This window comes from Primulina eburnea, chromosome 16, assembly GCF_022965805.1.
Source record: "Primulina eburnea isolate SZY01 chromosome 16, ASM2296580v1, whole genome shotgun sequence".
Taxonomy (NCBI): Eukaryota; Viridiplantae; Streptophyta; class Magnoliopsida; order Lamiales; family Gesneriaceae; genus Primulina; species Primulina eburnea.
In genome coordinates, this window is record NC_133116.1 from 16,591,557 (window position 1) to 16,735,735 (window position 144,179).

At 37.5% G+C, this 144,179-nt stretch overlaps 3 protein-coding genes across 4 annotated transcripts; 2 read left to right on the forward strand and 1 right to left on the reverse strand.

The window, feature by feature from the left end:
- The first annotated feature begins 45,331 nt into the window (after positions 1–45,331).
- Positions 45,332–52,514, forward strand: LOC140816078 (uncharacterized). The gene is made up of 4 exons (XM_073175144.1): positions 45,332–46,406; positions 46,623–47,122; positions 47,235–47,335; positions 52,511–52,514. The coding sequence occupies exons 1-4, from the start codon at positions 45,332–45,334 to the stop codon at positions 52,512–52,514; spliced, it is 1,680 nt and encodes a 559-aa protein (XP_073031245.1).
- A 34,476-nt stretch (positions 52,515–86,990) lies between these two features.
- LOC140816745 (polypyrimidine tract-binding protein homolog 2-like) lies at positions 86,991–92,645 on the forward strand. 2 transcript variants are annotated; one of them, XM_073176169.1, is made up of 11 exons: positions 86,991–87,249; positions 87,674–87,875; positions 87,985–88,194; positions 89,810–89,872; positions 89,967–90,040; positions 90,504–90,596; positions 90,747–90,804; positions 91,028–91,132; positions 91,232–91,313; positions 91,799–91,911; positions 92,028–92,645. In XM_073176169.1, the coding sequence occupies exons 2-11, from the start codon at positions 87,690–87,692 to the stop codon at positions 92,397–92,399; spliced, it is 1,356 nt and encodes a 451-aa protein (XP_073032270.1). In that variant the 5' UTR covers positions 86,991–87,249; positions 87,674–87,689; the 3' UTR covers positions 92,400–92,645. The 2 variants fall into 2 exon arrangements, with proteins under 2 accessions (XP_073032270.1, XP_073032271.1); XM_073176170.1 differs by lacking the exon at positions 86,991–87,249 and adding an exon at positions 87,421–87,572.
- Positions 92,646–93,062: 417 nt separating this feature from the next.
- On the reverse strand, positions 93,063–95,549 carry LOC140816747 (abscisic acid receptor PYL8-like). Its single transcript, XM_073176171.1, has 3 exons — positions 95,253–95,549; positions 94,200–94,415; positions 93,063–93,541 (listed from the first exon to the last, which is right to left on the reverse strand). The coding sequence occupies exons 1-3, from the start codon at positions 95,376–95,378 to the stop codon at positions 93,323–93,325; spliced, it is 561 nt and encodes a 186-aa protein (XP_073032272.1). The 5' UTR covers positions 95,379–95,549; the 3' UTR covers positions 93,063–93,322.
- Between the last annotated feature and the right edge of the window lie 48,630 nt (positions 95,550–144,179).

Genomic DNA, 144,179 nt, shown 5'->3' on the forward strand with positions numbered 1-144,179 from the left:
AATTTAGTAATTGAACCTTAGACTTAGGCTGTACAGTATTGTACTTTTCTACTGAACTGTAGTTCTTATACAGAGATGTATATTGTTTATATTCCATTACCTTCCGCAGTTACATTTTAAAAAGAAAAATTTTTAGACCCTGTTTTATCTTAATTGATAATTGAATCCCGAAGATGATTAATAAGACAGATCAGCGTCCGGGTCCCCACAACAGGTGGTATCAGAGCGATAGATCCTTTAGAGGCAGATAATCAGAGCTGATAGTTCCTTTAGCGATAGATCTATTAGATTGAAATAGAAGAGAATGTACGGGGTAGATGAATTTTCTTTTCTTGCATGTGTGTGCTAGCATGAGATTGATTATAATGCTGATTGACATTGTGATGCTAGCATGAAACTATGTGTTACTGCTTTGAGATACATGTTTACCTGATTATTTGATTTAGATTGGTATTATGTATCACTAAGTATGAATCAGATCTGATTCCCGATCAGCAATAAGATGATCAGAGAAAGATGAGAACATATTGGTTGTACTGGGTTACTAATGTTTTTGGTAATCAGATATACCTCCTAGAAGAATTCCAGAAAGGGGCAGTACTTCATATGATCAGACAGGTAGGTCAGAACCTAAGATAGATGTGTCAGAGACTCAGATAGAAGCTCAGTTGAAGAGATTCCAATCGTTTCAACCGCCGGTTCTGAAAGGAAATGAGACGTCAGCAGATTGTGAGAATTGGCTTGAGGAGACATAAATGTTATTTGATTTCTTTTGTTTCACAGATGAGTGTAGAATTAAACTGATTGAGAACCAGTTGCAAGAGACTGCCAGAAGATGGTGGTTACTAACCAAAGGAGCTTTAGAACAGAATCGTTCAGTAATATCGTGGAAAATCTTTAGATTTGAATTTTATCAAAGATTTTTCCCTATATCATACAGACAGGATAGAAGTGCAGAATTTACAAACCTGAGACAGAATCAGATGAGTATTGATGAGTATTTGGCACAGTTCTTCACCTTATTACGTTTTACCCCTCGTGGCTAAGAATGATGATGCGATGTCTAGCCAGTTCATTCAGGGATTGAATCCTGAGATACGTACATTGGTGAATGTAAAGCAATCGAGTAGTTTTGCTGATACATTGAACAGAGCCAAAAGAGCATAAACGGTGCTGATAGGACAACACGGAGCATCTTTTGATCTTCCAGCACCGAATCCACAACTACCGCCTTCCAGAATTGAGATTGGCAGCAGCAGTAGTAAAAAGAAAGAACCATTGAAGATCGAAAAGAAACAGTTTAAGAAGTTAGGAGGTGGACAAAGTAGTTCATCTAGCTCCAGTATTTCCAGTTCGAGTTATACTGGAGTATACTGCAGAACTTGCAGAGGAAGACATTCCACAGAACACTGCCAAGGAGTACTTAGTAGATGCAATGTTTGTAAACAGTCGGGACACTTTGCGAGAGTTTGTCCTCAAAGAGGTTCTCGAAGATTTTAGGGAGCAGAGTCATTGGTAATAATGACAGAAGAACAGACCCAAAACATCATAGGTACTATTTTTTTATGATTATATTGCATATGTATTGATATGTACTAATGCATTCTTTATGAGTATCTATGATTGATTAGCATGGAGATATGCTATACCTATTGGGTTTGTTGTACTGTAGTATTGCTTTCCTTGATTGTTGAGGAAAATGATGATATCTAAGATTTTTATGATAGATATATACTACAGTAAGATAAGAATGAGACGGAGTTAGATTGGGCTGTACTTGTGTATGTTGATCTGATTTGATTGCAAATTGATATTAAGATGATAAAGAAGTACATAGATATAGTAGAAATTGTTCCAGAAATAGTAAGATTCAGACCAGATCTGGCTGATAAACGGAGATTTTCCGATAAGGATTCTAGATTCAGAATTCCTTTAATAGATGCATTGTTTATGACTCGATGAATACAGAAAGGAACAGATAGTATCCTTATGTATTCAGTAGACCCACTGAAATCGAGTCTAGCAACTACAGATTTGATAGTGACGTAAGGGTTGATTGATATTTGCCTAGATAAGATTTCAGATATGTTTGATATCAGAAAGGTAGATTTCAGAATTGAATCGATACCAGGTAATGGTTATATACTAGAATTCAGTACAGAATGAGACAGAAAGAATGTGAAGAATAATAGAAGAGTACAGATTGCTAACTCTTAGGTTCAGGGATATTCTGATGATTTTATGCTTATTATATCTATGATATTTGATATGTTAGCAGTATCTGATTGGTTGAATTGAATATTTGAAGATTTTATTGAATATTCAGATAACCGTGATTATTGTATACAGAAATTGGTCAGGTATGAATCATAATTGAAACAGATTGTATTCAGCATATGTGATATCTGCAGTTTGTATAACGATTGATTTGCACAGTTGAGACAGAAATCAGCGACTGTAAACGACACAGGTATCAGATATATCAGAATTAGCAGAAATATCAGAAAGTCAGAATTACTGAGTTTTGCAGATTTTCTTATTCTCTTATTATGTTATATCTGCTTGTGTATTGTTATTGGTTTAAATCAGTTTTTGAGACATCTTATATTGTTTGGGAGCATATTCTATTTGCAGATGAGATATGGCAGATGATTTGGGCACTGTGAAGATTGATCCGTAGTCAGAATTATCAGTATTGCCAGCAATTGTTGTTTTATGAGTTTTCTTAAACTCACTAGATCTGTATAGGTTGTTTTTATCTCGAATCTGATTGATATTACTATGGTTTGCATGTATATTTGATACAGAATATTGTAAACAGTTGAGAATTGCAACAGTTCAGAAATGTGATATCAGAATGTTTCAGAATTGTATAACAGAATTTGATATTTGTAATCAGAGCCGAATACCAGGTAGGTATTTCTTCTTTATTTTATATTATTAACTGATTGATTATACAGAATAGTTCGAATCTGAAAGCACAGATAGTGTCAGAAATGCACAGTAGTGGATTCAGTTTTCATCCTGATGTTTGATAAGGTATGATATTCGAACAGATAGTTGTGATATAAACAGATTAAATCAGTTATGGCAGAATTTGTACCGAAATGTTGGCAGAAATTGTACTGATATGTCTGAATTGCTAACAGAAGAGGACAGAAAGATAAGAATCAGAAGATTATTACAGATTTTGTATATTTCTGAATAGAAATGGGAGTACATTTCTATGGCTTTCGTAATGAAATTACCGTCATTTTCTTTAGATTGAGATATGATATGATTATGATTGAAAGATTACTCAATCTATATCTATCAGTTTGTACCAGATTACGTACCAACAGAACTAAATGACATAGATCGATGTCAAAGAAATGTTCAGATAGAACAAAACATTTAAGTAGATTATATCAGATTGTGATTATGATTGAGTTTGTACTTATTATAGAAGATATCATGAGCTCTCTTTCGCAGATTTTTCACAGATTGACAGATAGTCAGAGGATATTATCCAGATATTGGAAGATATAGGCAGAACTTTAATACTGGATGTTAGTACTCAGTATTACGATTTATTGTCACTGTATGATTTACTGTATGACAATAGTTATCAAGATAGTTCAGAATGGACAGATTTAAGACAACCAACGTCGGATGATGACGATTGGTATTGGAAAATGAAGATAGAAATTATCTTTGATTGGGATAAACAAATGGGATAACAACTACTGGTATTGCTTTGTTATGAACTGTGATGGGTCTATACGGATGTTGTATAACCAATAGGGCAAGATTGATTTTGTCAGAGTTAGTTTAAGAAGTATTAGGATAGTATACTTTATGAAGTCTTATTCCAGATTTGAAATCAGAAATTGATACAAGAAAGAGATTTCAGAATGGATTCATTAAGATGAGAGTTTGATTTAAACTCTGTTATACATTTCTTCTGTTATATATGAAGTGATTGTTTTGCGAGTTCGAGGACGAACTCAGATCTAAGAGGGGGAGAAATGTAAGGCCCGAGATAATAAAGATGATATTATTTTAATCCGAGAATATTTAATTGGAAAATTTTGGAGTGTTGAATTATATTCCAAGATGTTTGCAATTATTTAGGATTGAAATGGAATTATTTAGGATTGAATTGAATTTAAAAGATTGAGCGGGGGCCAATTTGCAATTAGTGAAAAGTTGAGGGACTAAATTGCAAATATGGAAAATTGAGTGGGACACTTGTCTTGGTCACCCCATTAACGTGTCATCATTCACTTAAAATTCAGAATTTGCATGAGGGAAAAACCGAAAGCTTCCATAGAAATCCCTCAAGCTTTTATTTTCTTTAACATTTCGATTTGGCAAGATCCGTATGTCAGAATTTGAATCCGAACATAGTACCGTGCTCCTCTCGTCAAGAGCTACACAAGGACGTAAGTTTTATTACGTTGAGACAAGATTTGATTTTATGATGTTGTCAGAATTGAATAGAATTCAGATATGGTGTTTATACTACCGTAGATATTATAGAATTGAAGTCAGATTTAGAAACAGACTGTTTATGGAATTTTTATGATTTTCAGAAATGATTTGATTTAGATTTGATATCAGAATTGTGTTATTATTGATTCAGAGTGTACAGATATTGAGATTATAAATTGTACTGAGATTGATTATGAGTTCTGGTATTATATTTGTGATGTTGAGACTGACGGGAGTACAAGACTGGGTTATTATGCCATTGAAACATCAGTTGAATTAGATTGATCAGATTCAGATATGATTTAGATTATACCCTGATGTTGTTGATATGAATCAGATGGTATTTTGTTCCGATATTGATCAGATTATGTACTGAGTTGAGTAGTGATCAGAACAGATTGTGAATACAGATTGTGAATTGAATTATACATTGATACAGTATATTTGTTATTGTCATTTCAGATCGGATATGAGCAGACCGGACTTCGAGACTTCGTCTTCCTCAGACGGGGAAGATAAAGGTATAATTCATGTGATATCTGGGAAGATATAACTCAAATCAGATCTCATTTGAGTTTCCCAAACAACTCACATACTAGACTATTATTTATGTTTTGATATGATTGTTTATAGATTTGTTTATAGAACTTGTATACAAATCTTGCTATGCTTTGTTTATAGATCTTGTGGCATTGCATTAGAATGATTATGTTTGTTTACAGATTGTGTATTCATGCATTAAGATAGGACAGTCTGGAGATCAGGCAGACTTCTAGATGTTCGGCGATATCTCAGCTTAGGGGAAGATCACCGCCCCTTTGTAGATGTGGATACAGATCAGGCCGAAGTCTAGGAATAAGTCGTACAGCACCTCGATTGGTAGGGTAGGTGACAGATAGTGACGTCTTATTCACACCGGGATCCCTAGAGTTATAGATCGAGTCAAGTCTAGACATGATTTGATTAGAACTGCATGCTTATATGGATGTGGCTCCTAGATCGTGAGACCCATCATTACTGCTTTCAGTTGGGTTAGCATGTTTTATGATTAAGATTGTTTATATGCATGTTTATCTGATTTGAGTTGCATGCTACATTTGATTAATTTCATAGATTATGAAATAGATTGTTTTTATACGTGATAGCATGTTTTATAAATTAGTTTGTTTATATACATGCTTACTATGTTTTATACTGGGATTTATTCTCACCGGAGTTATCCGGCTGTTGTCTTGTTTTGTATGTGTGCATGACAACAGATGGGGCTGGATCAGGGTCGAGATGACGATGAGAGAAGACGAGTTAGCGTGGTGATTCCGGACTTGTAGCAGACTTAGTTTATTACTTGAATTTAGTAATTGAACCTTAGACTTAGGCTGTACAGTATTGTACTTTTCTACTGAACTGTAGTTCTTATACAGAGATGTATATTGTTTATATTCCATTACCTTCCGCAGTTACATTTTAAAAAGAAAATATTTAGACCCTGTTTTATCTTAATTGATAATTGAATCCCGAAGATGATTAATAAGACAGATCAGCGTCCGGGTCCCCACAAACGATAACCCAAATGGAATTGAAACCTCTCTGCACTCTGGGAAGACCAGTCACGAAATCCATCGTAATATGCTCCCACTTCCACTGAGGAATCGGCAATGATAGCTATGTCCAAGCAGGTCTCTGGTGCTCAATCTTCACCTGCTGACAAGTAAGGCACTGAGAAATGAACAAAGCAATATCTTTCTTCATACCTGGCCACCAGTAGAGTCTACGAAGATCCTGATACATCTTCGTACTGCCTGGATGAATCGAATATGGCGCGGTATGAGCCTCTGTCAAGACATCTCGCCGAATATCATCGCCAATAGGAACACAAATACGGCCTCTGAAAGTCACCAAACCATCTCCATTCGTCGCAAACTCTGAATTACCTCTCTCCTCTGCTCTAGCTCTCCACTCTGTCAACTGAACATCGTCAGTCTGCTCTCTACGGATCCTGTCCGTCAATGTAGCCCGAATGACCAACGCTGAAAGGCGAGCAATAGTCCCCGGAACTACCAAAGCAATCTCCTCTCTCTGCAAATCCATCAACAAAGGCCTCTGAATCAAAGAACTCAAGGAAGAACTCGACTTACGGCTCAAAGCATCTGCCACAACGTTCGCCTTCCCTGGGTGATAACTGATCGTCACATCATAATCTTTGACAAGCTCTAACCACCTCCTCTGCCGCATATTGAGCTCTCTCTGAGAGAACAGATACTTCAAACTCTTGTGGTCCGTGAAGATCTCACACTTTTCGCCATACAAGTAATGTCTCCAGATTTTCAAGGCGAAAACCACAGCTGCCAGCTCTAAATCATGCGTCGGATAATTCCTCTCGTAATCCTTCAACTGGCGAGAAGCATAAGCAATGACCTTACCTTGCTGCATCAGCACTGCACCAAGGCCTTTCTTCGACGCATCGGTATAGACAACAAAATCCTCTGAACCACTAGGCAAAGAAAGAACAGGAGCTGTCGTCAATCTATCCTTCAACTCTTGAAATGCAATCTGGCAATCAATGGACCACTCGAACTTCACAGTCTTCCTCGTCAGATTGGACAATGGCAGGGCAATCTTGGAAAAATCTGAAATGAAACGACGATAATAACCCGCCAAACCAAGGAAACTGCGTACCTCTGAGACAGTGGTAGGAATAGGCCACTTCTGAATCGCCTCTATCTTCAACGGATCAACAGCATTGCCATCTTTCGAAACGACATGGCCTAGAAAAGAAATCTGATCCAACCAAAACTCGCACTTCTTCAACTTGGCAAACAACCTCCTCTCTCTCAACAACTGAAGAACAACTCTGAGATGCTTTGAATGAAGCTCTCTGGTCTTGGAATAGATCAGGATGTCGTCGATGAAGACAATGACGAAGCTATCCAAGAACGGCTTGAACACACGGTTCATCAGGTCCATGAAAACTGAAGGGGCATTGGTCAGACCAAAAGACATCACGAGAAACTCAAAGTGACCATACCTGGTCCGGAACGCCGTCTTAGGGATATCGACTCCCTAACCTTCAACTGATAGTAGCCAGACCGAAGATCAATCTTCGAAAAGACAGTGGCACCATGAAGTTGATCAAACAAATCATCAATCCGTGGCAATGGATACTTGTTCTTGACAGTCACTTTGTTGAGCTCTCTGTAGTCGATACACAGCCGCAACGACCCATCTTTCTTCTTGACAAACAGAACCGGAGCTCCCCAAGGCGAAGAACTCGGACGAATAAAACCCTTGTCAAGAAGATCCTGCAACTGCGTCTTCAACTCTTTCATCTCGGTAGGAGCCATCCTATACGGAGCCTTAGAAATAGGAACCGTACCTGGAACTAAATCAATAACGAACTCAACATCTCTGTCCGGCGGCAAACCCGGAACATCATCCTCAAACACATCGGCAAACTCCCTCACAACATCAATAACATCTACATTCATCTTAATCAATCTATCCACATCCACAATAGAAGCAAGAAACCCATCGCAACCTCTACACAACAATCTCTCAGCCTCAAGACATGAAATAAAAGGAAGGACCAGCGAAGTACCTGCACTGGCGAGCGAACCTCCCTTATTGCTATCATCTGCAAAAGTCACCGTCTTAGCAACGCAATCGATCACTGCACGATAAGTCGAAAGCCAATCCATGCCAAGTATAACATCAAAGGCAACCATCGGGATCACAATCAAATCAGCAAAGACCTCTCTATCATCAATACGAACAGGGCATGCATACACAATAGACGTCGGGCACAAGACATCTCCCGAAGGAAAAACAACATTGAACTGGAGGGGAATAACAGAAGGAACTATACCCAAAGATCTCAAAAACAATTCAGACATAAAAGAATGAGTAGCACCAGTATCAATCAAAGTCGTAGCTACTCTGCCTGAAATTAAAATAGCACTAGAGATCACAGAAGAATCATGATTAATACCTTCCTTCGTCATCGAAAAGATACGACCCTGCACCTTCCCTTGGCTAGCTCCCTTAGGACAATCTCTGGCAATGTGGCCTGCAGTGCCACAACGGTAACAAGAATGAGTGCCAAATCTACACTCTCCTCGATGATGCTTGCCACACTTCGGACACAGCGGCTTCTCGGGATCAACTGGAACTGGCGGTGGTCTAGGACTCGACTCTATCTTGCCTTTCACTTTGAAACGATCCCTGCCCCTCTGATTCGAGCCCTGGCCTCTCTGAACAACAGCTTGGTGCCTCTCCTGCCTCTCTCTGGTGATCTCCTTCTCATCCTGCTCGGCCAACAATGCCTTGGACACAATCTCCTTGAAAGTCACAGCCTTGGACATGTTGATATCCCGTCTAATCTCCGCTCTAAGGCCTCGAATGAAATGAGCACCTTTATCCTTGTCGTTAGAAGCAACATACGGAGCAAAGAGACAACCCTCCTCGAACTTCAGAATATACTCATCAACGTTCATGCTCCCCTGACGAAGCTCCAAGAACTCCGTAACCTTCCTTGCTCGAAGTGCGTCGGGAAAATACTTGTCGTAGAACAAATCTGTAAACTCTGACCACTTCAGTGTCGAGACATCAACTCCAACCTTGGTCGCATTCCACCATATGCGAGCAGCTTTAACCAACATGAACACAGCACAGCTGATACGGTCTCTGTCCTCGTAGTGGAGATGATCGAAGATCGCCTCTAAAGCCTTGATCCACTCGACTGCAACTAACGGATCAGTGCTCCCTGAAAACTCTGGTGGATCCATCCTCTTAAAGGCAGAAAATATGGCATCAGTGCCAACAGCCTGAGCAACTTGCCCTCTCACTTGACATCTACCCTGACCTGCTCCTTGCAATCGGATCAACTGCTGGATCTGCTCACTATGGACTTTGGCCTGCTCCTTCAATAACTTGCCGAACTCATCGACAACTCTCGAGGAAACTATCCTCACCCTCTACTGCTTTCCTCTTAGGTGGCATCCTCTACTCTACAATGGGCTCACAAAAGACATATCAATATATAACAATGGATAGATGCAAGAAAACATACCCGGACAGTTGAAAGCAGACGAAGTCATATGCATTGGTCCGAAGAACACTGCTCTGATACCACTAAATGTGACACCCTGACCCGTAACAATAAAATATACAGCGGAATTTAAAATTTTTCTTCAAATGGAAGGAGTATCAAAATACATTTCATAAAATGTTTAAAATGTAATACATGATCATTCAAATGATATACAAAATACAAAACAATCATTTCTATGATCATGTCCCAAAAATACTTGTAAAACATCATCCTTCCAATCTTTGTATGCATATGACCTCTGACCACAGTCAACGTCCTGGTCCGTGGCTCTTATCTGCATCACATGAAAATAACTGAAATGAGTATAAAAACTCAGCAAGTGGAACTCTACATAGCAATGATACATAGTATACTCTGTAAAACATGACTTTGAAATCATAAATACCATCAACTCTGAAACATGAATATTGTAGTAATAACTGTAGCAATAACATAGCAATACGATGGTATTTCTCTTTACTCTGGTTGGATTGATATCAATAGTATCTCTGACTGTGGTGCTCGTATCCCAAATCGATATAAACCGATAACTCTGAGGGATATAAGCCTATGGGCGTTGATCAACTAATTGCATGCAATTCTCTGACTATGATTCTATCAATCCAATAAAACATTTGAACTCTCAATAGCATTTAAACCATCATTTTGTAAACTCTTTCTTTTCTTTTGTATTCTCTTTTCAATAAATGAGACATACAATGCCTCCAATAGATATACAATCGAATCAATACATAACTATGAATCAAATGAAGGGAATAACACTTTGAAATCATTAAAACACCATACATATATCATCATGTGAGCAAAGGGATGAAATTCCACTTACAACCCACAATAACACCTTGAATCAAACTCTTGTATACCACCTACAACAATAATCCATAAACAACACCAATATCAACTCTATACCCAAAAATACAAGTCAAATAATCCATTAAACTATCAAAAACATCAACCTATAGCATCACATCTCCAAAACCATGATAGAACTCAACCAAAAACTTACCTTAGCTCCCTAGCACCACGGATAACCTCGATCTCAAGTCGAAAATCGAACTAGATCCACGAATCGAAGATAGAAAGCAAATGAAATGGAAGAAAACCCTTGCAAGAAGAGAGGAAAATCGAAAATGGAGGAATGGGAAAGGATAAGGTATGGCCAACAACTCCAAAAAGTAACTTAAAATCTCGCCCATACCTAGACCGCGGGTGCGCTGCTACAAGCACCGCGGGTGCGCCTAGCCTTCGACCAAACCAATATTTCCTGGAACACCATCACCGCGGGTGCGGCGCTGCAACCACCGCGGGTGCGGTCCTTGCACTACCGCAGGTGCGGTCCTGCTACGGCTTCCCAACTCCAAAATCATGAATAGTACACCGCGGGGGCACTCCTCTAAGAGCGCGGGTGCACTCTGGTCACGGCCAAGATCAAAACTCAACCAACTAAAATCGATCCGAAACTCTTAAACGAATAACCAACAACAACTAACACCTCAAGAACATAATAACCAATAATACTATGGCCCAAAACACAACTCTAAACATCTAATCACATAACCCAAATAACATGAAACGCTTAAACCATACCGTACACCGGGCTCGGCTATTACAAAAAATCACAACTCTTAACATCAAACCATACTAAACTCGACCAAATAGTCAATAATCAAACAAAATCTTAGACCGTACCGTTCACCAGGCTTGGCTATTATAATCTCCCCTCCTTAAGGGAATTTCGTCCTCGAAAATGACGTCACTGCGCAAACAACTCATGATACTTCTCTTTCATCTCATCCTCTGGTTCCCACGTGGCCTCTTCAATCAAATGATTCCTCCAAAGGACTTTAACAATGCCGATCTCTTTGTTTCTCAATACTCTAACTTTGCGATGCAAAATCTGGACTGGAATCTAATGATATGTCAAATTCGGCGTCAAATCCAATGGCTCCTGGCGAAGAACATGGGAAGGATTCGCAATATACTTCCTGAGCCTGGAGACATGAAAAACATTATGAACTCTGTCAAGATCTGGCGGTAAGGCTAACCTGTAAGCTCGATCACCAACTTTGTCCCAAAATCTCAAATGGACCAATAAATCTCGGACTCAACTTCCCCTTCTTTCCAAACCGCATCACACCCTTAAGAGGTGCTATCTTCGAGAACACATGGTCGCCAACCTCAAACTGCAACTGCCTACGCCGCACATTAGCATAACTCCTTTGTCTCGACTGAGCTGTCTTCATTCTCTCTCGAATGACAGCAAAAACATCAGCTGTTTGTTGGACCAACTCTGGACCCAACATCTTCCTCTCACCAATCTCGTCCCAATACAAGGGAGATCTACACTTCCTGCCATAAAGTGCTTCATACGGTGCCATGCCAATCGTCGCTTGGTAACTGTTATTATACGTGAACTCAACAAGAGGCAATTTGGAATCCCAGCTACTAGGATAATCGATAGTACAAGCTCTGAGCATATCCTCTAGAATCTGAATAACTCTCTCTGATTGACCGTCACTCTGGGGTGATATGCTATACTGAATGCTAACCGTGAACCCATAGCTCTGTGCAAACTCTTCCAAAACTCTTAAGTGAATCTAGGGTCACGATCAGACACGATCGACACAGGAACACCATGAAGTCTCACAATCTCTGCTATGTACTCTTCGGCATACTGGTTCATTGAATACGTCGTCTTGACTAGAAGAAAATGTGATGACTTGGTCAATTGATCAACAATAGCCCAAATAGAGTTATAACCTTTCTGCGTTCTGGGAAGACCAGTCACGAAGTCCATCGTAATATGCTCTCATTTCCATTGAGGAATCGGCAATGAATGTAATGTCCCAGCAGGTCTCTGGTTCTCAATCTTCACCTGCTGACAAGTTAGGCACTGAAAAATAAACATGGCAATGTCTTTCTTCATACCTGGCCACCAATAGAGTCTACGAAGATCCTGATACATCTTGGTGCTGCCTGGATGTATCGAATATGGCGTGGTATGTGCCTCTGTCAAGACGTCTCGCCGAATATAATCATCAATAGGAATACAAATACGGCCTTTGAATGTCACCAAACCATCTCCATTCGTCCCAAACTCTGAATTACCTCTCTCTCTGCTCTGGCTCTCAACTCTGTCAACTGTAAATCATTGACCTGCTCTCTACGGATCATGTCCGTCAATGTAGCTCGAATGACCAATGTTGAAAAGCGAGCAATGGTTCCTGGGACTACCAAAGCTATCTCCTCTCGCTGCAAGTCCAACAACAACGGCTACTGAATCATCGAACTCAAATAAGAACTCGACTTACGGCTCAAAGCATCCGCTACAACATTCGCTTTCCCTGGGTGGTAATTGATCGTCACATCATAGTCTTTGACAAGCTCTAACCACCGTCTCTGTCGCATATTAAGTTCTTCCTGAGAAAACAAATACTTCAAACTCTTGTAGTCCGTGAAAATTCCACACTTTTTCGCCATATAAGTAGTGTCTTCAGATTTCCAAGGCGAAAACCACAGCTGCCAGCTCCAGATCGTGCGTAGGATAATTCTTCTCGTAGTCCTTCAACTGGAGAGAAGCATAAGATATGACTTTTCCACGCTGCATCAGCACTGTACCAAGACCTTTCTTCGATGCATCAGTTTAAACAACAAAATCTTCTGAACCACTGGGCAATGCAAGTACCGGAGCTGTCGTCAACTTATCCTTCAACTCTTGGAATCCACTCTGGCAATCATTGTACAACTCAAACTTCACAGTATTCCTCGTCAGATTGGTGTACGGCAGGGCAATCATGGAAAAATCTGAAATAAAACGACGATAATAACCTGCCAAACCAAGAAAACTGCGCACCTCTGATACAGTGGTAGGGATAGGCCATTTCTGAATTGCCTCGATTTTTATAGGATCAACAGCTAAACCATCCTTCGAGACAACATGGCCTAAGAAAGAAATCTGCTCCAACCAGAAATCACATTTCTTCAACTTAGCATACAACCGCTTCTCTCTCAACAACTGAAGAACAACTCTAAGGTGTTCTGAATGAAGCTCTCTTGTCTTGGAATAAATCAGTATGTCATCGATGAAAACAATGACAAAGCTATCCAAATACGGCTTTAACACTCGGTTCATCAGATCCATGAAGACTGAAGGAGCATTAGTCAGACCGAATGACATCACAAGAAATTCATAATGACCATACCTGGTCCGAAACGCCAGTCTTAGGGATATCGGACTCCCTAACCTTCAATTGATAATAACCAGATCGCAGATCAATCTTCGAGAACACGGTAGCCCCCTGCAGTTGGTCAAAAAGATCGTCTATCCGTGGCAACGGATACTTATTCTTGATAGTCACTTCGTTGATCTCTCTGTAATCAATGCAAAGCCGCAAAGTCCCATCTTTCTTCTTAACGAAAAGAACCGGAGCTCGCCAAGGCGAAGAACTCGATCGAATAAAACATTTATCCAATAGATCATGCAACTGCGTATTCAACTCTTTCATCTTTGTAGGGGCCATTCTATACGGAGCCTTAGAAATAGGAACCGTACCTGGAACTATCTCAATCACAAACTCCACATCTCTGTCTGGCGGCAAACCCGGCACATCATCCTCAAAAACATCAGGGAACTCTCTCACAACATCAATATCATCAATATTCAACTTCACAATTCTATCCACATCCACAATCGAAGCCAAAAACCCATCACAACCTCTAAACAATAAATTCTTAGCCTCAAGACATGAAATAAAAAGAAGGACCAGCGAAGTACCTGCACTGGCGAGCATACCTTCCCTATTGCCATCATCTGCAAATTTCACCATCTTAGCAACGCAATCAATCACTAAATGATAGGTTGAAAGCCAATCCATGCCAATTATAATATCAAACGCAACCATTGGAATAACAATCAAATCGGCATACACCGCTTGCTCATCAATTTGAACAGAGCACGCATACACAATAGATGTCGGGCACAACACATCCCCGAAGGCAATACAACATTAAACTGGAGGGGAAGAACAGAAGGAACTAGACCCGAAGATCTCAAAAATAGTTCAGACATAAAAGAATGAGTAGCACCTGTATCAATCAATGTCATATAATTATCACCCATCCGCCAGGAGAGTTTATAAACAAATACAGATCCTTAGTATCATCTTCGATACTGAGATATACCATAAGACCAATAAGTTGATTGTTCAGACATAAAAGAATGAGTAGCACCTGTATCAATCAATGTCGTAACTACTCTGCGTGAAATTAAAATAGTGCTAGAGATCACAGAAAAATCATGGTTTATACCTTCCTTCCTCATAGTAAAGATGCGACCCTGCACCTTCTCTTTACTCGCTCCTCTAGGACAGTCTTTGGCAATATGGCCTGCAGTGCCACATCGATAACAAGTGTGAGTACCAAATCTGCACTCTCCCCGATGATGTCTACTGCACTTGGGACACAATGGCTTCTCGGGATCAAATGGAACTTCCGGTGGTTTAGGACTCGACTCTAACTTGCCTTTTCCTTTGAAACTGCCTTTCCCTCTTTGATTCAAACCTTGACCTGTCTGAACAATGGCCTGCTACCTCGCCTGTCTCTCTCTAGCAATGTCTTTCTCATCTTGTTCAGCCAACAAAGCTTTAGCCACAATCTCTTTGAATGTCACCGCCTTCGACATGTTGATATCCCTCCGGATCTCTGCTCGAAGGCCTCTGATGAAATGAGCACCCTTGTCTTTGTCGTTGGAAGCAATGTACGTGGCAAACAGACAGCCCTCTTCGAACTTCAGAATATATTCAATGACATTCATACCTCCTTGACGAAGTTCCAAAAACTCAGTTACCTTCCGAGCTCGAAGTGCATCTGGGAAGTACTTGTCATAGAAAAGATCGGTGAACTCTTGCCACTTCAATGCCGGAACATCCACACTAACCTTGGTAGCATTCCACCAAATACATGCAGCTTTGACTAACATGAACACTGCACAACTCATTATGTCCTTGTTTTCATAGTTGAGATGATCGAAAATCACCTCAAGAGCTTTGATCCACTCCACGGCCACCAATGGATCGGTGCTTCCTGCAAATTCAGGCGGATCCATTCTCTTGAAAGCAGTAAAGATTCCATCAGTTCCAACAGCTTGTGCCACTTGGCCTCTCCCTTGACCTCTACCTTGGCCTGTACTTTGCAAACGTAGCAACTGTTGGATCTGCTCACTATGGACCTTGGCTTGATCTTTCAACAACTTGCCGAACTGATTGACAACTCTCGATGAGGAACTATCCTCACCCTCTGCAGCCTTTCTCTTAGGAGGCATCTACTCCTACAATGTGCTCACACAATACATATCAATAGATAACAATGAATAGATGTAGAAGAATACATACCCGGACAGTTGAAAGTAGACGAAGTCATATGCATTGGTCCGAAGAACGGTGCTCTGATACCACTAAATGTGACAGCCTCTGACCGGTTTTAATAAAATAGCAGCGGAATTTAAAATTTTCTTTAAAATGGAGGAAGGATTCAAAATACATTTCAATGTATAAACAAAAGTATACACATGATCAATAAAATGATACAACAAAAAGCAAATATCATTCTTGTGATCATGTCCAAAATGCTAGCAAAAGATCTTCTTCCTTCCATCTCTTCTATATGCATATGACTCCGGCACACAATCAACGTCCCGGCCCGTCGGTCTTATCTGCATCACATGAAATAACTGAAATGAGTATAAAACTCAGCAACTGGAACTCTTACATAGCAATGGATATATATCATACTCTGTAAAACATGGCTTTGACATCAGTAAATACCATCAAGTCTTGAAACATGAATAACATAGCATAATATAACAATAAGATGGTATTTCTCTTTTCTCTGTTGGATTGATATCTACATAGTATCTCTGTCTCTGTACCTATATCCTATCGATATAAATAGATAACTCTGAGGGATATAAGCCTATGGTCGTTGATCAACTAATTGCATGCAATCTCTGACTATGCATCTATCAATCCAATAAATCATTTTGAACTCTCTCTTTGGCATTTCATCAAACACTTTGAAGACTCTTATCTCTTGTATTCCCTTTAACACAATTGAGACATACAATTGCCTCTAATATACAACAAAGTGTATCAATACATAATATGAATCAAATCAAAGGCAATAGCACTTTAAATTCATTGAAACACCATACATATAATATCATGTGAGCACAAGGAATGAAATTCCACTTACAAACAATAAAACCCTTGAATATATCTCTTGTTACACAACTTACAACAATAAACCATGTATTGAACCATCAACAACTCAATAATCATAAACCCATATTAATTAATCCATAAAACCAACACCATCACAAAACCCATGATTTCTCCCAACACCAAAACTAAGAATAAACTAAACCAAAAGCTTACCTTAGTTTCCTTGAACCCAAAATAACCTTGCTCTCAACACAAATAACCAACAACAAGCTTGAATCAAAGAAAGGGAAGAAAGAAATGAAGAAACCCTAGCTCCCCTTGAGAGAAGAACCGATAGAAGTGGGAAGGAAATGAGGAAAATGAAGCCAACTCATGCCTTATAATCACTTAAAACCGAAAAACACGCTTCTACTGTTCACAGACCGCGGGTGCGCTAGCCCTTGCACCGCGGGTGCACTATGCTCTCGGAAACTCATACAAAAATCAGAAAATGTCTACCGCAGGTGCGCTCCGTTATAGACCGAGGGTGCGCTCTGGTCTCTGCCCTTACACCGCGGGTGCGCTGAGGCTACTGGACAACAACACAAATTATGAAACATGAGACCGCGGGTGCGGTGCCTTCTTGACCGCGGGAGCGGTCTAGCTTCGGTCATGCCACCGCGGCAGCGGTCCTCTACTTAGTGCGGGTGCACTGTCACCTGGAGCAAATAACAAACTCTATGCAAGAAAATCGAATCGTAAAGCCACTTCTCTTCATAATTCAGCAACACACTCAACAAGGAAGCTGCACATCTGTAACATATCTAACCACCCCAATTGGTCTCATACCAATTAACTCAACATACCAAATACCATGAATTAAATCACAACGACACTACAATAAAACCACACAATAACAAATCTCACAATACTATAAACCATAAATCACAACTCTTAACATCAAATCATACTAAACTCGATCAAATAGTCAATAATCATAAAAAATATTAGACCGTACCGTTCACCAGGCTTGGCTATTATAGGTTTTGTGCGTGAGTCCATGTCACCTTGTGCTGTACCTATTTTATTAGTTCCCAAGAAAGATGGCTAATGGCGTATGTGTGTAGATTGTAGGGCAATCAATAACATAACCATTAAGTATAGGCATCACATACCTAGACTAGATGATATGTTAGATGAATTGCATGGTGCATGTATTTTTAGCAAGATTGATTTGAAAAGTGGCTATCACCAAATTAGGATGAGGAAAGGTGATGAGAAGAAAACTGCTTTTAAAACCAAATACGGGTTATATGAGTTGACTGTCATGCCATTTGTCTTAACTAACGCTCCTAGCACCTTTATGAGGTTAATGAACCATGTTTTGCGTGCATACATAGGAAAAATTTGTTGTTGTTTACTTTGATGATATCCTAGTGTATAGCAAAAACTTGGATGAGCATGTTAATCACTTGAGACTTGTGCTAATTACACTAAGGGCTGAAAATTTATATGCTAACTTAAAGAAATGTGACTTTTGTACAAGCAAACTTGTCTTCCTTGGTTTTGTGGCAAGCTCGCAGGGAATACATGTGGATGAAGACAAGGTAAGTGCTATTCGAGATTGGCCAACGGCTGCTACTGTTGGTCAAGTTTGAAGTTTTCATGGACTTGAAAGCTCCTATAGGAGGTTTGTTTAGGATTTTAGCACACTTGCAGCACCGATGACAGCGGTAATCAAGAAGAACGTTCTATTCCATTGGGGCGAGGAGCAAGAGAAGTCCTTTAATATTATCAAACAAAAATTAATTAATGCTCCTTTACTTGTTTTACCTGACTTTACTAATACGTTTGAAATTGAATGTGATGCTTCAGGTGTAGGTATTGGTGGAGTGTTGATGCAAGGAGGCGGCCGGTGGCGTACTTTAGTGAGAATCTCAATGGAGCAGCGCTGAACTATCCAACGTATGATAAGGAGTTCTACGCACTTGTGAGGACTCTGGAAACGTGGCAGCACTACTTGAGGCCTAAGGAGTTTGTGATCCATACGGTTCATGAGTCTCTAAAGAACCTTAAGGGGCAACAAAAGCTGAACAAGCGGTATGCCAAGTGGGTGGCCTTCATAGTAACATTTCCCTACATCATCAAGTACAAACAAGGTAAGGAGAATGTAGTGGCCGACGCACTATCATGGAGGTAGAGTAAAAAATTTGGGGTTTGAGCATGTGAAGAAATTGTATGTGCTAGATGAGGATTTTAAGAGTATATTTGAAACATGTATGCATGGTCCACATGATAAATTTTATTTGCATCATGGTTTCTTGTTTAGAGAAGATAGGTTGTGCATTCCTAAATCATCCATTCGTGAATTACTTGTTAGGAAGGCACATTGGGGTGGTTTGATGGGACACTTTGGTGTGGCAAAAAACTTTGAATGCTTTGCATGAACATTTTTATTGGCCACATATGAAGCGTGATGTTGAACGAGTTTGTGATAAGTGCATAACTTGTAGGAAAGCTAAGTCTAGGACACAACCACATGGATTGTATACACCACTTCCTGTCCCTATTGAACCTTGGATTGACATCTCTATGGACTTTGTTTTGGGGTTGCCTAGGACTAAGAATGGAAGGGATTTAATATTTGTTGTTGTTGATAGATTTTCTAAGATGGCACATTTTATTGCTTGTCACAAAACTGATGATGCATCTAACATTGCGGATTTATTCTTTAGAGAGGTCGTTAGGTTGCATGAAATGCCTAGGAATATTGTTTCAGACCGTGATGTTAAATTTTTGAGTTACTTTTGGAAAACGTTGTGGGCTAAACTTGGCACAAAATTTTTGTTTTCTACCACTTGTCATCCTCAAACAGATGGTCAAACTGAGGTTGTTAATAGAACATTAGGGACATTTTGCATGCTATAATTAAAAAGAACTTAAAGAATTGGGAAGATTGTTTGCCATTTGTTGAGTTTGCGTATAACCGTTGCATGCATTCAACTACAAATTATTCGCCATTTGATATTGTTTATGGTTTTAATTCTTTGACTAGTTGGATTTGATGTCTTTACCTGTGAGTGAAAGGTTAAACATGGATGGCAAAAATAAGGCTTAATTTGTTAGGAGTTTGCATGAAAAGGCCAAGGAACATTAAGAAGAAGAATGAGCAATATGCCAAGCAAGCCAACAAGGAGAAGAAGAAGGTGGTCTTTCAGAAGGGTGATTGGGTGTGGCTACACTTATGGAAGGAACAGTTTCTTGAGAAGCGTCGTTCAAAACTATTACCTAGGGGCGATGGACTATTTCAAGTTCAAGAAAAGATCGATGACAACGCCTACAAACTCGATCTACCAGGTGAGTACAACGTGAGTTCAACTTTTAATGTTAGTAACTTTTCGTTTTTTGATGTAGGTGATGAGCAAGATTTGAAGACAAATCCTTTTCAAGAAGGGGAGGATGATGCGAACACGGGTGGTCAAGCTCCAAGGAAAGCATGGGATCCGTTAGATTTGCCAGAGGGACCAATTACGAGGGGACGATTGAAGAAGTTCAAGGAAGCGTTGCATGGACTTATGAGCCAACGAGAAGGACTTACAAGTGTGGTGCAGAGTGCGGAAGGCTTCGTGATGCATGGGAGTACATGTGAGGGCCAAAGGAATATCATTCAAGCACATTTTGAAGGACCGAGGCTACACGGACCCGAGTACGGACATGCACACGGGGTCCGTGTCCATTACATCCGAGAATGAAGAAATCCAGAGTCTACACGGACCCGAGCACAGACCTGTACACGGGGTCCGTGTCCTTTGTTTGCCGAAGAGTTTTTTTTCCCGAGTGTAGACGGACCCGTACACGGAGGCCTACACGGGGTTCGTGTCTGAGTACGGCTGGGCTAGATTATTTTCCTAATTTAGTGTTTTTAATATTTCGGCAACTAGATTTTGGGTATCTTGATTATGTAAAACATAATGAACGAAATTTGAAGACAATTCAGATTATTATTGATATTTTATCAAACTTTTGGGATTTTCTCTCAAACTTTTTCAAAGCTTCGCTTTGTGTTCATCAAAAATAAAACTTATCAAGATTCGTTCTTGTGGCGTTTGTCGATTGATTTCATACGGATTGTCAAGGACAAGTTCTTTGAAGGTTTGTTTGTTTCTCAATTGTTTATCGTGAATATTTGTTGCTAAGTTTCATAATTTAGAGGCGAATATCACAAAACCGTACTTGATTCAAAAGATCGGGACAATACGAATTCTTCGTTCGTTATTGAATTGAGGGCGCGATTCTTATTTAATCTTGTTTGCTATTCGTTCATACAAAGATTCACATCATTGAGCCTCATTAGTTGACATGTACTACCGTGCTTGTTTTATTATATAGCTACTACTGTGTTGGACATCAGGGAGCAACCTTTGGCAACCCCACGCACCATGAACATATATTGGCCAATAGGTTTGGTGGACTTTAAACCACCCATGATGTCAACAAGCTCTATATCATGTAAAAATCAGTCCTTTTCTTTTCATGTTCATGTCGTAGCACCCATCTTCAATATTCATGAGTTTCTTTCATATTTAATACATAACAATGGAATATGGTGCTATGTTTTTTATGCGAACACGGGTGGTCAAGCTCCAAGGAAAGCATGTGATCCTTTAGAGTTTCCGGAGGGACCAATCACTAGAGGACGACTAAAGAAATTCAAAGAGGCACTACAAGGAGTGATGATCAAGGAAAAAGGGTTTGTGATGCATGGGAGTACATTTGGTGCCAAATGAACATTATTCAAGCATCTTTTTGAATGACTGAGGCTACACGGACCTATACACGGACATGTACACGGGGTCCGTGTCCATTACACCCAAGAATAAAGAAATCCAGTGCCTACACGGAGCCCGAGCACGGACCTGTACACGGGTTCCATGTCTTATGTTTTCCGCGAAGACAGAGTCTACACTGGACCCCCTTCCGGACCTCTACACGGGGTCCGTGTCCTATACGTTTGGGCGAGAATTTTTTCCTTCTTTAGAGTTTTGATTTGTTTTATAACTAGATTTTGTGATATCTCTTGATTATTAAAACATATTTGGACGAAAATTAACACACAATTCAGATTTTAATTGATAATTTATCAAACATTTGAGATATTTCTCTCAAGTTTTTTTTAGGCTTTTGCTTTGTATTAATAAAAAAATCAAACTTATCAAGGATTCGTTCTTGTGGCGTTTGTTGATTGATATCATACGGATTGTCAAGGACAAGTTCTTTGAAGGTTCATCTGATTCTTCAATTGTTTAAGTCGTGATTTTTTGTTGCTAAGTTTTAACGCATAGAAGTGAATATCACAAAGTCATACTTGTTTCAAAAGATCGGGACAACGAAACAATCTTTGTTCGTTATTGAATTGAGGGCGCAATTAATATTTAATCGTGTTTGCTTTTCTTCGCACGAGGATTCACATTAGTTTTCATCATTAAAAACTAACAATGTACATATAACAATAATCAATTGGAAGCATTTGAAATCATAATATTACTCATGTATTACTTCAAGAACATGCCAACTTACAGTCCAAGTGTACGACTACTGGTTTGAGACGATGTTTCTCGCTCTATACTGTCAAATACTTCAATAAATCAATCACTATGTATATACTAGGTGAAAATAATTCCTTTATTGCCCTCTACATGTATAAAAACTAAAAGAGAAGAAAACTTACACCCTTAGGAAATTGTTGTTAGAGTTGGTGCCCGTCGAGCCAAGTGTTGGCCGAGTGTTCGCAATGAAACTCTATGTATAAACGATCTTTATTTTAATAATATTTGAAATTATTATTTTGGCACATCTTTATTTGTATACACATGCTAGTTGCATAGATAAAGCCCTTGAATATACAAATAGCAGAAAGAATATGAGATGCTCATATGATGAGTATCATGAAACTCATATTTGGAATATTGTATATTCTAAACAGTTCCTATTCGATTCAGCCACCGCTAAGAAGGATATAGGCCGCTCGAGTTCGAGACTAGTATCTGCGATGTGAATACCATGTTTCATTGGTAGGGGACATTGTGATGTCCGATCATGCAGATATGTGCTCCTGGTAGAGTGCACTGAGCAACCCTCCATAAAGGACTTTCCAAGTGGTTCTCACTTATCAAGTGGAAACGTCCTATTTTATGGTTGTACACCATTAGTCCTTATGACCCGGGACAACATTGAGAATCTATGTGCTAGCATTACACTTTGAATTGTTTACGACTCTCATGGGGTCATCAGGTGGCAAGGTTGGGTGTTTTGTCGAAACATATAGGAGTCGATGCATTGTAGTCGGCGATTCACCACTTACCTTCGGATATGGATATCCTATGTGTATGTAGTATGAAATATCTGATCAGAGTATAGTGGTATTTATGAAAGAGTTTTCATTGATTACACCATCGATGCAACTACAACATGACACATAGTATCGATTCATTGACAACTCTCGATATACCAATGGTTGTTGAATCGGTCAGGATTTATGAGTTGAAAGGACCGTACTGTACGCTAACCATAATTGAATGGTTCTTGCAGGAACTATCATTTGATACCTAGGGAATCATGTAAGCGATGCTGCTAGGTGTTTAACATGATTGGTTGGGTACTATGAGACTTGAGTTCTGACGTTCTTGTTATCAAGGAGTTGATAATTAAGAATGGGGCAATTGGGGTATGCTCGTATAAGGACATGTTTAGTCCGAATCACATGGAGATGTGAACCCACGGCTAGTTGTATCAATGAATCATTGAGGGCCACACAAGTACTAGCTTTCTAGATACCGTTGAGAAGTAAAATAGTTCAATGTGTTGAACGGCTTATAAAAGAGTTTATAAGCTTGAGGAAAAATAGAAGTATGACTTCTATGAGGGAAATGTAATTTTTAATTTATGAATGTGTTCTTAAAGTAAAAGTTGGCCAAATAAATAATGTATTTGAAAATTGTGATTTTCATAAACATTATTATGTATTAAATTAAATTAATTCAAGTGTCGAATTAATTAAACACTAGTGGGCCTAGTAGAGTCCAAATAATTAATGAATAGCTAACTTCCTAAAGTTGAGATGAAAAGGTGAAACTCTTGGCAGGATAATAAGGTTACTAAAAGATAAGAATCTATGTTTTATATTATTTAATCATTATTTATTGTTTAAGTTATATTTATTTCTTTAAGCATTTTTATACCCTACTTATAATTGGGAGTTTTGATTTATTGTTGCTATATGTTACACTAAATTCTTGGAACCATTTAAAATGTTAGTTTGGTATTACCAACTATTTAAAGTGGATGCCTTGATTTATTATATATGAATATATTATAATATTAAATTACTTGGAACCATTTAAATGTTTGTTTGGTTTTACCAACCATTTAAAGTGAGAACCTTGATTTACTATATATAAATATATCATAATATTAATTTCTTGGTACCATTTAAATGTTAGTTTAGTTTTACCAACCATTTAAAGTGAGAACCTTGATTTAGTGTTTACAAATATATATATATAGCACAATAAATACTTGACCACATTTATAAGCTTTGGTATATATATTATATACTTATAAGATAATAATATATAACATTATATAAATATGATTATTTAATATATTGGAACCATTTTATTGGGTGGATTTCAATAATGTTTGTTTATGTTAACTTTATTAAAATACCAAAAGTGGATCCTTAATCTCAACTACTTAAATTAAAATTTGAACAATTAAAGATTCAAACAACTAAAAGAAAAAATAAATAAAAAGACATTGTAGTCGACTTGTAATTATCTCAGCTTCCTCGTTGATACGATATTCGAACTCATCGAATTATACTACTTGTGGACAACCGGCTCTTGGGAGTGCAACAATCAAAGTCGCAACAAGTTTTTGGCGCCGTTGCCGGGGAAGTATAATTTAATTTCAAGTCTATTTAATAGTTTATTTTTCTTTATTTGAATTTTTATTGCTTTTGTGTGTTTTTATTCTTTTGCATTTTCATTTGCATTTGCATGAGCATTTGGTCACGTACACTTAGTGGTCGACTCATTTGAAATAACGCTTTATTTTTACAAAACATGGCAGAAGAACTCATCCAAGAAAATGAAGATGAAATTCAATCTCAACATGATCATGATAAACGAAGAACACTTAGAGATCACATGAATCCTACACGTACTAGTGCACCTTCATGTCTAGTTTTTCTCCCTGATGCATCTCATTTCAATTTTAAGCATGGTATTATCCAACTTTTACCCAATTTTCATGGCTTAGATTCTGAAAATCCATACATGCATTTACGAGAGTTTTAAGAAGTGTGCAACACATATAATGATCTAAATTGTAGCATGAACACCATTCGACTTAAGCTTTTTCCTTTTTCTTTAAAAGATAAAGCTAAAAATTGGCTACAAAATCTTAGATCGGGATCCATTCGAACTTGGGATGAATTGGAACAACAATTTTTGAAAAAGTTTTTTACATCTCATAGAACAAATTCTTTCAAAAGGAAAATCATCACTTTCACTCAAAAACAAGGAGAAACTTTTTATCAGTGTTGGGATAGATACAAAGAATTGCTTAATCTTTGAAGATAAAGATCCAAATGAGGCAATTGAGTATCTCGATTCATTAGCTGAAAATGCTCAAAATTGGGACACTATAGGTACAATCGAACCATCAAACAAGATGCAATCTCCTACATCTGGTGGAGGTATGTACACTTTCGAAGATGAACATGATCTTCAAGCTAGATTTACCTCTTTGGCAAGAAAAGTTGAGGCACTTGAATTGAAAAAAATGGTCAATTAAAGGCTATTCAAGAAATTGCGTGTCACATATGTGATACAAGTGATCATTCTACAAAAGATTGTCCCACTTTGCCCTCTGTTAAAGAATGTCTCCATGAACAAGCCAATGTTTTGAACAAGTTTAAAAGGCCAAATTTTGAACCATTTTCTCAAAATTACAATCCAGGTTGGCGAAATCATTCAAATTAGAGTTGGAGGGATGATAATGCTGCACAATTTTCACAACCACAGCCTAATCCCAAGGATCATCATTCACAAACTGGAATTTCTGGAACTCAACCGATGGATCAAGTAAAATCTGTTATTACCCTTCGAAGTGGTAAGGTTGTGGAAAAATACATTCTTGAACCTTGTGAAGATGATGATAAATCAACTTCAAAGGGTAAGGAAGTGGAACCCATAACTTGCGAAGAGGAGGTTCAACAGACAGTGTCACCACCATTCCCTCATGCATTGAAAAATACAAAAAAAATCAAATTTGAATTCTGATATATATGATATTTTTAAACAAGTAAAAGTTAATATTCTTTTATTAGATGCAATAAAACAGGTACCATCATATGCCAAATTTTTGAAAGACTTGTGCACTGTGAAAAGAAAATTGAATGTGATTTTTAGCCGAACAAGTAGGTGCAATCATTCAAAATAATAATACTTTGAAATACAAAGACCATGGTTGTCCTACTATTTCATGTATTATTGGAGAACGAAAGATTAAAAAAGCCTTTCTTGATCTTGGAGCTAGTGTGAATTTACTTCCATATTCAGTTTATCAAGAACTCAATCTAGGTGAGTTAAAATCTACTTCGGTAACACTTTTACTTGCCGATAGATCTGTTAAAGTGCCAAGAGGTATGGTAGAAGACGTATTGGTCCAAGTTGATAACTTTGTCTATCCTGTCGATTTCATAGTTTTAGATACACAACCTATCGAAGCTTGTAATGCAATTCCTGTAATTCTGGGTCGTCCATTTTTAGCAACTTCTAATGCTCTTATAAATTGCAGGAATTGAATAATGAAGTTGTCATTTGGTAACATGACCTTGGAGCTCAATGTTTTTAATCTTTGTAAGCAACCACACGACAAAGGAGATGAAAGTGAAGATGAAAATCTTATTGAAACTCTTGTGGAAGAAAAAATTCAAGAAGGGAGTACTCATGATCAATTAGATATTTGTTCAATTGATACTGTTAAAGAAAATATTAAAATTGATCTTGATGATTTTATCAGGTATCACTCATTACCAGGATTAGAGAAAGAATTTGAGGCAAAATATGAGAACAAAGACAAACCACCAATATTGGAGTTAAAACCCTTGCCAGAAGAATTGAAGTATGCATTTCTTGGAGAAGATGAAACATATCCGGTGGTAATTTCTTCCAAACTAGCAAGTGATCAAGAAGGTAAATTAGTTGATATGCTTAAAAGACATAAAAATGCAATTGGTTGGACACTAAAAGATCTCAAGGACATTAATCCACTAATTTGCACACACAAAATTCATTTAGAAGAAAATGCTAAAACATCTCAACAACCACAAAAGAGATTAAATCCACACATGAAAGATGTTGTGAAAACTGAAGTTCTCAAACTACTTGATGTTGGGATTATCTACCCTATTTCTGATAGCAAGTGCGTAAGCCCAACACAAGTAGTTCCAAAAAAATCTGGCATTAGAGTGATAAAAAATGAAAAAGGTGAATTGTTAACAAGTCGAGTCCCATCTAGTTGGCGGATGTGTATTGATTATAGAAAATTAAATGACGCCATTAGAAAAGATAATTTTCCATTACCATTTTTTGATCAAATTTTAGAAAGAGTAGCAGGTCATCCACACTACTGTTTTCTTGATGGATATTCAGGTTATTATAAAATTCCCATTGCACTCGAAGATCAAGAAAAAACTACATTCACATGTCCTTTTGGAACATTTGCATTCAGAAGGATGCCATTTGGTTTATGCAATGCCCCAGCAACATTTCAAAGATGTATGCTAAGTATTTTTTGCGACATGGTTGAAAATTGTTTGGAAATTTTCATGGATGATTTAACTGTTTTTGGGAATACATTTGATAATTGTCTTGAAAATTTGGAAAAAGTTTTAAAAAGATGCGAGGAAAAAGGTCTTATTTTAAATTGGGAAAAATGTCATTACATTATTACTTCTGGAATTGTTTTGGAACATGTCATGTCATCTCATGGAATTGAAGTTGATAAATCAAAAGTTGATGTCATTGCCAATTTACCCCGTCCAAAAACCATTAAAGAAATTCGCTCATTTTTGGGACATGCTGGATTTTATAGGAGGTTTATAAAGGACTTTAGTTTAATCTCTAAACCCATTTGTAACCTCTTAAAAAAAGACACTGCATTTGAGTGGACTCAAGAATGTCAAAATTCTTTTGATAAAATCATTCGACATTTAACATTAGCTCCTATCATGCAACCTCCTGATTGGTCTTTACCATTTGAAATCATGTGCGATGCGAGTGATTATGCAGTCGGTGCAGTATTGGGTCAAAGAAGAAACGGTAAGCCTTATGTGATATATTATGCCAGTAGAACTTTAAACAATGCTCAAATGAATTACTCCACAACTGAAAAAGAACTACTTGCTGTAATATTTGCATTAGATAAATTTCGTTCTTATTTGATTGGATCAACGACTATTGTGTTTACTGATCATTCTGCTATTAGATATTTGTTGACCAAACAGGATGCAAAGCCACGACTGATACGATGGATTTTGTTGCTCCAAGAATTTGACATTTTGATCAAAGATAAAAGAGGAACCGAGAATGTCGTAGCCGATCTTTATCGAGACTAGTAACAGGATCATCTTGTGAAATGACACCAATTAACGATAATTTTCCTGATGAACATCTATTTTAAGTTACTACTACACCTTGGTTTGCTAACATAGTAAATTTTCTTGTGACAGGAAAAATGCCACCGCAATGGAGTTCTCAAGGTAAAAGAAAATTTTTGAATGAGGTAAAAAACTTTTATTGGGATGATCCGTATCTGTTCAAGTATTGTCCAGATCAAATTTCTCGACGTTGCATACCCGACAATGAGGTAAGTAGTGTCATTAAATTTTGTCATTCAGAAGCATGCGGAGGACATTTTTCTTCAAAGAAAACGGCTGCAAAAATCTTGCAGTGTGGATTTTATTGTCCCACTTTGTTTAAAGACAACCACGAAATTTGCAAGATCTGTGAAAATTGTCAAAAATTGGGTGCGATTTCAAAAAGAAACATGAATGCCTTTGAATCCTATTATTGAAATTGAAATCTTTGATTGTTGGGGAATAGATTTTATGGGACCTTTTCCACCGTTGTTTGGATACTTGTATATTTTAGTTGCAGTTGATTATGTTTCCAAATGGATAGAGGCAATTCCATGTCGAACAAATGATCATAAAATCGTCATCAAATTTTTAAAAGAAAATATTTTTAGTAGATTTGGAATTCCTCGAGCCATGATAAATGATAGGGGGAACTCACTTTGTTAATAAACTATTTGCTTCATTAATGAAAAAATATGGTATTACTCATAAAGTAACTACTCCTTATCATCCTCAAACAAATGGACAAGTTGAATTAGCTAATAGGGATATAAAGCAAATTTTGGAAAAACTGTTAACTCAAATAGAAAAGATTGGTCTCTGCGACTTAATGATGCACTTTGGGCATATCGAACAGCTTTTAAAACATCATTGAATATGTCTCCCTATAGGTTAGTTTATGGAAAACGTTGTCATTTGCTTGTGAAATTGAAACATAAAGCTTATTGGGCGATCAAAACTTTAAATTCAAGCATGGATAATGCCAACAAATTGCGTAAATTGCAACTTAATGAACTTGATGAACTCAGAAATGACGCGTATGAGAATTCAAGGATTTATAAAGCAAAAATCAAATCATTTCATGATAAAATAATTCTTAGAAAATCTTTTGAGATTGGTAAAAAAGTTTTGCTTTATAATTCTCGACTTCACATATTTCCAGGAAAATTATGATCAAGATGGACAGGCCCATATGTTGTAAAGCATGTGTATACTTATGGAGCTGTGGGATATTGAAAATCCTAAAAATGGTGATATTTTTAAAGTAAATGGACAAAGGCTTAAACCATTTTTAGAAAATGAAATATTTCAATAAGAGTTTATTTCCCTTTCTGATCCTTGAATTTTTTTTTTTGTGTTGCATTTAAGTTTGTTTGTTTTTATTTCAGGTTTTCTTAATCTTTTTATTTTCCCGGTTAAATGGCGGATAACGGTACTCCGTGACTCTCATAGTCGATTAAATCAGTTTCCCAAAATTGCTGATACAAAAATAAAAAAATCATTTCTTTTCTTTTCAAAATAGATGAAATTCTCTCAAAAATTTGTAAATATTTTCCCTCTGTTTCTGAAAATGTTGTAAGAAAATTTTATGCAGGAAGATGTGAAAGATTGAGATTGCTAATGCAAAAAGGAATTCCAGAAGATATTCGTCTTGTAATAGAAGCTAAGGTCCGATTAAGAGGAGAAGTTCCACAATCATTGCCCATTCGGTATTTGTCTGGATTAGGAAAAAGCACTATGCGAAAAAATGAAGAGGCCAAAAATTTAGGGGTTTGTCATAAGTGTGCAAGATGGACTTGTGACAAACGATGCAGATCTTTGGGATGCGTTTCCAATAACAGAGAAGATAAAATTGGTTTCATTAAGAATGGGCTGAGTAAGGAGTCTTTAGATTACATCTTATTGACTCTTGAGACGCATTCTAGTGGACATGTGCATGTTGAACTTCTCCTTTTATGGAAACAATTCCAAGATGAGCGTCATAGTCTTGGGAATCCGACTAAAAAAGACCATGTTTGCCAATTTATAAGAAAATTGGATGGGAAGTCGACTCATAGAAGGCGTTGAAGCCGTTTCTGGACGTAAAACCTAGAGGAAAATAGTGAGCCACAATCACACTACTGTTTATATGCATGTGTGTCATTATTGTTTTTACTATTTATTCTGTTTACAGCTGTGACCCATAGTTTTGTCATGATAACATATTACCCCTATAAAATCTCTCATCTTTCTCTCTATTTTCGCAGACCAAAAAGAAAGTAAAAACATGGTTGGATCCTCTGCACAAACATTGAAAAATATTTGTGTATTTTGTAAGTCGAGTCTTGGAAAAAATGAAGTGTTTGTAGAAGCAGCGAATAATCTTGGAAAGATATTGGCTGAGAGAAAAATTCACTTGGTATATGGGGGAGGTAATATTGGGTTAATGGGATCTGTTTCAACATCTGCTCATCTTGGAAGTAGTCAGGTTTTGGGTATTATTCCTACAGCTTTAGCTGAAGGAAATATTACAGGTGTTACGATTGGGGATGAATTAAAAGTTTCTTCTATGTATGAAAGAATCACTCAAATGATTGAAAATTCTGATGCTTTTATCGCACTACCAGGTGGTTTTTGTACATTAGAAGAAATTTTTCACACTGTTTCTTGGGCACAACTTAATATCCATAATAAACCTGTAGGCTTGTTGAATATCAATAATTATTATGACAGTTTGTTGACATTTCTTGATAAAGCTGTGGAACAGAATTTCATTTCAGAAAATTCACGACGGATGCTCATCTGTGCTTCGACTGCCGACCAATTAATTGATGATTTTGAAGCTTTTGTTCATAAGCCTGATCCGATGATAACAAAGATCAATTGGTCGCAATCAAGCAGTAAGAAAAGGAAGTTGGATCATTGATTCAAAAGTCGTGGATTGGTTTGCGTTTGTTTCAATTTGTTATCTTCAATAGAATTCCAGGTGACATCACTTTCATTATGTAATCTTTATTAATAGTTATTTTGACATTAGGGACAATGTCATATACTGATTGGGGGGAGAAAAAATTAAAAAAAATTATATATATATATATATATATATATATATATATATATATATATATATATATATTTTATAATAAAATCATGTTTATTGCTTGTATCTTTGTAATTTTTGCAAAAATATCATACATTACATATTTGAAAGGTTTAAATTAGAAAATGTATTAATCTATCTAAGGATGTTTAATATTTATTTGGAAAAAAAGTCAATTTTTATATTCTGATCACTATAAAAATATGATTTATGAAATCTTTTTGAGTGATTAACCATTGTGATAAGATCAGTTATTAAAGTATATGGCCCAAGATATACCTTATAAGAGTGCCTAAAATTTTAAACTCACACATATTTTGTGAGTGAGTGGAGAGGACTGAGAATACAGCTTTCAAGCCTTTTATTGATCATGAGAGAGACTATCTATTGTTTAGATCTTGAGTTCTTATTTTGAAAAAAAAAATGATATTTCCTGGAAAAAAAAAGAGAAAAATACAAAAAGAAAGATACTGAAGATCTATGTAATTTTTAAGTTATATGCTACGACCCATATATCTCTCATAAAAAAAATAAAGAAAGAGAGAAATTATTGTACAAATTAAATAAATATGTGGTCAAGAAGCATAAACTTAGTCTGATTCCATGATGTTATGAAAAAAATAAAAATATATCAGGAAAAAATATATAATAAGAACAACTAGAATTTGAATCAATGGATTTTCTATCTTTTGATTAGTTTTGCTCGTTTGTCTGTCTGCATTTTGTAAACTATTTTTCTGAGCATTTATCTGTATTCCAACTCCATGAGAGAAATCGTTGCCATAAATTAAAACATTTATTAACCTGTGAGGATATGGAGTTGAGACTTTTACTAGAAATTTCTGAAGGCCATGTACATTTAACTACCTGAAAATAAGCTTTGAATTGATCATCTCAGATTATTTCATAAATTATAATTATGATGATCTTGATATAACTTTGACAGTTTTCAAATTTAATTTAAACACTTAGATAGTTCGGATTACATTTCTATTTAAATTAATCAATATGTTTTGTATTGCTATTAACGCTTAAATTGCTAGGGACTAGCAATAAGCTGGTTGGGAGATGTGATAAACATAAAAATTGTACATTAATTAAAAATTTTATAATATAAATTTATAGTTTTTGTTTTATTAAATGTTTAAATATTATATGTTTTATAATAAATTGTATAAAAAATAAGTTGTGTAATTATAAGTTTTTACTATTTTTACAGGTTCGATAAAAGAAGAATAACCTTGGTATTGAAAATGGGATTAAGATGATTCTTGGACCTGTAGAAAGTTGATGATAATATCTACAATATTGGTGACAAGCATGAGATAAAAATCTCCTCACAATTGAGATCAAATTAAGCAACAAATAAAGTTACCAAAGGAGTGGAAGTTTTACCATGCTCTAGTATTTTGACCATATCTCTCAAATTACTTGGTCAAATGGTCTGAAAAAAATACCACAACTAGATAACTCAATTATCCACATGTTTCTTTTTATGTGAAGAAGCAAATTCGAAGAAGAAGATTTTCAAAAGTGATGTGTAATATAATATAATATATTGAAACACCAATGAAGACTTATGTGTAAAAAAATAATATTTTATTTGTGGTTGTCTCCCCAAATTTGGCTATAAATAGGGGTGCATTGTAATGAATTGGGATATCCCTCATTCTATGAACAAACCTTTGAGTTCATAATATTTCTCTCTATATTTTTCCTTTATTTCTTCATTTAAATATAATTAGCATGTTAATTTCATATTCAAAGTTTTACACTTTGAATAATGAATAGCTAACTTCCTAAAGTTGAGATGAAAAGGTGAAACTCTTGGCATGATAATTAAGTTACTAAAAGGTAAGAATCTATGTTTTATATTATTTAATCATTATTTATTGTTTATGTTATATTTATTTCTTTAAGCATTTTTATACCCTACTTATAATTTGGAGTTTTGATTTATTGTTGTTATATGTTACACTAAATTCTTGGAACCATTTAAATGTTAGTTTGGTATTACCACCCATTTAAAGTGGAAGCCTTGATTTATTATATATGAATATATTATAATATTAAATTACTTGGAACAATTTAAATGTTTGTTTGGTTTTACCAACCATTTACAGTGAGAACCTTGATTTACTATATATAAATATATCATAATATTAATTTCTCGTTACCATTTAAATGTTAGTTTGGTTTTACCAACCATTTAAAGTGGGAACCTTGATTTAGTGTTTACAAATATATATATATAGCACAATAAATACTTCGCAACATTTATAAGCTTTGGTATATATTATATTCTTATAAGATAATAATATATAACATAATATAAATATGATTATTTAATATATTGGAACCATTTTATTAAGTGGATTTCAATAATATTTGTTAATGTTAACTTTATTAAAATACCAAGAGTGGATCCTTTAATCTCAACTACTTAAATTAAAATTTGAATAATTAAAAATTACCAATTAAAGATTCAAACAACTAAAAGAAAAAATAAATAAAAAGACATTGTAGTGGACTTGTAATTACCTTAGCTTCCTCGTGGATACGATATTCCAACTCATCGAATTATACTACTTGTGGACAACTTGTTCTTGGGAGTGCAACAATCAAAGTCCCAACACAAAGCGTCAAAAAAAGTATTGGGTCGCTCCACATTTACCAATGCAAGTATTCCAGGATTCAATCCATTAATAAACTGGTCGGTTACAACTTCATCATTCCCAGTCACGTGAGGTGCAAAACGTAGCAAAGTAGAGAATTTAGCAACATATTCTTCAATGTTTAGCTGATCTTGTTTAAAATTTTCAAACTCTGCCCTCTTGTCCTCTCGGTACGAACTTGGGAAAACTTTTTATAGATTTCGACTTTAAAGATTTTCCACGTAATCATTGTACCATGCTGTTCTAGGGCTTCTTTGGTTGCGATCCACCAACTCTTTGCGACTTCCCGTAACTGGTGCCCAATCAATTTAACTCTCCGTTCATCTGGGTAATCGAGTGAATCAAATAGCATCTCGATATCGTCGAGCCAACTCTCACAATTAGTCGTCGTCTCAATACCCCTCAGAATAGGCGGTTGAAATGACTGAAGCCTCATCAACTGTGTTTCCATTAAAGTTTCTGACACATCCATCTGATTAATCACCCTACTACCTCGTTCTGGAATTCTTCGAGGAGGTATATCTGATGATCACAAGAGTTAGCAATCACATGAGACAAATCCGTCTCAGTCCCTTCCTGATCAGCTTACCTCTGATCAAGAATTGGTCCTGATTCATTCTCAAATAATACACATTACCAAATCAACTCAGATATTCAGGTAACATGTATCTTAAAAACAGTAAACACATATTGCAATATTAGCATATACAATGTAATTCAACATTATAATAAATCACATGCTTGCAATCACATGCAAGGAAAGAAAACTCATTCTACCCCGCTCACTAGCTTCTATCTCAGTCTCAAGAACCTACAGTTCTAGACCTATTGCTCTGATACCACCTGCTGTGGGGACCCGGACGCTAATTCATGTCTTAATCATTATTGATGTCAAATATAATAATTAAGAAAAGTGGGACTAAATTTTTTTTCTTTTTAAAAAAAAATGCGGAAACGTAATAGTAATCTATTTGATATACATATCAATATAAAAATACCAATCATGTACTACATGTCTCAATCTCAACTAGGTTCAACGACTATACATCCATTGTTGAATCATATTCTGCTTCTGGGCCCGGATCTCCACGCTAACTATAGTCTATCATCCTTGAAAGGATCGGTTAAACCAATAAATAGTGTTTAGAAGGGGGGTTGAATAAACACTCCTCGAATTTAAGTATTCTTCGACAATATGAGTTCAATTATGTTACAAACTGAAACTAAATATCTCGTCGGTCAATGACAATCAGTTAAACTGAACAAAACAGTTGCGGAAAATGAACTGACTGAAAGATAGAGAATCTAACTGAAAAGTACGACTAAAGTAAAGATAACACAATATGTTTCTGGATGTTCGGACACTTGAATAACTCTTACGTCACCTCTTCTATCACGAAGATAGGATATCCACTAAAAGACTTTGATCAAATACAAGATACTGCACTGACCCACTTCAATTTGGACTTATCACTTTGCCACAACTGAAACTCTTAGTATATAACACTTTTACAGATGGTAACTGATCTTAGCACGACTTAGAAAAACTATCAAAGATTACAAAGTGCTATTTAAGCTCGAGAATGTAGCCTTGAATGCTACTGATAAAACTAGTAAACGAGAGCTTTTTGGCTTCTGAGTATGAGTAGATATTTTAGCAGCGTAACAGCAAGTAAAATGAGATAGCTAAGATCAGTCGTTGTTTCTTCGGCTGCTATCTTCGATTATTTATAGGCTTCTATCTCAACGGTAACATTAAAGGTTATTTGAATATTCTAACCGTTGATTGCCACGTCCATATACTCTGACAGTCGTACACTGCTTTTCTGAAATGCGGCGATCCACTACCAGTTGCAGGTAGTTGTACTATTTGTTGGTTGTCGCTTTCAACTGATGACGTGTACAACTGAGAGATCAGCTGGTAAAGAATCAGTTGACGAGAATGAACTTTAGTTGTATCGATCAGTTAACTAAATTCAGCTGATGACGTGTTCAGTTGACAATCAGTTCAGTTGCTTAGTTCAGTTGGTTCATCTTTTGTCAAAACACCGGATTTAAGTTTCCAACAATTTCCCCCTTTATGGTGTTTGACAAAACTAGAGTAAAATATAACTGAATAACTAAACTCATAGTAGATAAAATAAGAAGTAGATTCAACTGAACTCATATTCTTCACAAATACAAGAATTTAAGATTCCTTCTGCTGTTCTAAAATCTCTTTAAGCACTTCCCCTTTTTTGTCAAACTGCTCCATCTTAAAAGATAATTTCCGAACGTCAGTAGCTAGAAGCCGGACAGATGTGGAAATGTTTTCAATAGCAGAGGTCATTGTGACTTGCAGCAAATCTATCTTCCTGGAGACGAGTGTCTCGACATTGTCAACTCCTTTGTTAATAGAATTTTGAGTTGCGGTGAGACTCAAGGCTATCCCCTTATTCTTCTGAATTTCTTCAACTGCAAATGAGAGAGAGGTAACAGCAGTTTGGATAGCTTTCAGCTTTTCGGAATTGAACTGTTGAGAGTCTTCCAATTTTAGAGTGTGAGACAGTTGTGTATTCTGAATCTTTGAGATGGCTGAGAGCATCTGATTCATACTATCCTGCATATTCTGAATTTCTTCAAGAACAAGATCAAAATCTGATGAGGATGGAGGAGGAGACTGATGAGAGGTTTCTGGTTTCTCTGTAGTTTGATCAAAAACAATCAACTCTTGATCAGTTGCTACTGTTTCAGCAACATTCTGAACTGACGTGATTACAGCAACTTCTACTGGAATTGGAAGTGGAGAAGGTGGATTCTGATCAGCAGATGAGCTTTCTTGATGAATAATAGAGTCTGAAGAAATCAAAACCGGTGCCTCTAACGGATGATCTTGAGAATCAATCGGCACATCAGTTGAAATGGTTTGTTCAGCAGATGAAACTTGCTGAACTAGTGCTTCTGAAGAAATAAGAGCCTCTGGATTGTTTTGATCAACGGGATGATCAACTTTATCAGAAGTAGGTTCGCTCAATTTGGATTCTTGTACCACTGCTTGAATAATTTCCTCAATGTTTGCGAAGGATAATTCTGCTTCAGTGTACATTTGATGTTCAGCAGGAGGTGATTGAGGCATATCCTGAGCTGGCTCTTCAGTTGTAACAAGAACCTGTTCTGAGGATGGTTTTTGCTGCTCAGAATACGGTTCTTCAACTATTTCCTCTTCATCATCATCAGAATCTCCTTGATGAAGAATTAACTCTTGATCTATTTCCCAAAATTTTATCTGAGATTGTAACCCAATCAGATCAGTGTCTGGCTGAGTAATTACTGCTTGATTAGCGTAGGCAGTAGGATTTGTGGGTATGTAGTTGGTCTTAAATTTGCCAATAATTTGAACCAACTTCTTGGCTCTCACCTGATCAAACAAATAAGTTTTTCCTTCCATAGCCTGAGCAACTGTGGCAGCTTTCACCGTTCTTAGAACAAAATCTTCCAGTTTGATAAAATTGTTCGGCTGTGATTTCTTCTTCAGTTGCTTGGCAAAAATTTGAGTGCGATAAGCTGTCCAAGCATCATATAGTTGAAGTTTTGATGCTGCAAAATTGTTAACCCTATCCCAAACAAGGTCAATGTGAGTTTGAATAGGGTTGGATGGTCTGAGCTCTTCAATCAACTTGCCCTTTCCTTTATCAATACTCAGAATGTGTGGAATTTCCAGTCCAGTGCGAGTAGCATCCACCCGTTCTATAATTGTGATGCCTTTGGGTCGGGCAGGTGCCACACCAGTAGGAAGATTGATATGAATTAGCGGAGCTTTGGTTTTAACTGATTTCTTCTTTGCACCAGTTGAGACATCTGGTGGAATGACTGACAGAGGAAGTGCTTCAATAGGCTGCTCAGCAGCTGAGGACGTTATCTTCATAGAGGTGATGGATTCCTCGGCAGACGTTGGTTTAACCCGTGGGGTTCTTGGTTTCTTGGCGATCTTCGGGGATGGAGTTTTATCTGTATCGGACGCACCCAAAATAAGTTTCCTCTTTGCTACCTTCAGTTGAGCCAATGTCTTGGCCTTTTTCACTGATTTTGGGGCCGCTTGATGAGTCCCAATCTCCTGTTTGATCTTGACAAACTGAGCAGGAGAAATGTCAATTTTTGGTCTTGAGTGGCAGAGTATTCTTCGCATTGAAGACTTTGAATTTTGATGATCTTTCTGAATCATTAGCCACTAACCCCTTTATTTTCAGCAGATAGCTCAGTTGCACTGCGAAGCCTTTGGATTGTTTGGAAGACAAAAACATATTCTTTAAAATATTGAATTTAAGATGCTTCTTGTTGAATTTACGCTCAGCCATAATGATCTAAATGGCTTGAAATTTCTCCAACGTGAGTGCAGCAAAAGATCCAGCCTTCGCCAAAATCCTTTGGCGATTACATCAGCAAGTAACTGAACTTCGTGTTTTAGCTCCTTCTTTGGATCGGAAACTTTGATTTTCCGTCCATCAGCAGAAAGTAAGGTTTGCATTTATTCAATATCAGAAGCTTTAACATCCGAGAGGTGTGCCAATCCATCAGAAGGTAAATAAAATATTTCTCCAAAGGAATCTTCAGTGATGGTCAGCAACTGACCATTGATAGTAGCAGTGATGTTTCCATCAAAATCGATCATACAGCTAGATTAGAATTCTTGAAGCTCTTTGGAGTAGATCTCTTGTGATGATTTTCCCAAGAATGTCCTTAATCCAGCAGTTTCAAGGTTTTGAAAAACTTTCTTGACCTCAGCATCACCGAAGGATAGAATTGATCCGAAATTGATAGCCATTGCATTCAGCATATAAGCGTGAGTTTGATTCGCCATTTGGAACTGAATGATTTCCTGGAAAAAAGATAGAAGGATGAAATTTGTTTTTGCGCTCAGGAGTTTGTAGATGAAAAGAAAACTGAAATGGAGCGGGGAATAGTACATATGTACGTGACGATTCAAATTCTGGACACGTGTAAGTCCATAGAAATTTTGAATGACAATGTGTGTACGTGTGCTATAAGCGTGTGAACAATTTAAATGGTTAATATGTGTCCACGTTTTAAAATGAGATTCATCATGAGATATCAGTCAGTCACGTCACTAGATTTGGAATATAATATGATTAATTAGTTAACTTATATGAGAAGATTAGTGAAATATTCAACTGAACGATCAGTTTGTAACACTGTGTCCTTTCAGTTGAGAATTTACTAAGAATTGTCTTCTCAGTTAACCTCTTAAAACCATTATTCCCCCTTAATTGGTGCATAAAATAATTAAAGCGAATAAATAAATATCAGAGATATTATTTGTTCCTGAAACGTTGACGACCCTTCAACTTCCTTGATAGTTTGCTATAAATAGAAGTAACATTGTTAGTTTCAGTCATATTGGTGAAAGAAAGAGAAAATATACAAGACACAAAAAATGGCAAATGCGAGTTGCTCGAGTGTTTCGCCATTTTCTCTGGAAGCTAGGAAGGCTGCTATCGAAGATGAAGCCTTCTACACTAGTCTTCCCTATTGGGAAAAGTTACAGGAGCTTGCGTTCCTGTATAATTCTGGAGAGGCTACCACTCCTAGACTGGTGGCACAGTTGACAGAAGTGAGGTAGCGCTTGAATATAGCTGTGTGGGTGGACGTCTTTAAAGATGGTCATATCTATCAGCTGATGCTTCAAAAGGAACTGGAGATTTTTAATCGCATAGCTTCTTCTCACAGCTTTTGTAAGACATCTTCCTCGGCTCTATCAGTTTGGTTGAGAATGTGGATAGACGATGTAGAGGAAAAATATGAAAATGTAATCCAAGCGAATATTTATTGTTGAAGAAATATTTATTTTGATGTAACTTTGTTTTTTTTTCATCAGTTGAGAGTCATATGAATAAACAACTAACTGAAGAATCAGTAAATGACAGTAAAGCTAAAAGATGAATTAAGAACCAAGACAACAATAACAACTGATTAGGATAAATCAATTAATCCAAGTATATTGCGAAAATGAGAAAATTTAGTCTCAGCCAGTGGTTTGGTGAAGATATCAGCTGCTTGTTGCTCAGTTGAGACATATTCCAGTCTGATGTCCTTCTTCAGGGCATGATCTCTAATGAAGTTATGTCTGACATCTATGTGCTTGGTTCTGGAGTGAAGAACTGGATTATAGGTGATAGCAATTGTACTTGTATTATCACAAAATATTGGCGATTCTTTAGCATCAATTCCATAATCTCTCAGTTGTTGTTGAATCCAGAGCAGTTGAGCACAGCAGCTTCCAGCAGCAAGATATTCGGCTTCAGTTGTGGAAGTTGCTATGGATGTTTGCTTCTTGCTGAACCAAGATATCAGTCTGTCCCCTAGAAACTGACATGATCCATTAGTACTTTTACGATAAAGCCTACATCCTGCATAATCTGCATCTGAATATCCAACTAAATTTAAAGATGAATCTTTAGAATACCATAACCCAACATTTTGTGTGCCCTTAAGATATTTCAAAATACGCTTGCCAGCTGCAAAGTGTGATTGCATAGGATTTGCTTGAAATCTAGCACACATGCATACAGCAAATATAATATCAGGACGACTAGCATTTAGGTACAATAATGAACCTATTAAACCTCTGTAAAGTGTCGTCTCAACTGATATTCCCCCTTGATCAGTATCCAATTTTACTGATGAGCTCATGGGAGTGCTTGCAGCTGAACATGATTCCATTCCAAACTTCTTCAGTAGTTCTTTCGTGTATTTAGTTTGACTAATGAAAGTGCCCGACTCAAGTTGCTTCACTTGTAATCCAAGAAAGAATGTCAGTTCACCCATCATGCTCATTTCAAATTTCTCCTGCATTAACTTAGCAAACTTCTCGCATAATTTGGGCATAGTTGACCTAAAAATAATGTCATCAACATAAATTTGAACGAGTAGAATATGATCATTCTTGGAAAATTTGAACAATGTCTTATCAACTGATCCAACAGAAAAATCGTGATCAGTTAGAAATTTTGAAAGAGTTTCATACCAAGCTCTTGGAGCTTGTTTAAGACCATATAAGGCTTTGTTCAAATGGTAGACATGATCAGGAAGGTGATGATTGATAAAACTTGGAGGTTGTTCAACGTAGACTTCTTCCTGCAACTAGCCATTCAGAAATGCACTCTTTACATCCATTTGATAGACTTTGAAGTTTTTGAATGAAGCATAGGCAAGGAATATCCTGATTGCCTCCAGTCTTGCAACTGGTGCATATGTCTCATCGTAATCAATTCCTTCTTCATGCATATATCCTTGTGCTACTAGCCTTGCTTTGTTGCGCACAACTGAACCATCTTCGTTCAGTTTGTTCCTGTACACCCATTTTGTACAAATAACAGTTTTTGAAATTGGTCTTGGAACTAAGTTCCAGAAATTGTTATGGATAAACTGATTTAGCTCCTCTTGCATTGCATTTATCCAGTTTGGATCAGAAAGAGCTTCATCAGTCTTCTTGGGTTCTAGTTGTGATACGAAAGCTGAATGAATGGATAGATTGAGCATCTGATTTCTTGTTCTTACTGGATCAGATGGATTACCTATTACCAACTCTGGAGGGTGTGATTTCTTCCATCTGAGTTCAGCATTTGTTGTTTCTATATCAGCAATTTCTTCAGTAGGTAACTGAGTGTCTTCAGTTTCTGTTGACGCTAATTCAGTTGGCAATTGATTCTCATTTGGTTGCTCTATTAACTGATCATTAGGAATAGCATCTGGTTATTCTGGTTGATCTAATACTTCTGGTTCAGGTGTTTGGAGGTTGCTTTGATTCATATGTGTGAGAACCCGAAAATTTCGACCGAAGCAAATCAAAAAGTAGATTCTAAGCTCGAGGATTAGCTCAACAGGAGGCCAAGCTACAAGTAACCGTATCCATTGAAGTGTTGCCAAGGGAGGAGTAAAACCCCAGCTCAAGGACACAATCTTTCAGCTCAAGGAAGCTCAACCATGATTGTCCTAAAAGGTGAGCTAAAGGTTTGGACAAGTTAAATGTGCAATAAGCAACCATTGAGATAACCAAGGAAGAAGCTAAGGGATGAGCTAAAGGTCAAGACAAATTAAGTATGCAAGAAATGACCATTGAGATGATCTATGAAGGAGCTGCGGGAGAAGCTAAGGGTTAGGACACATTAATCATGCAGGAAATGACCCTTGGTGCTTGAGATGGAGCTTGACCACAATAAATTTATTCTTGGACCTCAAGAAATCGGCCATGGGGTGGATGAAAGGTCTTTTCTTCACCTATAAATAGGGCACCATATGTTGTAGAAACCCATCACAAAAAGACTTCAAAAAAATCGGCTCCCTCTTCCCCTTACACTCCTAAATTTCGGCCAAGCAAGGAAAGGAAGGAGAAGGACATTTCGTGCAGTCCAGAGTTGCTATCCAGTGTCAAAGTGCTGCCCGAACGAAGACTGCGTTTATTGGAGTTACGCCGAGGTACTGCCAAATTTTCGAGAGGAATCTTTGTGCAAAGTTTGCAAATACTGTAAGTGGGCTTTTGTTATATATTCGTTTGTATTTTTAAACTTGAATATGTATATCATGACATGCATATCTGTGTGTCTTCATTTTTGAAAATATGACTTCTGTCTGTTTAAAATTTCGATCGATTATGTGCTCTCTTCTATGCTTCGAAATTCGTTGATTCCGCTGTGTCCGTATGAAAACTCTGAAATCTGAAAATCTGAAAGTTCATGTCTGTTACTTCTGAATTCTGTTGCACTGTTACGATTCGAATTTGAAATGGGACGACAATTGTAATTCTGTCTGGCCCCCATTGGTGGGTATAAAACCATGTTCTGTCTGGCCCCCATTGGTGGGTATAAAACCATGTTCTGGCCTCACCCCTTAGAGGACTAACATATTGGGGACAATTTGACCATGGAGATGAGATGAGTAACAGTGTTCTGTTTGTTCCGATCTGTTATGTTCTGTATATGATCTGATCTGATCTGTTTCTGAACCATTCTGTAAAATCTGATCTGTTATAATCATTCGTTTCGACATGATAAGTTAACTGTTATAAGTTTTGAAAGTTTGATAAAAGAAATGTTTTAAAGAATTAAGTTCTATATGTATCTTTGGAATCGATCGACCCCCACTTGCTGAGTGTTTTCCCAAAACACTCACCCCTTACAAATTTCAGATAAAACTGAGGAACAAGTAAATGAGGATGAGCAAGAGGCATTCTGGGGATGGTGATCGACTGCTGAGATCAAGAATTCAGAAAATGTCTATCTTTCCTTTTGTTTCATTTCGAAAACTCAGATGTAATCTTCATTTTGCATTGTCGTTGTAAGACAATATTTTATTTATGAAAAATACTGGTTTTTGGCATTTAGATACGAGGCTTAATTGTTTTCAAGAAATTGTTAAACAATGCCGGATGTCACCGATGCTTCGGACTCGGGGCGTGACATTTAAGTGGTATCAGAGCCGCCAGGTTCATAATCCCGCTGGGATTTTGACAGACAAAATTTGACAAAGTCAAATTTTGGCAAAAGCCTAGTACATCCCAAACCAACCTTCATCTGTTCCCTAAAATTTTCGAACAGCTTCCAAAAATCTATCCCTTCAATTGTTCCGAAAATATTCAGCGTCAAAAATTTCCACGACAACTTTATTATTTGTGCCTTTCTATCTTTGATGAGAATCTGATATTTTACCTCCATTTACTCTAGGAAATGGATGCTCCCCGTACTCATGTCCAGGTTGCCCTACGCATGCGTAAGCTCACCATAGACAATCAGAAGAGGGAAATTGCAACGTTGAAGGCGCAACTCGCCAAGAAGAAATTGGAAAAGCAAGAGCTTACTGAGATCAGGATTATGCTGGAGTCGGACGTGCAGCGACTCACACATCACTTGGATGTGGCGGAGAGCCAAATGATGCAGACACCGACTAATGCAACTCGTTTTGCGCGCTTGGTGGCACTCAACATGGATCTACTCGAGAGGATAGAGATAGAGAAGGATCACGCTGCTCAGGCTCGTCAGCGTCAGGACCAGTTTATTGCAAAGAAAGAGCGCTACATCTCAAGGATCCACGCCACTATGGACGGACTGCAGGATCAGAACAACTATTTACATCTTGTGGCAGAAAACATGGCAGAGGAGGAAGTGGTACCCATGGAAGTATTTGTGGACGACAGCGACAGCGGAGAGTTGTTCGACTAGATTAGCATTATATTAAAGTATCTGAATTGTAATAAATTGTAACTGAGAAAAATATTATGTGTACCAACTTATTTTGAAACTTTCTATCAACTTATATTATTGCATGTTTAAAAAAAAATTTGATAAGTATCTTATCTATAAAATGTTTTTTGTATCTTTATAGGAACAACATGGACCTCCAAAACGTTATAAGTGAACTTCAGAGTCAACTTCGAGAAAAGGAGTCAGAAATTAAATCACTAAAAGAAAAAATGATAAGCTCGAGAGAGATAACTACCAATTGGATGGAAACAATATATGTATAGGGGAAGACCTTCGGGAAGCCAGAGTTGAGGAAAAGAAATTACGCGATGATGTCAGACGATACGCTGCTTATCATCTAGAGTCGGAACGACAGCATGAGATCACCAAACAAGAACTGAAGAAGGCGCAAGATAGGATCCTTACGCTCCAAATCCGAAGTGATGGCCTTCTCAGTATTCAACATCGTCTTGAGGAAAAGATTGGAGAACAAGAAATCGATGAGAAAGTAAGCCAATCAACAATACAAGAACTGCAAGACCAAGTGAACAACCTTGATCACCACAACACGCAACTGCAGAATTACATCGAGCATCTACAAAATGAGATGGTCAACATGGAAGAACTCATGGAGCAATTGGAAGAAAATCCAATGGAAGAAGAAGAAATTAACGAGGCGGTAGGAGACGGCGAAGTAGTAGATGAATAGGGAGAAAGAAATTCTAGAATAAATTTTGATTGTATCTGGGATTATTTAATTTAGTCGTTGGTTGTATGCAAAAATCTTTTTCAATATTAATGAAATTGTTTCTTCGATTAAATGTTATGGCAAACAAATTAATAAAAAAATACGTGTTTATAGGAAATGGCAGGCAGACCACCCCGAAACAACCGTAACGCTCGAGACGCCAACCAAAACAATAATCCACCACCACCGCCACCACCTCGAGTGAACCTTAGTCAAGAGGATATGATGGCAATAGCAACTATCGTTGCTGCAACATTACAAGGATTGGTGAATCCACTGGCCAATGCCATCCAACCACCCCAAGAACCTCAACCTCGTGGGATCAAGTATCACTACGAATCTCTGAGGAGGAATCGAGTCCCAACTTTTGATGGGAACCCAGACCCTGAAGTCAGTCACAACTGGCTCAAGAACGTGGAAACACAACTACATTTGCTAGAAATACCGGAAGAATTAAAAGTAGAAGTTGTAACCCCATTTTTTGAGGATCGAGCTAGGAAATGGTGGGAAACTGTGTCGCTACCTTTAGCAGAAGTAGAAGATATCACATGGCCAATTTTCAAGAGGGAATTCCTGAAACAATACTATCCGGCCGAGTTTCGTCTACAAAAGTTGAATGAGTTTGAGAATTTCAGACAGTCACCAGATATGACGGTAATGGAGTACACGTCAAAATTCAACGATTTGGGAACTTACGTTCCGACAATCATGTCAGATGAGACGTTAAAAATGCACCGTTTCAAGAAGGGACTCAACAGCCGAATTCAGTCGGCACAGGCAGTGTACAAACCAAGCAGCTTTGCAGACTTGATGGGCGCTGCAATGAGCGCAGAAACCGATATCAAACGACGTGAAGAAGAAAACAAGAATAAGAGACCGATGAACAATCAATCCACACAGAATAATCTCAAGAAACCAAATTATTCAGGAGGGTCCTTCAAGGGAAGTTCTGGCAGGACTGGTAACACCGAAGGAAAATGGTGTGATACATGTCGTCAAAAACATATTGGAGAATGTTATCGGAAGACAGGCGCTTGTTTCAAGTGCGGGAAGGTGGGCCATAGAATTAAAGACTGTCCAGACAACAAGGACAAAGGGTCGGGGCCCAACAAACAACATGAAAACAAGACAAATGCTCCAGTTTATGCCATAACCCAAGAGGAAGCCGATAATAGCAACGAAGTTGAGGCAGGTACCATCTTACTCAATAAAATGCCTGCATATGCTTTGTTTGATTGTGGTGCCACACATTCGTTTGTGTCTAGAAGATATGCTAAGAAGCTTACACTTGAGCATGATATTCTTAGTTAACCGTTAAGAGTAGCAACACCGGCTAGTAAAATAATCGAAACTCACAAAGTATATCGAAACTGTAAAATTTGTATCGGCAAACAAATTTTTGAAGTAGAATTGATTCAACTCAATATGGTGGAGTTTGACATCATTCTTGGAATGGACTGGTTAGCTAAGAACCATGCCATAGTAGACTGTCAGAAGAAAGAAATTAGACTTCAAACTCCAGCAAAGAGGGAAGTTGTATATCAAGGGAAATCCAAAGAAAGAAAATCTCTGCTATCTGCCTCGCAAGCCTGGAAGGCCATAAAGGGAAGAGAAGAGATTTATCTGCCAGTAATTAATGAAGTCAAAAGGGAAGAAGTCCCAAAATTGGAAGATATTCCAATTGTTCAAGAATTTCCAGACGTTTTTCCCGAAGAATTACCAGGAGAGATACCCGATAGAGAAGTAGAATTTGAAATCAACTTGGTCCCTGATGCTGTACCAATCTCTAAGGCACCATACCGAATGGCTCCAGCTGAATTGAAGGAGTTAAAGGAGCAACTCCAAGAATTGCTGGACAAGAAGCAGATTCGTCCTAGTGCATCTCCGTGGGGAGCCCCAGTGCTTTTTGTAAAAAAAAAAGGACGGAAGCATGAGGCTATGTATCGACTACCGGGAGCTAAACAAGATCACCATAAAGAATAAATACCCACTCCCGAGAATAGATGATCTTTTCGATCAGCTAAAAGGAGCTAAAGTTTTCTCAAAACTTGATCTCAGATCAGGTTACCATCAGTTAAAAGTCAAAGCAGAAGATATCCCTAAGACTGCTTTTAGGACAAGGTATGGGCACTACGAATTCACGGTAATGCCGCTGGTTCTTTCATTGATGATGCAGCTGGTTCTTTCATCATAATCATGCATCGTTTCACCAACTCTCATTTTGATATTGTCAAACTTATGAACAACAACAGAAATTTTGTTTTCTTTGGTTTGTTCGTTCCCTTCGCAGAGCTGGATCAGCTTCTCCCAAATCTCTTTGGCTGTCTTGATCATTTTGATTTTGCTGAAAGTTACTTTATCCAGCGTCTTGTATAGTATATCATTTGCCACATTATCCAAGTTGGCTTTTCTTTTATCTTCTGTGGTCCATTCTTCTCTAGGCTTTTCTATACGATGAGGTGCCCCATCAGTAATGGCAACAGCTGTGTTGGCTTTCAAAATCTTCTTGGGTCCGTCAGTTATAAAGTACCACATATCATCATCTTGTGCAGCTAGGTGAGCCTGCATCCTGATCTTCCAATCATCGAAGTCTTCTCTAGAGAACATAGGAATCTTGTTGAATGAAGACATAATGAACAATTTGAGTATAGATATTCTGAGACGAAATATAACCGCTCTAATACGACTTGAAAGGATCGGTTAAACTAATAAAGAGTATTTAGAAGGGGTGTTGAATAAACACTCCTCGAATTTAAGTATTCTTCGACTATATGAGTTCAGTTATGTTACAAACTGAAACTAAATATCTCGTCGGTCAATGAAAATCAGTTAAACTGAACAAAACAGTTGCGGAAAATGAACTGACTGAAAGATAGAGTATCTAACTGAAAAGTAACGACTAAAGTAAAGATAACACAATATGTTTCTGGATGTTCGGAGACTTGAATAACTCCTACGTCACGCCTTCTATCACAAAGATAGGATATCCACTAAAAGACTTTGATCAAATACAAGATACTGCACTGACCCACTTCAGTTTGGACTTATCACTTTGCCACAACTGAAACTCTTAGTATATAACACTTTTACAGATGGTAACTGATCTTAGCACGACTTAGAAAAACTATCAAAGATTACAAAGTTCTATTTAAGCTCGAGAATGTAGCCTTGAATGTTACTGATAAAACTAGTAAACGAGAGCTTTTTGGCTTCTGAGTATGAGTAGATATTTTAGCAGCGTAACAGCAAGTAAAATGAGATAGCTAAGATCAGTCGTTGTTTCTTCAGCTGCTATCTTCGATTATTTATGGGCTTCTCTCTCAACAGTAACATTAAAGGATATTTGAATATTCTAACCGTTGATTGCCACGTCGATATACTCTGACAGTCGTACACTGCTTTTCTGAAATGCGGCGATCCACTACCAGTTGCAGGTAGTTGTACTATTTGTCAGTTGTCGCTTTCAACTGATGACGTGTACAGCTGAGAGATCAGCTAGTAAAGAATCAGTTGACGAGAATGAACTTCAGTTGTATCGATCAGTGAACTGAATTCAGCTGATGACGTGTTCAGTTGACGATCAGTTCAGTTGCTTAGTTCAGTTGGTTCATCTTTTGTCAAAACACCGGAATTAAGTTTCCAACAATCCTCTTCATGATCCTGATCATGTCCCACCTGTTGTCATGCACACATACAAACAAGACAACAGCCGGATAACTATGATGAGAATTATATTCCCAGTATAAATCATGTATACATGCATTTCATATAAACAGATATAAAAGCATGAAACAAATATTCATAACATGTATCAAAATCAGAAACATGAAGCAATACAAACTCTGAATCACACTTCGTGATTCTTAAACTCTGACTCGACTCATCCTAATCTAAAGATCCCGATCAGAATAAAAAAATACACCCACCTACACTCCCGATCGGGGTGGTGGTACGTTCTTATTCATGGACTTTGGCCCTTTCCATATCGAATATCAGTAATAGAAGAAACTCCAATTCTATCCACTTCGATATGACCAAACATCCGGTGTCTTGACCTATCCGTCACAGACTTTGGCACTTTCACCAAATCACTATCTTGTGACAATGTGCAATGTGCCCGTGACGATTCCATCACTATCAGGCACCCCTGCAATCGTCTACGACTAGGCATATACGCCTATGACTCAATATATAAATCAATAGATCAAAGATATCAATCTCATTCAATTGCAAATATCAACGCAATAAGGTAAAGTATGTGATTTTGGGAAACTCAAGTCAAGTCAACTCGAGTTGTGCAACCCCGCATCAACATCAATTTATACCTTTCTCTTCTCGGTGTGACGAAGTCGAAGTCTCGAAGTCAAATTTGTCCATATCCAATCTGAAATGACAATATCGAACAGACTGTGTCAATATACAGCTCTAAATTCAAGGCATGTTCTGATCAATACGCAAATCAAGACATAAACTGATCAATGTCAACGATACAACGATACAATCTCAATCAATAACGAATCTGATTAACATCAATCCACCGATGTTTCGATGGTATAACAATAAAATCTCCATAACCCCATAAATTCAACATCACAGATATCATAACACGGCTCATACTAAATATCAACACAACTCATAATCTTAACAATAACAGATCATAATCTCAAATCTGTAAAATCTCGCAATATCGGCAATACAATATCAGTATATACGAATCAACAAATCATCTGATCCACATCTGAATAATATCAATATACCCAGCAATACAATATCAATCAGATATCAATCCCAACACCTCATAATCGATAACAACACAATTCTGTTATCAAATTGGTCTAATCACATCAAATCATCTCTGAAATTCATAACAATTTCATACGGTATCTGTTCTTCGATTCGGTTTCGATTATACGATGTCTGATATCGCAAGAACAACATATATCAATCGTATCTGATTCTGGCAGTATCATAATTTCAAATCATATTAAAACATAACAAAACTTACGTCCAGTTGAAGTTCTCGTCGATAGAAACACGGTGTTGTACTTAGATTCAAAATCAGACGGAAGGATTCTGCGTATTCTCAACTCTACGTACGGACTTGGAGCTTTTCCTTTCTTTCTCGTTTTTTCTCTTTTTATTTGCTGAGGAAGGAAGGATTTATATATATATATATATATATATATATATATATATATATATATATATATATATATTAACGTTGCACGTAAGGGGCAAGTGGCTTGTTTTCGTTTTGCATGCCGCGCGCATATGCGTGCCTAAGGTCCGCGCATATGCGCCGGATGTTCTGTCCAGCATTTCCTTTCTCGGTAGCTCGCGCATATGTGCGCACCATCACCGCGCATATGCGTGACACCTATTGTCTCGATGCATAACAACTCGCGCATATGAGCGCCTCCATCCGGTGCATATGCGCCAACTTCTCTGCCATGCTCGCGCATATGTGCCTGTCCATGTCGCGCATATGCGCCAACTACTCTGGACTTCCCCTTGGCTTCTCGCATAGCTCGCGCATATGCACGCACACTTCTCGCGCATGTCCGCGAGGTCTTCTGCCACTCACGCGCATATGCACGGGTTCTCGTCGCGCATATGCGCGAGGTGTTTTGTCCTCGCAAATAATTCGTGTTTTCTTCCGTCTTTTCCGGTCTAATCCTTTCCATCTATAATCACCTCAATTATCATCAAATCATTTCAGATCACGTTAATCAAATTCTCGGGCCTTACACAAGGGCTACACAAGGATGTAAGTTTCATCGATTTCTAACATGATTTGAAATTCATGTATTAGAGGAACTATGATTTGATATATATTATGTGTTCTAGGAATACTAGACTTCGTAGAATCGAAGTCAGATCGAAGAACAGATTGATTTTGTAATTGTTATGATTTTTCAGATTATATTGATTAAAATTTAACATATTTGGATTATTGACTGATTCTGGATTGTATTGGATATGGGTTATAGATTTTAATTGATATATGTTTATGTGGTATTGACGGGGATATCGAGATTGTTCCGTTATGTCGTTGATTTTGAGCTAGATTCAGATTGATCAAATTCAGTGTTGAATTGATAATGGAATATTGATATTATTATTCTCGATATGTCATTTCAGATTGATAGAGACAGTCTTGAATTCAGAACTTCCAATTCGTCAGACCGAGACTACGAAAGAAAGGTATAAGTCAATGTGGTACCGGAGAACTACTCGAGTAAGATATACTTGAGTTTCCCTAAATCACATACTTATTGTCATTATTTACATTGATTTGAATTAATATGATTGTTCTATTGATTTATAGAAGCATGTATTAGATGAGTATTAGACGAGTGATCTTGTGACATAAGTGCCGATAGTGATGGAATCGTCACTAGCACATTGCACATTGTCACAAGATAGTGAATTGGAGATAGTTCCATAGTCTGTGACGGATAGGTCAAGACACCGGATGTTTGGTTATATCGATTGAATAGAATTGGAGTTTCTTCTATTACTGAATTCGATATAGGAATGCCAACGTCTGGAAACCGGGATCCTCAGACTAGGATTGAGTCTAGTCTGAGAAGTGGTGTCACGAGTCTGATTAATGATTTTATATTTATTATGTTGTCAGAGTTTGATAAGTATTCCTGATATATAGTGGGATATATTTCTCACCGGGGTTATCCGACTGTTGTCGTGTTTGTATGTGTGCATGACAACAGGTGGGACAGGTTCAGAGTCGAGGAGATGAAGAGAGATCGTGATTAGAGTGGAGACCATGGACGGACTTTGACGTTAATGTTGATAGGATTCAGTACTTGACATTAGTTGTTGAACCTTAGTTTGAGTTGATGTTTATAGTACAAGACTTGTACTTTTATACTGATATGTATATTAGGTTGAATTCCATTACGTTCAGCATTTAATACTGTATTTTTAAAAAAAAAGTAGACCATGTTTATTATAATTGATTAAATTGTCCTAATAATGATTAAGAAGATGATTAGCGTCCGGGTCCCCACAATGACTGATTTTGTGGGTCAGTTGAAATTTTTGGGCTATAACCAATACCATATCTTCTAGACTTGTTCTTATTTTCAATAGGTTGTATAACTGGTTTACTTGTCTCTAGCTGTTCTTGTACCACAACTGATTTTACAAAGTGGATATATTTCCCTTTGTTCGTATTCAATTTTGGTTGAGTATCACTAGTATAAGTTTCATCTTGGTCGCTGAAACATAAACAAGTTTTATTAGTAACTAATTTTTGCTTATTTTTTATTTCAGCTAATGCAACAGATGATTTGTTTCATGCTTTAATAAGCTCAGTTTGCTAGAAATTTTCAAGCATCGACTGCTGAATCATTGATTGATTCTTGCTTCTTTCATAATTGAGCTCACCAATCTCCCGTTTAAGACTCAACATATCAACTGATTCATCAGTTTAAGTTTTATTGTCTTTGGGATCAGTTTGCTTTGCTCTGGCCTTTTCAAAAGATAATGCAAGCTTGTGATATTCATTTATCATGTCATAAAGTGTAGAAATGAGTTCATCTCGTGTGAAATCAGTTGAGCAAAATTCAAATACATGTTGACTAGTTGACTCCAATTCTGTGTCATCACCCATTAGACACTTGACTTCTTCATCATCGTCACTGGAGCAGCTCAAGCTCTCAGAATTTGAATCATCACTTTCAGATTCTGTCCATTTTGACTTGCTTTCCTCAGCTAGAAGCACCTCATGCTTCTTTTTGTAAGATTTCTTCTCATCTTTCGATCTTCTTTTGTGCTCGTAGGATTTATTTCATTTTTCAGTTTTTCCATGACTATCCTTCTTAGGCTTGGGACAGTCAACAATGAAATGACCAGTTTCGCCACAGTTGTAGCAAGCATTAGGTTCTTCTTTGGAATGATTCTTTTGATACTATCTTTGGAAATTTCCTTGGTTTCTTTTCATGAATCTTCCAAATTTTTTGACGAATAATGACATAGCATCATTACTTAACTGATCAGCAGATTTGTCAACTGAACCAGTTGGCTCCAATTTGACAGCAGTTAAGGCAGTTGTAGCAGCTCGTGTAGAAGGTTCTCCTTCTCTGGTTTGCAACTCAAACTCGTAGGCTTTTAAGTCAGCAAATAAGTCATGAAGTTCGACCTTGTTCAGGTCCTTTGACTCTCTCATTGCTATGGTCTTAACATCTCATTCCTTGGGAAGACCTCTGACTACCTTCAGTGCTACCTCTTTGTTTGAATACACCTTTCCGAGTGCATTCAATTCAGTTATAATGCTGCTGATTATTTCATCATACTCATGCATGGATTCACCATTTTTCATCTTTATGTTGTCAAACTTTTGATCAGCAACAAATAGCTTATTCTCTTTGGTTTGTTCATTGCCCTCACAAAGTTATATCAGTTTCTCCCATATTTCCTTGGCAATTTTACACATTTTTATCTTGCTGAAAGTGACTTTATCCAGCATTTTTTATAAGATGTATTTAGCCATGTTGTCCAGATTGGATTTTATCTTCAGCTGTCCATTCATCGCGGGGTTTTTGAATATGATGTGGTGCCCCATCAGTTATGCCAACATATGTGTTCGCCTTCAATATCTTCATGGGTCCGTCTATGATAATGTACTACATGTTATCACCTTGTGCAGCTAGATGAGCCTGCATTATGATTTTCCAATCATCTCTGGAGAACATTGGAATTTTGTTGAATGAAGACATATTGATCAGTTTGTATATTGAAGTTTTCTGGAACAAGATTCAACTGCTCTAGTACCATTGATATGATCGGTTAAGGGTGAAAGAGTGTTTAGAAGGGGGAGTTGAATAAAATCTCACAGTTTTCAAAACCTTTTCGACTGATGAGTCAGTTTAGTGATAAACTGATACTCGGGAATCTTGTAAGTCAATATCAATCAGTTAACAAATATTTGTGCGGAGATAAACTGACTAATATATAGAATTAAAACTGAAATAATAAGACACGAGATTTTATGGATGTTCGGAGATTAAAAACACTCCTACGTCACCCCCTCCTATCTCAGGATACGATATACACTAAAATACTTTGATCGATACAAACACTTGTACAGACACACTTCAGTTTTAGACTTAATAATGCCAAACTGAAACTCTTAGTTACAAACTAGTTTTCAGAACTCAATAGAACTGAATAAATCTAACACAACTGATATCTTCTAGATCGACTAATACAGTTTGTGTTGAAATCTCGAATTATAGCCTAGCAGCTATGAATGTATACAAAAAGCATGAGATTTTCTGTTTACCAAAATTTCAGCCGAGTAACTGAAAAAATTTTGAGTGCTCAAGAATTTAGATGTTCAATGATTCAGTAGTTCGAGAGTTATCTTCAGTTGCTCTTCTCTACAATTTATAGGCTTCCCTCCAACGGTAATATTAAATACAATTTGAACCTTTCTATCTGTTGCATGTCACGTCAACGTTCTTCTGACAGTCATACACTGTAGCTTTTCTGTAATGCGGCGATCCCACTACTTGTTGCAGTCAACTTTTGTCGGTTGAATGCCTTAACTGATGACGTGTATAGAGGAGGGATCAGGTGATAGAATGTAGTTCAGAAGCTCACAACTGTTTGTAGTAACTGATCAGTCAGTTGTCTGCGTAGTCCAATTGCTGGTTCAGTTGCCTTCGAAAGTCTGCATGTTTTTCTTCAGTTAATGGCAACATGTTTTAGATCAATTATCATTCTTTTTAGATCAGTTAGACGCTCAGTTTGTCAAACATCTGAAATTCAGTTTCCACAAGCACCTAACTAGAACTCCTAGCACTCAAGATTACAGGCAGCACCTTACAATCTGCATAATGTTTAAAGTATTTATGCCAAGACTACCAACACAATATTAATGTCTTAGTGTGAAAATTCACTCGGCTAAACAATATGCTCAACTTTATTTATATGTGAGTGATTGTTTGTGAATGTGTGAGAACTGATCTAATCATTACAACACGAAGGTGTTCTCACACGACTGGCTAACTGCTTCTAGTAAGCTGATATGAAGTGAATGTGCCTTCTGTTTTCTTCACACACCGATATTTAGTTGTAGTTCCTCTTCTTGTTCTCTTCAATGGTCTTTGATATGGTATTTATAGGCTGCTACGCCCCGAAAATTCAAAGGTCCACGTAAACCACATGCATGCAAGCTATTAAATTTTCTTGTATTTTAATTAAATGTTTTAATTACATGAATTAATTATGTTGTGCATATTTACATGTTTAAAATATACTTTCTACATGGTTGCATTAAAAGGTATTTTTAAAGGCTATTCGAGTTGTGATCGATGAACGAAGACCGAGGGCTGAAAAATAGAAAAAATGTTTTTATTGGTTAATTGTTTTAAATATTTAAATTAAGGATGATTCTTTTTCTTATTTTTGAAAATATGGGGTTTTGAGTTGATTTTATACGCCGGGACATAAATTTTATCGGTGTTGGTTTTTCAACAAAAATGCGAACGTTTTGGCAACCCGACTAATAAATTCAAAAACTTTTATAAACAAAATATTTTAATTAAACCCTAATAGGCTAAATGTCCCTATTAACATGGTTAATGGGCCAAGACTTTGATTAGTGTCTAATTAACTATTTAATATGTAAATTAGACCCCATAACCTACCATATGCACACCACTTTTCTTGTTCAATTAAAACTCTTCCTTTCAACAATTCCTCCCGGCACACGCTAGGAAGAATTAAGAAAAAAGCTTCGAAATTTCAAGGGATCTTAAAGCTATCATCTTCATGCCATCGTTCGTCAATTCGTCAACGTTATTTCGTGCGTTAATAACGCAAAGGCACGTCATATTCTTCTTTTACTCATCATCACACCATATTATGTATTTATGTTTGAAATTGCATGAAAAACAAGTGCACCTTGATATATTTTCTTACATGCATTAAAGGTGGATTTTTAAAGCTTGGTTTTGATCAAAAAATCATGATTTACATGTATATAAGGGGCTGCCATAATTAGGAATTTAAAAGGGATAGTTTTGCACAAGTTTAGGGATCTTAGAACACACGAAGAATGCTGCAAACGAAATATAAAAAAGCTGGACAACCGTGGATAGCAAAGTAAGGACCGTAAGTTTTTGTTGGCTTGTGTGTTGTCTTCATGAGTTCGGTTTTGATGCATGGGGCTTAGGGTGTAACGTCCCGAAATTTTGACGCATGCAAGTTATTAAATTTCTTTGGTATTTTATTAAATTATTTTAAAGCAGTAAATCCATGTTTATTTCATTAATTATGTGTTAAATTATTTTTATGCATTTTATGCATATTTCATGCATGATAGGATTTAATTCATGAAATTTTAAAATTTCATGCATTAAGGTTTTTAGATGCATTTCACGCTCAAACGAGGAACGCAAACCGGAGAATTTTCAGAAAAATTATTTTCATTACATGATTTATTTTTATAAATTAATATAAGGTGTTTTAAGGGAATTTTTCAAAAATGAGATTTTATTGGGTAATTTTTACCCGCATGATTTTTATTTTTAACGGTTCGTATATTTTATCGAATCAGGGGACTTTTTGAGGGTTCGACTAATATTTTCAAAATCTTTCCAACACGAAATATTTTTCGGGAGTGTGTTTGGATTTAATGGGCCTACTTTTAAGTTTTTTGGGCTTAAATCTCTTTTTCAAACCTTTAAGTGACATTTTAGAGCCCATTAATTGATTGATTAATCATTTAATATCATCTATTAAACCCTGAACCTATTTTAGCCCCTCCACGCCAGCCGACACTCTCATTTTCATAACCCCTCCCCTCATTTCAACATCCAGCAGCTGAAAGCTTCGGTGGTCACTTGTGTTTGCAAAGAAAAAACTCCATCCGAGTTCCCTCACATCGTTTTTGCTCTCCAAACATCATAAGTCACGCATTGTATCTATTTTTCTCGCATCACACATGTTATATACTCTTTTTAATGCATTTTTGCATAAGAACTCTCGATCCAACATGAGGGTTAAAAGCTTTCAATTTTTTTTCATGTTTCTCTCATTCTTGTTTGTGGCTCACGTTTTCTTGGTAATATGTGCAAGGGGATGCTGTGAGGGTTTGCTAAGAGTTTGTTACTGGTGTCACATTGTGTTTGTGGGAGCCATACCGATCAGGGTTTCTGGGAGTGGTAAGATCGAGAGAAAGGTTCCATGGGGTGGCTCGACTTTTGGGTAGAGCGACGGGGAGGGGGGAGCTGTTGGTGCCAGGGTGAGTCCAGGCGTTGGATCTACTTCTGATGGGCCTGAACCATGTCCTGGGAGGTCCCTAGCACTGCTGGACTGAACCTTGAGCAACACAAATGAACCGTGTGCAAGGGAGTGCAGTTGAGGCGTTTTTGGGTCTCTAGCGATCGGGATGGTAGTGGGGGCTTCATGGGGCTAGGGCTGTGGGTTTGGTGAGTCCAGAGGGGTCCTAGGTTAGTCTATGGTGGGCTGGTTCTTGGCTGGTATGACGGGGATAGGCTAGAGGCGCGAGTTTTGTGAGATGAATGTAATAGGATGCTATTGTTGGAGGGTGCCGAGATTGGTGCCAATTTCTGGAATTCCAGCCATGGCGTTAAGGTCTGATCTTGAGACCTCTAGGAACTTTTAGATGTCCCTTAAGTGTGGTAAAAAGTCGGGAAAGTTTTGGTTAAGTTTCGGTGTGATTCGGGTTAAAACCGGGAACTCGGTTCAAGTTATAAAATGAATCGGTTAACTTATGAATTTGGCTCGGGTTTACGTTTAGGAATGCTTTTAAATATGTTTTGGGGCATTTTAAGGATTTTGGTAAGTTTCGGGTCAATTTTAGAGGTCCAGGGGTAAAACGGTAATTTTTTGGTTTCCAAGGGCAAAATGGTCACTTTAAACCAGGGGTGAGATTTTGGTGTTAGCAGTGCCCTGAGCACAAATTTATGATATTTTAAATGTTTATGCATCATGTTTATGAGTTTTACGCTACTATGATAATTATGGTGCATGCTTGGTTTAAGGAAAAATTACGTATATGCATGCTTTTATTTAAGTGATGAACATGATGACACGTTTTGAAGGAAGTGATTTAGTTGTGACTAACACAATGACACGATGATATGATTAGAGATGTCTTGAGGGAAAAGGCCCAAAGAAAGCCCGTTTACAGGAGAAGGCCCCAGAGGGAGCCGGACGATCGTATTTCCATTGACATGATATGATGATATGATAGGCCAATGCTCAGTTGACGGGTGAGAGTGTCGTCAATGTCCCCGACGTCCGGTATTGTGGTTACACGTAGATGGATCCATCGACTGTCATGATGATACGAAAGTCACAGCTAATTAACGGAATTCAAATTAAGAAATTTAACATGCGTATTCTGATACGATTTTACATGCTATGATTTTACCATATTTTGACAGGACACGATTGTGTACACGATTTTACTGCGGACATGAAATGTATGTTGATTATGCTATTTTTCACTGCTGTGTGCTACGTATATGTACTTGTTATTCCTGGTACAGGTGTGTTGAGTCTTTAGACTCACTAAGCATGTGTGATGCAGGTGAGCTAGATTCTGAGGAGACTGGAGGTGCTGAACTCTGGGTCAGCGGACCTGGTGGACGCGACACGACCCGAGGACCTATGATTTTTCCGCACTTATACGATTTTACGTTTTGGAGAGGATATGAGGATTTTATACACTCTTCTATGTTACTGTTGGATGTTAGGGTTTTACTCACTTCTTTACTCCGTTATATTTTCATTGGTAATTGTTTAGGATAATTTTTAAAAGATGGTTTTACGTAGGATTGCATGCATGCGATTAATTTAAATGTTTATTTTAAAAAATGAGAGCTTTAAAAAAATGTTCAGTAGAATTTTAAAATGAGCAGGCATTTCAGTTGGTATCAGAGCAAGGGTCCTGTATATGGTTGTGCCACCGCCAGCTTCTGCAGCTCAGTCTTCAAGCCTCAAGTCTATAAGCTTTTATGATTTAAATGTTTTAAATATTTTTAATGCTATTATCTGAGTGTTTACATGATATACGTTTTACAATATATGTTTACATGTCGTTATGTTTTGAGATTAGATGCTTTAAAATTTTTATGTATGTTACGATATGAAATGAGAAATTATATTATTTCATGCATGCTGGCTTGTGGTGGAATTGGACATAAATAAGAATTTGGCCTTTGGGCATTAGGGAGAGGTTGGAAATGATTGGATATATTAATTTTTTGTTATTAGTACCGATGTTCTATTTGTAGGTCATAAATTAAACTTGACAATGATGAATGTTTTTGGGACTTGTAGATTTTCTAAGAAATTACTGATGGTTCGTGATTGCTAGTTGAGTTAATTTTGAGGATTTCGTATAAGGAATAATGATTCGAAGACTTCGACGATCTTTGGAAGTATAAAAACATAGAACTTATTTAGGATGCATACTCTACCTAGTGGGACTTAAGGATTGAATGACACGAATTGATAATTTTAAGGACCTAATTATTATGATCAATAATTTGAGGACCTAAGTGCTAAAATAAAATTCTAAGAGATTATTATAGCATTTATCGAATTTTGAGATTAAATTCTGAGTTTCGAGAATTTTAAGGTTTAATGAGGCTAAAATCGAAAATTTTATGGTGACAAAAATGCAGATTTCGAAGAGTCGTAGGACCAAAAATATAATTTTCGAGAACTTTAAGGGCCAAATTGCTAATTCCGAAAATTTTGAGGATTTAATTCGAACTTTGAGGAATACTTGGGTTAAATCAATAATTTTTTTAGGTTATGGGAATTGATTTTGGGTCTAATAAGCTTAAAATTATTTAACTTTATGTTACGAGAAATCAATAAAATGGAATTAGGAATGCCAAGAACTTATGGGTAATTGTGGAATTTTTGAAACTAAGGACAAATTGGATAATTTTTGAGGAAATTAAGAATTGATGTTGCAATTGATAAGAAATTTGAGGACTATTTTAGCAGTAAGTGGGAATCAAATGGTTTAAATCACAAGAATTTTCGATGATTTAGGTTTGAAGTAGAACCTTGAAACAATTGGGTTATAAGGCTATAAGGAATGGTAACCAAGAACATGGTAGGATGAATCAATATTGGCTTGAAAATCTAAGTGTTAATGGATCAATGTTGTGGAAAATTTAAGAATTTAGAGTGATAACAATTTAAGATAAATTTGATCAATTATTTAAGTTATAGGATTCGACAATAAGTTAACTTATTTTTGGGAGTCTAAGGTTTGATGTAGCTTAAGTTTTAATCATGATCTTAAGAGTTAAAATTATTCCTTTGTTGGAATTTAATGTTTCTAGAAAATTGGGTATAATTGATTGTTAGATTACTTGATAGACGCATATAAGAATGGAGGTAGACACCTGGTTTTAAGAAATTTTTGAAAGTCATTAAGAAATTTGAGAATGAGTGAATATGTGTGTTGGAATTATGTTATCTAATATTATATGGGTCGCGTAAGATTGAATTTTAAGTTCATGAAATAGGTGTTCGTACGAAAATTTTGGGTGAGATAAAAACCAAAAGAAACGAGTTGGGTTCAACATAAGTTACCAATGAATGAGTATTAAGATTCTTACTAAGTAAGAAGTCTAAAATCTTGATATGGGGATTCTAGAACTATATGGTTTATAAGTGAAGTTGATTTATTAGTGTAAGCTTATCGCTAACATGGGATAACTCATTAAGTTTATACACTAGTATTAATTAAGGATTAAGAATACGTAAACGCGACATTTGTTGCAATGAGGAAAGGCCAAGTGTCTTAGACCTTCAACTTTATTGTAATTGGGAAGAGAATAGTTTAAGCATGCAATTAAGGCTAGAAAGATTTTATTATTAAGATAGAAGATCGATATGGTATACTATGGGTTTTATGAATTAATACTACTCGAATTTAGGATTTGCAACACTGTTATATTTGGGATGTACTTGTAAATAGTTAAGTCACGTAAGTTTGGTGACGTAAGATAAAGATTCGATTCAATGATCTTAGGATAATTTTGTTATGGGATTAAAATAAGGTTTAACTTTTAAGTGTATCACCGAGGATAGCAGTCAGTCATTAAATTTTGGCCTAAGGTTTCCTAAGTTGAACTGCCTAAATGCTAATGTAATAGTACGCTGTACATTATGGGTATATTATAAGAAAAATAAGGTGCAATAAGTTGGACATCCATTTCTAGTATGAGGATTGCGAGAAAGTCAGAAATTTGATGACATAGAAAAATAAAAATAAGTCACCATAAGTCGTTTTAAATTGCGATTCGCAGACGAGGATTTTGGTAGGAAAATTTAAATAGGATTGAGGAGACGTAAGAACAACTTATCACTTATGTTATCAGAGTAGCGCAGCGGGATACTAGAATTAAGATTCTGCACTTTTTGATTATCGAGGATAAATGAATTTCGGGGACGACCCGAAATTCAATTTTAGGGAGGGTATATTGTAACGTCTCGAAAATTTGAAGGTCCACGTGAACCACACGCGTGAAAGTTATTAAATTTTTTTGGTATTTTATTAAATTATTTTAAAGCATTAAATGCATGTTTATTTCATTAATTATGTGTTTAATTATTTTTATGCATTTTATTCATAATTCACTGATAGGATTAATCATGAAATTAAAAAAGTTCATGCATTAGGGTTTTAAGATGCATTTCACGCTCGAACGAGGAACGGAGACCGGAGAATTTTCTGGAAAATTATTTTTATTACATGATTTATTTTTATAAATTAATATAAGGTGTTTTAAGAGTATTTTTCAAAATGGGATTTTATTGGGTAAATTTTACCTGCATGATTTTTATATTTAACGATACGCAAATTTTATCTAATCGGGGGATTTTTTTGAGGGTTCAACTAATATTCAAAATCTTTCCAACACGAAATATTTTTTGAGAGTGTGTTTGTATTTAATAGGCCTACTTTTAAATTTTTTGGGCAAAAATCTCTTTTTCAAGCCTTTAAGTGACATGTTAGGGCCCATTAATTGATTAATTAATCATTTAATATTATATATTAAACCCTAAACCTATTTTAACCCCTCCACACCAGCAGACACTCTCATTTTTAGAACCACTCCCCTCGGTTTCAACACCCAGCAGCTGAAAGCTTCGGTGGTCACTTGTGTGTGCAAAAAACAAAAACTTCATTCTGGTTCCCTCACATCGTTTTTTCTCTCCAAACATCATAAGGCACGCATTGTATCTATTTTTCTCACATCACACATGTTATATATGATGTTGAATGCATTGTTGCATAAGAACTTTCGATCCAGCATGAGGGTGAAAAGCTTTCAATTTTTTTTTCATGTTTATCTCATTCTTGTTTGTGGCTCACGTTTTCTTGGTAATATGTGCAAGGGGCTGCTGTGAGGAGTTGCTAAGAGTCTGTTATTGGTGTCACATTGTGTTTGTGGGAGGCATACCGATCAGGGTTGCTGGGAGTGGTAAGATCGAGAGAAAAGTTCCATGGGGTGGCTCGAATTTTGCGTAGAACGACGGGGAGGGGGGAGCTGTTGGTGCCAGAGTGAGTCCAAGCATTGGATCTAATTCTAATGGGTCCTAACCATGTCCTGGGAGGGCCTTAGCACTGCTGGACTGAACCTTGAGCAGCACAAATGAACCGAGTGCAAGGGAGTGTAGTTGAGGCGTTTTTGGGTCTCTAGCGATCGGGCTGGTAGTGGGGGCTTCATGGGGCTAGGGCTGTGGGTTCGGTGACTCCAGAGAGGGTCCTAGGTTAGTCTATGGTGGGCTGGTTCATGGCTGGTACGACGGGGATAGGCTAGAGGCGCGAGTTTTGGGAGATGAGTGTAAGAGGATGCTATTGTTGGAGGGTGCCGAGATTGGTGCCAATTTCTGGAATTCCAGCCATGGAGTTAAGGGCTGATCTTGAGACCTTTAGGAACTTTTAGATGTCCCTTAAGTGTGGTAAAAAGTTGGGAAAGTTTTGGTTAAGTTTCGGTGTGATTCGAGTTAAAACCGGGAACTCGGGTCAAGTTTTAAAATGAATCGGTTAAGTTATGAATTTGGCTCGGGTTTACATTTAGGAATGCTTTTAAATATGTTTTGGGGCATTTTAAGGATTTTGGTAAGTTTCGGGTCAATTTTAGAGGTCCAGGGGTAAAACGGTAATTTTTTGGTTTCCAAGGGCAAAATGGTCACTTCAAACCCGGGGTGAGATTTTGGTATTGGCAGCTCCCTGAGCACAAATTTATGATATTTTAAATGTTTATGCATCATGTTTATGAGTTTTACGCTATTATGATAATTATGGTGCATGCTTGGTTTAAGGAAAAATTACGTATATACATGCTTTTATTTAAGTGATGAACATGATGACACGTTTTGAAGGGAGTGATTTAGTTGTGACTAACACGATGACACGATGATATGATTAAAGATGTCTTGAGGGAAAAGGCCCATAGAGAGCCTGTTTACAGGAGAAGGCCCCAGAAGGAGCCGGACGATCGTATTTCAATTGACATGATATGATGATATGATAGGTCAGGGCTCAGTTGACGGGTGTGAGTGTCGCTGATATCCCCGCCATCCGGTACCGTGGTTACACGTAGGTTGATCCATCGACTACTTGATGATACGAAAGTCACAGCTAATGAACGAAATTCAAATTAAGAAATTTAACACGTATATGCTGATACGATTTTACATGCTATGATTTTACCATGTTTTGACAGCACACGATTATGTACACGATTTTACTGCAGACATGAAATGTATGTTCATTATGCTATTTTTCACTGCTGTGTGCTACGTATATGTACTTGTTATTCCTGGTACAGGTATGTTGAGTCTTTAGACTCACTAGGCGTGTGTGATGCAGGTGAGCTAGATTCTGAGGAGACTGGAGGTACTGGACTCTGAGTCAGCGGACATGGTGGGCGACACGACCCGAGACCTATGATTTTTCCGCACTTATACGATTTTACGTTTTGGAGAGGATATGAGGATTTTATACACTGTTCTATGTTACTGTTGGATGTTAGGATTTTACTCACTTCTTTACTCTGTTATATTTTCATTGGTAATTGTCTAGGATAATTTTTAAAAGATGGTTTTACGTAGGGTTGCATGCATGCGATTCATTTAAATGTTTATTTTAAAAAATGAGAGCTTTAAGAAAATGTTCAGTAGAATTTTAAAACGAGCAGACGTTTCATAGGGGCTGGACCAGGTCTTGAGGAGGGCTAGTTTGGGACGTGGCTAGGTCCTAGGAAGAGTCCTAGCATGGCCATGCTAGAACTCGTGTACCAGGCTAGGGAAGAGTCCTACTATAACACCCCGAAAATTTAAAAGTCCACGCGAATCATATGCATTTGAGTTATTAAATTCTCTTGCATTATAATTAAATGTTTTAATTGCATGAATTAATTATGTTGTGCATATTGACATGTTTAAATATATTTTTTACATGGATGCATTAAAATCTCTTTTTAAAGGTTATTCGAGTTGCGATCGAGGAACAGAGACCGAAGGCTGAAAAATAGAAAATGTTTTCATTAAATAATTGTTTTTAATTATTTAAAATAGGGGTGATTCTTTTTATTATTTTCGAAAATAAGGGTTTTGAGGTGATTTTATACTCCGTGACGTAAATTTTATCGGTGTCGGTTTTCAATAAAAATGCTAGCTTTTTTGGCAACCCGGCTAATAAATTCACAAATTTATTTAAGCAAAAACCTTGGTAATTTTTCATTAAATCCTAATTAAGACTAATGGGCCTAATTTAGTGGCTTAATAGGCCTAAAGCCTTTGTACACTCCTCCCTCTCATTAAAATATTCAGAAACTCTCCCCACCTTAGACACGGGACACACGAAATTTGGAAGGAGAAATCAAGTAAGGTTTGGAAGAAAAGCATCCTAAGGTCTCCTACGTCAAAGTTTCTCGCATCGTCAACGTTTAATCGTGCGTTTAAAACGCAAAGGCATGCCATAATTCTTCCTTTTCTTGTCTTTCACACCATAGTAAATATTTAAAATCGTTTTGCATGAATAAACATGGAGCACTTGTTTATATTTCGTTTTTCATGCATGGGTGATGTTAAAACATGATTTTTTATTCAAATAACTTGTATATTAATTGGTTAAAGGGGCTGCCATTATTAGGATATGATCAAGGAGGATTTACACAAGTTTTAGAGGCATAGAAATCACCACAAACATTGCACAACCTGAATAGAAAACAAGATGAACCAACTTGTTGTCTTGGAATTGAGGGGGTTCGTTTTTATGGGTTGGTGGCTGGGCATGGGTTTGGTTGGGACCAGGGCTTGGCTATGGTACGTGAGGGGCCTAGGTAAGAGTCCTAGCCATGCTAGGACTGGAGTTAAGAGGGCTGAGAGGAGTCCTAGACAACAAGGACTCTACCCGAGAAGCAAGTGTGCAGGTGCTGGTTGTGCAGCTGGTGCAGGGTGAAGTAGCTCGGCTAGGGGCTTTGGGGCTGGGCTAGGCTAGTTCCTTAGGGTCCTAAGAGGGTGCACAAGGGTCTGGGTAGGGGCTGGTCTGGCCTGGCTGGTTGCTGGTCGAGAAGGAACATGATGAAAGCATGGACAGCAGGTTACGCGAGGATGCTGCCACTAGTTCAGTGGGTTGCTGCTCACGTCCAGGGGCTTGGGTTGGTCTGGGTATGGTCTAGGCGTGGTCCAGGGAGGGTAAGGGTCATGGGTGGTCAGTGGTTAAGTGGCTTGATGAGTCCTATGCAACTAGGAAACCTAATACACTTAGGACACCAACATACGCACAGATGCAGAATTTTGAGTTATGTTCCAGCAGGGATTGTGCGACTTAGGGGCTGGTTCTTGGGCTCGGGGCTGGTCAGTAGGGTTCATAGATGGGTTGGCTTGGGTTTGGCTCGAGGTGGCTTGGGCGTGGCTCGAGTAAATTAGGAGATGGCTCGGTGTGTTCGGTAGGTGTCAAAAACGAAAATTAAAAGGCTAAAATTGAATCCATGGGCCCACGGGTGTGGATCATGACTTGTAAGGGTAGAATAAATCATAAAAAGGTTATGTTAAAAATTTGGAATCAAAATAACGAGTTTTGGATTTATTCGGGATTTAATCCCCGCACGAAATGCTATTTAACAAATTAATTGAAACGCCTAGTTTATGCTTTCAAAAATTATGGAAAATTGTATATAAGCTCAAATAATTATTATAGGTCTAAGTTTTTAATTTGGGAATTTTATATTAAGGTTTGGTTTAATTTGGGATAAAAACGCAGTAATATGTCTTATTTAAAGATTAAATTAAAAGTCCTCGATTTAAGCTAAATAAAAATATGAGAAATTTCATGTAAACTTAAATAATTATTTAGGACATGTTAAAGTCAACGAAATTAAGAAAAAGTCAAAAACGTGAAATTTTACGTCTAGGGGTAAAACGATCTTTTTACACCTAAAATTAGTAAACGTCATGGCAGTGCTCTAAATGCTGTTTTTATGATAATATTATTACTTTTAAATGTTTATGAAATGTTCATGATTAAATGATGATGTTTAAATGTCTATGGAATTTTTATGATTTAAGAAAGACATTTAAAAGATATGTTGCATTCTTGGTTTCAAAAAAAAATTATATGTTATGCATGATTTTTATAAAGTAATGAGAATGTAAACGTTGAAGGAAGTAAAGAAATTGTGACTAATTCGATAATGTTGGAGATATCGTGACGGTCCCAGTGGGAGCCCCGACGATCGTATTCTATTCGAAAGAGGATAGGCCATGGCCCAGTTGACCGGTGAGAGTGTTGCTCGTGTCCCCCGCCGCCCAGTACTGCGGTTTCATGTAGATGGATTCATCGACTTTTTGAGATTTGAAGAAAGTCAAAATTAACGATCTGAATTCAACAAAGGAAAATGAAAAGGAAAAATGTTATGATCGTGATAAAAGGTTTTATGCTATGTTTTGAGGAAAAAAAAGTTAAGATTTATGTTATGCATGTCATGAAAATGTTTATGCTTAAAGTTGATGCATCATTATGAAAATGTTTCTATTTAAAGTTCATGCATCATAAAAAGGTTTACGAAAATGTTCATGTTTGAAGTTTATGCATCTTCATTAAACGATATTTTAAGTACAAGTATTTTTTACTGTTACTTGTGGTTTTATACGTACTACTCGTTATCAAGAATATGACGTGTTGAGTCTTTAAACTCACTAAGTATGATTGATGCAGATGATTATGATAATTATGATAATAGAGGTCTTGATGGTTGGCTTTGCTGGACTGAAGGTGCACATAACCCGAGGACCGGCGCTTGTTTCAGCACTAGTCTATGATTTATGTTAAAGATATTTTATGACTTTTATTTATGTTATGAGAGATTTTTGAGAGGTTATAGTATGAGCTATACTTTTCAAATAATGTTTTTAGGTTGGTAAAACGGTTGAAGATTTTATGCTTTAAAATATTTTCCTTTGGATTTTTAAATTGTATTTGAATGTTTATTTTTAAAATGGTGACAAGATATTTTAAAGTATTTATATATATGTATATTTTTAATTATGGAGATTAAGGATAAAATTTTTTTTAGAACTTTTAAGAAAAGAAAGGCAGACGTTTCACCTATGCAGTGGGGTGATGGTGTTCGGCCGAGATTTTCAGGGGACTGCCTCGGTTGAGGGCTAGGATAGATGGTCTGGACGGTGGCCAAGGACGGTCCAGTAAGGGTTAGGAAGGGCTGAGCTCGGTAGTGGCCTGGGTAGAATCCTCCACGCCAAGTTGACAGCACCAGCGTACTGGAGATTCGCGCAGCTTGTTCTAGGCTTCAGGTGGTTCGCAGCGCAGGGTCAGGGGCTTGTGCTGGTCTGGTAGGGTCTGGGATTGGTCCAGGGATGGTTAGGTTCGTGGGGGCTTGGTGGTGGCTCGGCTGGAAGAGCTCTTGCCAGCTAGGAGTCTTGGGCGAAGAAAAGTGCTTGTGTGCAGGTTGCTGTTGGGATGTTGGGGCAGTTCGCGTGGCTTGCTACGCGGGGTAGAGGCTAGGTCTGGGACTGGTCTAGGGTCAGTATAGGTCATGGGTTGTAAGTGGTTATGTGAGGTCCGGGGCCGAAGAGGGCGGGGGGTGATCGCCGGTGCCATCAGTTGCACGGACAATGAGCGGCTCCTGGCAGGCTTCTAGGTGAAGGGAACATGAATGAACCGACCCACACGAGAATGAGAGGGATTCCGAGATTATTCAATGTAATGGACTGTACAGTTGAAGAGGGCTTAAAAGATTTGATTTGTACTACTCATATCACGAAAGTGCATCTTCTTTTCGGTAGCTCATCACATAAGAACTCCAAAGTTAAGCGTGCTTGACTTGGGGCAATTTTGGGATGGGTGACCTCCTGGGAAGTTTCCTAGGGTGCGTGTGAGTGAGGACATAAGCACGCTGGAAAGACTCGTCTTGGTACAGTGAGGACAGTCGTTAAATCTGGTGCGTTACAAGTGGTATCAGAGCCAGGTTCTCTCTTAGTACGGTGTGGTTCGGGGACGAACCAAGCAGAAGCTGGTGGGCATGTGAGGTCCGGGGCCGAAGAGGGCGGGGGGTGATCGCTGGTGCCATCAGTTGCACGGACAATGAGCGGCTCTAGCAGGCTTCTAGGTGAAGGGAACATGAATGAACCGACCCACACGGGAATGATAGGGATTCCGAGACTGTTCAATGTAGTGGACTGTACAGTTGAAGAGGGCTTAAAAGATTTGATTTGTACTACTTATATCACGAAGGTGCATCTTCTTTTCGGTTGTTCATCACATAAGAACTCCAAAGTTAAGCGTTCTTGACTTGGGGCAATATTGGGATGGGTGACCTCCTGGGAATTCCTAGGGTGCGTGTGAGTGAGGACATAAGCACGCTGGAAAGACTCGTCTTGGTATAGTGAGGACAGTCGTCAAATCTGGGGCGTTACAGGTTAGATGGCTTGATGAGTCCTGAGGCAACTAGGAAAGCTTACACAACTAGGATACACACCCACACACTTGCATGAAATCGGGTGAGAGGGCAGGAGGTTTTTGAGCGGGCAAGGGCTGGGCTGGGCTGGGCTGGGCTTGGTCAGTAGGGTCCTCTAGGAGGGTTGGCTCGGATTCGGCTTCGAGTCGGCTCAACCATGGCTCGAGTAAATTGGGAGATGGCTCGGGTTGTTCGATAATGAGTCAATATTTCGAATTTAAGAACTAAAATTGAAACCATGGGTCCACGGGTATGGTTCATGGCTCACAAGGGTAGAATAAATATTAAAAATGTTATGTTTAAAATTTGGGATCAAAATAGCGAGTTTTTGATTTATCCGAGATTTTATCACCGCACGAAACGTTTATTAAATAATTAATGGAAACTACTTAGATTTAAGCTTAATAAAATTATGGAAAATTATATTTAAGCTCAAATAATTATTAAAAGTCTAAGTTTTAAATTTTGGAATTTTATATTAAGGTTTGGTTTAATACATGATTAAAACGCAGTAATATGCTATATTTAAAGAATAAATTAAAAGTCATCGATTTAAGCTAAATAAAATACGAGAAAATTCATGTAAGATTAAACAATTATTTCAAAGATTTGACCTTTTCGAACTCTGTCTGGTTAGAGTCAATGGAATTAAGAAAAATTCAAAAATGTGAAATTTTACGTCTAGGGGTATGACTGTAATTTTATACCAGAAAATTAGTAAACGTCGTGACAGTGTCCTGAATTTATATGCAAATATGATTATTTTAAATGTTTATGAATTTTTATGATGTCAAAATATTTATTTAAATATTTATGATTTAATATGTCAAAATGTTATTTTAAATGTTTATGATGTAAAAATATTATTTTAAATGTTTATGAATTTTTATGATGTCAAAATATTGATTTTAAATGTTTATGATTTAATATGTCAAAATGTTATTTTAAATGTTTATAATGTGAAAATGTTATTTTAAATGTTTATGAATTTTTATGATGTTAAAATGCTGATTTTAAATGTTTATGATTTAATATGTCAAAATATTATTTTAAATGTTTATGGATTTCTAATATGTTAAAATGTTTATTTTTAAACGATTATGGATTTTTATGTAAAACTATAACGTTAAAATATATGTTGAATGCTTGTTTTTATAAGGAAAATGACATTAAAATGCATTATTTTGTAAAGTAATGAATGTGACTGTGGGGACCCGGGCTCTAACTCGATTCTGTTTGAGATTTATTGGATCTTTTTTAAAAATTGCGGGTCAAAATTTTTTTTGCTTTTTAACATTAATTCAAAGGTATATAAATCATACATTAAGCAACAACTCTATTTCATTCAAACATAAATAGATATAAGTCTTGTTCTATTTTCATAATACAAACTAGTGTTCAATACCAACTACAATTCATATATAGTACATGTCTAGTAAAAACCACTAATAATCTTTTGCGCCCGAAGTCACCACTCTATCAATCTCTCATCCTCGTCGAGACCCAGATCCTGTCTCATCTGTTGCCATGCACACATACAGACACAACAGCAGCCGGAAACTCCGGTGAGAACGAATCCCAGTATAAAACATGTTATACATGCATATGCGCAATATAAATCATAAAGCACACTAACATGAATAAAAGCAATAACAATGGGTTCCATAATCTATGAAACCAAAGCAATATAAGCATGCAACTCAAATCAATTCATATCTTGACTCGACTCGAACTCTAACTCCAGGGATCCCAGTGTGAATAAGACGTCACTGTCTGTCACCTACCCTCCAATCGGGGTAACGGTACGTCTTATTCCTAGATTTCGGTCCTGTCTGTATCGGATGTCTACAATCGGAGGAAGTCTGCTCCTATGCGTCGATACCACAGAACATCTAGAAATTTGGCAAATCTGTCATTGACTCTCCTATCTTAAATGCTTGAATATAAATCTATAAACAAAGCATAAACATAACACAATATAAACAACAACTAGTATGTAATTTTGGGAAACTCGAATCAATTCTAATTCGAGTTGTATCTCCCCGAATTCACATGAATTATACCTTTCGTTGCAAAGACTTGTTGTAATCGAAGTCTCGATGCCGAATCTGTCAGTATCAACTCTGCAATGTACATTCAAGATGTATTCTATCAATCTCTAACTTAATTCAACACATATACAAATCAGTAATCAATCTTGATACAATTCGACGGCATAACGACATATTTTCTCAATATCGGTCCATTCAAATCTCAACATATCTCAACAAATCATAATCCTCAACTTATGATCAGCACAATCTATGTATCATATCTCAAAATCTGCATAATCTCATATACGAATATTCTGAAAATATCAAAAAATCACATACGATAACTTTTCTTCGATCCGGTTTCAATTATACGTTCATCATATTCATAAGAACACATAATAACCATCATATCATAATTCTTTCAACATCTAAACTTCAAACCATGCTGAAACTGAACAATACTTACATCCCCTTGTAGCCCTTGAAGTGAGGAACAAGAATCTAAGCTTGGATTAACTTTTGGATGAGTAAATCTTACACAACCAAATGATAACGATGGAGGAAAAGGCTTGAAGAAACTTTCTCTCTCGTTGCTGGTCTGCTGAAATGGAGAAGGAGTGAGTCATGCTCGAAATATATATATACCCTGCCATGTGTCAAATCAAGAAAAAAAGGTGGATCTCTCGCACAGAGCACCGCGGGTGCGCTTCTTCATGACCGCGTTTAGCTCTCGGCCTCCTTTCCATTTTTCCAAAACCGATGACCGCGGGTGCGGTCCTTTTTTTACCGCGGGTGCGGTGTCACTACTGTAAAAATGCCCAAGTCTTTGTCCATCAACCGCGGGTGCGGTAGCTTCCTAGCACGGGTGCGCTCATGCTACTGTAACTCTTCCACATTTCATGAACCACAACCGTAGGTGCGGTCCTTCTCGAGGCTCGGGTGCGGTCTTCCTTGCATTCAAAAATCTAATTTTTCATGCCTTTTCCATGTCTTTCCTACTCCCATCTCACATAGTGTTTCTCATTACATGTCATGCATACTCATATCTTCGAATATCACATCAATGAAGACTAATAAATCTAGTGCCTCTCATTACATGTCATGCATTCTCATATCTTCGAATATCACATCAATGAAGACTAATAAATCTCAAGCCTTACATTTCTCCCCCTCTAAGAAATGATTTCGTCCTCGAAATCGCAGGCAATTCTATCAAATCATATATAAAAAGCAATATAATCAAAACTGAAGAAATACTCACATCATGTAAATAACTCGGGATGTCTCTGTATCATATCTGCTTCTGTCTCCCAAGTCACTTCCTCGATGCCATGACGACTCCACTAAACTTTGACAAGCGGAATAGTCTTCGTTCTGAGCTGCTTCTCTTTCCGGTCAAGAATCTGTATCGGTTGCTCAAATAACTCAAAGTCTGATCTAGTTCGGCTTCGTCAGGCTGAATGACATGAGAAGCATCACGCATATATCTACGCAGCATCGATACATGAAAACGTCATGTATTCTAGATAAAGAAGGAGGAAGAGCAAGTCGATATGCTCGATCGCCAATCTTCTCAAGAATTTCATACGGACCAACGTATCTAGGAGACAAATTTCCACACTTGCCAAATCTGACAATGCCTCTGAAAGGAGAAATCCTCAAGAATACTCTGTCTCCCTGCTCAAATACCAACGGTCTACGTCTGATATTGGCATATTTGGCTTGTTTGTCTTGCGCCGTCTTCATTCTTTTCTGAATTATCTTTACTTTCTCAGTCATTTAACGAATCATATCAGGCCCAAGTTCTGGTACCTCAGATATATCATCCCAGTACAACGGAGATCTGCACTTCTTTCCATACAAAGCTTCAAACGGTGCTATTTCGATACTCATCTGATAGCTGTTGTTGTACGAGAATTCACAAAGTGGCAGTGAATCTTGCCAACTAGTGCCGAAATCTAGCACTACAGCTCTTAACATGTCCTCTAAAGTCTGGATAATCCACTCTGACTGTCCGTCTGTCTGAGGATGATAAGCAGTAATCAGGTGCAATGTCGTACCTAAAGCCTGCTGTAAACTGTGCCAAAAGTGTGAAGTGAATCATGGATCACGATCTGATACGATAGACTTCGGCACACCATGCAATCTGACTACCTCTCTGACATACAATTCTGCCATCTGATCGTGTCGGTATGTCATTCTGTATGGAATAAAACACGCTGATTTGGTTAATCTGTCAATAATAACCCAAATCGCATCACAGCTCCAGGATGATCGAGGTAACTTCGTCACGAAATCCATGGAAATGTGATCTCATTTCCATTCAGGAATAGACAAACTCTGAAGTAGACCTCCGAGCTTCTTTCTCTCGGCCTTCACCTGTTGGCAATTCAAGCACTTAGACACAAATTCAGTAATATCTGACTTCATCTGTTTCCACCAGAACTGTGTCTTCAAATCATTGTACATCTTTCTGCCACGAGGATGAATACATCATCAAACTCATAAACACCGCTGGAGCATTCGTTAAACCAAAAGGCATGACAACAAACTCATAATGTCCATACCTGGTTCGAAATGCTGTCTTCGGTATATCAACATCTCTAACTCTCAGCTGGTGATATCCAGATCTCAGATCAATCTTGGAATAAATAGAGGATCCCTGCAACTGATCAAATAAATCATCTATACGCGGCAATGGATATTTGTTCTTTATCGTCGCCTTGTTCAGTTGCCGGTAGTCGATACACAATCTCATCGAACCGTCTTTCTTTGTCTTTCTTTCGTACATAAAGTACTGAAGCGCTCCAAGGAGACACACTCGGTCTAATGTATCCCTTGGTCAGAAGATCTTCTAACTGTGCTTTCAGTTCTTTCATCTCTATCGGCGCCATCCTATACGGAGCTCGAGATATAGGAATAGTACCTAGCATAAAATCTATGCTGAAATCTATCTCTCGTACTGGAGGTAACCCTGGAATCTCGTCAAGAAATACATCTGCAAACTTCCATACTACTGGCAAATCTACCAATGTCGGGCTCGAATTCTGTATATCTACAGAATAGAAAAGGAACCCCTCTGCTCCTTTATGCAACAATCTACTCATAGTCAGAGCAGACACTAAGGGAATCCGAGATCTGGAACCCTTACCGTAAAATTTCCATTCTTCCGTCATTTCAGGTCTGAATCTGACAATCTTGTGAAAACAGTCTACGGTGGCTCTGTACTTAGTTAACATGTCGATCCCGAAAATACAATCAAAATCAGATAAACCAAGTACAACACAGTCTAAATCAATCTCATGTCCCTCAAACTGTAGTATACAATATCTAACTGAAGTAAAAGATATCAGACCACTTCCCAACGGAGAAGTAATAGACACTACAGTAGACAATGACTCGATAGGCAATGTATGTGTCAATGCAAAATTCTCAGAAATGAATGCATGGGATGCACATGTGTCTATCAACACATATGCAGGATAACCGCAAAGAAAACACTTACCTGCAATCACATCGTCTGGCGCATCCTGTGCCTGCTCCTCTGTCAGTGTGAACACTCGAGCCTGCTGTTTGGGATGTTGGCTCACTGTCTGGCTACCTCTGGCTCAGGATTGGGTCGGTGCAGGTGGCGACTGGAAGGAATGAACAGATGATGTTTGCCGCTCAGGCTGAGATACTGAACCAGATGCTCCTACACTCTGAGCTTGCTGTGCACCTCTCTGGGGACAGACTCTGGCAAAGTGTCCCGGCTGTCTACAAATATTGCATCGGCCCATCACTCCCTGACACTGCTCAGTGGCATGCCTGCCTCCACAAGAACTACAGTACACACCTGTATACTCTGAACTCTGGCCAGGACCTCTCTGTCGTGACCCACTGGAGCTCGACGAACAGCTCCCTGATCTCTTGAACTGCTTGCCTCTAGCTTTCAGAAAATCTTTCTTGCCACTACTACTGCTTCCACTATCAAATCGAGGAGGAGGTGGTGTAAACTGGGCGGCGAGCTGTGGTTGTCTCTGACTCTGAACACTATAGGAAGCTCCTCGCTGCCTAATCAAGCCAGCCTCTGCTCCTTTCGCTCTGTTCAGTGCGTCAAAAAAGGTATTGGGTCGTCCCGTGTTCACCAAAGTAAAAATGTCAGGGTTTAAACCATTGATGAACTGGTCCGCGACCGCTTCGTCATTTCCTGCCACATGTGGTGCAAATCGGAGCAAGGAAGAAAATTTGGCAACATACTCTTCTATGTTCCACTGCCCCTGTCTCAAGTTAGCAAATTCTGCCCCTTTGTCTTTTTGATAGGAAACTGGAAAGAAACGCTGATAAAATTCATCTTTGAATACCTTCCAAGTAATATCAATCCCTCGATGCTCTAATGCTCTTTTCGTGGTAAGCCACCAACTCTTTGCCAATTCTTGCAACTGATGCCCAATAAGTTTCACTCTTCGTTCATCTGTATAAGCAAGAGATTCAAATAGCATCTCTATATCGTCCAGCCAGCTCTCACAATCCACTGCAGTCTCCGTGCCTTTCAAAGTCGGGGGATGGAATGACTGAAACCTCTTCAATAACGTCTCCATAGGTGTAGCGGTCACATCCATCTGTGTACCTGACGTACTACTCTGTTCTGGCACTTGACCTGCAGCTGGTTGTTGTATTCTTCTAGGCGGCATATCTGATTATCAACAAGATTAGTACACAATCTATACAAACTGTCTCAGCCCTCCTCTGATCATATACCTCTGATCCAGAATCGGTTCTGATTCAGTCTTTACAAATACATGCTGCAATCAACTCAGATAACAATACAACATGTAATAGGGTAAGCAATAAATCATGCTAGCACATTAAAAGCAAGGAAGATGACTCGATCTACCCCGCTCATTCTATTTTGTCTCAGTCTACAGAACCTACTGCTCTGATACCACCTGTTGTGGGGACCCGGGCTCTAAATCGATTCTGTTTGGGATTTATTGGATCTTTTTTAAAAATTGCGTGTCAAATTTTTTTTTGCTTTTTAACATTAATTCAAATGTATATAAATCATACATTAAGCAACAACTCTATTTCATTCAAACATAAATAGATACAAGTCTTGTTCTATTTTCATAATACAAACTAGTGTTCAATACCAACTACAATTCATATATAGTACATGTCTAGTAAAAACCACTAATAATCTTCTGCGCCCGAAGTCACCACTCTATCAATCTCTCATCCTCGTCGAGACCCAGATCATGTCCCACCTGTTGCCATGCACACATACAGACACAACAACAGCCAAAAACTCCGGTGAGAACGAATCCCAGTATAAAACATGTTATACATGCATATGCGCAATATAAATCATAAAGCACACTAACATGAATAAAAGCAATAACAATGGGTTCCATAATCTATGAAACCAAAGCAATATAAGCATGCAACTCAAATCAATTCATATCTTGACTCGACTCGAACTCTAACTCTAGGGATCCCGATGTGAATAAGACGTCACTGTCTGTCACCTACCCTCCAATCGGGGTAACGGTACGTCTTATTCCTAGATTTCGGTCCTGTCTATATCGAATGTCTACAATTGGAGGAAGTCTGCTCCTATGCGTCGATACCACCGAACATCTAGAAATTTGGCAAATCTGTCATTGACTCTCCTATCTTAAATGCTTGAATATAAATCTATAAACAAAGCATAAACATAACACAATATAAACAACAACTAGTATGTGATTTTGGGAAACTCGAATCAATTCGAATTCAAGTTGTATCTCCCCGAATTCACATGAAGTATACCTTTCGTTGCAAAGTCTTGTTGTAATCGAAGTCTCGATGCCGAATCTGTCAGTATCAACTCTGAAATGATACATTCAAGATGTATTCTATCAATCTCTAACTTAATTCAACACATATACAAATCAGTAATCAATCTTGATACAATTCGACGGCATAACGACATATTTTCTCAATACCGGTCCATTCAAATCTCAACATATCTCAACAAATCATAATCCTCAACTCATTATCAGCACAATCTACGTATCATATCTCAAAATCTGCATAATATCATATACGAATATTCTGAAAATATCAAACAATCACATACGATAACCTTTCTTCGATCTGGTTTCAATTATACGTTCATCATATTCATAAGAACCCATAATAACCATCATATCATAATTCTTTCAACATCTAAACTTCAAACCATGTTGAAACTGAACAATACTTACATCTCCTTGTAGCCCTTGAAGTGAGGAACAAGAATCTAAGCTTGGATTAACTTTTGGATGAGTAAATCTTACACAACCAAATGATAACGATGGAGGGAAAGGCTTGAAGAAATCTTTCTCTCTCGTTGCTGGTCTGCTGAAATGGAGAAGGACTGAGTCATGCTCGAAATATATATATACCCTGCCATGTGTCAAATCAAGAATCAAAGGTGGATCTCTCGCACAGAGCACCGCGGGTGCGCTTAGCTCTCGGCCTCCTTTCCATTTTTTCCAAAACCGACGACCGCGGGTGCGGTCCTGTTTTTACCGCGGGTGCGGTGTCACTACTGTAAAAATGCCCAAGTCTCTTTCCATCAACCGCGGGTGCGGTAGCTTCCTAGCGCGGGTGCGCTCATGCTACTGTAACTCTTCCACATTTCATGAACCACAACCGCGGGTGCGGTCCTTCTCGAGGCGCGGGTGTGGTCTTCCTTGCATTCAAAACTCTAATTTTTCATGCCTTTTCCATGTCTTTCCTACTCCCATCTCACTTAGTGTTTCTCATTACATGTCATGCATACTCATATCTTCGAATATCACATCAATGAAGACTAATAAATCTAGTGCCTCTCATTACATGTCATGCATTCTCATATCTTCGAATATCATATCAATGAAGACTAATAAATCTCAAGCCTTACAGTGACTATTGAGTATATGAGAATATGAATGGGGATGTCGTGAGGGAGAAGGCCCCAGAGGGATCCATTCATGGGAGAAGACCCCAGAAAGAGCCCGTCTATGGGAGAATGCCCCAGAGAGAACCCGACGATCGTATTTCCATTCGATGACGATGGGTCAAGACTCAGTTGACGGGTGAGAGTGTCACTGATATCCCCGCCGCCCAGTACTGTGGTTACATGCAGATGGATCCATCGATTTTATGAGGAAACGAAAGTCACAATTAATGACCTGAATTCAATAAAAAGGAAAAATGTAAATGCTCATGATGAAAGGATATATGATAAAAGAGGATAGAAAGGAAAATATTGAGGTTTAAGTTATGCATGTTCATATGAATATGTATGATTATATGAAAATGTTTACGAAAATGTTATGAAAAGTTTATGTTTAAAGTCGATGCATCATTATGAAAAGTGTTTTGTTTAAAGTTTATGCATAATGAAAATGTTTACGAAAATGTTCATGTTTAAAGTTACGCATCTTCACGAAAACGATATTTTAAGTAAAAATATTTTCACTATTGTATGTGATCTGTATATATAGTAATTGTTATAAAGATTATGGTGTGTTGAGTCTTTAGACTAATTAGGTGTGATTGATGCAAGCGATTATGATAATAATGTTAATGGAGGTCTTGATGGTTAATTTTTCTTGACTGAATGTGCCCATAACCCGAGGACCGACACTAATTTTCCTCACTAGTTATGAATTAAGATTCTAAGATTATTTTTATGATAATTTTTTACTTTTATTTATGTTTATGAGTTGTTTTTAAGATTTTATAGTATGAGCTATACTTTTCAAATAATGTTTTTAGGTTGGTAAAACGTTCGACGATTTTATGCTTTAAACTATTTCCTTTGGATTTTTAAATGTCATTTGGTTGGGTTATTTTAAAAATAGTGTCAAGATATTTTAAAGTATATATATATATATGTATATTTTGAATTATGGAGATTGAGGAGGAAAAAAAATTTCTAGTACGTTTTAAGAAAACGAATAGCAGACGTTTCTGTTGTCAAGATATTTTAAAGTATATATATATATATATATATAGTATGTATGTATGTATATTTTGAATTATGGAGATTAAGGAGGAAAAAAAAACTTTTAGTACGTTTTAAAAAAAAAACAAATAGGAGACGTTTCATAGGCACTCGGCTAACCATACATGAAAACTCAATAATATTATCTGTTGCAGTTGCATGTTCTTCCTTTGGACATGTTTTGTCATTCTGACAACTGTTCTGAAAGCTTTTCTCTTCATAGTTTTGCTGCAACGTCCATTATTTTACATTCTTATGTGAAATAGCTTATAGCTTGTATATTGGCTCTTAGCTGGATTCCATTAAATAGTCTTGTCGTGACATGAGAACAGATCAGTTACAACTGATGCTTCTGAACTGGTAAGGTGAAATCATTTTGGACTGATTTCACAGTACCAGTTTTTTGTTCGGCTGGGTTCTTCATCAGTTGAGCTTTTCATCAGCGGGCCAGGCTTCTGAAGGTGTACTGCTGAACCAGCTATCAGTTGGAAAATTAATGGAAGCTATTCTTTGATATATCATTTGGACTGGTTCAGTTTTGGCAATCAGTTAGTACATTCAGTTTGCATCTCGACAGCTTCAGTTTTGGCTTCTGGAACTGATCAGATTCCAACAAAGAGTTTCAAATTATGCAATTATAAGTCCTAGTTAAAGTGAGTTGTACAAAGAGTTGTATCAATCAAATTCTTTAGTGAAATCTTTCCTAAATGGAATAAAGGATGACATATGAATTTATCTTTGAACATTTATAAAATACTCATCTCTTTACATCATGCACATTTTACTATTTGTTCATATATAGTCGTTTCTTGTTAACTGACAATTGCATTATATATATATATATATATATATATTTGATCACTAGTCAAGTCGGATCTTTTCTGCACTTATTCATTTTCTCAGTGGTCAAGCTAAGCTAGCCGTTCAAGAATATATCTTAACAACTTAAAAACTATTAAGGTCAGCTCAAAATTTAAAAAGTTTATTCACTCCCACTACAAGAAAAACAGGCTACGACAACGGATTTTATCTGTTGTCGTAGCCTTTTAAAAACTGTTGTAACTGAGGGTGTTGTTGAAAGTCCGTTCAGCGACAACGGTTTTTACCCGTTGTGGTAGGTAGCATTTGCGACGGTATATAAAACCGTCGCTAAATCCATTAGCGACGGTTTTAATCATAACCGTAGCTAAATTTAGCGACGGCCTACATATAACAACCGTCGCTAAATTTAGCGATGGTCAGCATATAAAAACCTTCGTCGTCGTAACATTTAGCGACGGTCTTTAATCATGCATTCGGTCGCAAATTTGTTTCGAAAAATAAAAAAAAATTCTTTTAGTAATTTAATAAATCTAAAAGAAACTAACAATCGAAACTATAATCGTGTAAAATAAAAAATTTTAAGTGTTTTAAATAAGAGAAAAAAATTTTAAGTGTTGTGAAGGGATAAAATTGTGTATGAGAAAAATTTTAAGTGTTGTGTGAAGTGATAAAATTGTGTATGAGAGAAAAATTTTAAGTGTTGTGTGAAATGATAAAAATGTGTATGAGAAAAATTTTAAGTGTTGTGTGAAATGATAAAAATGTGTATGAGAAAAAAAATTTAAGTGTTGTGTGAAGTGATAAAATTGTGTATGAGAGAAAAAGTTTAAGTGTTGTGAAGTAGTGAGAAAAATTTGAAGTGTTGAAAAATTTTAAATGTTGTGAAGTAGTGAGAAAAAGTTTAAGTGTTGTGAAAGAAAATGGAGTGGAACGTGGGTATATATAGTGAGTTGGCGACGGTTTGTTGTTAAACCGTCGCAAAAATTTAAATTAGCGACGGTTTGGATTTTATCGTCGCGAAATTTAGTGACAGGTTTTGAAATACTGTCGCATGTTTTAATTTGGCGACAGTTGCAGTTTATTTCGCGACGGTGTTTTAAAAACCGTTGCTAAATTTAGCGACGGATAACATTAAACTGTGGCTAATTTTAAACATGCGACGGTTTGATTTAAAACAGTCGCTATAACTAGCGACTGTTTATTCAAACCCGTAGCTGATCTTAATTGAGCGACGGTTAATGTCAAACCGTCGCTAAATTGTTTCAAATTCCGTCGCTAAATTTGACAACGTCTTCCCCTACCGTTGTTATTTGTCCAAAAACCACGCTATTCGACAACGATTTCTGAAAACCGTTGTCTATTTTCCAAAAAAAAAACACGCTAATAGACAACAGTTCATAGAACCGTTGTCATTGACCCTAAAACCGTTATCTTTGACCCCCCAAAGACAACAGTTGTTTAAAACCGTTGTCTTAACCGTTGTCTTTGGCCCCTCAAAGACAACGGTTTTAAAAAACCGTTGTCTTTGATCCCCAAAAGACAACGGTTTTGGCTAAAACCGTTGTTAAAAACTCTACGACAACGGTTTTGCACCAAAACCGTTGTCGTATGTGTGTTGTTGTATGGCGTTTTTCTTGTAGTGTCCCTCTAAACTATAATATGATCTCAACAGAAACAAGTGTAGTAAATAGTGATGTTAATAAAGTTTTTTGATTTTATACTTAAATATTATCTTTTGTATTATATTTAATATAGGTACCAAATTTCATATTTTAGTATTATAATTTTAATATCTTCTACAAATTTTCATTTGTAAAAATACATGTAAGCTCAGAAAGTGCTTAAAGTTTTTGTGTGGATCAAAAAGTGTATAAACATTTTTCTCTTACAAGGACTTACCCCAAACACATTTTGGATTTAGAGATTTAAAAGCAAGTTATTTTAAATAGTTGAGGCACTATTCTTTTATAATTGAATACTTAATTACTCTTAATTCAAAAAATGAATCGATAATATTATACAATAATGGGATACTTTTCGTTACTTCAAACAAACAATTTATGTTCATAATTACTATTCTAAAATTGGGGCAATATTTGAAACGTCTACCCTTTTTATTGCTTTAAAAGTACTAGAATTTTTTTTTACACTCAATTTTCGGCCATATACATTTTCCACATGAAAATATTTTTATAAAATATTTTACCCTTTAAAAAAAAAATACCAACCATCTAGCATTTTAAAAATCAAATGCAATAGCCATTAAATGAAATCGTCAACTGTTGTACCAAACCTAAAAAGCAATAATTTGAAAAGTAAAGCCCATACTAAACCTCTCAAAAATCTCTCAAAAGCATAAATAAATAGTCTTAAAAAAATCTTTAACTTAAATCAGTAATCGTAAAACATAATGCGGAAAATAGTAGCGCTGGTCCTCGGGTTGTGTGCACCGACAGTCCTGTAGGATCATCCGTCAAGGCCTCCCTCAACCTCACCTGCATCCATCACACCTAGTGAGTCTAAAGACTCAACACACCATAATCTTGATAACAAGTAATACGTAATACAGTCAACATATAAACAGTGAAAAATACTTGTACTTAAAATATCGTTTTCATGAAGATGCATAAATTTAAGCATAAACATTTTCATGACATGTATAAATAAACCTCAATCTTTTCCTTATAATGAGATAAAACATTTTAACATGATCATAAACATTTTCCTTTTCCCTTTTCCTTTTTCCTTTTTCTTTGTTGAATTCAGATCGTTAATTGTGACTTTCCTCAAACCTCAAAAGTCGATGGATCCATCTACATGTAACCACAGTACTGGTCGGCGGGGGACACCAGCAACACTCTCACCTGTCAACTGGGCCCTGGCCTATCATGATCGAATAGAAATACGATCGTCAGGGCTCCCTCTGGGCCTTCTCCCATAAATGGGCTCCCTCTGGGGCCTTCTCCCCTCACGATATTCCCATTCTTATCTCAAACCTCATATCCTCATAACCTCATATTCGCAATAATGGAAACACGATCGTCGGGCTCCCACTGGGACCATCACCCTTACAACATCGCCATCATTAACGAATTAGTCACAATCACTTCACTTCCTTCAACGTTTTTCATTCACATCACTTTAGAAAAATCGTGAATAATATTTGCATTTTTCATTTTGAAACCAAGCATGCAACATGTATTTTAAATGTTTTCCTTCAATCATAAAAATCAGATAGACATTTAAAAAAATCATAATTTAATCATGAACATTTTATAAAAATTAAAAATAATCATAATATCATAAAAATATCATTTAGGGCACTGCCATGACGTTTACTAATTTTTAGGTGTAAAATGACCGTTTTACTCCTGGACGTATAATTTCTCGTTTTTGACATTTTTCATTTTTTCATGACTCTAACCTGTCCCAAATATTTATTTAAGCTTACATGAATGTTCTCATATTTTTATTTAGCTTAAATCGAGGACTTTTAATTTATTCTTTAAATAGGACGTATTACTACGTTTTAATCCCGAATTAAACCAAACCTTAATATAAAATTTCCAAATTAAAAACTTAGACTTATAATAATTATTTAAGCTTAACACTAATTTTTTTATAATTTTTATAAGGCTTAAAACTAGGCGTTTCAATTAACTCGTTAATTAGCGTTTCGTGCGGCGATTAAATCCCGAATAAATCCAAAACTCATTATTTTGATCCCAAATTTTTAACATAACATTTTGTGATTTACTCTACCCTTCCAAGTCATGATCCACACCCGTGGACCCTTGGATTCAATTTTAGATTTATTAATTTCGTTTTTGACACCTTATCGAACCCACAGAGCCATCTCCTAATTTACCCGAGCCACGCCCCAGCCACCTTGAGAAAAAACTTATTCAACCCATCTAGGGACCCTACTGTGTAAGCCCAGCCCAAAATCATGACCCTAACCCGCTCAAACACCTACTGAACCTTGCCCCAATTCTGCCCAATTACCTGCGTGTGTGCTTGTGAATCTCCTTCCCTTCACCAAGCCTCCTAGCCAACTAGGACACTTCCAGCCCTCTAACCACCGACTACCCATGACCTTTACTGACCCTAGGCCAGCCCCAGACCCATACCAAGCCTAGCCCAGCCCCTGAACTCTAGCAGCGAACTCCTTCAATCAGCAACAAGTTGCGCGCCTCACTGCCCCTACGCGGCTGCTGTCAAATTGCGTGGAGGCTTCTACCCAGCCCACCACCGAGTCCAGCCCTTCATAACCCCTACTGGACCGTCCTTAGCCACCGCCCGGACCACCTAGCCTGGTCGAGCCACCTGCCCCCATGCATCAATTTCCCTTCAACCTATCCCATAATCCACAATATTGATCAATTTTGGTTCCAGTTTTGTTCAAGTGCGTGTGCAGCCTGTTTGTGCGTGTCCTATGCCCTTAAACTCGTCTAACCTGTCTTATATCATCCTAATTCATGGCAGCCCCTTTGACAACATAACAAACATGATTTTTGATGAACAATCAAGAGTTTAGAACACATATATGCATAGTTACGAAAATTGTGAATTGTGTGACTTATTTTCATGCAAAAATTCATTAAATAAAATACTATGGTGTGATAGATGTTTTAAAGAAAGAATATGGTGTGCCTTTGACGCACGAAAAACTGTTGACGACGAAGAACGGATTGAAACCTTTGGCTTGAACTAATTTGAACCCTTCGAAATCCTTTCTACCTTGTTGTGTACGTGTGTACCGTGTTTGGGAGTGGTGGGGAGTGTTTCAGAAATTGTGGGGTGTGTGGCCGTGACTTATGATGCAAATTGTAGGGTTTTAAGTTTTTAAATACATTAAATACACTAATTAATTTACTAACTAGGATTTAGGCCTATTAAGTCTTAAATTAAGCCCATTAGTTTTAATAAAATATTAACAAAGTTTTTGTTTAATTAAATTTGTGAATTTATTAGCCGGGCTGCCAAAAAGCTCGTATTTTAATTGAAAAAATCAACACAGATAAAATTTACGTCCCGGCATATAAAATCACCTCGACACCATTTATTTTAAAAAATAAGAAAAACCCACAATCATATTTTAAATAATTAAAAACAATTATTCAATAAAACATTTTCCGTTTCTTAGCCCTCGGTCTCCGTTCCTCGATCGCAACTCGAATAACCTTTAAAAATATATTTTAATGCAATCATGTAGAAAAATATATTTTAAACATGCACATGTGCACAATATAATTAATTCATGCAATTACAATAATTAATTAAAACAAAAAATAATTTAATAATTGCATGCATGTGGTTTACGTGGACCTTAAAATTTCCGGGGCGTTACAATATTCACTTATAATTGAATACTATTTATTAATAACTGGATATTTTAAATTCACGGTATGATCTACTTAGTTACTCTTAATTTTTAAAAAAAGTCGAAAATATTATACAATAATTTGACACTCTTCATTACTTCAAACTACTATCAAAATTAAATATAAAATAATTGAGACTTGAATATTCTAAATTCACAATAAAATATACTCATGATATATTCATTCTACACTTTTAAAAAATTTTAAAATATAGAGGTATTAAATCTTAACTTTTATATACTCTATATAAGTTTAGTGATATTTAAAATATATTTTGGTAGAATTTTAAAAGTAATGTGATATTCAAAATTGCTTTTTTAAAACTCTCCAAAAGTCAAGATTATCCAAAAAAAATCCATAGATTTTCAAAGATTCTTTTTAAATTATTTATGTACAAACCTCAAAGCCGTAAGAACAATTACAGAAAATCTAAATTTTCTTCCACTTATACTAACGATTTTGATGGTCTTTCTTTTTTGAAAAATAAACCCTCAATTGTCTTCATCGACACAAGCTTATGAAGATGACAACTTTGATTAGTTATTTGATACTCAATAACAACAACGAATAAATGCTAATACATGGATGGATACCATAGCACAAAAGAGTGAAATCGTTTAAAGATTTCCATTTATTTTATAATAAAAGATAGTTTGCGAATAATATAGTTAATTATATGTCTCTCTCTTTTTGTTTAAGGATTTCCATTTACTTTATTATAAAAAAAGACTACATTTGAAAATCTTTAATAGCATCGTGCTACTGATAAGATTTGCTGATGAAAATGTAATTTATAACACATTTTTTGAACATTATCATTTGGTAGAAGATGCTTGGAGAATAATTTGTTTCATATTTTGATAACACTTAAATCGGTGAAGACATTAGAGAAACTTGATTTGGAAAAAAGGAAAATTGAAAGGGAAAAACTCCATATTAGTAGCCTCTTTAATTTGGTCGAAGATTCAAGCTCCATTTTTTAGGTCTGAATTTTACAATAAAAAAAACACAACAACTAGAACAAATTAATTCGTTTATTTGTATAAAATAAAATAAATATACTAGTACTAGCTTGCAAGTGGTTCACAAACAATATGTCTGAACATGTTCAATCTCAATTCTCAATTCAAGTTCAATATAAATTCAAGCATACGTATTCGAGCCAAATTTGTGTTGCAAAATCTATAAAATACCAAAATCCACTGCGTTGATTGATAATCAAAACACATTTATTGTGACAATAAATCAAAAATGAATTATAATAAAATTGTGGGAAAGAGGTAATTTCAGTTTTTTGATTCACAAACAAGAATGATAAAATTTCAACTAGTTTAAGAAAAAGGAAAAAAACGAAAAAAAAAAAGAGAGAAGTTCAAGCCAAGATTTAGTCGGTAATTTTAGGGGAAGTACATAAATTGAGATGCTTGTGGAATTTCTAAAAAAGAAAAAGAAAAAAAAAAGATGAATATCATATGATTTTTCATATGCCATTTGTGGTATTTTGGACTATTTGAGATAAAATGGGGAATCGGCCCACTGGCCCCTAGTATATACTGCACATCTGGTACATAAGCTCGTGCATCATCGCCTAGGGCTAAACTTCGAGGACGACGCTCTCTGCCAACATCCGCAGTGTGTATCCATGGCACGCATCGGTCGATTGTAGGCGGAGAATCGAGCTTTCTATCTGTTATATCATATACAAAAGTATCGTTCTTTAGTATTCGCTCCCCTCCCGACTCTATTGCATTCTCCAAACCCTAATTCCCAAAATCTTCCTCAGGTACCCTCTTGACCTTCCTTATTGTTTTCCTGATCATCTGATTGTCATAGTTTTAATATTTTCGGATTTTGTGAATCTCTTGGTATCTGTTCATTCATCAGATGTGTTCAGATTCGTTAACCGATAAATGTAATGGCCCAGATGAGATGAGTTCCTTATATATCGTAGTTTAATGGGGTTTTTCAGTTTCTTGTAAATCAGCTTGTGTTCTAGATGATTTTGGTTGATGTCTGGTTTTTATTTGAGAAGCGGGTCTTGCCGGGCATTGGATAAGGCTTTTGAAATGTGTTTGTAGAAGTTGGTTTGACAGGTCGTGGCCTTTGGTAATGATTATGATTACGTGAAAATTTCTATTTAAGACCAACTAATGATTATATGCTTCGCTCAACTTATGATGGAAACTGATACGTTTATCCTTTTGCAGTTTGGGCCAGTGCAAAATGTCGTCTGTCTCAAGCCAGCCACAGTTTCGCTACACACAAACTCCTTCCAAGGTTCTCCATCTGAGAAACTTACCTTGGGAATGTTCCGAAGAGGAACTGATAGAACTGGGGAAGCCATTCGGCAAAGTTGTTAACACAAAGTGTAATGTTGGTGCAAATAAAAATCAAGCTTTTATTGAATTCGTAAGTGTGTATCATATTTTCCTCTCTTTTCTTCCTGATTTATTGTTGATGATTCAATGGATGATTTCTATTATTTTGACTTTTTGAGTTTCCTTTCATGTCTTTACAGTCGGAAACTAATCAAGCAATTGCTATGATATCATATTATTCATCATCCTCAGAGCCAGCTATGGTGCGAGGGAAAACCGTCTATGTACAATATTCCAACAGGCAAGAAATAGTAAACAATAAAACTACTGCAGATGTTGCTGGAAATGTGCTCTTGGTAACGATTGAGGGGAATGATGCACGTCTTGTCAGCATTGATGTCCTGCATTTGGTAAGATATTGAGAATCATCAACATGAACTCAGAGCAATGACATTTTGTCCATGGTAGATGGATGTACTCGATGAATTTTTAGTGCATAGATTGTAGTACGCCATGCTTTTTAAGCTTTTATTTGACAAGAATGTGAATGAATCAGCAGGCACATGTGAAGGATATATCTTCAATGGCAGCTTAATGCATCGGGAGAAAGAGCGCATGTGTGTTTGTCTCCTTTCTCCTTTTCTTAACACTGGCTCTTTCTTCCATTCTTCCTCTTCTCGTCTCTACTCCTAAATGTCTAGGAGCTTCAAATGATTTCTCGCTTTTTGTTTTTCAGATTTCTGAACCTCACTTCCTTTTCGTACATGCTATTTTTTTTCTTGAAGTAGCATAGTAACTATAAACCATATAGTAAAGGTTGAAGGAGATACTGGCTTGTTGGGATTTAGTTGTCCAAGAAAAAAACTATCTCCAAATTGGGAAGAACATGGAATTGTGTCAAAACTTTAAAAATTATCTTACCATAATGGAAATATCGAAGGTAGTTTATCTCAAAAATTATTTTGGGAGAGTCAGATAGCTGTGTCCCAAGTTATTTTCTTATGGCCATGATATGCGTAAAATTTTTTCCCTTGCATTCTTGAATCTCTAATTCTTTGGGGATGGGGCCTTGAAAATGTGGTGGTATTTTTTAGATTATGGAGAATGAGCATTTTCTGCATCATCTTTGTGAGATTGTGTGAAAATTTTTATTGTTGTTGGAGGTTGAAAGTTGGTGAAGATGAGGTGGAGTTGGCTGCAGAAATTAGAAGTGAGTGGAAGTAGAAAAATTGTTTGTGTTCTTCAGATAGCAAGTCTGACTCGGACTTTGTATCTATGGGTTACTGGTCCACTCTTACCACACTCAGAAAGGTTTTTACGAGTCAAATATTGGGGTGGAATTAGAAATTAATTACCATCAATGCATCAAAATTATAAATAAAGCCTAACCTACTTGCATATATATATATGTCTTATTTTCAAATAGCTCTCCTACGATTATTTCGTAACTTTTGTGTTTCTGTGTGGCTGGGCATCATAGGTATTGGGTAAAGTTCCTGTTGTAATCTCGTGTTCTTTTGCTGTATAATTATTTTTTTAATCTTATTTGAATATGTTCTTCCTTTACATGTGTCATAAAATGTCGTGTGGCAGCATTTCCATTAGTAATTTCATGTTGCTTCATCTATCTGCGCGAGCAAGCAGCTAGTTTCCTGCCTTTTGAGTTTTATAAAATTACATTTTGGGTTTGGATGACTTGATCTATGTATCTTTTCTTAACAATTCTTAGGATAAAGTTTGCAAAAATTTGTAGCTTATCTAGAATTACTGGCAGCTGAAGTCGTACCATGAGACTTCGAGTGCACTTTTGTCAGCGTGGGTTCACTGCTACTACTTGCCATCTTTTCTCACTTTGGACAAGAACCTCTAATTGTTGCATAAATATCAAAATAAAGCATTGTTTCGGTAGTTTTCTTGTTCTCATCTTTTATATTGTGCCTGAGATTTTCCTTTGTAACCTATAATCTAATTTTATGTTCGTCATATTTTAGCTGGTATAGCTATTAAAACTTGTCTTATTTGTAGGTGTTTTCTGCATTTGGGTTTGTACACAAGATTACTACATTTGAGAAGACAGCTGGTTTTCAGGTTATTTCTCTGTCAAAACCTTTTTGTGTTGCGTTTTCACATGAATTTGCTTGAATTTACTCTCACAGACACCAATTATTTGCTTCCTTGTCAGGCGCTTGTTCAGTTTACTGATGCAGAAACAGCTTCTGCTGCAAAGGATGCTCTTGATGGAAGAAGCATTCCAAGGTGATGTGAATTTCATGTTTTAGATTCACGTTTAGCACCTGTTACGGATCACGTCTGAGATATATCACAAAAGCACCCCTTGAAAAATCTGACTTGAAAGAACCAATGTGGAAACTTGTGTTTTCCCCTCTTCCTCCTCTATGATTCCCCTTGCTGAGGGACAAGCAGCGTACAAGAAGGTGGTCCTTGTCAGTGTCATACATCAGGAGAGTCAAAGTACTTGGAATAGTTAGCTAGCTGTTCATATTGCTAATACTGATTAAACATTAAATATGTCATACTCGACTAAATGGCTCCTTGCTTTGTATGCTACATAGTTATGTTATACGGTCTTGTGTCGTATTTATCTTATCTACAGGTTGACAATGGCTAAGCTTGGTGGTTTTATTTTCATTTGTGAAGTGCATTTTACTAAATAGTTTTTCACCTGTGTAGTGATTTGCTACTTTTTTGTGTGCGTCAGTTACTTGATTCCAGAGTTGGGACCATGTTCCCTCAAGATCACATATTCTGCACATACAGATCTAAGCGTAAAATTCCAGTCTCATCGCAGTAGGTAAACTGATTCTATTTGACAATTTTTATTCAAATAATAGATCACAATGACTGGTATCCTGATGTACTTTTTTGCGTAGTTGGTTTGTTTCCTTTCTTTGACAGTTGCTTGTATTTAGACATTTTTGTTGGTTGTGTTGTATCAATTTAGGGATTATACGAACCCTCATCTTCCTGTCGCTCCTTCAGCTATTGACGCTAGCAGCCAGGTGAATATTGGAAAGATCATTTTTCTTGTATTATTTGTTTTGCAATCTTACACCTTTCTTAACTTCTTGTACCTACTTTATTTACACTTTGGACTCAATATCTTTTCGAAGTAATATTTTGATCAGATTAGTGCATCTAAAGAACCAATTTAAATGTAAAATTTAGGTTGGTAGCACGCATCATCTCACATATCTACTTGCAATTGCTTGTTTGCGTTTACAGTTCACTTTAGGAGTTGATGGAAAAAAACTGGAGCCAGAGAGCAATGTTCTTCTTGCTTCTATTGAAAACATGCAATACGCTGTCACTCTGGATGTCTTACAAACGGTAAACACATTCACAATGTGAACTCACAAGCCTTCTGGCATTTTCATTATATCATTCAATCATTAACTCTTTACTGCTGCAATTGTTACGTGTTTCAAGGTCTTTTCCGCTTTTGGTCCTGTTTTAAAGATTGCAATGTTCGATAAAAATGGGGGTCTTCAGGCTTTGATACAGTACCCTGGTAAGATGGACTTCGGTAACCTGTCCTTACCTGCTACTTTTTTTTAACCTTTTGTTAGCATGAGTTTCAGGACAATTCTAGTAAAACAAATTGTATCAAAGAAGCAACATATTTATAATTGATACCACATTATCACTATTGGTCATTTATGTGTGTGTGTGTGTCTATATATGTGTATTTATTATTTAAAGAGCGAGAGAGAACCACACATACATAAATGAGCATTATAATTACACAATGATCAACAAAAAGTTGATGCAGTTCTTCGTTATACAATGTGCTGTGTCATTATGTGAACTCGACTATGAAACGTCACAAGCTCGAAACTATAGTGTGAGTTTGAGATCGACTCATTTATGACCTTAATTTGGAATTAGGACAAGATAGTTATGCCCTTGGTTTGTGCATTACGTGGCCTGAGAATTCAATGAACCTTTCTCTTTGAAAAAGTATTAGAAAATAGGCACTAATATACCAACTGGCAGACGTACAAACTGCTGTTGTTGCAAAGGAAGCTTTGGAAGGGCATTGCATTTATGATGGCGGATATTGCAAGCTTCATATCACATATTCTCGACACACGGATCTCAGCATCAAAGTAAGCCTCTCCTATATGGACGACTTTAAACATAGTCCTTGCTGGTATCAATCATTTCATCTTTAAATATGGTGTTAGGCAATTTTTTTATTAACTCACGAGCGTGGTGTTCTCAGATCAATAATGATAGGAGCAGAGACTACACGATTCCCAACACTCCTGTCTTGAACTCCCAACTCTCGATGCTAGGACAACAACGGTATCCATTGGGAGGTCCAGGTGCTCCAGCTTACAACACAGCACAATATGCTCCAGGTCCTCATGCCATGCCTCCACATTCTACAGGGTGGAACCCCTCTGCCATGCCTCCACATTCTGCGGGGTGGAACCCCTCTTCAGTGCCTCAATCTACACCGATGCAAATGCATAATTACCCTTATGTCCCGCCTGGAGTTGCTCCTCCTGCAATGGGCCCAGGAATGGGTCCCCCTCACGGTCAGAATGGGATGCCACACTCATCCTCAATGCCCCCATATCATCCACAATAGCTGCTGAGATATTTCATATGCTGAATGACTATGGACTGTACACTGGCGGTGTGGTGTTTAATCAACTGATTAATCCTATCTTTCGTGCATGTTTTATTCTTGGTTATGGTGGCAAGATTGTGGTAGTGTAATGTTTCCATCTTTTTTGGCAATTAAAGTTGATGTGTTAGAAACTTTGAACTTGCACTGTTATATGATCTTGTTATACGATGTGGGGCTGATATGAACAGTCGTTAGGTTGCTTTTTGGAATGTTTGATGCGAATAGTGTTATTCTAAGTAGGGGTGGTGGACACGAGAGTCAACGGTTTGTCTGATTTAAATTGTCTGCTCGAACTTGATCGGGTGCTCGAGCAAAGTTGGATCATGTACATGTTGACTTACTCGAGTTCCTGTAAGAAAAGCGTGAAAATTTTTTCTAGCATGTTGACATAATTTCATGGCTTAACCTGAAATTTTATATACTCCGTTCCCAGCCAGACGAAACAATGGATCCTAGGTGTATTGTGCATCGACTTGTAAAGCGTTGGAGCTAACGTGTTACCCCGATGGAACCACTCATGAGTTGCTCAGTTACACGTGAATAACCGGTAATTGTGTGGGGAAAAATACTGTCATGTACAAATGCACTAGATCTTGACATACATACATATATACAAGCATATGTACAAATGCACAGTACACATGAATACATCCGGTACAGAAGCCTGGAATTTGGATATTCAATTTTGTTATCATATGTTCTCAAAGAGAGGCAGTCCATAATATCTGCAGTTCTTGAGCTCCAAATTACAAAAATCCAAAATGACAAGATATGAACAGCAAACCAGAGGAAGGGCCACTCAGCCTCCAAAACCTTGGAAGTCCAAAAGCCTTCACATAAGCTTCATCCTTGGTGAAAACGGCCTCCACAATGTTGCAGTTTTAGTCATGATCGATAGGCTCGGTCCTGTCCTGCACTGCAAGCCTCTCAGAAACATCAGCGAGTGACTTAAGATTACATTTGATCAGCGCTTCAACAAAGAAACAAGTTTCGTCTTTTGTGTTTCCTTCAGGTACATCCACGACAAATGATTCGATCACCATTGTCCCAGGTCTCCCTTCAATTACTTCTGGATGGACAGATACAGTGGAAGCATAGTTCTGGAAGAAACATAAGACTTTTAAATAATGATGTGATAGGTTATATTTACATTAAATGGTATAATCAGAAAGATGTTATAGTCTCCAGTCACTTGACTATTGTATGGTCATGGACCATAAGCTGCAGTCTTTGGGAATTAAATTCGGTCCGAAAATTTCAAATGTACATCAATTTCGATTGATTTGGCTAGTAAGTGTGTACGTTTCTTTGATCAATGGATAATATTTCTATCTGTTAACACACCAGCCAATCTTGGTCAGTGTTGAATTTTCTCTCTGCTCCAGGCTCCAGAGCACACTCGAATTTTAGCAGCCTCTGGCCAAACCCCACAAAAAAAAATGACAATTCAACTCAAACTTTGATTCTTTGATATTAAAAGAGACGATGACAAGTCATTTTCAGCACGAGAGTTTCAAGATAATATGTAGTGTAAATTATGGTTCATGAACTCAGGATCAGTCACCATCCTTGGAAATTCCAATAAATATCAACACTCTTCGCTAGCTTAAAAATGATTCGACCTGAGAAAAACTATCTAGTTGTCCCACAGAGCACTCCCATTAGTCCCATCAAAGTGCAAGATAGAAGTAGACGACTTGGAAAAACAATTTGAAAAGTAATTCAATAAGACGGAAATATTTGTGTTTCTTAGCATACTCTGAGCCTGTGATCTCCACCAACAATCCTGACACTAAGTATGTGCTCTTCATCGTCAAGAAGCTCCAATCTCTCCGTGCTGGTAGTGGCAGGAAGACCAGACTTGACATCAACTTCCCTCAGACTCCCAATTTCAAGATTTCCTTGCACAACGCATCGGCTGACAAAAGGCTTGTACTTTTGTGGTTGATCAAATCTCCTCACCAGAGACCAAACCTAGCATGAAAAAAACAATTTCAAATATAACACTACGAATATACAACCTCATCGCCCCGGTACTCTTGACAACCCCCTCAATAGCACTCATAATAATGACACTTGAAAGCCTTTCACATGAAGAAGTTTCAACCACCCCACTCATTCAACTCTAACCTCACAACAGAAACGGTCATCCAACACAAACATACAACAATCTTGCATCCTCCTACGACCTCTAATCCATTCCAAAGTATATCCAGAAAGCACACAAATTTTTCAAAAAAGTATGCCCACTCACACAACAACCCGACATCGACACCTAAGTCCAAGAAAACCAAGTGCATAATGACACCCTGGAAAACTCCCGAGAAGAGGAGAAAATTTTATGCTGCACAAAGTCTCGTAAAACATGAGGTTATCACAACAGAGAATGTCAGGAAAAAAGCTAGAAACTATAAAAAACCGAACTTACTCCTCCAATAAATACCAGTATCATTCATCCTTAGAACTAAATGGTCAAAATTTCGCGCTTTTTTAATCTCCATGGCAGCCACACAAAAACTAAAAACACAGTTGTTTCCTATTTTCAAACAAGAGGAGCACATAGTCAAGAAAAAAGGGAGGCCATCAAAATGAATCTGAATCAAACCCAAAAGGCTCCGGTCAAACCTTCAACCACAAACAGTAGAAATCTTGAACCGATCTAAAATGCAAACTATGAACTCAAAATCCTCAGAGTACACACGCATCAAAATTCATCCACAACACGAAACCCCCCATAAAACACACCAAATCACACGCAACACAGACAACAAAACCCAAAATATAAAAAATGAAAAAAAAACATCATATTACGAGATGGATAGGAGCTTTAATATGCTTGATTAGAAAGGAATTGCATTGATTATCTGTAATCTCGTGCTGGTGATGCTTCCTTATGTACTCTATCTCCGTCTCGCTCAATCCTTTCACATTCATCATCTCCACCGTAATATCCTCCTCCGATAAAAGCCGAGTAGAATCGCCGCCGTACAGATTATGGATGCGCTTGTTGACTCAGGTGGATCGGCGTGAACTCGTCGCCGTCATGTTAGAGTGTCGTCATCGATGCATCCTCCTACGGAAGCATAAAGATGAGATCCTCTTTCTTTCTTCTACCTAAATTGCCCCTGTTTATAGCCACTTAAAAGTTATTTTTGTTTTTATAATTAAATTTCAATTTTTATTTTTATCGTCGTACAACTAGATGTAGTATACCGTATCGTATCGTATCGTATCGTATCGAAAATCTTATACCATATATCATATAAAAAATTTCTGTATAAAAAAATTCATACCGATACGATACCGTACTATACTGAAATTTTCGATAAATATAACTAACATACCGATTACACCGAAATTATATACTAACATACCGATTACACCGAAATTATATTGTATATCGAGATTTCGATACGGTATCGGTATATACCGTATTATACCGAAAAAATTACATTTTAAAATTTTTATGTATTATTGTTTTAAAATATTATATATTTTATATTTTTTCGGTATTTTGGTACTCTGGTATGTACCTAAATTTTCAAATTGTATACCGTTACTGTACCGAAAAATGCGGTATTCTTACCGTACTGTACCGAAAACTTCAGTATACCAAAAATTCGGTCAATTTGATATTTTTTCGTTACGGTAATCTCGGTATACCGAAAATTCGATATTTTTTCCTACCCCTACATACAACTTTGATATCCAAGTAAATTCGCATATTCAATTCTCATCATTTGCAAATTTATGTATTATTTGAACATTGATTTATTGGAAAGTAATAATAACCTCTATCGAGAGAGCTCTGTATTTATAAGATTAGAGTTAAACTATTATGATAATGATATCAAAACTATAGTTATTAGAAAGCGATAATTGACATTTATGTGTAATAGAATTTAAAAAAAATTAAATTATAATAATGTTTATCAGAAATTTTTTATAAAAGGAGAGTCCTAAGGTTCAATTTTTAATCATTATTGGTATTTATTTGAGGAAGTGAAATTATTGCTGCAGAACTACTGTTGGCTTTGAGGCATTGCCACGGGCTTGGTTGTCCCTAGGGATGTAATCGAATCGAGTCGAGCCGAACTCTTGAATGTTTGAGCTTGATTCGTTTATAATCGAGCCGAGCTCGAGCTTTATTTAATGAATATATACATGGGTCACGAGCTTATTAAAGCATTTATCGAGCCTGAACAAGCTTAATAAATATAAATTATACATTTAAATTTTCATTAATTAATTAAAAAGTAAATTATATATTTTAAAAAATATATTATTCTTATTAAAATTTGTAAATTTATTATAATAAATAAATTTGATAGATTTTTCTATATATTTCATAAATAAAATGCAAAATCAATAAATCAAATATCAAAACTATTATTTTTTCATCTAAAAGATTACTCATGAACTTACCACGAACATGTTCACGAGCTAACGAGCCGAATACTATAAAGCTTGAGTTTGGTTTGTTTATCTTAACGAGTCTCGTTAAACGAGCTCAAACGAGCTTTTATCGAATCGAACTTCGGATAGCTCATAGACGGTTTGGTTCGTTTACATCCCTAGTTGTCTCACTTTCGCAATCTTTTTTGTCCGTTAGTTGCAACCCAATGCCCTCAAAGTGTTGGTTATTGACGTCTTTTGTAAGGTCCAAGATTATAGAAATGATATTATTTTAAACCGAAATTACTGAATTAGAGAATTATGGAGTGTTGAATTATATTCCAAGATGTTTGCAATTATTTAGGATTGAAATGGAATTAATTAGGATTGAATTGAATTTAAAAAAAATTATGCGGGGGCCATTTTGCAATTAGTGAAAAGTTGAGGGACTAAAGTGCAAATATGGAAAATTGAGTGGGACACTTGTCTTGGTCACCCTTGAACGTGTCATGTTTCCTTAAAAAAATTCAGAATTGCATGAGGAAGAAACGAAAGCTCCATAGAAATCCCTCAAGCTTTTATTTTCTTTAAAATTGCGATTAAGCAAGATCCGTCTATCAGAATTTGAATCCGAACACAGTACCGTGCTCCTCTCGTCAACAGCTACAACTGGACGTAAGTTTTGTTACGTTTTGTACATATTTTGAAATTATGATATTGTCAGAATTGAATAGAAGTCATATATGCTGTTCTTGTGATATCAGACATTGTATAAACGAAACCGGATTGAAAAACGGACTGTGTATGAAATTGTTATGGATTTTCAGAGTTTATTCGAATGTAATTATACCGATTTGATATCAGAATTACGGTATTATCGATTATGTGGTATGGCTATTGATATCTGAATTATACTGTATCACTGGATATATTGATATTAGTCAGAGTTGAATCAGATGAGTTGTTAATTTGGTTGTACTGATATTGTATTGCCGGTATTGCGGGACTGTACAGATTTGACATGAGACTTTGTACTGATATTGATTATGAGTTCTTGTATTATACTTGTGATGTTGGAATTGACGGGGTTACTGAGATTGTATTGTTATACCGTCGAAACATCAGTGGATTGATATTGATCAGACTCAGTAGTGATTGTGATTATATCGTGATATCGTCGATATGGAATAGATTGTGTCTTGAGTCGATATTGATCAGATTATGTTTTGATTGTGTATTGATCAGAACAGGCTTTGAATTAAGCGGTATTTTGACACGGTCTATTCGATATTGTTATTTCAGATTGATATGGACAGATTTGAATTCTGGACTTCGTCTTCGTCAGACCGAGAAGATAAAGGTATAAGTCAATGTGGTATTGGGAGATCGACTTGAGTCGGATTAGACTTGAGTTTCCCTAAATCACATACTTTACTTTATTGCATTGATATTTGCATTGATTTGACTGATGTACTTGTTTTCTTGAATTATAGATAGCAGGTATCAGATGAGTAATCTTGTGACAGAAATTCCTGATAGTGGTGGAATCGCCACGGGAACATTGCACGATGTCTCAAGATAATGATATTAGCGATAGAGCTACAGTCCATGACGGATAGGTCAGGACACCGGATGTTGGTTATATCGAGTAAACAGGATTGGAATTCTTCTATTACGGAATTCGATATAGGAACACCATATTTGGTTATATCGAGTAATAGGAACAGAGTTCCTTCTATTACGGAATTCGATATAGGAATACCACATTTGGAAACCGGGATCCCTAGACTAGGATTGAGTCTAGTCTGAATGATAGAGTTATGATCATTGTCGACAGTCTATGATTGTTTATGTTCAGATTTTGATACATATATCTGTTACCTGATTACATGCTTTATATTTGTTTATATGATTGCATGTTTCGTTGATTTATACTGGGATTTATTCTCACCGGAGTTATCCGGCTGTTGTCTTGTCTGTATGTGTACATGACAACAGGTGGGACATGATCAGGGTCCAGAAGAGGAGGAGAGATCGTGATAGAGTGGAGACTTCGGACTTGGATGTATATAGGGTGTTGACACTTGATATTTAGATGTTGAACCTTAGTTTTACTGATTTGTAGACGATACAGGACTTGTACTTTATTTTATACTGAGTTGTATATTAGTTGATTTCACTACGTTCCGCATTTTAAAAAAAAAAATTTAGACCCTGTTTTATAATTGATTAATTAGTCCCAAAGATGATTAAGAACTTGATTAGCGTCCGGGTCCCCACAACAGGTGGTATCAGAGAGATAGATCCTTTAGACTGAGATAGAAGAGAATGAGCGGGGTAGATTGAATTTTCTTTCCTTGCATGTGATTGCTAGCATGAGAATTATTTCAATGTTGACTTACATTGTGTGTGCTAGCATGATTTATTGCTTTCCCTATTACATGTTGTTTGTTATCTGAGTTGATTACAGCATGTAATTACCAAGACTGAATCAGAACCGAGTCTGAATCAGAGGTATATGATCAGAGGAGGGATGAGACAGATTATATAGATTGGGTATTGATTTGTTTGATATTCAGATATACCGCCTCAGGAGAATTCCAGAAAGGGGTAGTACTTCGACTGAACAGACAGATGCATCCGAAACTCAGATAGAAGCTAAGATGAGAGAATTTCAGTTATTACAGCCGCCGATTCTGAGTGGTACCGAGACATCTGAAGATTGTCAGAACTGGTTTGTGGATATAGAAATTTTGTTTGATTTACTCGATTGTACAGATGAACAGAGAGTTAAATTGGTATTTCACCAGTTACGAGAGGCTGCCAGAAGTTGGTGGATTACAATCAAAGGAGTATTAGCACAACGTGGTACTGTGATCACGTGGGAAGTTTTCAAAATTGAATTCTATCAAAGATTTTTTTCTGTTTCCTACCGGGAGGACAAAAGAGCAGAATTTGAGAATTTGAGCCAAGGGCAACTGAATATTGAAGGATATGTGGCTAAATTCTCTACTCTACTGCGTTTTGCTCCTCATTTAGCTGGAAATGATGAAGCTGTAGCGGATCAATTCATCAGAGGATTGAACTCAGAGATAGTTGCATTGATGAACATACATCGACCTCACCATTTTGCTGATGTCTTGAGTAGAGCGAAGAGAACGGAGGCGAGTTTGATTAGACAATTAACAATGTGGGGACCCGGACGCTAATCATCTTCTTAATCATCGTTGGGATTTAATTATCAGTTATGATAAACAGGGTCTAAAAATTTTTCTTTTTAAAATGTAAATGTGGAAGGTAATGGAATCTAAATAATATACATCTCTGTATAACAACTACAATTCAGTAGAAAAGTACAATACTGTACAACCTCAGTCTAAGGTTTAGTTACTAAGTTCAAGTAATAAAACAAGTCTACACTAAGTGCGGAATCACCACGCTATCTAGTCCAGCCACTTTCTCATCTTGACCCTGATCCAGCCCCACCTGTTGTCATGCACACATACAAAACAAGACAACAGCCGGATAACTCCGGTGAGAATAAATCCCAGTATAAAACATGGTAACATGTATATACATAAAGTAACTCATGAAATGTTCTATCATGAATAAACTTAAAAACAATAGATTCCATAATCTATGAAATCAAATCAAAATAAGCATGCAGCTCCAATCAGATAAACATGCAATTCAAATCAAATCATATAAACATGCTATCATACCGAAAGCAATAAACATGGGTTTCATAGTCTATGAAACCACATCTCCAAACACATGCAGTTCTAGTCAAATCATGTCTACACTCGACTCAACTATAACTCTAGGGATCCCGGTGTGAATAAGACGTCACTGTCTGTCACCTACCCTCCCAATCGGGGTGACGTACGTCTTATTCCTAGACTTCGGTCATATCTGTATCGAATAATCTACAATAGGAGGGTGTCTGCTCCTATGTAACGATACACCGAACGTCTAGAAGTCTGACTATCTGTCAAACTTTCCTATCTCAAATGCAATGTATAACAATCTGTAAACAAAGCATAAATATCTTAAAATGCAATGTATAACAATCTGTAAACAAAGCATAAATATAAACAATAAAGCTAGTATGTGATTTTTGCTGGGAAACTCAAATAAGATCTTATTTGAGTTGTGTCTTTCCGAATATCACATGAATTATACCTTTGTCGTCCCGGTCTGACGAAGACGATGACCTGTATTCAAATCTGTCAATCTCGAATCTGAAATGACAATATCAAATACATGGTATCAGTGAATAACTCCATATACAATCTGTTCTGATCAATACTCAATTCAGTATACAATCTGATCAATGTCTGAACAAGATACAATCTGAGTCATATCAATAATATCACAATCTAATCGAAATCATATCTGAATCTGATCAATATCAATCTACTGATGTTTCGACGGCATAACAATACAATCTGAATAACCCCGTCAATCTGAACATCACAAATATAATACTGGAACTCATAATCTGTGTCAACAAAATTCATAATCTGAATACTAACACAATTCTGATATAGAATCTCAGTCAATATCTTTCAGAAATCATAACAATTACAGAAACAGTCTGTTCTTTAATCTGACTTCAATTATATAGTGTCTACGGTAACAGAAACACTATATTTGAATCATATTCAGTTCTGACAACATCATAATTTCAAAACATGTCTAAACGTAACAAAACTTACGTCCAGTTGTAGCCTGCGTTAATATGAACACAGTACTGTGCTCGGATTTAAAATCGGACGGACGGATTTCTCGTAAATCTCAAATTCTTACGTGAAGCTTATATTGTTTCAGCATTTCGTTCCTTGCTCGATTTTTATGTCTGAAGGAGCAAAGTTGCTTGTCTTATATATATATATACATATACACGTCGCACAAGAAGGCCAAGTGGCGATTTGAAGATTTGCATGCCGCACGCATATGCGCGCACAAAGCCGCGCATATGCGCCGGAGTTTCGGCTCGACATCTGCTGCATATCTTCTCGTGCATATGCGCGACGTTTCTCGCGCATATGCGCGAGATGTTCGGCCTCGCACCTCCGCTCTTCGCGCATATGCACGCGTTTCTCCGCGCATATGCGCCCAACGTTCTGGACCACCCGTGCATGACTCGCGCACCTTGTTGCGCATGTGCATGATGGCTTCGTCCTTCTCTTTATTTGGTGTATTTTCTCGTCTTTTCCGGCCCGATCTGTTCTATCTATAATCGTCTCGATTAATCTATAAATCATTTCAGATTAATCTATGATTACAGTAATAAAATCTTGGGCATTACATTTCTCCCCCTCTTAGACCTAAGTTCGTCCTCGAACTCGTAAGCAATCAATTCAGATCTATTAGAAGAAATGTATACAGAGTTTAAATCTAAACTCAGATTTCTAATTCTAGTCTGGAATAAGAATTTTCTAAGTATAATATCATAATACTTTTCTAATTCTTTCTGCTAGAATCAATCTCGCATTACTGGCTATATAATATCCGTATATACCAATCTATAGCTTATGATGTATCCGTACTATTAGCTATTATCAATCTATTATGCTCAAATTAAGGATATCATTCCCCTACCAACCGTCCTCATCCGACGTTGGCATACTAAATCTGTCAATTCTGATCTATATTCATTCTTTTCTGCCTTCTCTGCAAAACAATTCTGTAGTATTCACTATGTAATATCTTGTCTGTAACTATCTCATTACCCATCTGATAATCTGATACCTATAATTATACCATAATTCATATAATGACAATATGAACTATCATCTAGTGCTAACATCCAGAACTTCAGTTCTCTGAATATCTTCCAATATCTGGATAGTATACTCTGACTGTCTGTCAATCAATGAATAATCTGCAAGATATCTTATGGTATATTCTGCCATAATTGCAAACTCAATCAAAATCACAATCTGATATAAGCTACTTTCATATTCTGGTCGCTCTGACTATGTTCTGACATCAATCTGTGTCATTTGGTTCTGTTTGTACATCATCTTGTACAAACTAATAGATATAGATTGAACAATCTGTCAATCATAATCATCACATATAAAAATCTGGAAAGTATTGGGATAAGCTTATTACGAAATTCATCGAAATATACTCCCCATATCGAATCAGAATTATACAAAATCTGTAATAAATCTTCTGATTTCTATCTTTCTGTTTTTTCTATTAGCGATTCAGACATATCAGTACAATTTCTGCCAGCATTTCAGCATAAATTCTGCCATAACTGACAAAATCTGTCTATATCAAAACTGTCTGTTCGAATACTGTGCATTCTCAATCATCAAACTGAAAACTGAATCTACTACTGTCTGTTTCTGACACCATCTGTCTTTTCTGATTCGAACGATACGATATAAACAATCAGTTAATAAGGTAAAGTAAAAAAAAATACCTACCTGGTATTCGGCTCTGATTATAAACATCAATTCGGTTATGCAACTCTGAAACCTTCTGATATCATAACACAATCAGTCTAATACAAGACACAAAATCACATATCTGTTTCTCTGACCGATACTCTGCTCTGATTATCGAAATACTGTTCTGAACACTCTGATCACGTTTCTGAACTGCTGAAATTCTCGAATTCATTTCTGATACAAGCTGAACTGTATATACTCTCAACGGTTCATAAAATCTGTATCAATACTGATTCAAAATAACAATAATCTATACTAATCTAGTAAATCTATATAGGATTGTAAGTTCTAGCAATACTATCGATTCTGACAAATCAATCAGATCTTCATGCCATTCTGATCAACGGCTATATATCATCTGCCAATATAATATGCTCCCCAAACAATACAATATGTATAAAATACTGATCTAGAAGCAATAATTCTCAAGCAGTTTAAGACACAATCATATCAGATAATCTGTCAATTCATATAATATCAATCTCTGACAATTCTGACATTTCCGACTTTCTGATCTTTCTGATATCGGTATCTGATCAGTCACTGATCACAATATCAACTGTATCAAAATCAATCTGTATACTAATTTCAGATATCCCCTACTCTGAATACAATCTGTTTCAAATGGAATTCTTATCTGAATAATTTCTGTATACAATCATCACCATTCTCAGAATATTTAATATGATCTTTCAGATATTCTTTCAATTCAGGTTGTATCATTCTGTATAGTCAATACCATTCTGTACTAAACCTACTATACAAACAATACCTGATCTCAATTCAATTCTGAAATTTATCTTTCTGATATAACACAATTCTGAAATCTTATCTAGGCAACCATCAGCCAACTTGTATAATACTGACCAATCTGTCAATACTAAACTCGATTTCAGTGGATCTACTGAATACATAAGGATGCAATCTGCTCCTTTCTGTACTAATCGAGTCATATACAATATAGATATCAAAGGAATTCTAAATCTAGAATCCTTATCGTGGTATCTCCACTGATCAGTCATCTCTGATCTGACTCTTACCATTTCTGGAACAATTTCTTCAATCTGTCTGTACTTGTTCAGCATATACATATCAATAATGCGTTCAAATCAGAAAACACAAGTACATCATAATCTATCTCTATTTCATTCCCATCTTACTGTAGTATACAATATATCTCTGATATCAACATTTCCTCAACAAGCAAGGACATCAATACTACAGTACATACAAACCCAACAGATACAACATATCTTCATGCAACTCAGTCAAAGATATTCTTAACAAATGCATTAGTATATATCAATACATATGCAATAGAATCATAAAGAATAGTACCTATTGTGAATTCTGGATCTGTATTTTCAACTGAACTCTGTTCCCTACGATCTTCGGGAACGCTTCTGGGGACAGACTTTAGCAAAGTGTCTCGGCTGTCCACAAATATTGCATCTACCAGTTACTCCCTGGCATTGTTCGGTGGAATGTCTCCCTCCGCAACTCCTGCAATACACTCCAGTATAGCTCAGACTAGAACTACTGGAACTCGAGGAACCACTTCCTAACTTCTTGAATGGCTTCTTCCGAGCTTTCAGCAAATCTTGCCTCCCACTTGTACTGCCGTGATCATATCGAAGAGGGAATTGCTGTGCCTGAAGTGGCTTCACACACAACCTTGTCAATTGTCTAATCAGACTCGCCTCAGCTCTCTTTGCTCTACTCAGTATATCAGCAAAATGGTAAGGTCGTTGCAAATTCATAAATGCAACTACCTCCGAATTCAGCCCTCTGATGAACTGATTCACTACAGCTTCATCATTTCCAGCTATCTGAGGAGCAAAATGCAGTAGAGTAGAGAATTTAGCAATATATTGGTCAATATTCAGCTGCCCTTGGCTCAAATTCTCAAACTCTAATTTCTTGTCCTCTCGGTACGAAGCTGAGAAAAATCTTCGATAGAATTCAGTTCTGAATATTTCCCACAAAATCACTGTACCTCTCTGTGCCCACATTCTTTTACTGGTAATCCACCAACTCCTGGCGGCTTCTCGTAACTGATAAGGCACCATTTTAACTCTCTGTTCATCTGTACAATCAAGTAAATCAAACAAGATTTCTATATCATCAAACCAGTTCTGACAGTCTTCAGATGTCTCGGTACCATTCAGAAACGGCGGCTGTAATAACTTAAATTCTTTCATCTTTTCTTCTAGCTGAGTTTCTGATGCCTCTATCTGTTCAAACGAAGTACTACCCCTTTCTGGAAATCTCCGAGGCGGTATATCTGAATATCAAACAGATTAGTACACAATCTATACAATCTGTCCCAGCCCTCCTCTGATCATATACCTCTGATTCAGACTCGGTTCTGATCTAGGCTTAGTAATTACATGCTGCAATCAACTCAGATACAAACAACATGTAATAGGAAAAATAGTAAATCATGCTAGCACACACAATGTAAATCAACATTGAAATAATTCTCATGCTAGCAATCACATGCAAGGAAGACAATTCAATCTACCCCGCTCATTCTCTACTATCTCATGCTAAAAGATCTATCAGTTCTGACTATCTCAATCTAAAGGATCTATAAGCTCTGATACCACCTGTTGTGGGGACCCGGACGCTAATCATCTTCTTAATCATCGTTGGGATTTAATTATCAGTTGTTGGAAACTAAATTCTGGAGTTTGACAAAACATAAATCAATCGATTAAACCAACTAATACATGAAAGCATATTCGGCAGCTGGATGTTCAACTGAAAACAGTTGACACAAACTGTTCAGTTGAGAACAGATCAGTTAAAACATTCAGCCGTAAACATTAAAGCTTCTCGACTGAAGGTACCTCGGGAAAGATCATTCAACAGACAAAAAGACATATCAGACAACAACTGAATATGGAAAGCCGCATTGCATAGAAAAACGTATTTCGGCTATTAAGATTAATACGCCGACTTACAATAAATGATGAAGCGGCAATCAAGAACTTTGTTCAAGAAATGATAAGGTGATAATCAACGGATACGAGAATTCAAAATTACCGCTGAAAGATAAGTCTATAAATATGACTAAAGAGCAGTTGACAGATGACACGATTGACCAATCTCAAACTTGCCATTACTCTGTCAAAATCTCAGCTCACACTTATCAGATCTATTCGTAGCAATCAAGGCTACACATTGAGCAATCTATCACTCTGAAATATTGATAATTCGATAAGTGCTAAGTTCAGTTACTTACAGAGATCATTGTATTATACTAAGAGTTTCAGTTCAGGCAATAGATAAGTCCTAACTGAAGTGGGTCTGTACAAGCGTTGTACTCGATCAAAGCCTTTTAGTGAATATCCTATCCTTGTGATAGAAGGGGTGACGTAGGAGTTATTCAATTCTCCGAACATCCAGAAACATATTGTGTTGTCTTTACTTCAGCCTTTTTATTTCCAGTTAGATATTCTATCTTTCAATCAGTTTATTTTCCGCAACTACTTATTCAGTTTAACTGATTGATATTGACCGACGGGATACTTAGTTCAGTTTGTAACAAAACTGAATTACCTTTTCGAAAAACATTTAAATTTCCTAAAAGTGTTTATTCAACCCCCCCCCCCTTCTAAACACTCCTTAGTAAATAACCGATCCTAACAAGTGGTATCAGAGCAAGGCATATCTTGTCAAAGATTATCTATCCTCAATCTAATCACTATGTCTTCATTCAATAAGATTCCAATGTTCTCCAGGGAAGATTTTGATGATTGGAAAATCAGAATGCAGGCTCATCTAGCTGCACAAGACGATGACATGTGGTACGTCATAACTGACGGACCCATGAAAATTTTGAAAACAAACACAGCTGTTGCCATTACTGAAGGGGCACCTCACCGAATTGAAAAGCCTCGAGATGAGTGGACTACAGAGGACAAAAGAAAGGCAAATCTAGACAATGTTGCAAAAGACATATTGTATAAGACACTGGACAAAGTCACGTTCAGTAAGATCAAAATGTACAAAATCGCCAAAGAAATTTGGGAGAAGTTAATTCAACTTTGTGAAGGAAATGATCAAACAAAAGAAAACAAACTCTCAGTTGCCATGCAAAAGTTCGACAACATCAGAATGAAGATGGGAGAAACAATGGATGAGTATGATGAAAGAACAAGCTGTATCATCAACGAACTAAATGCACTTGGAAAAGTGTATACAAATAAAGAAGTAGTGTTGAAAGTAATCAGAGGACTTCCCAAAGAATGGGATGTCAAAACTATGGCAATGAGGGAATCTAAAGATCTTAACAAAGTTGAACTTCATGATTTATTTGCAGATCTAAAAGCATATGAGTTTGAACTTCAAACTCGAGAAGGAGAACCATCTACTCCAGCAGCAACTACTGCCTTAACTGCTGTTAGAAATGAATCAACTGGTTCAGTTGAGAAAACTGCTGATCAGCTGAGCAATGATGCCATGTCTCTATTCATTAAGAAATTTGGAAGATTCATGAGGAAAAATCAAGGAAATTTTCAGAAAAACTACCAAAGAAACAACTCCAGAGAAGAGACTAATGTATGTTTCAACTGTGGCAAATCCGGTCACTTTATTGCCAACTGTCCAAAGCCTAAAAAGAATAATCAAATCTCAACTGAAAGAAAGAAAAAGATGTATGAGCACAAAAGAAGATCTAAAGACGAAAAGAAGCCTTACAAGAAGAGACATGAAGTACTTCTAGCTGAAGACAGCAAAGCCAAATGGGCAGAAACTGACAGCGAAGAGTCAGATCCAGAAAGCTCTTGCAGTTCAAGTGAGGATGAGGAAGAAGTAACATGTCTAATGGCAGATAACATAGAAGATCAATCAAGCTGCGAGCAGGTATTTGATTTTAGCTCTATTGATTTTACACGAGAAGAACTCATCTCAACTCTTCATGACATGGTCAATGAGTATCAAAAGCTTGCTTTATCATTTGAAAAACTCAGAGCAAAGCAAGATGATCCCAAAGACAATAAAACAAAAACTGATGAATCAGTTGAAATGTTGAGTCTGAAAAGGGAGATTGCTGAACTCACTGATGAAAGAAGCAGGAATCAATCAATGATTCAAAAAATGTCGCTTGAAAATACAAAGCTCAATGAGCTCATTCAAGTTTGGAACAAATCATCTAAAGCTTTAACTAATATACAGAATTCTCAGAAATCAGTTGATGATAAAACTGGTTTAGGATTCGGTAGTAAAGATGATTTGTCTTCCCAAGATACTCAACCAAAACTGAATATGAACAAAGGGAAATTTATTCACTTTGTAAAATCAGTTATGGTACAAAATCAAGAAGAGTCGAGCAAACTGATTGAACAGCCATCTCAGAATATGAATAAAGGCATGAGATGTGGAATTGGATATAATCCAAAGGGTAAGACTGACTCATGGAATCAGCAACCAAAAACTCTCAGCAGAAAATATTCATATGGCTACTCAAACTACTACAACAGTAAGCCAGTCCAGAAAAGATATCGACTGAACAATCAGTTGAAAAAGGACAAAACACATGTTGTATCATACACACACCATACACCAAGCACACACAAACAGAGAAGGACCATATGAAATACAGCAACAGGACGGTCAGTTAGACTGATTCAAGTCTGGATTCCTAAAAGACTAATCAACTTTGGACCCAAATAGAAAAGGGTACCAGAATCTTATTTTGTGTTTAATTGCAGACAATAGGAACAAGCATTGGATCAATATGGTATCTGGACAGTGGATGTTCACGACACATGACAGGAGATTCAAACTTATTGTCTCAACTGGTTAAATACAATGGTCCAAACATCAGTTTTGGGGATAATTCAAAAGGTAAATTTGTGGGTAAGGGTAAGCTTATCCATGGTAACTTCACCATTAATGATATTTTATTAGTCGAGAATCTTAAGTATAATCTGATAAGCATTAGTCAGTTATGCGATAAAGGATTCTCAGTTCAGTTTGACAAACACTCTTGTTCAGTCAAAAACTCAACTGAAGAGATTATTCTAACTGGCAAAAGGTGTGGAAACACTTACAAAGTCAGCTGGAATGATCAACCTTATACACCAGTATGTTTTATTGCATCTAAATCATCTCAAAACTGGTTGTGGCATAAACGGTTAAATCATTTAAATTTTAAATCTCTTGCCTATCTGAGTAAGCATGAACTTGTAACTGGTTTGCCCAAAATAAATTTTTCAAAAGAAAAACTTTGTACAGCATGTCAGTATGGAAAACAAGTTCGATCTTCTTTCAAAAACAAAGGCTGTAAATCTTCATCCCGATGCTTAGAATTATTGCACATGGATCTCTTTGGTCCAATACCAGTCATGAGCTTAGGGGGAATGAAATACACCTTGGTGGTCGTAGATGACTTTTCAAGATTTACTTGGGTTATATTTCTCAAATCCAAAGACCATACTGCTGCACAACTGATTAAACTCTTCAAAAGGCTTTTAAATGAAAAATCAGTTGGGATTGATCGAATCAGATCTGATCGAGGAACTGAATTCATCAATCAAACACTTTCAAACTTTTTAGAAAATACTGGAATCAAGCATGAGTTCTCAGCAGCAAGAACACCTCAGCAAAACGGTGTAGCTGAGAGAAGGAATCGAACTCTTAAGGAAGCTGCTAGAACGATGCTTGCTGATTCAGGTATTTCTCAAAGATTTTGGGCAGAAGCAGTAAACACTGCATGCTACACTCAGAACAGATCAATGATTAATAAAAATCACATGAAAACACCATATGAGATCTGGCATGGAAGAAAAAGCATAATCACTTACTTCAAAATATTTGGTTGTAGATGTTTTATTCATAAAAATGGTAAAAATTATCTAAAAGCATTCGATGTCAAATCAGCAGAAGGAATATTCCTTGGATATTCATCAGTTAGCATAGCTTACAGAGTATTTAATAAGAAAACCTTGAATGTTGAAGAATCAACACATGTTAATTTTGATGAAACTGCACTAATCGATAAGCCAACTGATCAAGTTGAGCTAGCTGATCGATTTACAGATATAAGTCTGGAAGATGATGACTCAGACGAAAGTTGTAATAATCAGAATATTTTTCATACACCTGAACCTGAGATATTGGATCAACCAGCTGAATTGGAAGCAAATCTTGACAAACAGTTAATGGAGCAAACTAATAGAAATCAATTATCAACTGAACCAGCTCTAACTTAAACTGAGAATATTCAGTTACCTAATGAAGAATTTGCTGGCCGTGAAGCACCCAATGCTGAACTTAGATGGAAGAAATCACATCCTCCAGAACTGGTAATAGGTAACCCATCTGATCCAGTAAGAACAAGAAATCAGATGCTCAATTTATTTATTCATTCAGCTTTTGTATCTCAAATCGAACCAAAGAAAACTGACGAAGCTCTTGCTGATCCTAATTGGATTAATGCAATGCAAGAAGAGCTAAATCAGTTTGTTCATAACAATGTCTGGAACTTAGTTCCAAGACCAGTTTCTAAAACTGTTATAGGTACAAAGTGGGTATACAGGAATAAACTGAACGAAGACGGTTCAGTTGTGCGCAACAAAGCAAGGCTCGTAGCACAAGGCTATAGACAAGAAGAAGGGATCGATTATGATGAGACATTTGCACCAGTTGCAAGACTGGAGGCAATCAGAATATTTCTTGCCTATGCATCCTTCAAGAACTTTAAAGTCTATCAAATGGATGTGAAAAGTGCATTTCTAAATGGCCAATTGCAAGAAGAAGTTTACGTTGAACAACCTCCAGGTTTTGTCAATCATAATTCTCCTAATCACGTTTATCATTTGAACAAAGCATTATATGGTCTCAAACAAGCTCCACGGGCTTGGTATGAAACCCTATCAAAATTCCTAACTGATCATGATTTTACTGTTGGATCAGTTGATAAGACTTTGTTTAAATTCTCGAAAAATGATCATATCTTACTTGTTCAAATTTACGTTGATGATATTATATTTGGGTCAACTAACCCCAAATTATGCAAGAAATTTGCTAAGTTGATGCAGGAAAAATTCGAAATGAGCATGATGGGTGAGCTGACATTCTTTCTTGGTTTACAAGTGAAACAACTGGACTCAGGAACATTTATCAGCCAAACCAAATATACCAAGGAATTGCTGAAGAAATTTGGCATGGAATCTTGTTCAACAGCAAGTACTCCAATGAGCTCATCAGTTAAATTAGACACTGATCAAGGGGGAATATCAGTTGAGACGACACTTTACAGAGGTTTAATAGGTTCTTTATTTTACCTAACTGCTAGTCGTCCTGATATTATGTTTGCTGTATGTATATGTGCAAGATTTCAAGCTAATCCTAAGCAATCACATTTTTCTGCTGCCAAACGTATCTTGAGATATCTTAAAGGCACGCAAAATGTTGGATTATGGTACTCAAAAGACTCATCATTCAATTTAGTTGGCTATTCAGATGCAGATTATGCAGGATGCAAGCTTGATCGGAAAAGCACAAGTGGATCATGTCAGTTTCTAGGAGACAGACTGATCTCTTGGTTCAGTAAAAAGCAAACATCCATAGCAACTTCCACAACTGAAGCAGAATATCTTGCTGCTGGAAGCTGCTGTGCCCAACTGCTTTGGATTCAGCAACAACTGAAAGATTATGGTGTTGATGCAAAGGAGTCACCGATATTCTGTGACAACACAAGTACAATCGCTATAACATATAATCCAGTTCTTCACTCCAGAACCAAGCACATAGATGTCAGACATCACTTCATCAGGGATCATGCACTGAAGAAGAACATCAGATTGGAGTATGTCTCAACGGAACAACAAGCAGCAGACATCTTCACAAAACCACTACCAGAGGCTAAGTTTTCTTATTTTCGAAACATTCTTGGTTTAATTGATTTATCTTAGATATTATTAGAAATATAACTTCTTCAACAGAATTAAATACCGAAAATAAGAACACAACAAATTAAGAATACCAACGTTCCCAATTTACAGTAGAAATCATAGATCCAACTGTATCTAGCTATGCTCTAACCCAATCATTCAACTCATAGATTCGAACTCTGGCAAATGCCCTAGACTTCGAAATCTTATCAACAACATGCCACTCCTTCCACAGCAGTGCCTCTAAAAGACATTTATCTTCAACCAACTCTCTAACATGGCTAACCTCAAAACGAGTAAGATATTTCAGTGCTCTCCTTTCCTGAGCACGAGTAGGAATGACACCACTGTCACTCACATTCTTCAATTCTTGAATCTTTTCCCAGGTTGTCAATACCTTTTGAAAGACATATTTCTCCATTTTTCTTTTAATTTCAGCTAAACGAGGGGCTGACTGATCAGTCACATGAACATGAGTGCTACTGGCTGTATCAGAATCAGACATATTGAAAGTTTTACTGATAATATATCACATTGTGATCACTATTTATAGGATAATGAAGAAGCCGAAGAGTTTTAAGTCATTAAATATGTCTTTCCTATTTACCAAGGATTTTAAGTTATGAGTTAATTATTAATAATTCATATTAGTTTGAATCTTATAACCAACTTATTAAAATTAATCCTTTATCAGTTTATTTGTTTATCACAACTGATATCAGTTAGCGTTTAAGTGTTTATATCTCATCGTAGATCATTGTGCACAAAAACAAAATAAAATGACACATTAATCAAAATAAATATTTCATTCATCCATAAATATTTGATAGGATTACATGATCATAAGTTTCCTTCACACTAGCTATCCACATGTTCATCCAAACAGCTAGTGCTGAGGAAGAAGTTTTGCAGAAACTATGTGAAGATGCGATGCTGTTAAGAGTCTCCAACTCCTTACGCAACATCAATTCATAAAGGTGGCCCTCCTTGAAGGCATCCACCTCTGTAGAAATTTTTAAGTGCTCTCGCACTTCTCTCAACTGGGCCATCCGCCTAAAGGTGGTGACCCTTCCTGAGTTGTACAGGAGCTCTAGCTCCTGTAACTCTTCCCAGTAGGGAAGATTAGCATAGAAGACCTTGTCTTCTATTGCAGCTTTTTGTGCCTCAAGTGAAACTGGAACGACGCTTGAACTACTTGCTCCTGCCATTTCTTCTTAAAAGTTTTCTGCTTATACTTGTGACTAATTTTTCAGTCTTGTTTATAGGCCAGGACAAGGAAAACGAAAGGACACTTCTCTCTGTGACGTTTGATATGCCAAAGCACTATACTCGTCTTTAATCATTACTGTCTATTGCCGTCATTTTTCTTTAATGCATTTATTTAGGGGGAATGATGGTTTAAGAGATTAACTGAGAAGACAGTTGTTAGTGAATTCCTAACTGAAAGGACTCAGTTTTTCCTAACTGATCGTTCAGTTAAAAATTCTACTAATCTTCTCATCAAAGTTAATAAATTAAACCTATTATATTCCAAATCAAATGACGTGACTATCTGCTAAATCATGATGAATTTAAGTTTACAACGTGTACACGTTTTTAACCACTCAAAATTGCACACACATGGCACGCGTACATTATTTTTTGAAAAACACAAATTATTTACGGACTGACACGTGTCCAAAAATTTGAATAGTCACGAACATATGAACAATTGCCCACTTCGTTTCAGTTCTATTTTTTGATTATTCACAAACTGCCGAAAGTAAGAACAAATATCTTCTCTAAATTTCTCTTTCAGCAAATCATCCAGTACGAAATGACGACTCAGATTCCCGCTTACATGCTTAATGCTATGACAATCAATTTTGGATCAATTTTATCTTTCGGAGATGATGAGGTCAAAAAGGTGTTTCAAAAACTCGAAAATGCTGGTCTGAGAACATTTCTGGGACAATCATCGCAGGATATATATCCAAAAGAACTTCAAGATTTCTATTCCTCTGGCAAGGTTGACTCAGAAGGTATCATAAATTCTACTGTTAATGATCAGTTGCTGACTATATCTGAAGATTCTTTTGGGGAATTATTCTCTTTACCTTGTGACGGATTAGCACAACTTTCGGATGTCAAAGCATCTGATATTGATGAAATGCAAATCCTTTTATCTGCTGATGGACGGAAAATTAAAGTTTCCGATCCTAAGAAGGACTGAAACATGAAATTCAGTTGCTTGCTGATATAATTGCTAAAGGGCTCTTAGCAAAAGCAGGATCATTTGCTGCACTTACATTGGAAAAGTTTCAAGCGATCACTACTATTATGACTGATCAAAAATTCAACTGGAAACGACTCATCTTCAACATACTGAAGAACATGTTTTTTGACGTCAAAACAATCCAAGGGTTTTGCCATACAAATCAGTTATCTTTTGAAAGTAAAAGGTTTAGTGGATGCTGATTCTGAAAGATTATCGAAATTCAAGGTGTTCAATGCAAAGAACACTATGCCAACAAAAATCAACCTGGACATTTCTCCTGCCAAATTCTTCAAGATTAAGAAGGAGATTGGAATTGATCAGGAGACGACAAAATCAGAAAAGAAAGTCAAAACTCTACCTCAACGGAAGATTACTAAAAGAAAATTGATTCTGAGTACAACTGATTCAGAGAGAACTCCATCACCTCAGATTGTCAAGAAAACAAGAACTCAAAGAGTGAGGTCGGTTACTGAAGTCACCATTGCTGCTGATCAGTCACTGACTACAGAGAGTCAGCAACCGATAGAAGCTGTTCCCTTGAACATCATTCCACCTGACAATTCAGCTAGCACAAAGATGGAATCAGTTAGGGCCAAAGCTCCCTTAACACAGATATCTCGACCAATTGGTGTCGCACCCGCACGCCCGAAAGGCATCAAGTTTGTAGAAATGGTTGATTCAACTCGAACTGGGTTAGAAATTCCACACCTCATGAGTTCTGACAAAGGAAAGGGGAAGATGATTGAAAAACCTCGACCAACGAATCCGATTCAAACCCACATTGACCTTGTTTGGGCAAAGGTTAATAATTTTGCAGCTTCAAAAATTCAGGTCTATGATGATTGGAAGGCCTACCGAACTGAAATTTTTGCCAAGAAACTGAAGAACAAATCTCAATTGAATAAATTTATTAAACTGGAAGATTATGTTCTGAAGACAGTAAAAGCAGCCTCCATTACTCTGGCTATGGAAAGGAAAACCTACTTATTTGATCAAGTAAGAGCAAAGAAGTTGGCTCAAATTATCAGCAAATTGAAGGACAACTATATTCCCACAAATCCAACTGCCTATGCTGATCAAGCAGTGATCACTCAGCTAGATTCTGATCTGGTTGGGTTGCTATCTCAGATTAAATTTTGGGAAATGGATCAGGAATTAGTCATTCATCAAGGAAATTCAGACACTGATGATGAAAACGAAGATGACGAATCACTAACTGAACAGCAGCAACCATCGTCTGAACTGGCTCTTGTTACAACTGACGTACCAGTTCTAGATAAGCTTCAGTCACCTCCTACTGAACAACAACTATACACCGGAGCTGAGCTTTCCTTTGCTCACATCGATGAGATCATTTCAGTAATCGTTCAGGATTCTCACTTGAGTGAATCTACAAAAGACAAAATTGATCATCCAGTTGATCAAACCAATGAAGAGGCTCCTATCTCTGCAAAAGAACCAATTCAGCAAGCTTCATCTGCTAACATGAATACTTCAACGGACGATCCTCTTGCTTGTCAAGATCCTCCGCTACAGGAACCGGTGCTCAATTCTCCACCATCTGTTATTCTTAAGACCAGTCATTCTGCTGAACATAATTCATCTCCTCCACCTACAGTTCAAGGAGAAATAATTGAAACTGATGTTTCGGTTCAAAATGTTGATGATCCAGTCTCAACTGACCACACATTAGTCGTTTCTGAACACATCACCAAAGAAACAGGATCATCCTACCATTCTCCTCCTCAAAATTCTTCAGATATTGATCTTATTCTGGAAGAAGTTCAGCATCTACAGAATAATATGGAGCAAATAATCTCTACCATCTCCAAGATTCAGAACACGCAACTATCTCACACTCTAAAATTGGATCATCTAAATGAGTCCAACTTAGAGAAAATGAATGCTCTTAGAGTCAAAATGGACTCCTTTGTCAAAACTATGGATCAAACAAAGCAGGGGTTACTCGACTCCTTATCTACAGATCAAGATGTAAACAGTCAAAGATTTCAGCGACTGGAAACCTTTGTTTCAAAGCAAATGGAGTTACTACAGACTTCCTTCACCACTATTGCCTCAAGCATCACATCAGATGTCAAAATTCTCTCTCTTAACGTTAAAAAGCTATCGTACAAAATGGAGGTATTTGACAAAAAGGGGAAAACAGCTAAAGAATTATCTGAATGAATCAGATTATTATCAGATTATGATCAACTGATGTTATTTTCTCCAACTGATGTTATTCTCTCAGACTTTATATTATCTACAAGGAACTCTGCTATCTTATGATTCAGTTGCATAATATATTATAAACAAAGAGTTTTGTCAAACACCATAAAGGGGGAAATTGTTGGAAACTAAATTCTGGAGTTTGACAAAACATAAATCAATCGATTAAACCAACTAATACATGAAAGCATATTCGGCAGCTGGATGTTCAACTGAAAACAGTTGACACAAACTGTTCAGTTGAGAACAGATCAGTTAAAACATTCAGCCGTAAACATTAAAGCTTCTCGACTGAAGGTACCTCGGGAAAGATCATTCAACAGACAAAAAGACATATCAGACAGCAACTGAATATGGAAAGCCGCATTGCATAGAAAAACGTATTTCGGCTATTAAGATTAATACGCCGACTTACAATAAATGATGAAGCGGCAATCAAGAACTTTGTTCAAGAAATGATAAGGTGATAATCAACGGATACGAGAATTCAAAATTACCGTTGAAAGATAAGTCTATAAATATGACTAAAGAGCAGTTGACAGATGACACGATTGACCAATCTCAAACTTGCCATTACTCTGTCAAAATCTCAGCTCACACTTATCAGATCTATTCGTAGCAATCAAGGCTACACATTGAGCAATCTATCACTCTGAAATATTGATAATTTGATAAGTGCTAAGTTCAGTTACTTACAGAGATCAATGTATTATACTAAGAGTTTCAGTTCAGGCAATAGATAAGTCTTAACTGAAGTGGGTCTGTACAAGCGTTGTACTCGATCAAAGTCTTTTAGTGAATATCCTATCCTTGTGATAGAAGGGGTGACGTAGGAGTTATTCAATTCTTCGAACATCCAGAAACATATTGTGTTGTCTTTACTTCAGCCTTTTTATTTCCAGTTAGATATTCTATCTTTCAATCAGTTTATTTTCCGCAACTACTTATTCAGTTTAACTGATTGATATTGACCGACGGGATACTTAGTTCAGTTTGTAACAAAACTGAATTACCTTTTCGAAAAACATTTAAATTTCCTAAAAGTGTTTATTCAACCCCCCCTTCTAAACACTCCTTAGTCAATAACCGATCCTAACATCAGTTCTGATAAACAGGGTCTAAAAATTTTTCTTTTTAAAATGTAAATGCGGAAGGTAATGGAATCTAAATAATATACATCTCTGTATAACAACTACAATTCAGTAGAAAAGTACAATACTGTACAACCTCAGTCTAAGGTTTAGTTACTAAGTTCAAGTAATAAAACAAGTCTACAGTAAGTCCGGAATCACCACGCTATCTAGTCCAGCCTCTTTCTCATCTTGACCCTGATCCAGCCCCACCTGTTGTCATGCACACATACAAAACAAGACAACAGCCGGATAACTCCGGTGAGAATAAATCCCAGTATAAAACATGGTAACATGTATATACATAAAGTAACTCATGAAATGTTCTATCATGAATAAACTTAAAAACAATAGATTCCATAATCTATGAAATCAAATCAAAATAAGCATGCAGCTCCAATCAGATAAACATGCAATTCAAATCAAATCATATAAACATGCTATCATACCGAAAGCAATAAACATGGGTTTCATAGTCTATGAAACCACATCTCCAAACACATGCAGTTCTAGTCAAATCATGTCTACACTCGACTCAACTATAACTCTAGGGATCCCGGTGTGAATAAGACGTCACTGTCTGTCACCTACCCTCCCAATCGGGGTGACGTACGTCTTATTCCTAGACTTCGGTCATATCTGTATCGAATAATCTACAATAGGAGGGTGTCTGCTCCTATGTAACGATACACCGAACGTCTAGAAGTCTGACTATCTGTCAAACTTTCCTATCTCAAATGCAATGTATAACAATCTGTAAACAAAGCATAAATATCTTAAAATGCAATGTATAACAATCTGTAAACAAAGCATAAATATAAACAATAAAGCTAGTATGTGATTTTTGCTGGGAAACTCAAATAAGATCTTATTTGAGTTGTGTCTTCCCGAATATCACATGAATTATACCTTTGTCGTCCCGGTCTGACGAAGACGATGACCTGTATTCAAATCTGTCCATCTCGAATCTGAAATGACAATATCGAATACATGGTATCAGTGAATAACTCCATATACAATCTGTTCTGATCAATACTCAATTCAGTATACAATCTGATCAATGTCTGAACTAGATACAATCTGAGTCATATCAATAATATCACAATCTAATCGAAATCATATCTGAATCTGATCAATATCAATCTACTGATGTTTCGACGGCATAACAATACAATCTGAATAACCCCGTCAATCTGAACATCACAAATATAATACTAGAACTCATAATCTGTGTCAAGACAATTCATAATATGAATACTAACACAATTCTGATATAGAATCTCAGTCAATATCTTTCAGAAATCATAACAATTACAGAAACAGTCTGTTCTTTAATCTGACTTCAATTATATAGTGTCTACGGTAACAGAAACACTATATTTGAATCATATTCAGTTCTGAAAACATCATAATTTCAAAACATGTCTAAACGTAACAAAACTTATGTCCAGTTGTAGCCTGCGTTAATATGAACACAGTACTGTGCTCGGATTTAAAATCGGACGGACGGATTTCTCGTAAATCTCAAATTCTTACGTGAAGCTTATATTGTTTCAGCATTTCGTTCCTTGCTCGATTTTTATGTCTGAAGGAGCAAAGTTGCATGTCTTATATATATATATACATATACACGTCGCACAAGAAGGCCAAGTGGCGATTTGAAGATTTGCATGCCGCGCGCATATGCGCGCACAAAGCCGCACATATGCGCCGGAGTTTCGGCTCGACATCTGCTGCATATCTTCTCGCGCATATGCGCGAGATGTTTGGCCTCGCACCTCCGCTCTTCGCGCATATGCGCGCGTTTCTCCGCGCATATGCACCCAACGTTCTGGACCACCCGCGCATGAATCACGCACCTTGTTGCGCATGTGCATGATGGCTTCGTCCTTCTCTTTATTTGGTGTATTTTCTCGTCTTTTCCGGCCCGATCTGTTCTATCTATAATCGTCTCGATTAATCTATAAATCATTTCAGATTAATCTCTGATTACAGTAATAAAATCTTGGGCATTACAAACAAGGTTGTGTGTGAAGCAACCCCAGACACAGCAATCCTCTCTTCGAGTTGATCGTGGCAACACGAGTGGAAAGCAAGATCTGCTGAAAGCTCAAAAGAATCCATTCAAGAAGTTATGGAGTGGTTCCTCTAGTTCTAGTGATTCTAATTCGAGTCACACTGGAGTGTACTGCAGAACTTGCGGAGGAAGACATCCCACAGGACATTGCCAAGGAGTTCTTTGTCGTTGCAATATCTGTAAACAACCAGGGCATTTTGCTAAGGTTTGTCCACAGAGAGGTCCCCGAAGTTCTTAGAGGGCTGGACCATTTGGATATGTGATTGAAGAACAGACCCAGGGCACACTTGATGACAAAGTGACAGGTACTGATCCTTTATGATTATGTTGCATATGTATTGATATATACTAATGCATTTCTTAAGATTATCCTGGAATGAGTTGCATGGAGATATGCATTATCTGTTGGGTCTGTATTGCTGTAGTATTAATCTTTGTACCTTCTGGGGAAAGAAAGATTGATCTCAGAGATTTCTGTGATATATTGTATACTACAGTAAGATGAGAATGAGAATCGAGACAGAGTATGGTGTACTTGTATTGTCTGATTTGACTGCATTACTGATATTGGTGATATAATGATCAAGTACAGAAAGACAAAAATATTGTAGAATCTGTTCCAGACATGGTAAGATTCAGATTAGAGATAGCTAATGAGTAGAGATTTTGCAATAAGGATTCTAGATTTAGAATTCCTTTGATATTGTCGTATATGACTCGATTGTTACAGAAAGGAACAGATGGTATCCTTATGTACTCAGTAGATGTACTGAAATCGAGCTTAACATTGGCAGATTTGCCTGTGATATACGAGTTGCAAGATGTTTTCCTAGATAAGATTTTAGATTTGCTTTATATCAGAAAGATAGATTTCAGAATTTAATTCAGATCAGATACTGATTGTTGTTTTAGAATTTAGTACAGAATAATATTGTATGTACAGAATGATACATAATAAATTGAAAGATTAGTAGAAGAGTACTGACCAGGAGTTACATCTGATTTAGTGTTTCTCTTTGGCATGTGTCAGTATCTTCAGAGATGTTCTGATAATTCTATGGTTGTTATATGTAGTGACCCGTTCCAGAATCACCTACTAATCAAGAACTAAGCATGCGATTAACTTAATTAAAAACAATCAGAAACAAAGGCGGAAAACTGTCACCAAAAGATAGTTATACAACCCAATCGAAAAATCCAGGACAACTCAACTAAAATGAAATATACGGTACAACCATATCGAATCAAAAAGATACCGAAGAACTAAACCAACCAGCTACTCAACGTCCTCCTCCTGAGCTGTCCAACCTGAGGCCTGCCCCGTGGGAATGGGTGTCCAAGATAAACAAAACCGAGGACATGAGCGATAAGAACGCCCAGTACAAAAGCATGAGTATACAAACCTATATGAAATGCACATGCTATGATATGATACCAGGGTAGTCAAGAAACAGGAGTAACAAAGGATCTCAATATGCTCAGTCTAGAGGCGCCAAGTGGATAGTGCCGCGCGGTACTCCTCTGGGTCACTGCATCCACCACAAGAATAGACGTGGACCTAAAATGTCCCGGATCACCGAAGCCCTCCGGACCCGTCGGCCACTGTGTACTCTCGGTGTCCATGCGTCCACAACACAAGACAGGGCTGAGCGGCCCCACAAGATATAGCTTATCTCGAAAGAGATACAGCTCAACAGTAAAGGCTATCTCGAAGGAGATACGGCTCAACATGAAATGCAACATGCATCATACAGCGTGACATAATAGCATGCATCATGTGACATATATCAATGCACCACATAATCATGCAACACATATAAGAATGTATACTCGACCAGGATATCTCGGATAGTACTTTCGTACCTCTATCACTGCAATCCTAATCCACTGGAAAACCAGACAAACAGGTCTATTCCATGTAGTGACCCGTTCCAGAATCACCTACTAATCAAAAACTAAGCATGCAATTAACCTAATTAATTATAATCAGAGATAACAGCGGAAATATGGCCAACAACAATAGTTATACAACCCAATCGAAATCGAAGTCTAGACTAACTCAAAATGAAATATCCAGTACAACCATATCGAATCAAATGGAAAACACTGAAAACTAAACCAACCAGCTACTCAACGTCCTCCTCCTGCTCCTCCTGAGCCATCCAACCTGAGGCCTGCCCCGTGGGAATGGGGTGTCCAAGAATAAACAAAACCGAGGACGTGAGCGATAAGAACGCCCAGTACAAAAGTATGAGTATACAAACCTATATGAAATGCACATGCTATGATATGATACCAGGGTAGTCAAGAAACAGGAATCACAAAGGATCTCAAAATGCTCAGTCTAGAGGCGCCAAGTGGATAGTGCCGCGCGGTCCAACCTCTGGGTCACTGCATCCACTACAAGACAGACGTGGACCTAAAATGTCCCGGACCACCGAAGCCCTCCCGACCCGTCGGCCACTGTGTACTCTCGGTGTCCATGCGTCCACAAGACAGGGCTGAGCGGCCCCAAGATATAGCTTATCTCGAAAGAGATACAGCTCAACAGTAAAGGCTATCTCGAAGGAGATACGGCTCAACATGATATGCAATATGCATCATAACTCGTGACATAATAGCATGCATCATATGACATATAACAATGCAGCAAATACTCATGCAACACATATATGAATGTATACTCAACCAGGATATCTCGGATAGTACTTTCGTACCTCTATCACAGCAAGCCTAGCCTTACGCAACACCGCTAATCAGGTCTAGCACAAGCCTACGCATCAAAAGCATACTCAATCAATACTACCATGCTCGACTAGCAAAACCAGTACTCCCTAGTACTACCAAAGGTTTAGGGTTTACCTTCGTCCGTCGACAGCCCTTTGATGTCGATTGCCTTGAAACTCAGGCGCCGCTACGCTACTACTCCTGGCAGCTCTTGGCTATCGCTCGACCAACAACTAACCCTAGAAACCTTCCAAATCCTCTCAACTATGAGGCAAAATCATGAATTGGCAAGTCACAAATGAGAAATCCGAGCACTATTTATAGGCCATGTTCGGAGCCTCCGAACAACACTTCGGAACGTCCGAACGCTACGTGTCCATTGGCTCTTGACAGCTCATGATCGGATCCTCCGATCATACACTTCGGACCGTCCGAACATGCATGGAAAATGACGTGTCGATCAACACTTGACACCTATGATCGGATTCACCGAACTACACTTCGGATCGTCCGAACTCTTCGGTGCTTCCGAACCCTCTTCGGTCCGTCCGATCATGACCATAGCCAAAATTACACCTTAAACCTTCTAAATCACCATTACTCCGTTAATTACCCAATTTGGAATTCGGGCTACTACATTCCAAGCCTATTCATCAAGTGAAAACCATCACTAAAACTTATCTACCAGACTTAACTAGATAATCCTGAAATAATAATGATACAATTCCAAACCTTCGTCCGTCGCTAGCCCGCTGATGCCGCTAGCTCCCAACTAGAGCACAGCTCCGCTACAAAGCCAGTAGCTCCTTGCTAGTGCCTGAACCTCGGGAAAGACTAGAAACCTCTCAGAAACGACTAAAACGCTCTGGAACGCTCTGAAATGGCGAGTAAGAAATGAAGCCTCGCGCCTCTATTTATAGCCAATGTTCGGACGATCCGATCCACTTCGGAAGCTCCGATCCGGTACACTTCGGACGATCCGAACCTTGCATGCGTTCTACGTGTCCAGTCACCTGTCTCGGACGATCCGAACCCTTGCTCGGACGATCCGAATTCTGCATGTCTGCCACGGGTCCAGCCACCTGGCTCGGACGATCCGACATCTGGCTCGGACGATCCGAACCATGATCGGACGATCCGAACCTGGTTCGGTCCTTCCGATCCCACCGAAAATAATTAATCCAAATTAGGAATCGGGATACTACATTCTCCCCCCCTTAAAAAGATTTCGTCCTCGAAATCAGGTTTATAGGATGAACAAAAAGGAGTAACAACATTGTTATTATATCTCAATTGTTGTTGAACACAACTGATCTTTGGATTACAACGGAAAACACACACACACATCCATAGTACAACTACAGTACAACTCAAAAGAGCTCTGGATTCTCCGAACGCATACGACTCTCTAGCTCCCAAGTGGCTTCTTCAGTGCCTCTGCGCTGCCACTGAACTTAAGACAAGAGGAATGATCTTATTCCGCAATACCTTGTCTTTGCGATTGAGAATCCGCACTGGTCGTTCCACGTAAGACAAATCCGAATTTAGTTGAACTTCAGAGGGATGCAAGATGTGAGACTCATCTGCTACGTATCGTCTCAACAAAGATACGTGGAATACATCATGAATACTTGATAGGTATGGCGGCAATGCAAGTCTGTAAGCCAAATCTCCCACGCTTTCCAATATTTCAAATGGACCAATAAATCTCGGAGACAGCTTACCCTTGAGACCAAATCTCAAAATCCTGCGAAAAGGCGAAACTCGGAGAAACACTTTCTCACCTGGCTGAAAATAAAGAGGTCGCCGCTTGTTGTTCGCATAACTAGCCTGTCGATCCTGAGCGATCTTAATCCGTTTCTTGATTACTGCAACCTTATCAATAGCCTGCTGGACTAACTCCGGTCCCTCAACATGTCGTTCCCCAACTTCGTCCCAGAATAATGGAGTACGACAACGTCGCCCATACAACGCCTCAAATGGTGCCATACCAATACTACGATGATAGCTGTTGTTGTACGCGAACTCAATCAAAGGCAAATGATCCTGCCAAGCGGGTCCGAAATCCATAACACAAGCTCGCATCATATCCTCAAGTGTACGGATAGTCCTCTCTGTCTGACCGTCGGTCTCTGGATGATAAGCCGTACTCAAACTTAGTGAAGTGCCCAATGCTGACTGGAAACTACCCCAAAATCGTGAGGTAAAACGAGGATCTCTGTCACTAACAATACTGACTGGCACTCCATGCAGACGTAAAATCTCTTGAATATACAAGCGAGCCATACGATCGAAAGTGAAATCACGGTTATATGGCAGAAAATGAGCAGACTTGGTGAGTCGATCCACCACTACCCAAATAGCATCACTATTCCTCGAAGACAATGGTAAGTGAGTAATGAAGTCCATCGCGATATGCTCCCACTTCCATTCAGGAATAGGTAAGTTCAGCAATAATCCTCCCGGTCGACGGTGCTCTGCCTTAACCTGCTGACAAACAAGACACTTGGAAACAAACTGATAAACGCTGCGCTTCATCCCTTTCCACCAAAATCGTGTCCTCAAATCTTTATACATCTTATTGCTTCCCGGATGAACACTCAACTTGCTTCGATGGGCCTGAGATAAGATCTCTTCCCTCAAAGTATCATCCTCTGGTACTACAACCCGATTAGACAAACACAGAAGACCATTAGACTGATAATGGAAATTACTATCTCCACCAGCCAACCGAGCTAATCTCTGAGTCTTGAGATCAGACATCTGAGCATCTCGAATCCGAGCGAACAAAATTGGCTCAGATAAAATGGTAGCAACACGAATGCTCTCCATACCTTTCCGATGTTTGAAATTAAATCCCAACGAACAACAATCCTGGATAGTACTAATCATAGCACTGGTCTGAAGTGCAGAGGCTCTCACCTTGCGACTAAGAGCATCGGCTGTGAGATTCGCAGAACCTGGATGGTACTTGATCTCGCAGTCATAATCTTTAAGTAGATCCATCCAACGACGTTGTCTCATGTTCAACTCAGCCTGAGTGAACAGATACTTCAGACTCTTATGATCAGTAAAAATTTCAAACTTAACCCCGTACAAATAATGACGCCAGATTTTTAGCGCAAACACAATAGCAGCTAATTCTAGATCATGAATAGGGTACTTCTCCTCGTGAGGTTTTAACTGCCTGGATGCGTAAGCGATCACATGATCATTCTGCGTCAACACACACCCTAAGCCTTGAAAAGAGGCATCGGTGTAAACACTGAAACCATCAGATCCTGACGGTAACGCCAAAACAGGTGCCGAAGTCAGAAGTCGACGAAGCTCTCTGAAACTATCTTCGCACTCAGATGACCACTCAAATGGAACATCCTTCCGAGTAAGTTGCGTCAATGGTCTAGCTACCTGAGAGAAATTCACAATGAAGCGACGATAATACCCTGCCAGACCTAGGAAACTACGGATCTCAGCAACCGTCGTAGGACGTGACCAATTCAGCACTGCCTCAATCTTGCTTAGATCCACAGAAATTCCTTCCTTGGAAATCACATGACCAAGGAATACTACACGATCAATCCAGAACTCGCACTTACTCAGCTTAGCATACAATTGCTTCTCGCGAAGAATCTGCAACACAATCCTCAAGTGCTGGATATGCTCTTCCACACTGTGAGAATAAATCAAGATATCATCGATGAAAACCACAACAAACTGATCCAGAAAATCCCGAAAGACTCGGTTCATTAGATCCATGAACACCGCTGGCGCATTCGTCAATCCGAATGGCATAACTAGAAACTCGTAATGCCCATATCGAGTACGAAATGCAGTCTTGGAAATATCATCATCTCTGACTCTCATCTGATGATAACCCGATCGCAAGTCAATCTTGGAGTAAACAGAGGTACCCTGAAGCTGATCGAACAAGTCATCAATACGAGGTAATGGATACTTGTTTTTGATCGTCACATGATTCAGCTGGCGATAATCAATACACAATCGCATCGATCCATCCTTTTTCTTGACAAACAAGACTGGAGCTCCCCAAGGTGAAACACTCGGGCGAATATAACCTTTATCAAGAAGATCCTGCAATTGCTGCTTCAATTCTCTCATCTCTGACGGAGCAAGACGATAGGGGGCACGAGAAATCGGTGCAGTCCCTGGCATTAACTCAATGCCAAATTCCACCTCTCTAACCGGAGGAAAACCAGGAATCTCATCTGGAAAAACATCAGGAAATTCACAAACCACTGGAATATCATCTATACCAACACTACCTGTGGAGGAATCAATCGCATAGATGAGGTAGCCTTCCCCGCCCGCCTCTAAAGCACGACAGGCTTTCAGAGCAGATACCACTGGCATCGGAGGTCGCGCTCCCTCACCATAGAAAAACCAACTAGAGTTCTCAGTCGTACGAAACTGAACAAGCTTCTGGTAACAATCCACGGTAGCTCGGTAGGTAGTCAATAGGTCTATACCTAGAATACAATCAAAATCTTCCATCTCCAGGATCATAAGATTCGCAATCAATTCGTTACCCTCAAAATCTAAGGGACAACCCATCACTAGACGCTTAGTTAACACCGAATGACCCATCGGGGTAGAAACGGAAAGAATGACGTCTAGAGAAACATACGGTAACTTATGACGCTTAACAAATCGTGCAGAGATGAATGAATGTGATGCTCCGGTATCAATAAGAACAAAAGCAGGAATACCGCATAAACGAAAAGTACCTGCTATGACTCTCTCTGTCTCATCTGCAGCCTGATCCTGGTTCAGCGCAAAAACCTGACCTTGGGCACGAGGTCGAAGATTTGAACTACCCACTGCCTGACCCTGCCTCCTCTGCTGAACAGTCGTCTGAGATCCGGAACCAGATCCTGCTCCACCTCGCAACTGAGGACAATTCTTCTTGATATGACCCATCTCTCCGCACTGAAAACAAGCTCCCGCGGCTGATCGGCATTGCTCCGATGGATGGTTCTTCCCACAATGCACACAAGAAACCTTCTTCTTACCAAAGCGAAAAACACCGCTAGACCGTGATCCAGATCCAGAAGAAGAAGAACCTGACTTCTTGAAAGACTGAGATCGAGGGCTCAAAGTACTCGGAGGTCTAGAAGAAAGAATAGCCCTACCACGCTGGAGACTTATCTCTGCCTGGCGACACCGGTTCACTAACCCATCATAAGAAGTAGGATTATCACAGACAGTGACTCGATCAAAAATCTCCTGGTTAAGACCCTGAAGGAAATGGTCATACTTGGCCTCAGAACTGCCACTGATATGAGGAGCAAAGGGTAACAACTCGAAGAACTTCTGCTGATATTCATCAACAGACATACTACCCTGCTTAAGGTTCAGGAGCTCAATCGTCTTTGCCTGGCGAAGGGCTGGAGGAAAGTATAGCTGCATGAAAGCCGCACGGAAATCGGCCCAAGTCACCCTACCCTGGGACTGAACTATCGGCGCAGAAGTCGATCGCCACCACTTACGCGCACGGCCCTCGAGAAGAAAACTAAGGGTCTCTATCTTCTGCTCCTCGGTGCACTGGAATGCACGGAAACAGCTCTCCATGCGCTCTAACCAATCCTCAGCATCATCGGGAGTCTCACCGCCGACTAAAGGCTTAGGCCCCATCTGAATGAAACGGTGCAAATCAAAACGCCTAGGACCATCCCGACGATGACGATGTTCACGATGAGGCCTACGATCGTCCTGGTCACCCCAACGACCTACACTTCCCTGACTACTCTCATCACCAAAGTGGTCAGCCATCGCTACAAGATAGAATGGGGAAAATGGTAAAATGGTCAACAAAAATCCCAAAACAGAAATCTATATCCCAAAATCGTAACCTGGCTCTGATACCATAAATGTAGTGACCCGTTCCAGAATCACCTACTAATCAAGAACTAAGCATGCGATTAACTTAATTAAAAACAATCAGAAACAAAGGCGGAAAACTGTCACCAAAAGATAGTTATACAACCCAATCGAAAATCCAGGACAACTCAACTAAAATGAAATATACGGTACAACCATATCGAATCAAAAAGATACCGAAGAACTAAACCAACCAGCTACTCAACGTCCTCCTCCTCCTCCTCCTGAGCTGTCCAACCTGAGGCCTGCCCCGTGGGAATGGGTGTCCAAGATAAACAAAACCGAGGACATGAGCGATAAGAACGCCCAGTACAAAAGCATGAGTATACAAACCTATATGAATGCACATGCTATGATATGATACCAGGGTAGTCAAGAAACAGGAGTAACAAAGGATCTCAATATGCTCAGTCTAGAGGCCCCAAGTGGATAGTGCCGCGCGGTACTCCTCTGGGTCACTGCATCCACCACAAGAATAGACGTGGACCTAAAATGTCCCGGATCACCGAAGCCCTCTGGACCCGTCGGCCACTGTGTACTCTCGGTGTCCATGCGTCCACAACACAAGACAGGGCTGAGCGGCCCCACAAGATATAGCTTATCTCGAAAGAGATACAGCTCAACAGTAAAGGCTATCTCGAAGGAGATACGGCTCAACATGAAATGCAACATGCATCATACAGCGTGACATAATAGCATGCATCATGTGACATATCTCAATGCACCACATAATCATGCAACACATATAATAATGTATACTCGACTAGGATATCTCGGATAGTACTTTCGTACCTCTATCACTGCAATCCTAATCCACTGGAAAACCAGACAAACAGGTCTATTCCAAGCCTATTCATCAAGTGAAAACCATCACTAAAACTTATCTACCAGACTTAACTAGATAATCCTGAAATAATAATGATACAATTCCAAACCTTCGTCCGTCGCTAGCCCGCTGATGCCGCTAGCTCCCAACTAGAGCACAGCTCCGCTACAAAGCCAGTAGCTCCCTGCTAGTGCCTGAACCTCGGGAAAGACTAGAAACCTCTCAGAAACGACTAAAACGCTCTGGAACGCTCTGAAATGGCGAGTAAGAAATGAAGCCTCGCGCCTCTATTTATAGCCAATGTTCGGACGATCCGATCCACTTCGGAAGCTCCGATCCGGTACACTTCGGACGATCCGAACCTTGCATGCGTTCTACGTGTCCAGTCACCTGTCTCGGACGATCCGAACCCTTGCTCGGACGATCCGAATTCTGCATGTCTGCCACGGGTCCAGCCACCTGGCTCGGACGATCCGACATCTGGCTCGGACGATCCGAACCATGATCGGACGATCCGAACCTGGTTCGGTCCTTCCGATCCCACCGAAAATAATTAATCCAAATTAGGAATCGGGATACTACATTCTCCCCCCCTTAAAAAGATTTCGTCCTCGAAATCAGGTTTATAGGATGAACAAAAAGGAGTAACAACATTGTTATTATATCTCAATTGTTGTTGAACACAACTGATCTTTGGATTACAACGGAAAACACACACACACATCCATAGTACAACTACAGTACAACTCAAAAGAGCTCTGGATTCTCCGAACGCATACGACTCTCTAGCTCCCAAGTGGCTTCTTCAGTGCCTCTGCGCTGCCACTGAACTTAAGACAAGAGGAATGATCTTATTCCGCAATACCTTGTCTTTGCGATCGAGAATCCGCACTGGTCGTTCCACGTAAGACAAATCCGAATTTAGTTGAACTTCAGAGGGATGCAAGATGTGAGACTCATCTGCTACGTATCGTCTCAACAAAGATACGTGGAATACATCATGAATACTTGATAGGTATGGCGGCAATGCAAGTCTGTAAGCCAAATCTCCCACGCTTTCCAATATTTCAAATGGACCAATAAATCTCGGAGACAGCTTACCCTTGAGACCAAATCTCAAAATCCTGCGAAAAGGCGAAACTCGGAGAAACACTTTCTCACCTGGCTGAAAATAAAGAGGTCGCCGCTTGTTGTTCGCATAACTAGCCTGTCGATCCTGAGCGATCTTAATCCGTTTCTTGATTACTGCAACCTTATCAATAGCCTGCTGGACTAACTCCGGTCCCTCAACATGTCGTTCCCCAACTTCGTCCCAGAATAATGGAGTACGACAACGTCGCCCATACAACGCCTCAAATGGTGCCATACCAATACTACGATGATAGCTGTTGTTGTACGCGAACTCAATCAAAGGCAAATGATCCTGCCAAGCGGGTCCGAAATCCATAACACAAGCTCGCATCATATCCTCAAGTGTACGGATAGTCCTCTCTGTCTGACCGTCGGTCTCTGGATGATAAGCCGTACTCAAACTTAGTGAAGTGCCCAATGCTGACTGGAAACTACCCCAAAATCGTGAGGTAAAACGAGGATCTCTGTCACTAACAATACTGACTGGCACTCCATGCAGACGTAAAATCTCTTGAATATACAAGCGAGCCATACGATCGAAAGTGAAATCACGGTTATATGGCAGAAAATGAGCAGACTTGGTGAGTCGATCCACCACTACCCAAATAGCATCACTATTCCTCGAAGACAATGGTAAGTGAGTCAAAAATATATTTTGTCTGATTTGACAGATTATTTTATTCGACTGTTGATTTATATCTGCTGAATATTGTTATTGTTCTAAATCAGTATTTGAGACATCTTATATTGTTTTGGAGAGCATATTTTATTTGCAGAAGTGATATAACAGTTGATTAGAATGACATGAAGATGTTTACCAGAAATCATTGTATTATGAGTTCACTGAACTCACTAGATCTGTATAGGATATTGATATTTCGTCTCTGATGTAATATTACTGTGTTTTGAATCCGTATATGCTGCAGATTATTGTGAACCAGTGAGAGTATATACAGTTCCAACCGAATCAGAGTTAAATTCGAGAGTTACAGCAGTTCAGAATGTGATCAGAATGTAACAGATATGTGATTGTGTATTTTGTATGAGACTGATTATTTTGTGATGTCAGATGTGTCAAAATTGTACAGCAAAGCTTGATATAGATAGTCAGAGCCGAATACCAGGTAGGTATATTTTCTTTCATTTATGTTATTAACTGATTTGTTTATGTCCGTAGTTCGAATCTGAAATCACAGATAGGGTCAGAAATGTAACGTAGTGGATTCAGTTTTCAGTCTGATGATTGAAAAGGTATGATAATCGAACAGATAGTTGTGATATAGACAGATGAGATCAGTTATGAGAGAATTTGTATGGAAATGTTGACAGAAATTGTATTGATATGTCTGACTCGCTAACAGAAAAGACAGAAAGATAGAAATCAGAAGATTTATTACAGAAATTGTATAGTTCTGACGAGAAATGGGGAGTATAATTCAATGAATTTCATAAGGAGATTACTTCAATACTTTCCAGATATGATATGATTATGATTGACAGATTGTTCAATCTATATCTATTAGTTTGTACCAGATAACGTACAAACATGACCAACTGACACAGATCGATGTCAGAAAAGTGGTCAGAAAGATCAGAATGCCACAGTAGATTATATCAGATTGTGACTTTTGATTGATTTGGTACTTGTAATAGAGTATATCATGAGCTTTCTCTTAGATTGTTTTACAGATTGACAGACAGTCAGAATGTACTAGCCAGATATTGGAAGATTTTGGTACAGCTTTGTGCTGGATATTAGCACTATACAGCTTTAGTGCTGGATGTTAGCACTAGTTGTTATGAATTATTGTCACTGTATGAATTCCTGTATGACAATAATTATTAAGACAGTTCAGAATGGACAGATTTAAGAAACAAACGTCGGATGATGACGATTGGTATTTGAAGCTGAAGACAATATATGTCCTTGATTGAGATAAACAGATTTGATAATAGCTGATGGTCCTGATATGTGATGAGTTGTAGATAGGTTTATACGGACGTTGTATAGCCACTAATACGAGATTGATTCTGTCAGAAGGATTGGAGAAGTATTATGACATTGTACTTAGTGAATTCTTATTCCAGATTGGAATCAGAATCAGTAGAAGTAAGAGAATTCAGAATGAAGATTATCCTGTTGTTGAAAACACAGTAAGATTGTCAGTAGGTCAATGAGAATATCTGAAAGACAAAATCTGATATGAGATTGAAATTTCAGAATTGATACATTGAGATAAGTTTTTTGATTTATTTCTTGTATACGTTTCGTGTTGATATCTGACTTGATTACCTGTGATTTCGAGGACGAAATCGTATCTTAGAGGGGGAGAATTGTAAGGTCCGAGATTATAGAAATGATATTATTTTAAACCGAAATTACTGAATTAGAGAATTATGGAGTGTTGAATTATATTCAAAGATGTTTGCAATTATTTAGGATTGAAATGGAATTAATTAGGATTGAATTGAATTTAAAAAAAATTGAGCGGGGGCCATTTTGCAATTAGTGAAAAGTTGAGGGACTAAAGTGCAAATATGGAAAATTGAGTGGGACACTTGTCTTGGTCACCCTTGAACGTGTCATGTTTCCTTAAAAAAAATTCAGAATTGCATGAGGAAGAAATGAAAGCTCCATAGAAATCTCTCAAGCTTTTATTTTCTTTAAAATTGCGATTAAGCAAGATCCGTCTATCAGAATTTGAATCCGAACACAGTACCGTGCTCCTCTCGTCAACAGCTACAACTGGACGTAAGTTTTGTTACGTTTTGACATATTTTGAAATTATGATATTGTCAGAATTGAATAGAAGTCATATATGCTGTTCTTGTGATATCAGACATTGTATAAACGGAACCGGATTGAAAAACGGACTGTGTATGAAATTGTTATGGATTTTCAGAGTTTATTCGAATGTAATTATACCGATTTGATATCAGAATTACGGTATTATCGATTAAGTGGTATGGGTATTTATATCTGAATTATACTGTATCACTGGATATATTGATATTAGTCAGAGTTGAATCAGATGAGTTGTTAATTTGGTTGTACTGATATTGTATTGCCGGTATTGCGGGACTGTACAGATTTGACATGAGACTTTGTATTGATATTGATTATGAGTTCTTGTATTATACTTGTGATGTTGGAATTGACGGGGTTACTGAGATTGTATTGTTATACCATCGAAACATCAGTGGATTGATATTGATCAGACTCAGTAGTGATTGTGATTATATCGTGATATCGTCGATATGGAATAGATTGTGTCTTGAGTCGATATTGATCAGATTATGTTTTGATTGTGTATTGATCAGAACAAGCTTTGAATTAAGCGGTATTTTGACACGGTCTATTCGATATTGTTATTTCAGATTGATATGGACAGATTTGAATTCTGGACTTAGTCTTCGTCAGACCGAGAAGATAAAGGTATAAGTCAATGTGGTATTGGGAGATCGACTTGAGTCGGATTAGACTTGAGTTTCCCTAAATCACATACTTTACATTATTGCATTGATATTTGCATTGATTTGACTGATGTACTTGTTTTCTTGAATTATAGATAGCAGGTATCAGATGAGTAATCTTGTGACAGAAGTTCCTGATAGTGGTGGAATCGCCACGGGAACATTGCACGATGTCTCAAGATAATGATATTAGCGATAGAGCTACAGTCCATGACGGATAGGTCAGGACACCGGATGTTGGTTATATCGAGTAAATAGGATTGGAATTCTTCTATTACGGAATTCGATATAGGAACACCATATTTGGTTATATCGGGTAATAGGAACAGAGTTCCTTCTATTACGGAATTCGATATAGGAATACCAGATTTGGAAATCGGGATCCCTAGACTAGGATTGAGTCTATTCTGAATGATAGAGTTATGTTCATTTTCGACAGTCTATGATTGTTTATGTTCAGATTTTGATACATATATCTGTTACCTGATTACATGCTTTATATTTGTTTATATGATTGCATGTTTCGTTGATTTATACTGTGATTTATTCTCACCGGAGTTATCCGGCTGTTGTCTTGTCTGTATGTGTACATGACAACAGGTGGGACAGGATCAGGGTCCAGAAGAGGAGGAGAGATCGTGATAGAGTGGAGACTTCGGACTTGGATGTATATAGGGTGTTGACACTTGATATTTAGATGTTGAACCTTAGTTTTACTGATTTGTAGACGATACAGGACTTGTACTTTATTTTATACTGAGTTGTATATTAGTTGATTTCACTACGTTCCGCATTTTAAAAAAAAAATTTAGACCCTGTTTTATAATTGATTAATTAGTCCCAAAGATGATTAAGAACTTGATTAGCGTCCGGGTCCCCACATCTTTGACCGTATGTTTTTATCCGGTTTATCCCAACATAAACTCAACCGTAAAAAAACAAGTGTTTTTGTTTTATTATCGGAATGCTTTTATATTGTGTACACATGCCCACAATAGCATCCGTGCACTTCCCATGAGTATGAAAAAAAATTATAATTTCCATTTTGCATGTTTTAATCTTTATCAAATTTCAATTTTAATTCAATATTTTTTTATTCTTAATATATTATTTGTTGAAAATAATGATTTGATACTACATATCTGAGCGTTAGATTATTGTTATATCAATGTCACATCAAAGAAACTAAAATTACCAACAATAAATAAAAACTAATGGACTGAAGATGAAATTTGACAACATATACGGTCCAAATCGTGAAAAAGCAAACATAATCGACCAAAAATACAAATTTTTTAACTTAAATTGTACTCTTCAATTTAATTAAATTTCGAAATTCGTTATGTAAAATAATAGCACTTTAATTCAAGAAAGCTGAGCAGATCAACACCTACTCAAACAAACTCAGGCTCTCAACTTAACTCGGGCAGCATGAGAATGCTTACATAATAAGTCATGGATCATGTCTTTCTCATTTCCAGATCACTTCGGAACAAAGGGAAAGGCCTGGACAATCATCTCACCAAAAGGAGTAACCGAGCACTAAAAACAAAGTCATCATTATATTTTTTTCTTCTTATAAATACTAATTTTTGCTTGATCAAAAGCATATGAAATTCGCGTAAATTTTTTCACAAACTGAAACATCTACTATTTTTTTAAAGCTGCTTTTCAAAAATAACATTTACAAGCATGCATGCAATAATTACTGTGAACCACACATTTTTAAAATAAAAGAAAACCAATACTGAAATTCACTGCAGTTAAAATATTTTCAAGACTCCTGACGAATCATCAACATAAAAAAAATATACATAGTTTGAAAATATCCAAAACACTTCTATCTCATAACACATGATGTGCAGAAGAAGTAAGGCCCTCGAATTAGCGTGCGCACATCCATCATTGCCTAATCAGTCTTCGGCACCTCCAATCTCTTGATCAACATACTCACCTGCACCATTCACACCTAGTTAGTCAAAAGACTCAACACACCTATAACGTTAATAGCAAATACATATACATAACATTGAAAAGTACTATAATAAAAATACAGTTCATGATCGTAAAATTCACATGCATAATCATAACCTATCGAAGCATAAATATTTTCATAATAAATCACATCATATTAGCATATACGTGTTCGTTTCTCTTAATTTGAATTCTGTTCATTAGTTGTGATTTTCGTATCATCGTGTCAGTCGATGGATATATCTACGTGTAACCGTGGTACCAACGGCAAGGAAATCAGCGACATCATTACCCGTCCATTGAGCCCTGACCTTACATGTCATCGTATCATCGTGTCATAATAATATTCACATCCAACTCCCTCATTCAAAAATGTCATCATATTCATCACTTAATAAACTATGTATATACGTAAATTTTTCTTAAAGTCAAACATGCAGCGTATTTTTCATATTTACATAAAAATTCATGAACGTGATAATATAAAAATTTAAAACATGTCAAATTGTGTTTAGGGCGCTGTCAGGATTAAAAGCTCGACTCAGGTACAAAATGACCATTTTGTCCGTGAAACCCTAAATGACCATTTTCTCCATGGACCACAAAATTCCGACCCGAACCTTACCAAATTCCTTAAAACACAGCAAAACATATTTATAAGCATTTCTTGGACGCAAACACGAGCCTGTTCCAAGACTTAAACGATTCGTTTTAAAACTTAGACCGGGGTCCCGATTTTAACTCGAATCAACCCGAAACTTAACCACATTTTTCCCAACTTAAACCGTGACTTGAACTTACACATCCAACCCCTAAACAACACATTCCAGACCCCTTAGGACCTATGAAAAAAGCTTGCAAGTCGCTGGAACTTTCCAGCGTAGACAAGCCGAACCCTAGCCACCCAAACTCACGATTCAACGTATCCTAGACCTAACCACTGAAGGCCAGACCCCCAAGCCAACCTCCCTAGACCAACCCTGGACACTCCTGGACAGACGTGACTCGAGATTACATCCCCATGCAAGCTGCATGACTCAAACACTCGCTCGCCACCAAAGGAACTTGAAGGATCGTGTAGGAGGATCGTTGTTGAGCTACAATAGCTCGGTTCTTGAAATATTGAAAACCGATGAATTAATCGAGTTTGGTGTTCAAACCAAGCGGAAAAAACTCGAAATAATCCTTCATAGAAACTGATTAAATATTTTGTAAACCATTTAAAATATATTCAAGTTGAATAAGTAAAAATATTTTAGTTGAAGCATTTTATCAAACACTTTGTATGTCATATTTTGATATTTGAAGAACACATAAAATGCTTCAACAATGATTCTTTAAAACTATGAAAATGATAAGTAAATGCAATAAACAAATAGAAAAGAATTTGTTTATGGATGTTCGGAGACTTTAAATGCTCCTACGTCACCCTTTCTTCCTCTCGGGAAGGATTCACTAGAAAACTTTGATTTATAGAACTCTTTGTACAAATCCATTCAGCTAGGAGTTACCCATTGTCTAAACTGAACTCCTAGCACTCACGATTGTAGGCAGCACATCACAATCAATATATTGTAATGTCTCATATGCAAAGACTACATACACAATTTTGTTGTATTTGTGCAAGATTCACTCAACTAATCTTTGAAGTTCAACTCTCTTGTATATGTGTGAAGAATTGTGTGTGAGGAATTTTTTTTACAGTGTATATCTCAAATGTATCCTCACACAAGGCTTGTGCTCTCAACTAGCAGAGATATTCATGCTAAGTGCCCATGCTTTGAATCCCCTTCAAAAGCTCTTGTTTGATCTTCAGTATGTTGTATTTATAAGCCCCAACACTGATATATACGTTAAACACAAGAATATGACTGTTTGAAAAGTTTTTATACTGTTTCTGAAATTGAAACGGTCAAATTCTTCTTGCTGGGCATTTTCCCGACTGGTCAACTCTCGTCAACTCAACTGGTCGTTCAGTTCAACTGGTCAGCAGCTGATTCAGTTCAGTTCAGTTGGTCAGCTGCTGGTTCGGTTCGGTTCAGTTCAGTTCAACTGGTTCAGTTGGTCTGGTTTAGTTCAACTGGTCCAGTTGCTCTGGTTCAGTTCAACTGGTCTGGTTCAACTGGTCTGGTTCAGTTCAACTGGTTCGGTTCAGTTCAGTTTCAGCTGGTGTGCTGAAATCAGCCTAACTGATTTCAGTTTGTGCAGAACCAGTAGCTACATCGTCATTTATCAGCATCTTAAGTTTCGATTCAAACATTGACTTCTGAAGATGATTTGTAGATATTCGTCTTATCTTTCCAACGCATATTGAATCGCTTCATTTCGATAACCGAGCTGAGAGATATGACCAAAATACGGCAGCTGCTCAAACCCAACTGATTGCTGCTTTCGTGTGATCAGTTCGGTAATCGAGCGATCAGTTAGACCATGATAACATCCGATTTTGCCCAACTGATATGAAATATGACTTGTTCAAAATTGAGTTTTATGAGCAGTACAATTAGCGGAATATCATTTGAATCATCCAGTGGAAAGATATCATCAAAACATTGAAACTTGCCAGAAATTCATTTTGTGCAGAATTCAGTTTCAGCTTGCTTCTTGTTTTAATGACTTCACACTTGAGTAAATATGTTAGAAACACAGTAACAAGTTTTGTTAACATCAAAATCAAGATTGCGAACACAAAATGCTCCAACAATCTCCTCCTTTTTGATGATCACAAAACTTGGATAAACAATCAACTAACATATTTATGATCACGAAACTTGGATAAACAATCAAATCAACTAACATATTTCTCCCTCTTTTTATGTGAATCAAAAAATAATATTTTCAAAACATTTTAAGCTCAAAATTTTCTCCCCCTCAATATTTAAAAATAATAGCTCCATTAAAATTTTAATGAGTTATCCCCCTATATTTTTAAAATTTGAAAATTATAAAAGAAGAGGGATAAGTAACTAATTTTCTCCATGTCTCATTTTGCTGCAGCACATATGTTCTGTCTTCAACAAATAAACTGTATTTTCTCATGCATAATTAGGCTGCAAATTTTATACCACTGTAATCCTCTACGAGTCTAGTTTGCAACGCAAAAAACGGTTCGTCATTTGGACACTCGAGCAAGGAGATATGTTATTTTTCCCACGGTCGTTGTAAGCTGCGCAAAAATTCAGTTTTGCATATATATTATAATATCCAAGCTTGGTGATCGGTACGGTTTAAGATTTTATATGTTTATTGACTACTTGGTGAAGTTTAAGTATAGTTTGGATGTTAAGAATTGCGATCTATGATTTTTAGTATTGTTGAGATTAGATGAGGTGTAGTGTTGTCGTAGCGTCGTTACGATTAAATTCATGATAAATTGTATATTGATCCAAATGAGGTGAGGCCAATTGGAGTGGTTGGATAAGACATAAGGCTATAACTTTCATGTTTGGAGTTTTGTTCAAATCATTGTGGAAGTTAAGCCAATAGTACCCCGAAGTGTGTCGTGTGTATTGACATTCCTCCAGTGACACATGTTGGAAGATTTAGCATAACGTTTTACTCAGACCTCCAAAGGATCTGAAATTTGGATATGTTTAAGGAAAGACATAGAGCTACAACTTTGTAGTTTACCACTTTTCCAAATTATGAACGGAAGAGGCGTTTCTGAGGCGATCTTTGCATTTCTTATGCGCAGAGCACTCGCCCTAGAGGGAATTTAGGTTCGCCCTAGCGAGTCTTGTTCGGGAAAAATGGTTTTTGGCCGAGAGTTCCTCGCCCTAGCGGAAAAATAGGTCCGCCCTAGCGGCCAGCAATATTTTAAAAGCGTGTTTTTGGTCTTTAAGTGATATAATTGGAAGAGTTGGCCTCATTTCTCTCATTTCTACTCCTCATGCTCGATTTTTTTCTCTCCTTGGAGACTTGGGTTCCTTCATTTCTTCATTTCCTATCTTTGATCCAAGCTTCTTGTTGGAGATTTGTTGAGAGATCAAGGTTCTTTTTGGGTTCAAGAAGCTAAGGTAAGCTTTTGGTGTTGTTATTCTTGGTTTTGGTGTGAGAGATGATATGGGTTTGTTGATGGTGTTGGATTTATGGATTTATTGGTATTGTTGTTGGATTATTGAGATGTTGATGGTGCAATAATTGGTTTATTGTTGTAGGTGGTGTACCAAGAGTTTAGATTCAAGTGTTCTATTGGTTGTAAGTGGAATTTCATCCTTTGTGCTCACATGATATTATATGTATGGTGTTCTAATGATTTTAAAGTGTTATTCCCTTCATTTGATTCATGGTTATGTATTGATACACTTGTTATACATATTGGAGGCATTTTATGTCTCAATTATTGAAAAGGGAATACAAGAGATTAATGCTTTCAAAGTGTTTGATGAAATGTCAAAGAGAGAGTTCAAATGTTTTATGGATTGATAGATACATAGTCAGAGATTGCATGCAATTAGTTGATTAACGACCATAGGCTTATATCCCTCAGAGTTATCGGTTTTTATCGATTGGGATATGAGTACCACAGACAGAGTTACTATTGATATCAATCCAACCAGAGTAAAGAGAAATACCATCTTATTGCTATGCTATTGCTATGATATTTATTTCAGAGTTGATGGTATTTATGTTTTAAAGCCATGTTTTACAGAGTATGATATGTTCATTGCTACGTAAGAGTTCCACTTGCTGAGTTTTATACTCATTTCAGTTATTTTCATGTGATGCATATAAGAGTGACGGGCCAGGACGTTGACTGTGGATGGGAATCATATGCATACGAAGATTGGAAGGAAGTAGTTTGTTTTGCAAGCAATATTTTTGGACATGATCATTAAAATGATGTTTTGTATTTTTGATGTATCATTTAGTTGATCATGTTAATACTTTTGATGATATTTGGAAATGTATTTTGAAACTCCTTCCATATTTTAAAGAAAATTTTAATTTCCGCTGTGTATTTTATTTAAAGAGGTCAGAGGTGTCACATTTAGTGGTATCAGAGCACCGTTCTTCGGACCAATGCATATGACTTCGTCTACTTTCAACTGTCCGGGTATGTTTTCTTTAGCATCTATTCATTGTTATCTATTGATATGTCTTTTGTGAGCACATTGTAGAGTATGCCTCCTAAGCGTAAAGCCGTAGAGGGTGAGGATAGTTCTTCCTCTAGAGTTGTCGACGAGTTCGGCAAGTTGCTTAAAGAGCAGGCCAAAGTCCATAGCGAGCAGATTCAGCAACTGCTTCGATTGCAAGGAACAGGACAGGGTAGAGGCCAAGTGAGAGGCCAAGTAGCTCAGGCAGTTGGCACTGATGCCGTCTTTTATGCTTTTAAGAGGATGGATCCACCGGAATTCGCAGGTAGCACTGATCCGTTAGTGGCTGTCGAGTGGGTCAAAGCGCTTGAAGCAATCTTCGACCATCTCCAGTACGAAGATAAAGACAGGATCAGCTGTGCAGTATTCATGTTGGTAAATGCTGCACGTATCTGGTGGAATGCCACTAAGGTTGGTGTGAATGTTTCGACACTGAAGTGGTCAGAGTTCACTAATTTGTTCTATGACAAGTATTTCCCCGACGCACTTCGAGCGAGGAAGGTTACGGAGTTCTTGGAGCTTCGACAGGGGAGCATGAATGTCGACGAGTATATTCTCAAGTTCGAGGAAGGTTGTCTATTTGCTCCGTACATTGCTACAAACGACAAAGATAAAGGTGCTCATTTCATTCGAGGCCTTAGAGCGGAGATTCGGAGGGATATCAACATGTCCAAGGCCGTGACTTTCAAAGAGATTGTGTCCAAGGCGTTATTGGCCGAGCAAGACGAGAAGGATATCGCCAGAGAGAGGCAGGAGAGGCATCAAGCTGTTGTTCAGAGAGGCCAGGACTCGAATCAGAGAGGCAAGGATCGTTTCAAAGGGAAGGGCAAGATGGAATCGAGTCCTAGACCACAGCCAGTTCCAGTTGATCCTGAGAAGCCGCTGTGTCCTAAATGCAGCAGACATCATCGAGGAGAGTGCAGATTTGGCACTCATAGTTGTTATCGTTGTGGCACTGCAGGCCACATTGCCAGAGATTGTTCTAGGGGAGCGAGCAAGGATAAGGTGCAGGGTCGCATCTTTACGATGACCAAGGAAGGTATAAATCATGACTCTTCTGTGATCTCTAGCACTATTTTGATTTCAGGCAGAGTAGCTACGACTTTGATTGATACTGGTGCTACTCATTCTTTTATGTCTGAATTGTTTTTGAGATCTTTGGGTATAGTTCCTTCTGTTCTTCCCCTCCAGCTTAATGTTATATTGCCTTCGGGGGACGTGTTGTGCCCGACATCTATTGTTTATGCATGCCCTGTTCGTATTGAGGAGCGAACATCTATTGTTTATGCATGCTCTGATACCAATTGAAGGATCGTGTAGAAGGATCACCGTTGAACTACAATAGCTCGGTTCTTGAAATTTTGAAAACCGATGAATTAAATCGAGTTTGGTGTTCAAACCAAGCAGAAAATACTCGAAATAATCCTTCGTAGAAACTAATTAAATATTTTTTGAACCATTTAGAATATATGCAAGTTGAATGAGTTAAAATACTTTAGTTGAAGCATTTTATCAAACACTTTGTATGTCACATTTTATCAACAATGCTTCTTTAAAACTATGAAAATGATAAGTAAATGCAATAAACAAATAGACAAGAATTTGTTTATGGATGTTCGGAGACTTCAAATACTCCTACGTCACCCCTTCTTCTCTTTGGGAAGGATTCACTAGAAGAATTTGATTTATACAACTCTTTGTACAAACCCATTCAGCTAGAACTTACCCACAGCCTAAATTGAACTCCTATCACTCACGATTGTAGGGAGCACCTCACAATCAGCATATTGTAACGTCTCATATGCAAAGACTACATACACAAGTTTATTGTCTTTGTGTAAGACTCACTCAACTAATCTTTGAAGTTCAACTCTCTTGTATATGTGTGAGTGATTGTGTGTGAGGAATTTTCCTTTACATTGTACATCTCAAATGTATCTTCACACAAGGGCTTGTGCTCTCAACTAGCTGATATATTCATGCTAAGTGCCCATGCTTTGAATCCCCTTCAAAAGCTCTTTTTTGATCTTCAATATGTTGTATTTATAAGCCCCAACACTGATATATATGTTAGACACAAGAATATGGCAGTTTGGAAAGTTTCTGTACTGTTTCTGAAATTGTAACGGTCAAATTCGTCTTGCTGGTCATTTTCCCGACTGGTCAACTCTGGTCAATTCAACTGGTCGATCAGTTCAACTGGTCAGCAGCTGGTTCAGTTCAGCTCAGTTGGTCAGCTGCTGGTTCGGTTCAGTTCAGTTCAACTGGTTCAGTTGGTCTGGTTTAGTTCAACTGGTCCAGTTGCTCTGTTTCAGTTCAACTAGTCTGGTTCAACTGGTCTGGTTCAGTTCAACTGGTCTGGTTCAGTTCAACTGGTTCGGTTCGGTTCAGTTCAGTTTCAGCTGGTGTGCTGAAATCAGCCTAACTGATTTCAGTTTGTGGAGAACCAGTAGCTGCATCGTCATTTATCAGCATCTTAAGCTTCGATTCAGACTTTGACTTCTCAAGATGATTTGTAGATATTCATCTTATCTTTCAACAAATATTTAATCGCTTCTTTTCGATAACCGAACTGAGAGATATGACCAAAATACTACAGTTGCTCAAACCCAACTGATTGCTGTTTTCGTGTGATCAGTTTGGTAATCAAGCGATCCGTTAGAACTTGATAACATCCGATTTGCCCAACTGACGTTAAATACGACTTGTTCAAAATTGAGTTTTCTGAGCAGTCCAATTGGCAGAATATCATTTGAATAATCCAGTGGAGAGATATCATCAAAAAACCGAAGCTTGCCAGAAATTCAGTTTGTGCAAAATTCAGTTCCAGCTTGCTTCTTGTTTTAATGACTTCACACTTGAATAAATATGTTAGAAACACAACAAGTTTTGTTAACATCAAAATCAAGATTGCGAACATGAAATGTTGCAATAGAACTCAACCCGAGACCAACTCCCAGACAACTTGATCGACCGGCCCTAACACCAAACCAGTAGCGTTCGAGCCACCCGTAAACCATGACTCAGATCCACCAGGGTCTAATCCATGGCTAGGTATGGCCATTGCATGGTCGACGCCCTTAACTACTCCAACCTAGCTCCAACCAAGACCAACCACAAGACGAACGTTCGATCCTCAACAAATTCTGGACCC

What these genes read in the sequence shown, in the direction of transcription:
- LOC140816745 (XM_073176169.1), top strand. Translation starts at nt 87,690, where the DNA reads ATGTCGTCTGTCTCAAGCCAGCCACAGTTTCGCTACACACAAACTCCT. An exon ending in AGAAGACAGCTGGTTTTCAG is followed by an intron (nt 89,873 to 89,966) that starts GTTATTTCTCTG and finishes CTTCCTTGTCAG; the next exon opens with GCGCTTGTTCAGTTTACTGA. An exon ending in TTCCAGTCTCATCGCAGTAG is followed by an intron (nt 90,597 to 90,746) that starts GTAAACTGATTC and finishes GTATCAATTTAG; the next exon opens with GGATTATACGAACCCTCATC.
- LOC140816747 (XM_073176171.1), bottom strand. Translation starts at nt 95,378, where the DNA reads ATGATGAATGTGAAAGGATTGAGCGAGACGGAGATAGAGTACATAAGG. An exon ending in TTAAAGCTCCTATCCATCTC is followed by an intron (nt 94,416 to 95,252) that starts GTAATATGATGT and finishes TTTTCATGCTAG; the next exon opens with GTTTGGTCTCTGGTGAGGAG. An exon ending in GTGGAGATCACAGGCTCAGA is followed by an intron (nt 93,542 to 94,199) that starts GTATGCTAAGAA and finishes TGTTTCTTCCAG; the next exon opens with AACTATGCTTCCACTGTATC.
- LOC140816078 (XM_073175144.1), top strand. Translation starts at nt 45,332, where the DNA reads ATGGCAGGCAGACCACCCCGAAACAACCGTAACGCTCGAGACGCCAAC. An exon ending in TAGCAACGAAGTTGAGGCAG is followed by an intron (nt 46,407 to 46,622) that starts GTACCATCTTAC and finishes TTTTTGAAGTAG; the next exon opens with AATTGATTCAACTCAATATG. An exon ending in GGGGAGCCCCAGTGCTTTTT is followed by an intron (nt 47,123 to 47,234) that starts GTAAAAAAAAAA and finishes CTTTTCGATCAG; the next exon opens with CTAAAAGGAGCTAAAGTTTT.